We start from the raw sequence: 144,179 nt of genomic DNA, 5'->3' as shown, positions 1-144,179 counted from the left end.
TTTTTTCTACTTTTTGCCCAATTCTTGTATATGAGGCTGTTTCTTGATGACCAGAGCTGTTAGGAGCTTTTTCATCTAACAGAGAAGTTGGGAATAAAACAACCAGGTGATATGTGGAAGATGATTTGAGTCTTAATGAATAACTCACTAACTATTCTGCATCCATCCTAAATTTATATGGAAAATAGGTAGAAAGGAACTGGTTTTCCTTATTCTGATCTGGGAAGGTTTTCCAGAATTTATGCTGTTTCTTCATAATTTAGAAGTATTTTACATTTTTAAGCTGTATTTCTCAGGATTTAGGGTTCTCCTTGTCAAAGGTGAAATTTTGGACAAAATGAATGCTATTGAGGAAAAAAGGTTAAAAATGTCAATAAATGTCTAAGTGTCCTGGAAACAATGGTTGCAAATAGGAAGATGTTGAAAGCAACCCCAGCAAGAGCAAGGGTGGAACTGAATGAATTAATTGATCAAAGCTTAGTATAAAAGATATAATTCTGAAATTATATGTATGCTTAAGAATATTCTAACATGTGGGAAGAGTATTTTAATGGTACTTCTTTTTATAATTGGATACATTTACATTCAGTTCTATACTGGTATGAAATGAGAAGCTCTAATTTTGTAGCATCTAAAGTTCACAAAACATTCAAGGGTACCATAAATAGAAACCTATTATTTTTGTCTTACAAAAAGGTTTATAGAAGAAAGGTACTCTGAAGCAAGGCAAAAACAAAACAAAAACTGAAAAACAGTGCCTGTCAAGACACTTTAGCTGAAATATTTATATGTTTTAATACAAAAAATTTGGAATTGAAAATATTTTCTATCTAGCAAAATTTGCCCCTGCAGAGAGAATAATTTCTTAATTAGAAATATGATCTCTAGAAAATCATTGAAAGTTGGCAACAATTTCAAAGTTTTTAACTATACACTGTCTCTTGGAAGAAAATTGATGACAATATTATGCAAATTAATTATCATCTGCTGAGGAGAGATGCTCTACTGAGTAGGGTTTGGTATGGCAGCTAGTCGAAGTCACCATGTGACTTCATGTGTGGCAACTTCTGTTCTTCTGTACCTTCTGTTAAACACCAGTGGTGCATCTCTCCCTGAAAGCTATGGGTCCCACCTTTGTTCCAGGGAGCAGAGATCTGAATCTCTTTATTAGTGTTCTCATGTCCATTCTACCCAGTAGAGTCAGCAACATCCTCAAGTAACTGATCCTGCAGAAGCCACTTGACAGAGCTCTCCCACCAACCCCCTGTGCCTTGTGAGCACCCCGCAGGAAGCAATGTGAGGGGTACCACACCTAAGAGAGTATGCAGAGAAGGGCCTTTCTTCACTATGCTTCATGCTGTCATATCTGTAATGGTGTAATTACAGCATAATATCTATGCTTCATATCGTCTTTTTTCTAATCTAATTCCGTGTTTATTCTAAATTTTTTTAAATCTCTGATTAAATGTTCCATCAATAAAAGTTAATTTTGTGCTGTTTTCCTAAGAATGACCCTAAAACGACAGAGGCTTTCTACAAAGATAATATTTGTCCCTCTTCTCTTCCCACCAATTTTTACCTGGAGAACAGAAAGGGACTAGAAAGGGAGAAGGGAGAAAAAGGCTTTTTGATTGCTCTTGGTTGACAAAAGAGGAGTTTCTCCATGGATTGCAGCTGGGTCCGAGAATTTTTCTGACTTGTAGCAGATGAAAGATAGTATGAGATCTTAGGAAATATTGATGTGGAAGTGGTCTGAGAGGCTGATTTATCTTGGGGGACCTGATTAAAATTCTATCCATTCATTTGAAGAGCTGTGATAAAAGAGATGATTGCTAGAAGCTGGCTATCAGTCCCGGCTGTCAGACCATCCTTGCCATCAAATCTTTGGGAGAAACATTCCTACCCATCTTCTCAGGTACTCTGAGCCCCATGCTGAGACAAATGGCTCTACCACAGTATTAAATATAATTTTTTCTCCTGTCACTGCATCAGCCCATAGCTTACCACTTGACCCCATTCCTTTCTTTACGATCAACTTAGATTTTTACAGAGATGAACTGAAACTATATGTGTATATGTGTTTAACTTTTTACTTTATAATATCACCTTGCAAGGATAGATACTTAAAAGTTTACAGAACTTCTTACCGGGAGGTGGAGGCATCGTAAGTGCTGTGTAGGGAGTAGAGCAGGGGTGGGAGTAAATTCCAGAGAGCATGAGTAAATTCCATTCTGTTTTGGACAAATGGACTAGGAAAGAGGTTCTTGGTAGGGAATAAATGGAAAGAACAGAATGCACTCATGTCAAAATAAGAGGATGATGGCATTTTAACCCCAAATTAGGAAAGTTGGATGGTGACAGGGAGGAAGGTGGGCTGAGAGTGGCAATATATGAGGCCATCAAAATAATGTCCGCAGCAGTAGGGGATTGAAAATTGAGAGAAATATACACTGGAACTTATTCTGTGTTTTGATCTTAGATAATTTAAAGCTGGTTTTAACTGAGTAGTCATATCACTAAGGTGGGAATACCATTAAAAAATGGATAGAAATAAGCTGATTTCTCAAGTTTTGTAATATTTTTGCCTAATCTACTAGTGACAGAGCATCACTGTCATTAGAAACTTCCTTATACCATAAAAGAGAGCAAGGAAATGGGTCAAAACCAGTTAAGAAGAGAATAGACAGGAAGACACACAGATGGCAAAAGTTAGGACACAAGACACAGTAACAATCACAATTGAGACTAGATTAGCTTCCCATCAGGACCAGTCCCTCTGGGGAGTGGTGGCAGGTAGAGGGTAGCATGAAATCCTTAACATAGTGTGCTCGCTACACAGCAATCCATCCACTCACTGTGTAGACACTAGGTCATGACAGAGTCAGGGAAGCAGTTATGCTTGCCTAATGCCAATGCTCTCATTGAAACATTAGAGTCTGGGCAAATTCTGCTATAAAGGTAGAAGGAGTATAGAGGCATAAGGTATCTGAGGTATGAGATGTAGAGATACAAGGTAGCTCAATGTGCTTGATTCGCAGAGATAGGAATGACAAGGTCTACTATAGTTGAGCTTAGAAAAAGTGCTAACGTGCTGTACAGTATTGCACTTTAACTTTGTAGAGGTAAAAAAAATTCAACATTTTGAAGTAATGGTGTTAAATGGTTGTAAACTTTGTAAAAAGCAGTGTGGTGTAATAAAGAATATAGTTTACCTGGGTTCAAGTTTTAGTTTTTCTACATTCTATGGGACTTAAACCCTTTGTTTACTTATTTTTCTCTCTAAATTAGTGATAACAGGAGCTCTTACCAAACTACAGGATTGAAAATCCCTGTTCAAATGTTTCAAAATAACTATTACTCAGTATTTGTCATGCAAACTTTAAAAACTACAATAAATGTGATATTTCTCAACTACTCTATGAAAAAAATCTCATTTCTGAAATAAACAAAAACATCACCTTTAGAACAGGAAGAGGAATAATCTCCCCCCAAAATTGTATTGGATAGCTATTTCTTCTCCCTTCATTTCACTGCCTTTTATTATTATTATTATTATTATTAATTAATTGATATGCTTCAAATTTATGACATCTTTGATATCCAAAGAACTGGCCCTCTTTTAAGTCTTTTATTTATTCATTTTTTGGGACACATGTTTCATATTTACTCATCCACTGTTATCTGGATTTTGATGTTAGCTTCCCAGTAAAATGCGATGTGTTTTTAGAATTAAAAAAAAAATGTACGGGATCATTTTCTTTTCCTGGTAGCTTTGCGTGTGAGATCATCCTGGATTTTCCAATTTGAGTTCCAAATCCAATAACAAATGATGGCATAAGAATTACACAAAAGGAGATTAGACACAGGAAGGAGACAATGGGCTGGTGGAGGCAGAGACTGAAGAGATGCCCCTGTAAGTCATGGAATGCTGACAGCTATCTGAAGCCCGAAGAAGAGCACATTAGTGCAAACTCAGTGGTTTACAACACGGTTATTACTTTCCAGTTCTGTGGTGAAAAGTCTGTCATGGGTCTCATTGTGCTCAAATCAAGGTGTTGGCAGGGCTGCTTCCTTTTTGGAAGCTCTGCAAGAAAACCATTTCCTTGCCTTTCCTAGTTTTCCAGAGGCTGCCAGCATTCCTTGGTGCAGGGTTCCCTTCCCCCATCTTCAAAGCCAGTAATGGCACATTAATTTGCCACACTGCCTCCCTCCAACCTCCTCTTCTACTTGTAGTGACCATTGTGATCCTATTGAGCTCACATGGATACTCTCCCTGCTTTCAGGTCAGCTAATTAGCAATCTTCATTCCATCTGCAACTTTAAATCCCCTTTGCCATGTAATGTAACATTCGCAGCTCTGGAGAATGAAGACATGGGCAACTTTCACCATCTTTTCTTCTGGCTATGTGTTCTGATTATTCTACTCTGAAGTACTTTTAGGCTCTGAGTCCCCCAGGTAGCCATGAACACTTCCTTTCCTACTCCCTAGTTTTGAAAGGTATTCTTGTGTCTTTCTATAATAATCATTGGTGCTCTTAACCCTTGCATGTATCATGCTCATTTAAGTCAATTCTATGTACTTTCCAACTACCTGGAAACTTGCCCCTCCCAACTCTTATTGAACTTTTTCAGAAAGCCATTCTAGTGTGATTCCATTTGCCTATTTTCATTTCAATGACTCCAATAATTATTTTCTCTTCTAATTTTCCACGACACTTCGCTCTCTTATAAGACATGTTAGTTTTGTATTCCTCACATCTGAGTTCACATATACTTATTTCTATTCACCTTGACTTGCCTATTAGTTTTTAATCTTCTTTAGGAAATAAGCAATTCTAAATTCTTACTCTATAGTAATGTATGATATACGCTCCCTACTTGTTAGCTGCCAAATGCAGAAGTGCGGTCAACATTGAAAGAGATCGCATTTTAGAGACAGTAAGGTCATTAGTAGACTGAAAACTTTTTTAAAAAGAGATTTTGTTTCTTCATGAGAGACACAGAGAGAGGCAGAGACATAAGCAGAGAGAGAGAGAGAGAGAGAGGGGGGGAGGAGGGAAGCAGTCTCCCTGTGGGGAGCCTGATGTGGAACTTGATCCCAGGACTTGGGGATCATGACCTGAGCCAAAGGCACATGCTCAGTCATTGAGCCACCCAGGCATCCTTAGACTGAAAACTTTTGAGAAGACTTGAAAAAAAATGATCTCTGAACACGAACAGGAAAAAATAAGTGATGCCAGTGCACTAGAAAACAGCCTTCACATGTACTGATTGGACAGTAAGTAGGTTAGTGCCTTTTCTGTACCCATTATTCTTGATGTTAATCACTAAATTATTCTTCCTCCCATTTATTTGTAATACATTCTTAACCAAGTTATTTATATAGCCAAAGATCCTGGAAGGAACACCCTAGGATGTCCCTGATTAGGTCAGTGTCTTCTTACCCCACACATGCAATCATATTTAACACTCTGTGTTTTAATTTACACAATTTTTTCTGCTTATAAAGATTTTAATAAACTATTCCTTTCAAATTTAGGCATCCATCCTAAATCTAATGGGAGGAGGACATGCTACAGGAGAGAGCAATTTATCCTTTCTCATTCTAGACAGCCAGTATTTCTTGCCCAATCCACCAACAATGTACTGGATTCTCCCCCCTTTACCAGAGATTATATGTTATATTCATGGTCATAATGAAAATATAGATGGATAGGTAAGCTAAATTGCTGTGTCACAGAGAAAAGAGTATAATTTTCACCCCTCTGGATTGTATCTTCCAAATATAGGATTAAAGAATCAACAAGACATAAACAAATTAAATGATCTAAAAATATTCCCTACTTCAAAAATTCTACTTTTATTTCAAATTTCCTATGTGTCTCTTCTGGGTAGTTAATTTAAAGCTCATATTAGAGGCACCTAGGTGGCTCAGTCGGTTGAGTATCCAACTCTTGGTTTTGGCTCAAGTTGTGATCTCAGGGTTATAAGATCAAACCCCACTTCTGGCTCTGAACTCTACTGAATCTACTTGAGATTCTCTTTCTCCCTCTGCCCCTCCTGCTGTGCTCTCTCTCTCTCTCTCAAATTAATATTAAAAAAATAAAGCTCATGTTAAATAACAATACATGTACAGGGTAAGGAAATGCTCACTAGTTGCTATAACAGATAAACCCAGAAATATTGGTGGCTTAACGCAATGTTTACTTCTCACCCATATAAGGATTTCTTATATGTTGTTGGTTGGTGGCTCTACTATCCAGTAGGACTCAAGCTGGCAGAGGCTGATTTCTATAATATGGTTATCTTTAGTGGTGTCTTTGAGATTGATAATGGAGGATCAGGAGGAGGAGGAAGAGGAAAGAGAGGGAAAATGTTGCGGACCAGGCCTGTGAATGGTGTATATCATTTCTTCTCATGTTCCTTTTTAATGAGAACTTGGGAGTATGGCCATACCCTCTGCAACTGCATTCCCAGGAGGAAGAGAGATAAGTGCTAGCGCTCTCTGCCGCCATGGGAAAGGTAAAAGAGATTGCATCTGATACTAACACTTCAGCTCATATAAAAGCTAACAGAGGGGATCCCTGGGTGGCGCAGCGGTTTGGCGCCTGCCTTTGGCCCAGGGCGCGATCCTGGAGACCCGGGATCGAATCCCACATGGGCTCCCGGTGCATGGAGCCTGCTTCTCCCTCTGCCTGTGTCTCTGCCTCTCTCTCTCTCTCTCTCCCTGTGTGACTATCATAAATAAAAATTAAAAAAAAAAAAAAAGCTAACAGAGGTAGGGTTTGCAAGAAAGTAAGTCTGAAGATCTAATTTTGGTAGGAGATCTGGAGAAATGATATCTGCTTAAAAAGTTTCTATTCCCATCCTCCTCTGACACCTCTGATGGGGAACCATATAAAGGTACTGAGCAGCTGTAGCAGAGGAAGATGGCAAAATGGACAAGGAAGAATGGGATTGAGCACTGGAAGATTTCTGAGAACATTCTGATCTCGCTTTGCTAGGTACTTCCTCTTCTAAGCAGAAGGTGTAAGGAATTCCAAATGATTGTGAACGTCCGTATAATACAGCCAGTGCTGCCTTAAAATGGACAGAATCAGCTTTGACTTCGCACTGATAAGAACTGCCATGAGCACTTAGAATGAGCCAGACGCCTGGCTAAATGCTTAGCTTGCATTAGTATTTTTAGCTTTCACAACAACCTTATGAGATAGTTTTAATTAGATCACATATAAAAATGAAAATTAAAATTCAGAATTCAGGTTTATAATATCACCCAGCAGAAATCAATGGAGCTAGGGCTAGTCCCATGGTAGCTTTACTGCAAAGCCTTTGGCTTCATCCTCTGATGCTACTGGGAAGATTGAAGCTATTGGATTTCAATATAATCAATACTGTGGAAATACACTTCATTTGGAAAGGAATAAAATCTGTTCATCTTAACCCTTAAAATGTTCATAGGTTATATTCAGCACAAATCAAATTACAAATAGTTAATTTCACAGGAAATAGACTTGAGTACAGTAACAAAACTAGTTTTAGAAAAATCTAGTATGTTGAAACATCTTCATATAAGAAAAACTTAATGTATATTTAAAATTCACCAAGATAAATTTATCACCCTGGAATATATAATTTCTATCCTTTTTTACATATATATATTATTAAACTATAATGTTAATTGATGAAATCTATTTGGATTTGGAGTGATAATGTCCTTAAGTATCTTGACTGTTTTATTGTACCTTAGCTTACAAAGAGGGATTGATGGAAATTGGTACATAGTTTCATATGAGCTACTTCTGAAAAATTAATCTCTATTAACATACTTAACCATGTCTACTTCCCAGAGCATATTCAAAATAACATTTTTAAAATTTCTCGTTTCTGCTAAGATAACATTGCTTGCTTCTTTAATGAAGATGGTGGTATAATTGCAAATGTTTTCCAACTGCATTTACTCAAAGGCCAAAATTTCAAAGGGAACAGAATATACTACCCCAAAAAGGTCACTTTGGCATGAAAATTATTTTACTGAAGGCAATTCAGATGAAGAAGATCCAAGAACTTCGTGCCCTCTACATATTTGCTTAAAAGCAGGGCATAAATTTCTGAATTGCATCCCCCCTTCAGGGGGACAGAAGTTAATCAAAGACAACTCTAGACCCCAATCAGCCCACAGAAGGCATCAGAGGAATCCACATGACCAACCTGACTAACCCTTACATTCCTTTAATTTCTCTAAATATTAACTTTTCAAAAATCTGTCAGGAAATGACAGATTTTCCTTTCTTTAGGAAAACAAAATCCTTTACCTTTGTCTTAGGACTTCCTGCAAATGTACTGTTCTTTTGTTAAGATGCTAGGTAAATCTAGGGTCCAACCACCCCTTTGAGGTAGTCATCATCTGGTACTCCTGTTTGTCTGGGCCCTACATGCAGTAGTAAACTTCTGTTTTTCTCTTTGTTAACTTGTCTTTTTTTCTCTAATTTGTAACGCCACAGGCAGTGACCTAAGATGGGTAGAGGAAAAAAGTATCTGTTTTCCTCCCCTTCAATTCAAGGACATAAAATCTAGGACCAGGTCTTCTGAACAAAATTAACTTTGTGGAGGATTAGCATGCTAATGAACTTTATTACAGATACATCAAATAAAGTATGACTAGATAATTCAGAGAAGGTTGCGAGTAAAGCAATTAGTCTAAAATATAAGATCTTGGAGAAATGAAACCTTATTCAGATTGTTACTTCACAGGAAGAAGTACAATGTAGGAAAATCAGAAAAACATGACAGGGATATTGGAAATGAAATTAAGGGGGAGAAAGAAAGAACATAAATGTTAAATTCAAATTGGAAAGCCAGTGGGAGCATCTACAAACCAGGACTGCCAGATAAAATGCAGAACGCTCAGTTAAATTTGAAGTTTATGTAATCCCCAAATTATGATTTTAATGTAAGTCCTAAATATTGCATAGAGCATACTTACACTTCAAAAATATATTTGTTGTTTATTTGAAATTCAGATTTAACTGGCCCTCTGTATTATTATTTGTTAAGCCCAGTAACTCCAGTAAGGGCAGAACAGCTTTATTTCACTTTGATTATTACTACTGAATTCTTACTTGCTACTTTTATATTTTAGTATGAGATTGTGGTTTAGCCTTTGTTTGTGATAATTTATTTCTGACTTCACTTGGTATATAGAACTTTCCAGACATTGTTGCCACAGGATTAACATTTTTGTAAGCGTTTAGTTAAATACTTGAGCTTGGCTGCTTCAAGAAGAGAGCACATAGTTTTACAATGTGTTATGTGCAGATAATGTATTTTTAATTGTGAATGTATTTATTGAAGGCAAAGGAAGTATTAAACGTGCTCTCATGGGTCAGTAATTGCAAATTGAGGAAGGCTTTTCCTAATCCTCACTTCTCATACTATTTTATTTCTCTTGCTTTTCTCTGGCTCTTCCTGATTCCTGGATCTATCCCTCTCTGGCTCTCCTTTGCCTCCTATCCCCCTACAGCTAAGTCAACAATTGGAAACTCTTAAGTAAATATACTTCACTGTAACCACCCTGTTGACCTTTTTTTGGCTGTTTCTCATTTATGTAAAGTGGCCTGTAGTCAAAGCAATTATGGTCTCTAAAAAATGCAAAACACTCGACTACAAATACTTGTGCTTTTGCTGCCTCTCAGTAGAGGGGCTGATTACATTGTCTGTTGGTTTAAAGTGTGGCAGTGTACACAGAAAAAAGCAGACATGATAAACCACTTCATGGTAGGTTTGCTTTTGAACTGTGCCCAGACCATCTTACAACAGAATAAAGTTGGGATAAAATAGCTCTTTTCTAAAAGTTGTCTACATTGTTAAAAAGAAAACCACAGGCCCAAAATGGAGTCACTTGTGTTCAGGCCCCATCACAGTAAACCAAGGCTTAATACCTAAAATACCTGCAGTATGAAACCACTCCTCCCACCCCTGCAAGAATACAACCTTGAAAGGGGCCAAAATGGAATTTCCTGGTCAACACCAGGAGATAATCCACCCCCCCCCATTTCTCTTAAGAGGGCAACCTTACCTGAAACAATACGTTCTTTGATAATAAGTTCTTTTTCCAGCTCCCTTTTCAGCTTTAAAAACCTTTCTTTTTCTGTAGCTCAGTGCAACTCCCCTTACTTGCTAGATGGGGTGCTGCCTAATTCATGAACATCTAAAAAGCCAGTTAGATCTTCAAATTTACTCGGGTGAATTTTGTTGCGGGTTTTCTTAATGCCATTCCCTGTTTCTACCTCCACAGTTTCTAATCTCTTCTCATTCTCCATCCTTCCCACCTCAACGTCACCATTTTTAAAAATATTATACAGAGACAGAGAATATGCATGTGTAAGGGAAGGGGCAGAGGGAGAGGGAGTGAATCTTAAGCAGGCTCCATACCCAGCACAGAGACCAAAGTGGGGCTTCATCTCACAACTCTGAGATTATGACCTGAGCCAAAAATCAAGAGTCAGACGCTTAACCAACTGAGCCACCCTGGTGCCCCAACCACTGCCACCATATTAAGAATTTACTAGATCTTAAAATCCAAAGGACAAGTTGTACTTTTTTTTTTGGGGGGGGGGTTACTTTTTATTTTTGAACACTCTACTGCATTTATATTATCATTCCCTCTTTCTGCAATCACCTCCAAATGTCATACCCCAACAATACTTTTCCCTTTATTTATGAAATAATTAAAATTGCAAAAGAGGCTTAAATAAGAGTGTGATGAACAGCTAGGAGGCCACTACCTATCTTGGGAGTTAAAACATGACAACTTCCTGTATGTTTCCTGACTGCAATCCCAGCTCTCTCATTCCCCAGTCTCCAAATCCTCAATTTGGTGTATAGTCTGTGCTTGCTCAACTTTGATCACATTTTATGTATCTTTAAATAAATTGTACTTTTTATTTGCATTTATTTAAATTTTATATGTATGGAACCAAACTATTTATAGCAACTTCTGTTTTATTGCTATTATTTTTAAGTCAATACTATGTGACATTTATTCATATTGGTACATACAACTCTAAACAATTTCTTTATAGTATATTCATTTGAATATACTACTGTTGGTTGCCCCCAAAGACCACCCCAAAAATTTGATGATCAAGTAAAGTTTATTGGACTTACTTCAGTAAAGGAGAACACAAGATTGATGCCATATTAAAAATGTTTCAGAAGGGAAAGCAAAGAAAGATATTTATAGTTTTAGGAAATGGGCTGGCTGATTTTAGGGAAGGTCTTGAAAGGCAGAAAAGTTTGAGACTGGACAGGGTTTAACATTATGTCCAAGCACAGAGTTAGGGTCTTAAAGAGAACCCTCATGAGTCTGATAGTGTTGAAATGATAGAATCCTAAATTTTAAAAGCAGATTACTTCAGATGATTCACAGGCTTATTTCCAGTACCAAATATTTCTCAGGGCAGGCTAACTTACTTTGCTTGTTCTCAATATCATTTAACAGGGCTGTTAACGTAGCTCCCTTTTATTTAACTGTAGGGCAGGAAAGTATCGTTTAACTCAGCATGATGCAATTCTATCTAAATTCTCACAACTTTTTAAAAAGTTTTAAGAAATTTAAAACTTTGTCAGTTGATTTTTTCCACTGCTACTCTGAACAATTCTATGATGCCATTCTCTAAAAGATTAAAACTTATGATAGATGGTTATAAGGCATGTGCATTTTAAAAATTAGATAATGAAAATTTGCTCAAATTGATCATTATAACTTAAATTTTCATTGGAGACTTATGAGAATTCTTTCTCCAACTTTGCAACTGTTAGACTTTTAAAATTTTCCCCAAAGTGATATTTTATTGTGATTTAGTTTGCTTTCTTAGTTACCACTTGGTTTGCTCCCTGTCATATCTTTTGTCTATTTTCCTACTGAGTCATTTGCTTTCCTCTGTATTGATTTTACATGCTCTGTAGTTTTATGGAAACTGATTATTGTCTTATCATATGCATTCAAGCTTTTGGCTTATCTTTTACATATTTAGATTCCTATAAATATTTTAGTGCAGTAAAATTTATCAATCTTTTCATTATAATTTATATTTTTTGTCCCATTCAAGAATTATTTACTACAAGGAAGTTATAAAGATATCCCTCTGCATTATTTTTTTCTTCTCTTTTTACAGATTGGCTTTAACATTTCCATCTTTGATTGACCAGGAATTATTTTTTATGTTTGGTAAAAATCAGGAAGTGATTTCAGTTTTGGTCCTCATATATTGAAGACTAGTTTTCTCAGTATAAGAACATCTTTTACAACTTTCTATTATATCAAGCTTCCATGTATGTGCTTCTCTACTCCAGGCTCTAAATTCTATTCCACTTTTCTATTTGTCTATTCCAGAACTGTTACTACCTTTTGTCATTAGTATAGTGCTAGGATACTTTCATATTTGGAGAAGCAAATTTTCCCACCCATTCTTTCTTTTTCTTTTTTTTTTTTCATTCTTTCTTTTTTAAGGGTGTCTTCTCTTTTTCTTTTTCCCTTCTATATAGTTCTGGAGTCAGCTGAAGTTTTACAAAAACAAGAACAAAACCCAATAACAGATTCTAAAATCCTGTAACCATTTTAATTGGAATTAGTGACCCTAGATTTGTTTGGGTAAAATGGAGGGTTTTTTGTTTCGTTTTATGAAATCCAATCCCTCTATTCGTGATGATGAAATCTCTTGCTACTTTTCTTGTGACTATATGTTGCAGTGACCATGAACATGCACTTCTCAATCTCTTACTATAGATGACATACTTGATGACATACTTGATTGATGAAGGCCCTAGTTGCTACCCCTCTGAATCTATCACTACAGTTAGGAAGGTGATGTTGCATTTGCCCAGGTTGCTCCTAGCTGATTATTGAGCACAGTGGGGTCCTAAGGCAGGCTATTCCTGCTTAATTCAGGTCTCCTCTGACAGGAAACTCTGGCTCAGGGACTCCCCATTGGCCTGGAAGAAATTTTCTTAGAACTATTTTGCAGTCCAAGATTATTCCTACCCAACCCCTGCTCCCCATTCCTTTTACTTTCTCTCCATAGGTATCAGCCCTGTGTCATAGTCTACACTCTTCGACTTTCTTTCCCCTTTACCCCTTAGACATTCCCTTAATCTATTTCACTGCAAGTGTATTTTGATGTCTGCCTCTTGGAGTACCCAAAAACAAACAAAAAAACAAACAAAAACACTGCCTTTCAAAGGGTTTTGTAATTTTATTCTGCAGTTATCAGATTTTTGGGATTTTTCATAAATAAGGTTTAAGAAATTGTACTTTTGATTGCTATTGGGGTAGAGAAGTTAAACATAGGGACCAACATATGTTTTTGCGTACTTGCCTAATTCATGCTACTCTCTACCTAAAAGTTGTGAAAAGCAGCAGAGAGTGACAGTGATAACCATGCTAGGTTAGGTCTCAAAGCAGAAGCACACTTCTGGTCTTCCACCACTGTCACTCACCTAAGATTTAGGTTGTGGGGAAATAAAGGGCAAATAACAGGATTCCTGTATCCTACCTCAGAAAGAAACCAAGGAGAAAGTGGAGTAGAGTCACATAGCCTCTGAGGTCAGGAATGGCATACAGACTTGGTTGTGTAAACGTGGAATTGCACTGCTGGGGATTTACCCCAAAGATACAGATGCAATGAAACACCGGGACACCTGCACCCTGATGTTTATAGCAGCAATGTCCACAATAGCCAAACTGTGGAAGGAGCCACAGTGTCCGTCGAAAGATGGATGGATAAAGAAGCTGTGGTCTATGTATACAATGGAATATTACTCAGCCATTAGAAATGACAAATACCCACCATTTGCTTCGAGGTGGTTGGAACTGGAGGGTAGTATGCTGAGTGAAATAAGTCAATCGGAGAAGGACAAACATTATATGGTCTCATTCATTTGGGGAATATAAAAAATAGTGAAAGGGATCATGGGGAACGGAGAAAAAAATGAGTGGGAAATATCAGAAAGGAGACAGAACATTAGAGACTCCTAACTCTGGGAAACGAACTAGGGATGGTGGAAGGGGAGGTGGGTGGGGGGTTGGGGTGACTGGGTGACAGGCACTGAGGGGGGCACTTGATGGGCTGAGCACTGGGTGTTATTCTATATGTTGGCAAATTGAACACCAATAAAACTAAATTTATTTTAAAAATTAAATAAATACATCTTTAAAAATAAATACATCTTTGAAAAAAAAAACAAAAACCTGGAATTGAAAATCTAGTTTTAGTACTGGTCTTGGCTTTGCAATATATCAGCCTCTGTTTTTGGATGTTATCACAGTGAGATAGATCCTATGGACCACATCTCAGATTCTGGAGATGGCACTTGGGCAATACTTAGCTGTCTAGACAAGAAACTATTGCAGGAGACATAACCCAGGAGAAACTGCCTAGCATCAGACCCCTAAGTAATGAAGACCATTTTCTAAGGGCTCGGTAGAGAAATATTGGAGGAATTTATTCATAAATCTATAAGGGGAGTCAAGAGTGAGTAATCTATTTTTGCTGATAAAACAGCTTTTAGTTTGAATACCAATCTCACCTTGACACAAGCTATTCTGGAACAAACAGGCAGAAGAATAGAAAATCTTAGAATGTAATCATTGTCATAGTCAGGTTAGGCTGGGACAAAGCAGCAGTGCCAGCTCTTTGGCTCCTGTGGGATACTGCGCTTACAATTCTCACTGCAGAGCTCAGCGGCTCATCATGTCCCAAGGCTGAATGCTATGACCCCAACTGCTCACCACACTTGGTGTGATCTAGCTCATCCCACTTGGGTTCTGCCCCAATTTTTCAGGCTCCAAGGTGGCCCAGAGTCATTGGTTTCATTCCATTGTTAATATCAGTTTGAATTTTAACAGGCCCTGTTCTCTTGCTATGCCTCTCCCTGCTTCACCTTTGGTCTGGAAACCTCAATTCTATTATTTATGACCGAATATGCCAACAACTGGTCTGCTTTTCCAAACACTGAGCCAAGCTACAGTGCATAACAGTGAAGTGTCCAGTGAGGTAGAAGATTACCATGGTTCTCGATAATTATTGTGACGTCATAGTAATGAAAGAGAAGACCAGTGAGTAAGGAAGGTCGAATGATTTGCCTAAGGCTACAGGAGTTGGAAACTCATGAAATGCAGTCAGGATTTGAAGCCAGGTTTCCCGTATTTTGGATGCTGTGTTCCTTCCATTTTGCCTTTTCACCTACCATGGTATGCACTTACATTTCCCATTTCTGTGTTCCCTCTGCAGGCTGGGCCATCTATTGCACCATTTCAGATAGCTAAGTGCAAAGCGTGGGACTGAACCTTGACAAAGCTTACTCAGCAGCCAGGCCTACCTTAGGTCTCCTTCTGCCCTGGCAGGAATGGGGATGTTATCCTTCACTTCCTCTTGCTACTCTGTCTTCCTGATAAATCCTTGGAAACTGCAAATGCTGGGAAATCAACGATTTTCTCTCTTTTATATTTCTATTTATTTCCAGTTTCTTCTATCCATTTCCATTCTATGAAAGCTATCGATTCTGAGATGTCACCATTATTATTTGAGAGAACATTCAGCTAGAGAAAAAGTTTTATAACCAAGTTGTTATATTTATTTATAGCTGTCTCCTATTTAAGTTGTAAATTGTTTTCCATTAGCTTTAACTTGTTAAAATGTGCTGAGAATTCACCAAGTGTTCAGAGAGCCCAGTTAATATGGTCTGGCACCAACACTTAGGAAAGGTTATGCTTCCTCAGCTACACAGATGCTTGAGTCATTTAAAGACTTATTTTAAAGTTCAAAAATGAAATTATTACTGCATAGACACATTAGTGCAGTGCTTAGATAAAGGGTATGATAGGAAAGCAAATGAGTGATACTTTATATGAACAAATACCTTTTTATGGTCTATTAACAGTTCTGTGCTTGAACTAGTAGTTATTCACATTATCTTGTAAATGGGGCATTGTTCAGAAGCACTGGACTGTAATATTATGTATTACATTGCCAGTAAAGTGATAAAAGAGTTGAACTACTTTCAAATGATAGCTGGAGAGATACCAGAGGATCAAGGAGTTTGGTGCATGAGAGTGAAGGGGTGAGTAAAGAGCTCTGTTTCTTTTTGAATGCTGACTAGGACAAAGAAGAGGGATATTCCATTGGGATCCAAATAATAAGTTCCAATACCAGAGATCAGGCTATAGGAGGTTGATATAAGCATCTATACATTCAGGTTTACTGGACCAGAGGCCCCCACAAGTTGAAATGGATATTGCTGGCACAGACTCACTAGGATCACACACTCCCAGCAAGATCCTGGGAAGTCTTCGTACCAGTATTATGGCCTCACAATTTGGTATCACATCTGCTTGATGGAGATTGGCTTTCTAACATGTGTTTAGCCTTATTTCAACAACTACCCAGACTGAGTCATTAAGCAACAGAGCCTATCTATTTGCTAAAGTCTGCAGATTATAAATAATGAACTCCTACATATATAGCCATGGTGGTTCTTCCTGGCCACCTCCTGTTTAACAGATTTTACTCATTTTTGTTTTCCTCATGGAACCCAGATAAATGCTTGCCTGTTTTGAGTTCTTAATGAAGGTTCAGTGATGTTCTCTTCTTCGAAACTGAACTATAAGATTAGCAGCTCATAATAGATCCTCTCAGAGTAACTCTATTTGGTCAATGTTTGTCAATGGATTCAAAGAAAAGTCAGGCTCTGGTTAGGGGCATAGCGAAAGAAAAGTGAAATAAAATGATCTGTGATGCACAAATGATTAATAGGCATCGGGCACTATGTTAGAGCCTGAGAGGAAAACGTTAAGAGGTATTTGAGAGGCAAAAGAGAAGTAAGGTCAACCACGGAGACATTCCCAATGGTAGGGGATTTCAACAACAGGGATGCTTATTATTTGGGTCTCAGTTGTTTTTATCGGGGATCTTACCTGTTTGAAATCTCAGACCCTCTGTGATACTTTGGGCACAATAGAATTCAAATAGTGTCCATAATGAGGCAATAAAGGAAAGGAAATGTATTCTTGGAACACTAAGATGAATCCTAAGTTTAATGAACTTAGAGAAAGCAGGAATGGAAACCCTGAGTTGAACAGGGAAAGCCTTATTCTGATCACACAGCCAGTAAAATTCTTGGGGAAACTGGGAGGGATGGACATAGGTCTCCCTCTGCTGGTGGAGAAGGAAGTCAATCCATTCAATGTAAATTTAAAGCATTTAGTTTTAAGACTTTCCAGTTCCAAGAACAGCAGAGGAAAGAGAAATTCTCTATAAGCCTTATCTTCCTACTTTGTAGTTCAATATGGATCTGGCATGAAAGCCTGTGTCTGGATCATAAAGAACTTCTGATCATGAAAACACATTTATAATCCTTCAAAATGACAAATTCCTTAAATTAGCATCCTACTACACACTTTTATATCCTAAACATGTATTTAAGACTCTAGAGCTGGGAAGCCAGAATTTCAACACCCGAGTTAAAGTAGATGTAAGGACTCTGTCCATCAGCCTTGTTAAAGGTTTTAATGAAGTTCCCTTCAGCATTTTGATGTCAAGAAACTCTTCTTTCTAAATGATTTCTTACATAATACCAATCTTTAAAATTACCCTCAGGTGCTCATTGTTTTATGGATTTTTAACCAGAAATCCCTAAGTACTTTCATTACCTGCATGTGTAGAGGTGAGACAATTGATGTCCATGGATTGATGTTTATGGGGTTTAAACCCTTATCTGGTGGAACCAGCCTCAAACTCACAACTGACCAGGAGACCTAAACAAAGGTAGTGGTAAGTGAGAGAAGAATCAGCCTTTGTGGTCTGTGCCAAAACTTCTTTCCCTAAAACTTTCCACACAAAACTGTGCCTTTAATAGGCCAAAGTGGGCCTTGCTTTTAAGCCTTTTAAGAAAAATATGGAAATTAAAGCACTGTCTTTATTACTAACGAGCCCAGCACCTGGTAATGTCATAACATGAATTATACAATAAAGCAAGCTCATTATGCCACAGTGATTAATCAGAACCACTAAGAAACTTATATTATCATATATTAAAAATTTATCCTACACACGTAATTCTATACTCTGAATTATGCCAAGCTAGACTTATTCCTTAAGTATGAAAGAGACAAGTTTTCTCTGCTTCTCACCTTCTCTTCCTGGACAGCAATAATGCTAATTGAAATGTTAGGAAAATCTGTGGAAGCTGCACAGCCCACCAGATTGATTTTATCACAACAGTGACACTGAAGGAGTCGAAGTGTAAATGTGTTGTTTTAAAGATGAAAAAATGATAAGCATAGAAAGGGGTCATTGGCTGGCTTAATTTCATGCTAATTCATCAACGGGGGCATTGGGAGGCACCAATCCAGATGTAGTGACCTGCTCTAAATCTGTGGAGCGTGAGCAGGTGATCAGTTTTAGCTTAAATAAAACCCATAATCAAGCTAAACAGATGCCGAGTATTAGGCACCACCAGCCCCTCCAGCCTGCAGATATCCAGCTTTTCTTCTAGCCACGATCATCATTAGATATTACTACCCTTTCCACGGCTTTCCAGTGGTTCCCAGATGGCCCTTACATGCAATTAAAATCTCCTGAGTTGGAGTTTTTGCTCTTGGAGCAATTGGTTTGTGTGTTTTCAGTTCTTCATGTTCTACTCAGGTTCGCCAAGCTTTATCCTTTTGTGCCCCTGCTAATAAAATCTCCTCTGTGGTAAGCCACATTTTTCTTCTTCAGATCATAACCACTTCCTACCAAGGGCTCCAGTTTCTTCTCTTCCACTCTATGGTGTACTCCTTCTCTACATCTTTGCACAGCCTGCCCGGGGTGAGCATGGGCTGTGTCAGGTGCTGGCCAAGCGACAGTGAGGAAGTGGTTTGGATTAAGACCTTGGGCAGGCATTCTCGAGGACTGGCCAGTTTCAGTCCAACAGCTTTTAAATTAAACCCCAAGCCTTTTCTGGAGTGAGAGAGGAAAAGAACTATGTAAAGAGAGAGAATGATGGCTCAGGAAAGGGCTTAAAACTTTGGAAGGCAGAGGAAGCAGATTCATCTGGGAGTGTTTTGGCTAATGCTTCTTGACCTGGGATTTCAGCTAGGGCTTCGCTCAGGATCAGTCTCTGATTATTCCTCTTTCTTTCCTCTTTTAATTTTTTTTTTATTGGACTTCAATTTGTCAATATTTAGCATTACACCCAGTGCTCATCCCACCAAGTGCCCCCCTCAGTGCCCATCACCCAGTCACCCCAACCCCAGCCCATCTCCCCTTCCACTACCCCTTGTTCGTTTCCAAGAGTTAGGAGTCTCTCATGTTTTGTCACCCTCACTGATATTTTCACTCATCCTCTCTCCTTTCCCTTTATTCCCCTTCACTAATTTTTATATTCACCAGATGAAAGAGACCATATAATATTTGTCCTTTTCCTTTTTTTAAAGACATATATTATTTCTTTCATTTTTTTAAATTTTTATTTATTTATGATAGTCACAGAGAGAGAGAGAGAGAGAGAGGCAGAGACATAGGCAGAGGGAGAAGCAGGCTCCATGCACCAGGAGCCCGATGTGGGATTCGATCCCGGGTCTCCAGGATCGCGCCCTGGGCCAAAGGCAGGCGCCAAACCGCTGGCCACCCAGGGATCCCTATTTGTCCTTTTCCAATTGACTTATTTCATTCAGCATAACACCCTCCAGTTCGAACCACATCAAAGCGAATGGTGGGTATTTGTCGTTTCTAATGGCTGAGTAATATTCCATTGTTTCTCACGGCTCTTATGGACATCAAGAATGGAGTGTCTCCACGGGGCAAGCCAAGTGGTTCCCCCCCCCAGGGGAGGGGCCTTGGCAACATCCCCTTGTTGTTTGACGTGTTTTTCAGTTTGAGATAATGCCTTCACTAAATTAGACCCAGCTGATTCACACAGCATTTCTTCCTTCCCAAAGATCTGAGTAAATGAAAAGTTCTAGATACATAGTGAACTCTCTATTTACAGGACATTATCATATTTAATGAAGCCATGATGTGTGTGTTGGGGGAGGGGTCTCATAGTCACATCATAATGAAAAGGAAACAGTCTAGGAAACAAAACCAACTTCTAAGTAATCCATGTTTTAAATGTCGAAGGTGGGAAGGCTAGTAAATAGGAGGACTGCCTAAAAATGAGGCACTCCTGACTGGTCAGTAATTCACGTTCACATCTGGTCCTCACAAGCACACCCTGAGTGAGCAAAGTCACATGGAACCATTCATACTTCCTGTGCTAGGGTGTGAGGATTAGAGGCTAAATGACTTTCCTACAGAATGTACTGCCAGCACGAGGTAGAGCCAGGACAGAAATAGAGGTCCTGCCCTCCTGCCCCCTAGGCTCACCGCATCCCCCAGTTTCCTGGTAAATATCAGCCTTTTCCCTGAGATCACACAGCTCTCATTGTTGGCGGAGAAGGCACTTGGCAAATCAGAATTGTTGAAGTTCGTCTCTACAAGAAGCACAGAAGCCACAGAGAATGTTATGCCTTCGTGCTTTATCTTAATGTGATACAATCTTTCTCAGTATCAGAAAATACTGTAGTTCTATTTTTTAAAGATTTTATTTATGAGAGACAGAGGCAGAGACTCAGGCAGAGGGAGCAGGCTCTGCTCAGGGAGCCCGATGTGGGACTCGATCCCAGGACCCTGGGATCACAACGTGAGCCAAAGGCAGACACTCAACCACGGAGCTACTCAGGGTGCCCTGTAATTCTATTTTAAAATGAAAAACAAGAAGAAATGCTTTTCTTGTGTCTCTACATAAGTCAAATTTATGGGTGGACATCTCCAAATATAATTTTCATAGAAGTCACTGGTAGGAAGTTTTTATGATAAATTTGTTCCTTTAAGTTTTTCCCTCACTACAGCAATGTGGAATGAAACTGTTTTTGAATGGGAATTCAATTTAGCACTTGAGTGCTAAGATAAAAATAATTGTCTACTACTACAGTTCCACAACCCTTTTTTCCCCCAACTCATTTGTTACTTCATTTCTTTAGCTTAAGATGTTTAAAAATATCACAAACAGACCTACCTCCTCATTCAAATTTTTCAGCATAGAATGAAGAGATGATTAACACATTTGTTGTTACTTGGATCTCTCTCTCCTTCCTCCCTGCCTTCCTTCTTTCCCTTTTCCTTTTTTTCTTTTTTAAGACTGTATTTATTTGAGAGAGAGATAAGCAGACTCCCTGCTGAGCAAAGAACCCAACATGAAACTCCATCCCAGGATCCTGACATGACCTGAACCAAAGGCAGACGCTTAACCAACTAGGCCACCTGGATGCCCTCTTTCCCTCTTTTATTTTTTTGTTCTAAACGCTCTCAGGTTATCTTTTTTATACCCCAATCATTCTGGCAGCTGACTTGGATATAAGACATATCAGTTCTCTAAGAGATAGCAGCCCTGATTCCCTAACAGGTGCTTATTCAGAATAGTAGCTGTTTTCAATTTATCTGCCATAGAATCCTTAGAATGGGACAATTCTATGCACTTTGACAAAAGAAAATAAATGAACAATTTATGTCAGTGATTTTATCAGTCTTTTTAGGGTAGTGTTGCAAGCATGAACCATCAAAGCCATTTTCTGGAAAGAAAAAAAAACTGCAATGTTTTACAGGTTTCAGTGAACTTATTTGGCCCCAGGGAGGTTCATAATGGATGATTAGCAAATGCATTTCAGTCTTGTTTTTCTCCCTACTCTAAAATTACTCTAGGCATGGAATTCTAAAGTTTTTCATTCAGGGAACCCCAAAGAGCTTTAAGGGTTACATTCAATTTCAAAGTTATTAAGGTAATAGAGTAAATCCCCTTTTTAAAATTCTTGGTATAGTTCACATTTTTGTAGAAAAACCTCCAGCACAAAAGCTTGATGCTGTATGTAACTGTTAAAAACTGGGTCTGGGGATCCCTGGGTGGCGCAGCGGTTTGGCGCCTGCCTTTGGCCGGGGGCGCGATCCTGGAGACCCGGGGTTGAATCCCACTTCAGGCTCCCTGCATGGAGCCTGCTTCTCCCTCTGCCTGTGTCTCTGCCTCTCTGTCTCTTTCTGTGTGACTATCATGAATAAATAAATAAAATCTTTAAAAAAAAAAAAAAACTGGGTCTGTGTGTTTTAGTTGCAGAGAGCACTGCCTTCAAAAAGCACAGTTCAGCAGCCAAAGCAATTAAACACAATTGCAGTTTTTACTTGTATGCTTTGTAAAATGCAAGAGACTCTAAATATCCAGCCCACTATCGCAATTATTAAATACCCTTTTCCTTCTGTCTATTTTTCTGCCCAAGGCCCCTGTCTCCAAATCCAGAGCATCTACTCTTCCTTTTCTCCCTGCAAGAGATTTGACCTTAGGCGACAGTGGATTGGGGTCTATGCACGCAGGAGTCATCTATGCATGTCTGCTGTTCCAGTGCTTGGTGCTGTGTCATCTGAAGTCAGCTGGGTCAGCACTTCAGTAGGGAAGTCCGAAAATATCAGTATTTTCTGATACTGACAAATGGAGGAGAACACCGGCAAATCAAACCCCTCATAGGTGAGCCGGAACCTGCATTAAGTCCTTACTGCCTTCAACTTGATGGTCCAGCTGGCCTGCCACAGAAGGGGACGAGTTCCCCATAGAGCTCCACACATGCCTGGCTCAGGAGCGAGAGGACCAAAGGAGGCTCCAGGGGAACCCTAGGAGCCACAGGTCCTGCAAAGCTGGTGAGCCAGCCGGGCCTATAGACTTGTGTCCCTACTCTCCCTGAAGTGATTTTCTTTTTTTTTTTTCTTTTTTCTTTTTTTTTTATATATATTTTTTTTTATTTATGATAGGCACACAGTGAGAGAGAGGCAGAGACACAGGCAGAGGGAGAAGCAGGCTCCATGCACCGGGAGCCTGATGTGGGATTCGATCCCGGGTCTCCAGGATCGCGCCCTGGGCCAAAGGCAGGCGGTAAACCACTGTGCCACCCAGGGATCCTCCTGAAGTGATTTTCTGAACCTGATCTGTGACTGCTGCCAAACTCCCCTATAAAATGTCTGGTGTGGTCCATGATAAGCCAGAACAATGTAGGAAAGAGAATTCTAGAAAATGTAGTCCTAGCAAAGGTGCTTTCCCTCCTTTCCTCTGTGTGTGTATATATATTTCTAGGATTCCACAATGCATTGTTTGGTCCAGTGGATGACGTCCAATTAGTACCTTAGGCTCTTTTTACATTTCCTCATTTTTTTTTTCTTTCTGCTTCTCAGATTCAATAAGTTCAATAGTCGTATGTTTAAACTCACTGGTTCTTTCTTCTGCTTGTTCCTATCTGCCACTAAACTCTTCCAGTGAATTGTTTACATTGGCAATTGTACATTTTAGATACAAAATTTCTGTTAGGCTCTTTTTTCTTGTTTGGTAATTTCTATCTTTTTAATTGATATTCTCATTTTAATGCCTTATTTGATTGTCTTTAGTTCTTTATCTTTTAAAAAAATCATATTTATGCAGCTGTTTCACTTTGTTGAGTATGTCCAACACCTCGACTTCCTCAGGGACCATTTCTGTCCATTTATTTTTTTCTTTTCAGTAAGTTACTTTCCTGTTTCTGTATGCTTTGTGGTTTTTGGTTGTTGTGAAACACTGGACCTTTGAGGATCATGTGGTAACTCGGAAAGGCAGATTCTCCCCCTTCCTTATGGTTTGTTCTGGTTTGTTCCTTGAAGGCTATAGTAGCCTATTTGCTTAATTATTTCTCTGGATACTTTCCCAGAGACTGTTTCTTGTCACCGGTGGTCACTGAAGTCTCTTGCTTAGCTTGGGTTCCACTAGTGTTTTTGATTTTTGTTTTTTTTAATTTATGATAGTCACACACAGAGAGAGAGAGAGGCGGAGACACAGGCAGAGGGAGAAGCAGGCTCCATGCACCGGGAGCCCGATGTGGGACTCGATCCCGGGTCTCCAGGATCGCGCCTTGGGCCAAAGGCAGGCGCTAAACCGCTGCGCCACCTAGGGATCCCCCCACTAGTGTTTTTGAATTCTAGGAACTAGAAAACAAAAACAAGCCCCACCCCTCCAAAAAAAACCCCACCCATAGCCAAACAAAAAACAGTAACAACAAAAGCCACCTGTCTGGGTCTTTGCAGATGTTCACATATCTGGCCCTGGGCATGCACACAGTTTTCTACAGCCCCCGGTATACATGGCTTTTTAAAAACATCCAAAGAAACTCTGCCCAGCTTGCGCTGTCAGACCTTGTGCAGCCAGTTGTCCGTTTCATCTGTAACCTTTGGCCCCCAGCATGTAAGGGTTATTAATTCAGTTTGGAGAGTTTTTGAGCAAGACATGTGGCTTTTCCAGTGTGGGTTCAGAGTTAGACACAACAGGATAAATGCTTCAGTCCTTCAGGGAATCCTCAGAGGAGTTACAATGGCCACACAGCAGCATTTGCAAAGGTTTGCTGTTTCCTCTGGAATTGGGGACCGGGGCCCCAAACTAGGAACCTGGGCTGTCGCTATCTCAAGACCAAATCCAAGAGTGGCTAAGACCAGGGTGAGTGAAAATGCGACAAAACTTCCCTGCTGTTTGGAAGTTGCTCTTCTCTTGACTCAGCATTTGCTTAGTTTGCTGTAAAATGCTGACTGTTTTCCAGAGTCCTGACAAGGTTGGTTCTGACAGTTCATACTTGGTTTTCAATGTTTCCGTGGGGAATGAGCACATGAGGCACCTATTCTACCATTTTGCTGATGTCTCACTCCCTAATTTTTCTTGTTACTAATATTCTAAATAATAACCTACACCTAAATCAAGTCCTTTAAGAGAGTTTACAAATGTAAAAACAACCTGTTTAGATGATAGAAATAAAATTTGAAACATACAGTACTCTATAAAATGAAAGAGGCGATAGATATCAGAAAGGAATAGTGTTCCATTGTGTGATGTGACAAAAAGATTGATTCGATTAAAGAAAACCACTTAAAAATCTGTTATCTAACATTCACTACAGAAAAAGTAGAGTTTAAAATGTCAGGCTATATAAGCTGTATCATATGGTGATGCTTGATTAAGAGGGAAATGGAACATTTGCAGCCTCAGTAATATATGTGTCAACACATATTCCTAAAATTCCTACATTCCATTTCAATGTATTAAACAATATCTCAACATGAGCATCTCCTAATTGTACTTTCTATGGAAACACTGTTAACTGTCTACCTGATAGCCATTCACTTGTTCCTGCTCTCTGCCAGAACCTTGATTTCATTCAATGAACATGGGCCATTGAGCTTTCATGAACCTTGAGGTTTTTCCAACTCTGGAACATGATTAATTCATATTATTCTGATCTGATGACTCTAAGTTTGTATCTCTAGCCAGTGATTGGTTTAGGCATGAGCATCAGGGCAATCCTGGTCACACATATATTACTGAGGCTGCAAATGTTCCATTTTCCTCTTAATCAAGCATTACCATATGATCTGTAGTAGGTATATGCCTCAAATGAGCATTTTGAGAACAGACTACCACATTCTCATGATTTTGGGAAAAATTGGAAGTTTTTACTTGAAATTATTCAGATAAATATGAAGAAATGTGTGTGGTTCTCAAATACCAACTGATGTTCTTATTTTCTACCTCCCTTTGCTTTCTTTTTTTCTTCCTTTAATTTGTGTGTGTGTGAGTGTGTGTGTACACTGCATTTATTTTGATACTAGATGGCTAGACAAGTAGAATGCAATGATTCTGGCCAGGTGATCTTTCTTTTTTTTCTTCCTTCCCTCCCTTCCTGTCCCAAATCACAAATTTCTGCTCCTTGAAGGAGTTAATGCAATTCACCATTCCAAAGTAAAGCTCCCAAATATAGTGGCACAGTTAAGCTCTTTTCTAGACCAGACTGAGTTTAGTAGAGCATCTCAATTACAAAAAGGGCTTTATTGGTTTTAAAGACACAAATGTCTATACATAGGTGGAAACCAGTATCCATATTGTCTACATCAATACAGCATGCACAACCCAAAGACACTGACCTCAGACATCTCATATAGGCTGATATGCAAAGGATTCTTTTTGATACTATCTTGTTTACCATCTGAAGGAAACGCTTAGTGTCATTGAGCACAAGGAATTAATAACCAGCTGAGTGTAGAGCCAGGATTTAGAGACAGTCTGCTTAGATTGTGGGCACATTCTCTTAGTCACAAAATTACACTGGAGAAAAATCACTCATGGTTAACAAGTAGAAGAATGTAACATGATAAAGGGCATTTTCAGCAGGCCATTTCCAATAGTTCCAGTTCCAAAAGAACATTTTTGCCTTGGTAAGTGAGAGGCAGGCAATCTTCTATCTGGTTAGTATCTGTGAAGTTAGACTTCAGGAGCTGAAAAAAATGCATAAGCCCTTGGTTTTGCTTATCACCATTATAGAAGGAAGAGTAGAGCCATTCCATTCTAGTTCTTTCTTTCTTTCTTTCTTTTTTCTAGTACTACTTTCTAATCACATGTCCTTCTAGATTGGGCTTAGAAAACTTGAAATGTATATTCTTCTCAGGGCAAGATTAGATTTGGTTGGGCTTCAATAGCAATCACTGGTCTTTCTGCTTATGTACCTAGACAGCAGAGTACAGGCACGGGGTTCCAGGTGGCCTTCCACATTCTAATACATACATACCTACCCTGGTGATGGGCTGACTATTGGTAAGCTTAGGGTCATTGACCCTTTAGGGCTGCAGATCGATCTCTCTCTCTGTCTCTTTCTGGTTGTAATTGTGGATGGATTTCATGAAAGACTCCAAAGACAGGTAGGTGAAACCAGCTTCTGTGCTCAAGTCATTTGCCTGCTGTTATTTAAAGTGGAGCAATTTACATTTTAAAGTGTATTTACATTTTAAACACAGCGTCCTAGAATGATAACTATTCAACCTAATTTAAAATGCACATCAAACTAAGCTCCATGTTGAGAATGACATTTTTGATCTACCAATTATCAAGACACATAGAGTGATGGGGGGTGGGGGGTCTGTGCCTTTTCTCATATGCCCTGTTTTTAACTAACTTGTGGTTCAGTAAAAACAAAAACTGTTAATACATGACCATGTATAAAAACATGTTTTTCTCAGTCATTGTTATTATTGACCATGTGAAATCTCCTGCTAAGTTTTTCATCATGCCCAAAATATATCATGAACATTGCTACCTAACAGCCAAGTTATTCCACATTCAGAGATCTTGATGGCTGGATAAAATGTTTCCTCATAAAATGTGTATGGTTAGAGATTTTGCAAACTTGGCACAAAAAAGCTCTTCCCAATCTTCTCATATTAAGAAAGTAATTAAATTAAAATCAACTAAATAGATTACAGAGAAGACAAAAATGACAAAAATTGTCATTCTGTGAAGAGATCAGTTGAAGTCAGTGATTGGAAGGTGTTTCAATTAACTGGCATTTGTAATCTAGAAGCCTTAAACTTCAGTTTATTCTATTCGATGTATGTCATTATATGAGAAATCCCATTTAAAAACCTAAAGAAGTTGAAATGGTTCAAATATAGACATGTAGTAAACATGAAGTTGTCCAATATGTTCATCCAGGGATTTTAAAATATTCCTTTCTTTAAATAGGATTCCTAAATATCTTAAATATTCACTGAACTGATTTTAATGGAGCGAAATAACAAAATCATTTTGCAACAGTGATTTTGTAAGATGAAAGAAGATATGATACATTATAAAGTGCAAGTGACTCCAGCATCTTCCGCATGTGAACAGACTCTCACACCCCACTGTCTGATTTTACACTCTTCAATAGATGATTCTCTCCCAAAACAAAATACTTCATTCAGCCAAATTGGACCGGTACCTACAAAAATCAGATGTAAGTGCATTAGTAAGTATGGTTTTGGGGTTTATATTTCAGTGGGACAAACCCATCAATTTATATGCTAATTTAACAAAAAATGTTGGTTATTATCTATATACAGTTATATATACTTTCTGTTAGTATTCAAAAATTAATCTTCTGCCCCAGACAACTGTCAATGTGTAAACTACTAAAATACAAAATAATAAGAGCTGTAACAAAGGTACATACATAGCTCAGTGAAATCCTAGATAAAAGATGAATTGGTTTTAACAGATTGGTTTTATTTTTAGAAACAGGAAAGGAAATAAGCTTTACTGATCATACTGATGGCCTAAGGGCATCTGTATGAGGCATTCTCTGAAATGTTATGATATACTGGAGTTCTTTTCTTAGCTTCCAGTGCTTTGGCATTTACCAAATATATTCTGTATTTTTAATTAAACTAAGACTAACACAATCAGCATATGACTTACAAACTATCCCAAAAGAAGACCATGGATTACTAATTGCAAGCCCAGGCAAACAACAGCAACAAAAAGGCAGAGCTAATACTCTCTTTTTCTTGAACTCTTCCTGAGACACGTTAGAAGGGAAAACTGCTGTTAGCAGTAGGTTATCTGGGAGATATTTAACCAACTGAATACACAAACTTAACTGCCACTTTCAAGATAAAGATAGTATTTTATCAATGAGTATGAAAACAAGTGCTTTTTGAAAGGCATCCATGCATGCCAAGAAAAGATTATTTTAAAAATAATGCTTGGAAATGTTCTTCTGGTATTCTCTAAAGATTTTCTGCATGTATCACATGTAAAAGTTCCCCTTTCTTTTATACTTAACACATTTAGAAATGGAACCTTTGAAAAACTTCTAAATGAAAGATTGCATTGTGTTTTGTTAAAAAATATATCATGCAAACCTCCTTGATGAGTTTTCAAGAACATTTCATGCCATGAAGAAACTGATGATTTAGCAGCTAAACTTCAAGAAACTCCTTAGCAGGACTGGTGGCTGGTAAATAAATATCTTAATACTGTCAGCATAATCAATAATACATTTCTTCAATTTGGATCGATATGATGTTGAAAGGTTCTCTTTCGGTCACAGAGCTATGTAAAACATATTTAGAAATAACTTCAGCTCAGAAACAGACCTTGTGTAGCTATGAAACATAGTGTTAGATGAAGACTTTTTTTTCAAAGAGACATCTATAATGGAATATAAAACATTACTCCTGCTGATTTTTCAAATAGCCAAATAAAAGTTTATGTACATGGCTGATAATGTGCATAATTATACAGTAATATGTGCATATATGAATAAATTACAAATATTGGGAATTTTGCAACCACTATGTGGATAACATTTGACCTAACCTTAAAAGATGGATAGGGGTTTTCCATGTATAAAAAAAAAAAAGGTTATTCCATAGAGTGGGGGCAGCATGGAAAGGCTTGATGTATGACAATAGTCAATGGTATCCTGGCATCTAAAACACTAAGTACAGTAATGAGGGTAGAAGGAGTCATTGAGAAGGCTGAATAGAAAGCCAAAGCCAGGCTTTACAATATTCAGAATTTTATATTGTGTCACCAAAAGAAATGACATCATCGGAACTACATTTTAGAAATGTGTGTCTGACAGAAAGGTGGAATTTGGATTAAAGAAAAAAAATCCATACCAGAAGAACAGCTAATAGAATGTCTATGGAGAGATTTTCTTAGAAGACTCATGTTTTGATTTACTCTTAGATAGGAAATTTGTATTTCCACCTTTAAAATAAATTTTGCATTAACTTAATCTTTAATAATTTGTGCCTTTACTAGAAAGATCCCCAATATGGAACAAAATTATATTTAGGTTTACATTACCAAGGTAATTAGGAACTTTGTATTGTTCATTTCATATAACAGTAATTAAATCATTTGTGTCCAAACAATGTTTCTCTTAGAAAAGAAAGGTTTTCCTGTGCTGATCATTTATAAAAATAGCAACCTGGAGAGCTCAAGTATTTTATTTATTTATTTATTTGTTTGTTTGTTTATTTATTTATTTATTTTAATTTTTTTTCAAGTATTTTTTTAAATGTTTGTAACTGTATTGAGCGTTTTTTAAATAATTTTTTTAATTTTTATTTATTTATGATAGTCACAGAGAGAGAGAGAGGCAGAGACACAGGCAGAGGGAGAAGCAGGCTCCATGCACCGGAAGCCCGACGTGGGATTCGATCCTGGGTCTCCAGGATCGCGCCCTGGGCCAAAGGCAGGCGCCAAACCGCTGCGCCACCCAGGGATCCCTATTGAGCGCTTTTTGACCTGAAATTTTAAGGCAGATAAAATGGAAGAGATTAGGGGAATATAATCTCAAAATCAGAAACCTTACCAGGAGTACTTTTTCTTTGTTCCCAAGTTGCTTTTACTAGGTATAGTTCAGTCTCTTTTGTGTTTGTGTGTTTGTACATGTGCATATATTTGTGCATGTGTGTTTCCTTTTTAAATATATAAAGTCTACATAAACTTTTTGGAAACCCCCAAAGGTGACTCAAAAACATAGGCAAATAATCACAATTGCACAAATAGTGAAGCTCCTCCCATGTTAATGTAGAAGAGAGCCAAAACAGCACATTTATAAATTGTGCTTATTAGGTATATAGACATGTATAAACTGTATAAATAAACATAAATAAAACTCTTGGTCAAAGCGTGGCTCTGTCATAATGGGAGCACAAAAGAGGCATGGCTCTCTGGCCTCTAAACCAGGATACTGTAGATGCTTTCACTCCTCATTTTGTAGATCAAGTCACTGGATTTAGATCTCAGATGTGCAGAAGTTTTACAATCCAGGAAAATAGAATTAAGAGTGAGAATCCTCCTGGTGGCTGTTGCACCAGCAGGGGCACCCCCACAGGGACAGCAGAAGATAGATATTATGTAGTCAATTAATGTGCTGATATGTGAACACAAAGTTTTAGAAACAGCAGTAAAGGGATTCATGAGTGTTAGAATACCAAAGCTGTAGTAATATGAGCATTTAAGCCCACTCTTTGAAGAATTTACGATGTGGCTGAAAACATTGGAAGTACTTTTGATCTGTTATCTCATTGAATCGTCAAATAACTTAAAAAGTTAAGTGCTTTTGTAGCGCCATTTTACTGTTGAGGAAAGGAAAAATCAGAAAGAAAAGGTAACTCGGCCCAAGGTCATGTAGCTGATACAGGATGAAGCCAGCATTCCTACCCCATGTCTGCCTAGAGCCCATGCCTTTAATCAATAATTCACTGCAGTCCCCTGCGTTATTAGATTCAGTCATTCAACAAATCTGTTTTGAGTGCCTACCTGGGTGGACACAATCAAAATCCATTTGTTCTTGAACTGACTTCCTGGTGAAGACTTTGGATTTGGGCAGATGTGGCAACCGATGACACGTGTGTAGTTAGCAGCAGAACTGCTGCTTGCATCCAGAACCCCTAGCTCCTATTCCAGGACTTTTTCCACCAAGAACACATGGATATGATAAACACATTGTGCAATTCACTAAATCTGGCCTTTATCTCTGTGGAAAAGATTCACAGCAAACATCCTAGAGGCTTCTTCACATCTGATCTTTAAAATTTACATCTTCTAATAACCCTATGAAATAATGGCAGTTAATTCCATGTCACAGGTAAATACACTGAGATTAAGGGAAAATGTATGCTTTTCTCAAGATAAAAGAGAATACAGCCAAGTAACACACAACATGTAAAACTTGGTGCTATTCACTGACTGCACAGAAGCCCAAATAGAGGCATAAAAATGATTTTCCAAGATTTGTTTTTATTTTTGCATGAATACATTCAGGGCTATTGAACCTGAGGGAAAAATTTATTTAATATGCATTTCCCATCTCATTCCAAATTGTTTTCTGTATTAAAAATTAATTCAAAGGTAGCATAGAATTCATAAAATTTTACCTTCATGTAAACCTCAAAGATTAAAAAGCAAATTTGTTTTTATTTCTTTACATAATAACTATTATTCGAGGATTCTTGGTGTTGCTACTTTCATTGTTATTTGCCTCTGAACTATCTTTCAGGCTTGTGGGAAAACATGCAAAATTTACGTGTACAGTTTAGATATGTTTTTTATTTTCTAACCCAATCTCTTTATCATCTATCCATTTATTTATCCACCTACGCATGTACACATCTCTTATTCCCTTTACAATTTGGGGGCTGGAGGGAGGGCAAATCGACTGATTTTGTGTTTCTAAAAGTATACAGCTAGTAATGTGTTGTCCATGGCTCCTGGAATTTTATGAACCTGAGAATATGCTTGACCAATACCATTTCCCCTTAATCTCTTTTAAAAAATAACATATATTCATATTTATTTCAAGGATTTGAGATTTTTAAATCTGATCTTCAGTAACTCACCACTTTTCTGGAAAATAAAAAAGGTGATCATATTTCGTACGTTAGCTAGAAAAGTACAGTGATGAGATGTGAGATTAGCTGCTGAATAGAAGAAGCATGAAGAAGCAAAAAGCACTGTTGGTTAAAAGTCTGAATGAATTTGAATTAAATCTAGTCATGGCTGGGTGATTTGAATCTGTTACTTTTAAGATTTCTAGTTGGGAAGTACTTTGTCAACAGCTTCCTCTTAGAGAAAGAAAACTTTGTTTCGGTTTGATTTTTGTGATTTTTTTTTTTAAATCAGGTGGAAATAGAGTGGGAATCAGAATAGAGAATGGGTCAACTTAAACTGTAGTTCTAAAGTCTAGGTGAGCAGTTTTGCAGAAGACATTTATTTTCCCTGTTTTAGCAAATAGGCAGAATGAGGAAGTGGAGCTATGAGATTTCATTTAAAGTTCTGTAATTCTACGATTTTAAAGAAGCGGGCTCTTTAGAAATGAGATTCTTAAAGATCCTAGAAGGACATTCTGTCTCATGGAAAGATGACATAGGTTAAGGCATAAAGTTTGACCCTTCCCCTACAATCACCATAATAGTTGTATAAATAAGGGGGGTTTTGTGACAGCTCTATCAAGTTTACTTACTTTTTCTATGCAAACTGGGGCTATGATATCTATTCTCACAGGCACTGTCAACACTAAATGAGATCATATAGTACACAGTTGATTAACAATATTATTCCATACTGAGTATTGTCTTTGTTACCATAAGTGACATCTAAACATCTACATTTTAAAACTTCCAGGGTACAGGGAGCAGTCTGTAAGAATCTGAGTTCTGACCTATGGATATAGTTTACATTTGGGATTGTTTTCACTCCTGTTCACTAGAGGGGAAGTTCAGAGGTACAGTTATATTGTTGATCTTCAGCTGATTCTTGTATTTTTAAAAATTCTACTTAGAAAATTGATTATGAAATGTGAAAAGGGTACTAAATAAGAGATGATATTTAAGCTCAGAATTTTGTTTTGGTTCTGCTTTCAAGTTTGGAGCTGCAGCACAAACTCCTATAAACTTCGAAGATGCACCTAGCTGCTCCAGGTCCAGGTCCAACTTCCTGCATCAGCACATAGGCTCAGATGCATGGGCGCAAATTCCTGGAGGACCACAATAGTCTGATAACGCTCATCCAAGTTTGCTACCAGGAGGCCACTGGGAGGAGATTGGAAAGTCTGCATAGGGAGAGAAGTGACTCACTCCCCTTGCCCTGCCCCATGCAGTGATAACCGCCAGAAACCTCTCACTGCTTCCTTAATTTTAACCTTTTTTGTCTACTCAGGAAAAAGAACATTCCACTGCATGCAAAAGGTGCATCCAAATGAAAGAACCTATTTAAAGGAGTATGCTCTAAGTTTTATTCCTATAAATCATTTTGCTTGCAGCTGCAAAAGTAATTGTTCTTAAAGCTAACAAGGATTATCTCTGGAAAGTCAGGTTTGCTATTTTAAAACCAGAGGGGGAAAAAAGAGAGGGAGAAAATTCTGTCCAGAAAATTGTGTTTTTTCTTTAAGGGGGAATAACACAAAGGGTATACATTTAACCTTTTTTCTTCTTGTTTCAGTTTCAGTAATAATGGATAATATAGTGTTGATCTGATTCTTCTTACTTTCCCAAAAGAATGACAAATAATTAAAACCCGATGCATCTCGCTCTTTCCCCTACCTCTCCACTCATATTTCTAAGTTTCCTTTCTGGGTCTCCATCCTGCGCTCAGAATTATCTTTTCTTTTCCTCCTGAGTGAAACTATAAATTAAGGTGGAGGAGTGAAAAAGCAAGGAGGAGTTGAAATAGCTTCACATAAAAAGGTTGTTTGCCATGTTTAATCCCAAATCAGTTTACAATAGAAGCCTGTTTCTGAAAATACAACATACAATGAAGCAGATCATGAAATTTACTTCTCAGGTTCTTTTTCTTCAGAACAAATAACCTCAGTTCTATTATGTTTCCCAGCTCATCTTGCTTTATTACTTTAAAATTCTCATAATCATTCTTCAATTGTTTGGTGCAGAACTCTACACAGACAGTTGACACAAGAGCAAGTTTGTCTTGCGTAGAGCAAGGACACTGTTGGATTCCCCATATGAGACCTTCCTTCTGTCACACTTCTATAGAGTGGAAAATCACATTCAAATTTGTGACCCTTGGAACATCACTGATGTTATAGACAATCTGATACTAATCTGTTTCACTTTTCAAGAGGATGGCAAACACCCTTGGAATTATACAGTTGGAGCAGTTGCTAGCAGTGATCTCTGTCACTGTTATCGAGCAATGCTAGGAATCAGGCTTTGTGTTGGGTGCTTTCTGTATGCCAACTTGTTTAAGATTCAGAGTAAATCTTATGAGTTGGTGTTATTGTTCTCATTTTTGGGAGGAGAAATGGAATCTCTAAGACATAAATAGCAGAACTAAGGTTTCATTTCATATCTTAGTTATAACATTTTTAGTCTTTCCAATTCACTCCAGTAGGCACTTAAAAATGTGAAAGGAAAAAACAAATTCAGACACACCTGGTTGTTTCATTATAATAAAACTCTAGTATAATGTACAGAACCACCAACTACCATGAATACACAGTGTCACTAAAAATGTCCCCTTATCTTAGAGAAGTTGTCAGTTATCTAAAGAAAACTTGAGAGAATTGTCTTCTTACAGACAAATAAATCATTTCATATGAGACAGAACTCTATTGTTTCATTACTTATTTAAATGGAAAACATTTTCTTCCCAGTAGTTCAGAATACTTATTTCCATCTTTTGTTAACAGTCCTTGAGATCTGAAATCCCTAAAGATACAAACAGGAATGAATAAAGGCTGTGGGGGAAAACTATTTTATTTGTAGATGAGGCCTTAATGTTAATGAAAGCTTATGATAATCATCTCCAACTTTGTGGTTACCACCTATGTTTGGAATTCAATGGAAAATAGCTTTGTGTACCCCAGCATTTATAGCAGCATGATCAACAGTAGCCAAATTATGGGAAGAGCCCAAATGTCCATCAACTGATGAATGGATAAAAAGATGTGGTATTATTTGCTTCAACGTGGATGGAACTGGAGGGTATTATGCTGAGTGAAGTAAGTCAATTGGAGAAGGACAAACAGTGTATGTTCTCATTCATTTGGGGAATATAAATAATAGTGAAAGGGAATATAAGGGAAGGGAGAAGTAATGTGTGGGAAATAACAGAAAGGGAGACAGAACATAAAGACTCCTAACTCTGGGAAACAAACTAGGGGTGGTGGAAGGGGAGGAGGGCAGGGGGTGGGGGTGAATGGGTGATGGGCACTAAGGGGGACACTTGACGGGATGAGCACTGGGTGTTATTCTGTATGTTGGTAAATTGAACACCAATAAAAAATTAATTTATTTAAAAAAATTAAAAAAAATAAAATAAAATGATGTCAAACTAGAAAAAAAAAAGATGTGGTATTACTCAGCCCTCAAAAAGAATGAAATCTTGCCATTTGCAATGATGTGGATGGAGCTAATTATGCTAATTACGCTAAGAAAAATAAAAAAGAAAGACAAATACCATCTGATTTCACTCATATGTAGAATTTAAGAAGTCAAACATGAACATAGGGGAAGAGGGAAAAGAAAGAGACGGAAGCAAACCATAAGAGATTCTTAAGATATAAAGAAGAAAATGAGGGTTGATGGAGAGAGATGGGTGGGAGAATGGGCTAAATGGGAAATGGGGATTAAGGAGGGCACTTGTTGGGATGAGCCCTGGGTATTATATGTAAGTGATGAATCGCTAAATTCTATTCCTGAAAACAGTATTACATTGTTAACTACAATTAAATGTTAACTAACTAGAATTAAAATAAAAATTTGAAACAACAATAACAACAACAACAAAAAGAAAACAGCTTCAAAATCCAGGGCAAGGCTTCATATTTGGTAAAGAAATGAAGCAGGGGAACATCTTGTTTGCTTTCCTTCCATATCATATTTTGCCAAATCTTATTAATTTCCCCTGCATTAAGATATATATGCTACTGCTGTTGTTCTGAATTTCGTCCCTTTGTAATAGATGAAGGGTTTACTTCAAGATATAAGAAATTAATAAACTGCACTCTGGGGCTTTTTTCATAAAGATACAAAATTAAATGTCAGCTCTTTGGATAATGTAAGCTAAAGAATTAGTCATCTTGATGAAAGGTATTTTAGGATAATTTTCTCCTTTTGGATTGAGCTATTTAGCTAGTCCATGTTGATTAAATTATCTGAACAAATGGCAAACTATGTTTCACTTTGTCAGCAAAGGCACATCCCAATGATTGAAATCATCCATATGTTGTTATTTCTAAAACTGGAGAATTTTAGTCATCTACTAGGTAAGTCACCATCGATGAAAATTGTATGCCATCTATTAGCATCATGGTTCTCCACTTCATAGATGCTAACAGTATTTGAAATGTTTTAGATGATTAAGTATTTGAAATAAATGGCCTTTCATGCTGTGGGTCTTACTTCCCGTAGATATAAATTCTCTCCCCATACAACACTGTGGAAACACAGATTGACAGCTTGGTCTTGCTAAATGATTGACTGATTCACTTGATTCTCTAGTGACCAAGAGTTGGGAATTTTTAAATTTTGTTTTTTTCCTTCTCTGGAAAAAAAAAATCTGGCTTATTAAAATTTAAAACGTTTTATTTTTTACAGGTGCAAAAATGATTTTTAGTTCCCTACTTCTCAACCTGAGGAGAAAGTTCTGAAAATGTAGTAGAGATGGAATATATGGAAATTCCAAAGATCTATTTGGTTGTGGCAAATTACAGATCTTTTCTATTTTCTTTGTTTCTTCTGTTCAAACCAATAAGGCACATATAAAAATCTGGGGCCAGAGGCTGAAATTCTTCCCATCACCACTCTCTTTTGTCTTATCTTACCTCTTCATATGAGATTAAGTGATATTTCTGACTTCTGAAGACTTTGGAACCTGAATCTCTGCTTAAATTTACTTCTTAAATCTGATAAGAGTGAATCCATTTAGGTAAAGGAATAAAAGATTTAACTGTGAACTCTCATTACTACTATTCATATGTTTTACACAATAAAGTCATAGCATAACATTCCTTAATATCTTTTATGAATTTAAGAAGTCTTAGACTGTTCTAGTTATTTGATATAATGATTTGATACACTCACCTATTTTATCACTATAGACAGAATAGCAGTATTACCAGATAATCTTTTTTTTTTTAAGATTTTTATTTATTTATTCATGAGAGACACAGAAAGAGAGGCAGAGACTCAGGCAGAGGGAGAAGCAGGCTCCATGCAGGGAGCCCGACATGGGACTTGATCCTGGGTCTCCAGGATCCGCCCTAGGCTGAAGGCAGCACTAAATCGCTGAGCCACCAGGGCTGCCCACCAGACAATCTTATATCTATAACTTTGCACACAATTTCTTCTTGCCCATATCTATCTAAAACTAAACTTATAGGGGGATCCCTGGGTGGCGCAGCGGTTTGGTGCCTGCCTTTGGCCCAGGGCGCGATCCTGGAGACCCGGGATCGAATCCCACGTCAGGCTCCCAGTGCATGGAGCCTGCTTCTCCCTCTGCCTGTGTCTCTGCCTCTCTCTCTCTCTCCCTGTGTGACTATCATAAATAAATAAAAATTAAAAAAAAATACTAAGACCCTAAAAACATTTAAAAAAAATAAAACTACACTTATAAAATCAAGAGGACCAATTTTTTTTTCTTTTGTCAACATCAACTTCAGAGAAACCAATTATTTATTTATCAGATTTGGATGGTAGAATAAATAAGTAAAAAATATTGACTTTAAAAGTCTAATTCATATGCATACTTTTTTTCTGCTCTTTGTCATTTAGAATTGAAGCACTTGCATGTTTAATTATATATAAAGCCTATTGTAAGGTACCCGTTTAGAAAAAAATGAGACAGTAAAAAATGTCAGAGTATACATTCAAATCTTCTGTCCTCTGCAAATTTTCTTCCTTCCCTTATTTCTCATAATGTTTCTTAAAAGATTTGGAGAAATCATAATAGTAGCTATGGAGAGCCTACCTAATTGCTTCTTTTTCTTTCATGGTTCCTCCCTGTCCTTTGAGAATACAGGTTCTCTACTATGCACCAAGAATTGTTCTCTCTTCTGTGGGAGATGAGTGGGAGGTAAATGCACAAGCTGGTGCCCTCCTCTCCAGTTCCACAGAAGAGAGAATATGAGTGAGTACGTGGAAGTGCTCAGATGCCCACTAGACCCAGATACATCAAATGAACTTCCCAGGATTGTCTGTAGTTCACTTATCACTATTTTTCCTGTTCTACTTTACCAATCACTTTTGTGTTCTCCCACTAATCAAGTCTAAATAAAACTTAACATTAAAGATTACCTGACAGCATATGCCATTTATTTTTAATCTCTCTTTCTTTTCATTTCTACTTTCTAGAAAAAGCCATTCAAAAAACTCCTATGTAGGATTTTTCTTCCTATTTCATATATTCCTGCCACTACTTTATTCTAATATATTAGAGAATGACTATGTTTCTTTTTTTTTAATTACCTTGTCCAAAGTAAGCTCCTTTGTGCACAGTTTGAACACCTTGGTATCCCAAACTCCTACAGATGACCTGTCCACCTCGCAGTTCCCAGTGGTCATCACAAACTGTGCCCCACTGGCCATTGTGGAAAATCTCCACTCTGCCCTCATGAGGTGCTTTACCACCAACCAGTCGTACTGTCTTAAATGGAGCTGTAACAAAAACAAGCAGGAGTTAATTATATATAAATATTGTTTTATAATGCTTAAAAAATTACATTTTCCCGGGTAAATTCGACTATTGAAATAAATATTAAACTTTCTAGCACCACCTGTTGGTAAAGAGTTTAATTGCAAATATTGCATTAGTCAAAACTTGTTTCAACATTTATGATTATATATACAATTTATATAAATTACAGATATGAGGACACTTCAAGGTTGTGTTCAAAGACTTTGAAATTCAACAGCGCCAAGTTTGTTAATGTTCTGTAGACTTTTTGTAGTATTTCGAAAAATTTATAACAAATTGATTCGTTGTTTGCTTGCCACACTAACACACAAACTGGAATACATAATCCAGTGACTTTTTGATATAGGAGGTGAGTAGAAGATATAAGATTGTAAACACAAAAATAGATGACCAAACATCCTACCTTCTACCAAGAGAATCAAGATAACCATAATGACATATTTTTATATTATATTAATTATATTATTATATTTATTATATTATATTATATATTATTATATTATCTTGGATATTTTGAGAAATATAAATATTATATAACATTATTATATAATATTATTATATTATATTATTATATTATTTTGGATATTTTGAGAAATCACTAAAGCAATAAACTTTGTGAGGAAATATACCAAGTTTGTAATTACAAAAATATTTTTGTTCTTCAGTGTTTAATCAAATTGATATATATGATAAACTTTTATAAAATTTTAATCATGTGTAGGTTTAAATATGAAATGACTCCTATTTAAGTAATATACATTATGAGGTTGATGCAGAAAAATAAAAGTGTGTAATATTACAAAAACAAGTCACTTGGAGAATCAAAATTTCCTTGAAGAATGTATTATTCTAGTAAGTGTTTAAAAATAATTTTGCCGAAGAACAGAATGAAAGGCAGTGATAGAAAATATATATACAAGGGGAAGTGGAAGGGGAGGTGGGCAGGGGGATAGGATGACTGGGTGATGGGCACTGGGGGGAACTTGGGATGAGCACTGGGTGTTATACTATATGTTGACAAATCAAACTTCAATAAAAATATAGAAACAGGGATCCCTGGGTGGCGCAGTGGTTTAGCGCCTGCCTTTGGCCCAGGGCACGATCCTGAAGACTCGGGATCGAGTCCCACGTCGGGCTTCCAGTGCATGGAGCCTGCTTCTCCCTCTGCCTGTGTCTCTGCCTCTCTCTCTCTCTCTCTCTCTCTGTGTGTGACTATCATAAATAAATAAATAAATAAATAAATAAACAAATAAATAAATAAATGTAAAAAAAATATAAAAACAATAAAATAAATAAAAAAATTTAGCTAGTGCTAAATAAAAATAACAATATTCTCTAATAATCATAAAACTCAATGAAGAAGTGTAGTCCTATTTAAATATATCTTTTCAAATGTAAGTTTGAGAAACACTGTAGTATAAAAACGCAAGATGTAACTATCAACAAAAATACCCCTCTAATGTGAAAATGGAATAGTAGGAAATGGGTTTGTTCAGTAACATTTTTTTTTCTACTTGGAATAAATTTTGTTGAAACCATAATCTAGTAACAAGTAAAGAATATCAATCATTTCCTATGACAAAACTAACTGATTGAACCACTCAGGAACATAAAAAGCTAACATGTTAAAATGTGGTATTACAATTATTATTATTTCCTTGATTCTTCCAAAATAGAATTCAATCTTAAATACTGAGTTAATGTAATCATGCCCAAGTGCATAAGCCATTTCTCACTTAGTAAACATGAGTTTAAAACATTCTTAAAGTGTTTGTTATTACAGTATTCAAACTTTCAATTAACAAGTAAAATGCCCACATGACCCAATCATTCACTAAAATTGGCTAAGAAAATGGGAAGTTATAATCCAGGAGTGGATTGTTTGAATTTTAAAATATTAGAGTCATGTAGTATTAACTAGTGCCACCCACAAATGTTTGTTTTTACAGAAGTCAAATATACCCAAGCATAATATATTTATCATGACACTGTGACAAAGCATACACCATATTCAAACATTTGATTATGTTAAGCTTGATGGTCTTAACGCCCAAAGAAGCATATAAAAGTGTTCTCACTGCATATTCTTTAACTCTTACCCCTCCCAGAATGTCATTAAGAAGACTTGTGCCTCCTGGGGCAATAGTATCTCAAACTTTAGTATTTGTCTTATTCGGTTCAGGTTCTGTAACAAAATACCACAGACTGAGTGACTTAAACAGAAGACATTTATTTCTCACAGTTCTAGAGCCTAGAAGTCCAAGAGCAAGGTGGTGGCAGATTTGATTTTGTATTGTGGCCAGCTTCATGACTTGTAGACAGTGTTAACACATTTCTGGAGTAAGAGTGGGGAGCCATTTCCTTGTTGAAGATGAGTTTTGAGCAAAGACAATAAGTCTAGACCATAAATATTTTATTTTATTAAGATTTTATTTATTTATTCATGAGAGACCCACAGAGAGAGGCAGAGACATAGGCAGAGGGAGAAGCAGGCTCCCCATGGGGAGCCCGATGTGGAACTCAATCCCAGGACTGAGAATAACAACCTGAGCCAAAGGCAGATGCTCAACCACTGAGCCACCCAGGTACCCCCCATAAAAGATATTTTAATAATCTTGGTGTATTTATGCAATCTAATTATACTATGTGTTTAGATGTGTGTTCTTTTCTAGATCTGTGACTACAGAGTATAACTGAAACAAAAACCCAAGAATCAGATAATCTGGATTTTAGTTCTGCCTCTCACACTGTTTCTGTGACCTTAGTAAACCATGCAACCACTCTAAAACAAATTTTTCAACTGTTAAAAAGAGAAAATGATTATTTGCTGTAAGTTACATGTTCTTAGTTATTGCACAAAAATTTGTGCCAGGCATATTCCTGGGTTCCAGGAATTAGTTGAATAAAACATGTATCCTGCCTTTAGGATTTTGAGGTCATTATGAAAGTTAGTAGAAATAGCACATCCTTTATTATTTATTTATATTTATATTTATTTATTTATTTATTTATTTATTTATTTATAAAGTTTATTTATCTAAGTAATTTCTACAACCCAATATGGGACTCGAACTCACCACCCTGAGATCAAGAGCTCCATACTTTTCCAACCAAGCCAGCCAGGTACCCTGAAATAGTGCATTCTTTCAAATGGTGTACAAATACAAGTTTCTATTTTTACAAGTTTGAAACATTTTGAGGTTTACATTTTGCGATGAAAGCATTGGGAGGAATCTATTATCTGTGATATTAATTACCTAATTCATTAGAATTTTTTTTTGTTTTACTAATTCCCTCTTTGATGCTTATCCTTCTCAAAAAGGAGTTCTCAACCAATGAGAATAAGCTTCTGCAGATAGACAAAACCTACCCTATGATTTCAGATGTGAGTTTATATGACCTTTATTTCCAAATATGATTTTTTACTATTTTGAAGGGACCTTTCCAGACCCGGTCATGAGTAAACTATGGTCCATGGATCAATTATAGCATGCTGTTTTGTAAATAAAGTTTTATTGGAATGTAGCCATGCCCATTAGTTTACATATTGTCTAGGGTTCCTTCTAGGCTGCAACAGGAGAGGAGAATAGTTGTGACCGAGATCTTGCATCATGCAAACAGAAAATATCTACTATCTTGCCCTATGCAGAAAAGGCTGGGCAACACTTGGCACAGTTGAAAACACAATACATAGACTAGAATGATAACGGGTTTCAGTTGAGATACTCCAGCCAGGGATCCTGCGACAAATGTCAGGACTCATCTCTGCTTTCCTCTCCAGCCTGAGAACCACTCCATCCCTGCACTTCTTGCTCTCTTTCAGGTCTATAACTGCTCACATTTCCCAAATAGCCCTTGTTCTCCTGTATTTCTGGGGCTTTGATCCCTGTCTGGAATGCACCTTTAATCCCCTACACCTGCCCCACTCCTTCCAGTTTTCTACCTTGAATTAGGATAGGTTTCCCTCTTCAAACTTCCATAGCACTCCTAACCCCCAAAACACTGTACACTAGTTTGTTTTCTCCACAAAACTAAGATCCTTATAGTTAACATTTCAGCATCTGACAGAACACAGGTTTTTACTTAGGAGTCACTGGATGGAGAGTTATGGAATGAATGAATGAATGAATGAATGAATGTGAGCTCTTCCTAATACTTACACTGTATTGCCTGAGTGGATTAAGCTAGTAAATGCTTAAAATATTGAAGAGCAAGAGACACAGAATTCAGTATTTCACAAGTCTCTACAGGGAATACTGTTTCTATGTATAGAGGCAGTCAGGGAAATCATAACGGAAAGATTGGTTAAGCGGAGATAAACATGAATCCCATTACAGGGGAAAAAAAGAAAAAGAAAATGATGTGACTACCGTGAGCACCTCAAGGTGGGAGGGATGATCAGAAGCCTTATGCATTCTAAAATGATTTTGTAGGTTCAAAGGATGTGTTTCTTATTGGCAGACTAATGTTAAATATGATCTTGGGACTAAATGTCAATTCAATTTACGCTGAGAAATGTAATTGCCTCAAAAACTGAAATATTTGTATCTGCTTGACAAGGCCATTTTCTCCCTGTGGGCAATCTGCATAGGAAGTCAAATCACAATCAGTGAATTATTGGCTTAATTAATTTATTAATTTACAATGAGACACAGCAGTGAGATTTTGCCTCTGGGACTGGCCAACACTGTTTGGTTAACACATTTTTCCTTATGTATGTTAATATGTTCAGTCGGGTTAGGTGATTTGACATATCTCTGCTCTGATTCATTGTACTTTCACTTTCTACAAGCAATCTTAAGTGCCTTATTTCCCAGTTCTGAAGAGAAGAGTATAGTACTGATAATTCCTATGTATTTTGAAAAGTCTGTGTATAAAATAAAAATACATAAAATATTTATATTAATAGTGTGTTCATATTTCTATGACCATAAGAGACCAAGAGAAAAATATGTAATAGAGGACATAATTTACAAAAGGTTTTCTAACATAATCTGAAAGAATAATTCCAACATAATAAAAGTTCACAAGTTTGGAGGTCATTTTTGCTTTGTTTATCGTAGGCTTATTTTTTAAAGGAGGACATAAAACAAATATATTGAATATCTCAGGATAGAAGGGTAATTATATCATATACATTAAATGAATTGTTTTAAAGGCATGAAGCATACATGTCAAAAGATCATGTAGAAATGGAAACACAAAGATGATAATATTAAGTATCTAAATAAGATTAAAACTTCTTATTTCAATTATGCAAAAATATTTGGTATACAGGAAGATGGGAAGGAAGTACCCATGCATATGGACAGTAATTTTGTATATGGGGCAAGAAATTGAATCTATAATCTTTTTCTTATTTTCTCTAATTACATTATTTTAAAAACTAAGATTAGTAATAGAGATGGTAGCTGGAAAATCACTAATGTCCTTACTGTTGTAAACAGTCTATGACTCAAAGCTGAAATTCATAAAATTGAGAGGAAAGAACAAGCTCAGAATGAGAGATATTGTATAATGCCGTTCATGTAAAATAACACACAAACTATTGTCTGCTGTTTCTGCATACATACATACATATGTAGTACATGTACACAAATAGAAATGGAAAGAAGCATATAAACTCCAAGATAAAGGTCTAACCTGGAAGAACAAGGGAGGCAGGCATAAATAGGGCTTTGACTGTATTAACATTCTGTTTCTTAAAAAACAAATACTCATAGTCAGTATGGTAAAATGTCAGCATCTCTAAAATCCAGCGAGTGTGTACATGACTATTTATCAGTTATTTGTTATAAATGTTCGTCCTTTTTCCCTTTATATTTGAAATATACTTTACTTAAAGAAGACAACACATACAGCCACGCTGATGGAGCTGCACGTGAGCCCTAAATAAATTATAGAAGTGCTTTGATGCAAGTCTTTCCTTAGAAAGTTTAGAAAAAAAGATATTCTAAGTCAACTAGTCTTTATTAGAAAAAATTCTAATTTGAGAAGAGAAATCAGGAAGGACATGAACTCCAGGGCTTCTTTGTATGTCTGTTACTGCACTTTAGTAGAACTCAAGAACTGAGATGAAAAATGACTCTTGAGGAGTTTAGTTATTTCAACTATTATATCGTTTACTTCAATGTCCTATTTTCTTTTTTCCTATCATTTCTTGGAATTAGGCTTTAGGGTTAAATTTATTACAGTGCTATTTATTATATTTGAGTTCCAACTATATAATAAATTCAAAAAAATATGATTGCATTTTGACCGGGAAGTCCTTATGATGTGGCCAAATTCCTTTAGAAAGGGAACTTATGTTTTCTTTAAGATAATTAGCTTAATGAGGTATAGCTATGAAAGGTACAACCTAGGTATCAGATGTTTGGAGAAAGAGTTAAATTTCTCTGGAAAATGATTATAACAGATTTTGAATCTTACTCTGAAGTCAAAGGAGACAAATGTTTTGGAAGTCCTGTGACAAAGCAGAGGACAAAGTAGATAGAGAGGGTCTTGGTGGAAAGTGGGTACACGGGGTAGTCTGATGGCAGGGGAGAGATTGAGAATATCCAGTGAAAAAAATGTGACATCTGAACTGGTTGGGAATTTCCATACAGTGAAGTCTGAGGTTCAATTTTACATTGTAGACTATTCTGCATACATTTTCCTATCAAAATTAAACCTTCAGTAAAATCCTCTTAGATCCCCAGGTGGAGCTAGGGTATTTCCTCAAATGAAGGGAGGGATGTGGTGTTCAATGCAAAATGAGTGGTATGAAAAGAAAGCAGCAACCAAAGACATCTAGGTTATTAGGCACCTAAGGCAACTATAACAAATACAATTGTCTGGCTTAAAACAACAAATTTAGAGGCACCTGGGTGGCTTCAGCTCAGGTCATGATCCTGCGATCCTGGGATAGAGCCCCACATCAGGTTCCCTGCTTAGCAGGGAGTCTGCTTCTTCCTTTCCCTCTGCCGCTCCCCCCTACTTGTGCGTACTCACTCTCTCTTTCAAATAAATAAATAAATATCTTAAAAAACGACAAAACAAAACAAAAAACCAACCTCCCTCACAGTTCTGCAGGCTAGAAGGCCGTGTTTGAAGGCTCTAGAGAGAAATCCTTCCTTGCATTTTCCTAGCTTCTTGTGGCTTCTGGCAAATCCTAAGGATCCTTGGCTTATAACTGCATCACTCCAGTCTCTGCCTCAGTCTTCTTCCTATGTCTGTGTGTCCTCTTCTTACAAAGATGTCAGTCATTTGATTTAAGGTCCACCTGAATCCAATATGACCTCACCTTAGCTTAATTACACCTGCAAAGATCTTATTTCCAACTAAGGTCACATTCTGAGGTTTCACATGGGTATGAATTTTTATAACATTCTTAAACCCAGTATCACAGAATTGGCAGAGAAGATACATGGAGGGATATAAATTTTCTGTATTTTCATCAAACTACTTTAGATAGGAGACACTCAAATTGCTTTAGAACATGAGATTGGTGCTCAATTTTATTTCATTATTAAAGGACAAACTAAACGCCAAGATCTGAGGACCGCAGGATAGCTGAGTAGTAGATATCTTGGCTACATTGGAAATTAGCAAACTCAACCCTGATTATACTCAACCCTATTATACTGAACATCCATAGTTCAATTGCTGAATAAAATAAAGATCGAGAATCTGTTGCTTCAAAATACATGGCACTAAACTCAAATGGCACTGAGTAAATCTAACATAATTATGAGTATGAGTAAATTACTTCAACGTCTGAATTAAAAAGTAGCAGAACGCTATTAGTTCCTGTATTTTGTTGTTTTTGAGCTGAATCATCAGATAAAACTTCGACGTGCTAGATGAATGGTAAATTCTTAAAATGAAAGAACTTCGTGTTTAAGAAGAATATCTCCCAAGTTGTGTAGATCTCCACAAAGGTGTGATTGCTAATAATAAATTTATGTGGGGGAAAAATAAACAAAATGGAAAGGTTGGTAAGACAGGAAAAGCCAGCATGGTTGGGAGTGTAAGTTGTCCTCAGAGTATCCTGAGTGATAATATTGCTCCTACTACTGGATTTCCAAATTGCCAATTAAACAAACGTGTCTGCTTTTCAAAGACCATATTGTTTTCTTCAAGGAACTGTACTCATATTTTAGGATATTTATTATCATTTCAGAATAATTTTATTATTTAATGTTTCATTTCTAAATGAGTCTTTAGTTTTTGGAGTTACTTAAGAGAACTGTAAAACATTTATAAAGGGAAATTTTACTTACCTATTTTTAGGCTATTTACAATTTTGCTCTTCACTTAAAACCATATAGCATAAAAATAAGCAATCCATTGAGATACTGAACAAAGCTAATCTAGAAAACTCACATCACAAACTAGCATAAATGACATTATCATTCTTGCTGATTTCTGAAAATGCAGGCCTCAGCCAGAACTTGTAAAGGTTCTTATGTTGCTCTTTATAATCTGTTGAGACATTGATAGTGATTTAGCCCATTAGAGCCTTCACTTGCCTATTTATAAAATAAACACTTACCTCCTATGACTGCGGTTTCAAATGCCAATATGTGAAAAAAAAATATTTTAAACTTGAAAGAACTATCTAAAAGGTAGTGCTAGAATTATTATGTTTCATTCTGAAAGTTATTCTAGGAAACTGAAATCATAGACTATAGGGATTTTAAGTTGTGGACTCTGTGGAAAAAAATGTCTTAAATTTGGCCCAAGAAAGCTTAATCTGTCCAGTTATTGGCAGGGTTGACAACTCAGTACAGATTCTTTGACTTTTCATGAAGAGAAAATTATTTTCTAAAATAATTGAGTGTTTGTCCCTTGAATTGGATTGGGAGGTATATTAAAAGACAATATACATTCTCCTTGTCATTGTGCACAATATTTTGTTTATGCTTGAGACTGTTCAGAGCTCTAGGGTGTTATCAGGACTGAGTTGCCAGAACCGTAAGGGATTTTAGTTTATAAAGTCTTCATTTCCTCTGCATTTGACAGAAGAGGCCATGATTTCTGTCCAACAGCTGTGCCCACAGGTATTTCAGGACAGATCACTTGATGCCTCAAAAATTCAACAAACAAGCTGTTTCTCTCTTCTCCAGGAAACACTGCTTCCACTTGCTTAGCTTAAATGTTGGCTGTTTTAATGTAATCGGAGAAGGTACTTTTAGGAAGAAAAAAAATAGCAAATTGTTCAGATGATAACAGAAATAAAAGCAGGAAAAAAACCTGTAAAGTGTGGGTTCTCAGGTCGAGGTACTGAATGCTTTATTTTAAAAGAAAGTGTTCCAGTGCTTATTCACCAGAGAAGGGGCAGGATCCGTATGATGAAGCAGGATGCTTCTCTAGATAAGTCAGGAGACCAGGGCCTTGTCTCAGTCATGCTACAAACTTTCTTTATGGGCCCTACAACTGGGGATGCTCGCAGCTTTCGGCATCCAGCCCAGCCTCCTTCAAAATGTCTACTGTTCACGAAATTCTCTGCAAGCTCAGCGTGGAGGGTGATCACTCCATGCCCCCAAGTGCATTCAGGTTGGTCAAAGCATATACCAATTTTGATGCTGAGCGTGATGCTCGGAACATTGAAGCAGCCATCAAGACCAAAGGTGTGGATGAGGTCGCCATTGTCAACATTTTGACCAACTGCAGCAATGAACAGAGACAGGACATTGCCTTTGCCTACCAGAGAAGGACCAAAAAGGAACTTGCATCAGCATTGAAGTCAGCCTTGTCTGGCCACCTGGAGACCGTGATTTGGGGCCTATTGAAAACACGTGCTCAGTATGACACTTCTGAACTGAAAGGCTCCATGAAGAGTCTGGGGACTGATGAGGAGTCCCTCATTGAGATCATCTGCTCAAGGACCAACCAGAAACTTTAGGAAATTAACAGAGTCTACAAGGAAATGTATAAGACCAATCTGGAGAAGGACATCATTTCTGACACATCTGGTGACTTCCGCAAGCTGATGGTTGCCCTTGCAAAGGGTAGAAGAGCAGAGGATTGCTCTGTCATTGATTATGAACTGATTGGCCAAGATGCCTGGGATCTCTATGATGCTGGAGTGAAGAGGAAAGGAACTGATGTGCCCAAGTGGATTGGCATCATGACTGAGAGGAATGTATGTCACCTCCAGAAAGTATTTGAAAGGTACAAGAGCTACAGCTCTTATGACATGCTGGGAGCATCAAGAAGGAAGTCAAAGGAGACCTGGAAAATGCTTTCCTGAACCTGGTCCAGTGCATTCAGAACAAGCCCCTGTATTTTGCTGACTGACTGTACGACTCCATGAAGGGCAAGGGGACTTGTGATAAGTCCTGACTAGAATCATGGTCTCTCGCAGTGAAGTGGACCTGTTGAAAATTAGGTCTGAATTTAAGACAAAGTATGGCTGGATGTACTACTACATCTAGCAAGACACCAAGGGTGACTACCAGAAAGCGCTGCTGTACCTGTGTGGTGGGGATGACTGAAGCCTGCCATGGTATGAGCATCTAGGAGTGGTGCCCCTTTGTTTGCAGCTAACAGTTCTAGAAAATAGCTTGTGACTAACAGTCCCCTTATGCCCGTCCCTGTGCTGATGGCGTTAGCATAGCCCCCTCCCCATCCTTATTTTAGTTGCCTAAGCATTGTCTGCTTCTCATGTCTAGTCTCTCCTTTTAGCCAAACACTCCAAGGAGTTGGAAGTGAAATTTATGATGTGAAACCCATTGCCTCTTGTGGACTGTGTCATAAACAGATGAATAAACTGAATTTTTACATTATAAAAAGAACCCCAAACTTCCTTCATGACTTTGGACAAATTATTTTGCCTGTTTTTTTTTAATTTTTTTTAAATTTTATTTATGATAGTCACAGAGAGAGAGGCAGAGACACAGGCAGAGGGAGAAGCAGGCTCCATGCACCGGGAGCCCGACGTGGGATTCGATCCCGGGTCTCCAGGATCACGCCCTGGGCCAAAGGCAGGCGCCAAACCGCTGCGCCACCCAAGGATCCCATTTTGCCTGTTTTCATTTTAATTTCATTTGTTATGACATCTTTTGCAATCACCTCTTAGTCCTAACACCCGGTGAGACTATATTTAGAAATAGGGCCTTTAGGGTGACCGGTTAAGGTTCATTGAGACCATATGGGTGGGGCCTTAATCCAACAGGACTAGTGTCCTGAGGGCACCCTGATCTTGGATTTCCAGTGTTCAGAACTATAAGGGAATAGTTCTGTGTTGTTTATGTTACCCAGTCTGTGGTAACTTTTGTGAGAATTGTTTTAGTCCATGAATGTACTTTGAAGAAGTTTGAGAAAGATGCAATATAATGTGATAGAATTTAAAAATAAGATAAACCAAGATTCAAATTCCTTCACATATATACAAGCTGTGTGATACTGCACAGATTATTTCATGTTCTAAATCCTCAGGGGAAAAATAGCAGAGCAATAGGTTCCTTGTAAGGATTAAGTGAAGGAGGTCCAAACACAGTGCTCTGCAGAGTAACTGGCACAGAACACTCTTTATACTCTTTATTATTGTATGCCTATTATTGTATGACATTATTAATGTCATTATTTCTTAAAAATCAGATTTCTGGCCTAGTGATTGGGAATGGGTGATGGTAGCACGAAAGTATCTATCATGTATTAAAGAAGAAATTTTCAATTACTCATGTTTCAGAATTCCAAGGAGAGCATTTGGAAATCACATATCCCAAATCCACAACCCAGAGTTTCTGTAAATCACACATCCCAAATCCACAACTCAAAGCCCTGAATAAGAATCTCTGTATGTTGAGTCCAGCCATTCATATATGATAAAAGCCTTAGAGGCCACTTTGATGCTCAGCATAGCCTGAGAATAACTGCGAGAACAATACAAGAACACACTGTGGTTACTTAAGAGAGTTCTAAACCTCTCACATTATGGAGGAAGTGAACTAATACATTGCTGTCCAATAAACTGTAAGCACTTAACAAGAATTATTAAATATTAATGTAATAACAAAGTTAGGTTGTTCCACTTTTTCAGGGCCTTTTAACCCATACTCTGAAATTCTGAAGGGGGTGATCCTGCCCAACCCATCACTTGGTATTGACCTTACTTGGTTGGGCAGTGAGTGTGCCTCACTCTCTAAACACCACAGTGATTGGTCAAAGAAAAAGTCACTATCTAAGCAGAGACAACAAGAGTTCTTCTAAAGGAAAGAAGGTATCATTCTTTCTCGGACATGGGTAGATGCAAAGATTATGCAGCACAGCAAGAGCCTAATCAACTATGAATTTATACATATATAATGTAAATCAACTATGAATTTATATATATGTTATATATATACATGTACATATATACACAGAGAGAGTGAGAGGGAGGGAAAGGGAGAGAGATACTGAGTCTAAATGACTTAGAACTCCTGGATCCCACCATGCCTGAAGCAGAACCATCTCTTAGAATTCTTAATTATGTGAATCAATAGACTGTTTCTCAATTAAGCAGATTACTGTTATTTCCTACTTAAAAAATTCTTACAAATACATAGATGGCAATTATTTGACAATAAACATTAGAAGCAGCTTCCCAGGTCATCCTGTTTCTCATGAATTTAATCACCATTGGTTCCTGTCCTCCTAAACTGTATTAACCTGACAGTTTTTATTATTTTATGAATTCCATAATATAAAAGAACATCCCTGAAATGTGAAAACAAAATATTGAAAAGAAACAAATGAAGGTGAAATTGTTTTCATAACTACAAAAACAACAGAATGTCTCAAATTTATTTATAATACAACTGGGCCTCAAGAACTGGTTGACAGAAAAAGAGAGGCAGAGATTCCTGAAGCAGATCTTCCTCATTCTCAAAGTTCCCGGCCTGCACAGCAACTATTTAGACAAGACTGCTCACAGACACCAACAGTTCTTGATACCTTCCTGTTACTGAAATGCATCTCCCCAAAATGTATCTGTGGAAGTCCTAACACCCGGTGAGACTATATTTAGAAATAGGGCCTTTAGGGTGACCGGTTAAGGTTCATTGAGACCATATGGGTGGGGCCTTAATCCAACAGGACTAGTGTCCTGAGGGCACCCTGATCTTGGATTTCCAGTGTTCAGAACTATAAGGGAATAGTTCTGTGTTGTTTATGTTACCCAGTCTGTGGTACTTTATTCTGGCAACCCTAGCAGACAAATACACTTCTCTCGCAACCCTGCACCCCCCCCACCCCGCCCCATTTTGTGTTTTAGATTAGTTCCAAATGAAATGAGAAATAGAGTACCTCAATGGGTATAAATGTGAAAATACAGCTTTCTCTTTAATTCATAAATGAGAACCAAATACCCATCCCTGTTATGTCATGATCTGAACACAGTAAAAAACCTTTAACAAAAATAATTAATTTGTCCCTGAAATGCCTACTTTAAAGGCTTAGAGATTCTAATTCTTATGTAAAAGACTACAAAGGTATTTATTAAGGACCCACTAGATGTCTCAATATAGTACTAATAATTATTCACTTGGCCACCTTCTGTGATTAATACATGCTATTTTGGTATAGAAACAGTGTTTCTAGATGCAGGTGATATAGTAGGTAACAGTTTATAACAGGAGAATATAACAGGACAGTTTGGTATGATGAAGATGTTTTGGAATAAAATAGATATCATTTTGTAGGGAAAAAATATGCTAAAACTTGTGGAGTTTTGGTAACACTTGTGCACAGAAAAATATTTGTGTTCAGGTAAAGGAATCTACCTTTCAGCATTTCTAGGAAATGAGAAATCAGAATTACACAAAACTTCATTAGGAGGAAAGTTGTTTTTCATTTTGCTAAAGAATTCACATTTGGATTCCTTTAACTAGTTCCCTACAATTAGCATCTGAAAGGTTGCTGGGATTCAGGTGTTTAACTCTGCAATGAGTGGATCAAGCAGAATGTGAGAAATCAGGGGAAGCAGGGAATGGGAGTAAGTGGAGCACCCCAGGAAAGAGGTGAGTCTGTAAGTTAAGGCACAATGGGAGCTATTTCTTAGACACTGCATGTGCAAGCACGTTAGCTGTGTTGTTGTAGGGAATTTGGTGTTGAGATTCCCAAGTTTTGCAGATATTCCAAGGAGACTATGTTTCTGAATAACAGATCTGGGGCAGAGACTGGAGGCAAGAGCTGAAGTAGTATCTGAAGGTGAAAACATAAAAGATGCAGATTAGTTGAGAACGCTTTTTTTTGGAATTTGAAGTAGCAGAAGTCATATGGTAAAGATTTCCTCTCCTTAGCATCTTTAAATTATAGGCCCATTCTAGAAAACCAGATTGCTTATTACAAATACCTTTCTCTCTTTTCCTTCTTTCTTTCATCACATATTTGTGGTATTTACATATAAAAATATGTAAGACTGGTGTGGGTGTGTTGAATGGAGTCATAGTTACCAACAGGGACTTTAGAAATTGATACGTCTGGCTTTGAATTCCTGCTCTTACATTTATCAGCGGTAAGCTTCAATTTCCAATCTATAGAATGGGAATAATAATAGTATCTACCTCAAAGGTACTTCTGAGGATTAAATGAGATAATGCATCCAAAGCCCCGGTGAACACCCAATATTCTCTAAATGTTCATTGTTATAATTATTTAGTGTTTGGAGGACAGGTTTCACTTTGGTCGGTGGAATGCTTTGAGAAAGGCCAGAAATCACTTAAGATTGTGCTGAGTCCTCAGTAGAAATCATTGGGAAGACAAATTGATATTTCATATCCTTGTATGAGTTTCAAAATAAGACACTTTAAATCCACATCCTAATTATAGGCATGAACAAAGCACAGTAAAAAATACTAACCAATGACACATTGCTAATTGGTATGTTCAAGACAGAGCCTCACACAAAGTGTTTAATCATATAACAGGAATTTTGAAACACTTACCCTTCCAAGTTGGGTGAGAACAGAGCAGAGGAACTCTTGTGACAAGCATGAGAGCTTGGTATAGACCTGTTTTTCACTGTGCATTACTCAAAGTGGTAGACTTGTGCATGTGAACTGAGCATTCAGCATCTATTTTTGTCTCAAGAGAGAAATGACGCCTTTCTTCCCTAATTTGTAGTTGAGGGTGTCAGACAATGTATGAACAGAGTCCCCTGGAATTGTCTCCCACAATCTGTAGGATCAGAGTCATGCTGTGGCCAATGTCAACCAAGGTCTGCTAGTAACAGAAGAGGTTCCCCAGGTGCTAGCTGTCCCCCAGCACAGAGTGGGGTAGGAAGTCACATCTGATTAAACCACGGGCAAAGAGATCCCACTCATCTCCATGTGTCTACAATAATGGGCCAGTCAACGTTGTCAGTTTTCTAATGTTAAGGACCATCTGAAGACTAGCTGATTCCTCTACTTCCTCTTTTTTTCTTTTTTCTTTTTCACGGAGACTTTGGTGTCATGCAGGTGCAGACCCAGCAGAGAACCACTGACAACTCTAATTTGTTTCAATGTTTCTTGAAGCTTTCTCATCAGCACAGTCTTGGGCTCCTGCTTCATCCTTCAGAGCCTGGACTCTTGCTTTATGAGGTTGACATTTTGTTCTGACCTCTGTCGACAGCTTCTGGCCTCTGGCATGCACTCTGTTTAGTCACTTCTTTTATTTATAACTTATGCTCTTCTGCTTGGCTCAGACAAACTCATTGATTTGCGATCTGGTCACACTCGTGTTGCTCTATCTAATGTAAAATCTTATCTTATTCTCTAGCATCTCTCTTTTTGTCCGTGACATTTATTTGGCTTCTCACATTTTCATTGTGCTTTCACTCCTATTCTGATTACAGATTTTACATGTCTGCGTGGTACCAGCAAGGAACAGTAGTTCCAGTTCAGAGAGACCAGTGTGAAGCATACTTTACGTGTTTAAAGCACTTTATGGTTTTACAGAGCATTTTCCCACACACAGTATCTTATGTGATCCTTACAACAACCCTGGGAAATAGGTGTCATGATGTCCATTTTATAGGAGAGGGAATGGAAGGGCTGAGAGACACATGGGCACACTACTTAGAATTTACTAGAAACTTAAGACTGTGAAGACTGGGACTAAACCTTGAAGGAAATGAGAGGTGTCAAAACATGATCTGTTATTCTACATATTCCTTATTTCTTTTTTTTTTAGTCTGCCTTTTCTTACCTTTTCCCCTTTCTCATTCTTATCCCTTTCTTCACCTACATAAAACATCTCCAGCTCTACTGAAATATTTTATCATCTTTATGATCTATAATTGTATTTAAAGTGTAAAATACAAGAAGCTTTTCAGAATAAAACATTTCAGCATTATTATTTCATGATCAAATGTTCTTGCTTGAAATAGCCAGGTATTTAAGGAAACAAGTTCTGTATTTTGGTCTAAATGTGTTGAATGAACTGTCCAAGCTCCATTTTACTTCACTTATAAACGTGAAAAAAAAAAGGATAATTTGTAGAATAAGAAGACAAGAAAGTTAAACTAAGCTAATCAAAATCAATTTATTTTTAATATTTTAAGGAATTTAATCATCTTGATCTTCTCTGAACACCTGTAGAGTCCTATTCCTCCCATAATACAGTTCTGCTGTATTTTATAATTGTCCATGTACATGTCTAGGGCTTCCAGGGACAATTAGCACTGTAAGGTCAAAGGCAATAGTTATCTTACTAGCTCCTATGTCCAGCTCCAGGAAGTATGCAATGAATATATGCTGAATGAATGAGTGAGTGAATGAACAAATGTTTTCTTTTATGTCATCCCTATCACTTGTTGAGAGTATTGTTTTTGAATGTAAAGAACCCATATATAATCAGTATCCATGAGATGTCTCCTAGAATCCAATGGGTTAAATTGGGTTCAGTAAGACTTTAGATGAATAGGGTGCCAGAGGGCTCTCGGCCTGGTTCTGAGAAATGGCAGGAGCAGCCTAATCAGTACCTGGGAGGCATCCCAGCTCAGGGTGGTAGGAGATGGTGGTGATGGTGGGGTACTGGAGTGGGGGGAGGTATGAATGTGGGAACAGAGGCCCAAATAGCACAATAGGCCAGAAGAAAAAGCCATGTGAAAGCTGCATACCACACAGGAACCAAAGTCATTTGGAGAAGCCACCAAGGGATCTTGGAGTCGGTTGTGCTGATGACTTGTCCAGAAGTGAAGGGCCTTTTAATGAGATGGTAGCAGAGGGTGTCTTGCCCAACCCACCTGATCTTAAAAGGGCCCTGCCCAAATACGATCAGGGTGTTGTATCGGTCCTAACACATATATAAAAGAGGAAATTAGTGATTATTCCTTTTATATTTAAATCATGCCTGAAAAATATTAAAAATGTATATTAAAATAACAATATAAATTGTTATTTATCAGAATTAATTGAAGATATGGGGAATCAGGCACTTTCATGCAAAATAAATTGGTCCAACCTTTTGGAGCCATTCAAAAGAAACCATCAAACTGTAAAATCCATGTCACCTTTGAACTACTGATTCTACTCTTAGTAAATTCTCTATTATAAAAATAGTTCCACAAGATCATGTATGCGACTGCCGAATGTAGCATTTCTTATTAAAGCCAAATCATGGCAAATAAAAATCATCAAATGTTCATGACTAAGGAATAGAATGATGTATTATGATAACTATATTATAGTTATATAATGCAATAATGCATAGTCATTAAGAGAAAAGAGCTAGAGTCACATGTACCAACATGGGCAGGTGACTGATGTATTAACTTAAATAAGGAAAAAGCAGAACATACTATATAGATGTTTGTGTGTATGATTCTTTCTCTCTTTTTGAAACATTATGGAGTTTTATATACTCTCTATGAGGGGGTGCATGGAGGGAAATCTGGAAGCCATAAACACGTGTACACAGAAATATCTCTATTATCGCTTTCACAAAGAAAGTGTGAGCATAAAGTTCAAAACAGCCATGAAAATATAACTGAAAACATTTCTGAACATATCAGAAAAAATGTTCAACACATTTGATAACCTCAGGTAGCAGAAGACCAGGTGGGTGTTCAGTTTACACACTGCAAAACAGAGACATTCTTTACTTGCCAAGTTCCCCCAGAGTCAAGGTTAAGTAGCTCAGAGGAAGTCTCAAGAAAAGGAAAAAAATAGATAAAACCACACCAAAGATAAAGATAGAGATTAACAGGAAGATAGGGAAGAGTTACATAAGGAGCAAGTGAAAATAATTGGAGTGACAAGGAGAAAGGAGACTAGGTGGGATAAAAAGTATTACAGCAGATAAAAGTGATCACTTTAAAGGAGAAATGGACAGAAAGGAGAAAAGGCATACTAATGTTTCCATTCTCTTACTATAGTAGTAACAACACTGATAATCACGGAATCACGCTAAAGTACTGTGAGGAGACACACAATATACTCAATGTTGTTCAGTTGAGGGGTAAGCACCATCAACAATGCAACGATTGTGATTGTGAAAAACGTCATGTAGTTATATTATACTTTAATGGCTGGCACTCAAGGTGGTGATCCTAAATTGTCTAAGGGTGGTATCCATACAGAGCACAGGCTAAAATAATTACTTTTGCTATAAGGCAGAGAAATTGGTACTATATTTTTTAAATAATAACTACAACTGAAAAATGCTAGATTTTTGGTACATTAAAGGATTAGCCATAATCTGTGTAAACCAGACCGTGGTGGGTAGAGATTATGAGCACTGTGTGTGTGTAGCGGTGGTTATTCCCACAGACACACCTCCACCTCCCATGCAGCTCCTACTGGGAACACAGTGGGGGGATTCCTCAGTTCCTTTTCATAATCCTTTTACTTGATCTGTGTAGACTCAGCCTAGACACACAGCTGGTTTAGAGCGTTGTATATTGCAGAAATCTCATCTAATATTTTGTTTTTAGGGGCCAATATATAGGAGGTCAGCATTCCATCAACAGAGATCCCTGTGTGAAATCTATTCTGTTGCAATTTTGAAGGTCTAGGATAGAGAACACAACCTTTCAAGTTTTTAGCAAAACAAAACAAAACACAAAAACCCCAGCCATCAGAAACCTGGTATGCCAAGGTTCTCAGGTTATCTAAATTCCTAGGTGGAGCTGTTCAGTTAGCTCAGATAGTAGGTAAGGAGGCTGTAATTGTTTCTATTCATAAACTCGATTTTCCTTCAGCAGATTGAAAGTGGCTTGAAAACGGAACAATTTCCTTTGTGGAATTTTTAGAAAACTGTGCTCATCATGAAAACAAAATACAAATGGGTAATGAGACTCAGAGTTGTATAATTTAATCTATTTGTTTTACTCCAATTAGCATGCTTTATTTGGAGAAAACTGTGGCGGACATCCACAGAAACTCTGTGGATCAATGCCTAAATTCCCAACATTTGCATGGAGCCTAGACCACTATGATCAAAGGCTTGTTTATGACAAGGCACACAGAAAAACAATGAACCGTCAACTTACTTAGCATGCTTCCACTCCCTTTGTCCCCCTTCTGGCCTTTTGGTCCAGGATTTCCTTGGAAATAAACAAAAAAAGCAACATTTTTTTGTTGTTGTTATTTAGGGCCATTTAATCATTAAAAAAATTAATTCCTGTAAGTGGACACAGAGATTAATTGCTTTAAATAATAAGAGCATCACAAGGTAATCTGGAAAATCAGTTTAGCACAACTGACAGATATTCAAATGCAGTGATGTTGATGCTGATAATAATGGCTCTCATTTTATTTTCACATTTAAAAATTTTTTTAAACTTATTTTATTTAGGGGCAGCCCTGGTGGCTCAGCGGTTTAGCGACTCCCTCAGCCCAGGGTGTGATCCTGGAGACCCGGGATCGAGTCCCACGTCGAGCTCCCTGCATGGAGCCTGCTTCTCTTCTCCCTCTGCCTGTGTCTCCGCCTCTCTCTGTGTCTCTCATGAATAAATAAAAAAATTTTTTTAAAAAAGAAGCCTGTCATTATTCTGGGTAGGTCCCTTACATACATTAGCAAATTATTTAAAAGGACACTTTTCCATTGTGTCCCATTTTCCTAAAGCAGGCAAAACCGAAGTACAGCACTTTCTGTGCTTAGCCATCTTGTTTGCCCTCTTCTTTTAAGTTCGATTTTCTCCCTCTTCCAGGAAGCTTTGAGTCCTTCATCTCATCTTAAACCCTGATTCTGTATTTCCCATTACACATTATCTAGTTTACCTTTTTTTAAAAAAAAAAAAAGATTTTTATTTATTTTTTTTCATGAGAGACACAGTGAGAGAGGCAGACACACAGGCAGAGGGAGAAGCAGGCTCTTCATGGGGAGCCTGATGCTGAACTGGATCCCAGGACTCTGGGATCACAGCACAAGCTAAAGGCAGATATTCAACCAATGAGCCACCCAGGCATCCTTGGTTTTCCATTTCTTTAGAGGAAAGAATCCCAAAGATGGGCTGTGAATGAATTTCTGAGAACGGCTAAAATCCTGCTGACTTCATCCTGGGGGGAAGCTAGGAGGGTGTGAAGGGCATCTAAGCCTATAGGCTACGTTCTTTGGCTTTGAGAAACCTCATCTATTTACATAAGGGTGTGGTACAAAGGCTATCCTTTTATATGAGGGTCAGGACTTCAAATAGGTGTCAAAAACATTGTTAAGTCCTGGGTCTTTGCTAATGGTGACTATTCACCCACAACTCCACTTTCAAAGGTATATCCAGAAGATTATCTTTTAGTACTAAAAGGAGATTTTACTTTTTTTTCCAACAAGAGATTTTAATGGTAACAATTGCATCTCCTGTGAGTAGGGCTATTCTTGCTTATTGATTCTTCTTCCAATGTTTCTCAAGTATTTATCTGTAAACAATCACCTTCTTGACACAAATGCAGGGCTGATCCTAGTACTAAGTCAGAATCTTTGCTAAAGTTTTTGATTTCCCCCAACAAAATCAAGACCCTCAGTCTTTGCATCCAAGGACATAGTTTAAAACCCATGGCTTTGTAATAGAATAAAAAGAGCATTTTAAAAATTATTTGAATTATTTTGCTCTGCTACTTACCAGGTATGTGGCTCAAAACAAGTTTTCAAACCTTTCTGAACTAAAAGTGTATTTTTTTTAACAAATGAAAAAATAACACCTTCACTGAACTACCTTGAAAATTAGCATCAATGTTTATAAAGCATCTTGCCCATAAAGAGGTGAATATACTCTTATTGTTTTATGATTCCCAAAGCTTAGCTAGAATGGTCTGTCTCACTCTGGTTTCAGTCTCAGTGCATGAGAGAGGGTTTTTCATCTCTGTTGACTTTTTATGGCACAATTATTTTAAATTTTACTTTAAAGTTTTAATCTTTATTTACATTTTATTTTTTGTTCTTTCCCTAATTTAGCTTACTTTGTCTTCATCTGTCTTTGTTTTTGAACATTTGTTCTTATTCACCATTTAAAGATTTTTTGATCCCCAATTCACCAGATTTAAAAATATAAAACTATACTGAAAGTAACATGAGAATTGAAATTGAGCACTTTTAAAAAGCATAAATTGTTTCCAATTAAAATTTTAGTGTGAAGATTTCCTGAAATGCCAGCCATTCCTTATCAGAGTATGATGAAGAGAATGCCTCTAATCGCTTTGCATATATGATTACACTGTACATCATTATAGTCACTTTTTAATTGTGGTACAGTCATTTCAGGTAATGTGAAATTGGCAAAAAAATCATTAATTTATAAAAAATATACAAAATCTTTCCTATTTTTTTGAGATATAGTATCTAAGTTTTGGATTCCCCAAGAGGAAAAGCCTAAAAATATTAAACAAAAATTGGGAGGGTGGATTCAAAAGGGTGTAATGATCAGTTCCAATTATTTTCAGAGAAGATAATATAATAAACAACAAGCTTAATTTGATCATTTTAGCATTATTTAGTAAAAAGGAAGAGGCTGTACATTGTTCTTGGGAGTCTTTTTATATCACAATTGGTTTTGGGTAGTTTAGGAATAGAAATGCTTGCTCAAGCCAGGGCACTGAGTGAATGACTGACTTAAATCCTGATAGCTCTAGGATCCTATGATAAATAAAAAATCAGTTTTTTAAAAAAATTTTGGCTTTTTATCCTATACTACTCTTTTTTAAAAAAAATAATAAAATGAAACTTTTCATCTTATAAATAAATATAAATGTTTTATGTCACTCTACCATGATTCAGAGATCTCCTCACAGAGGACACTCAGAAATTTTTTCTCACAGGTGAACACACCAAAAACAACCTTGCTAGAGAACAGATGTGTATCTCTCCTTTAGAAAGTGAAACCTTTGGTTAACATGGAGCCCATGTTAAAACTTTGATTAGCTCTTTGTCAAAACCTGGAGTTAATCTCCTTTCATATATGATACTCTTCAATCAAAAATAAATTCCTGAAAGCCACTGAAAAATAAGAAGTAAATAATATGTAATAAATAGACATTCTAGCTTTAAATACAAGGGGAGGTGTTTTCAATAACATCATTTGATTTCCAGCATTTTTAGTGCCCCTTCTATGAGGTAGACGTTAGGTTAGTTATTTTTACAGATGTGTCATAACTAGCCCACCTGTTCAGCTATTTCCATTTCAGGTGTGACCATCATCTATCCTAACTCTACTATTGCTTCCTATTTTCTGAAGTCTTCACTTTCAACCTTCTCACTAACCTTCCCTCTTTCCTCTGCACTCCTTTACCTTATCTTGTCATCAGCACTTAAATAGTATTCAAATCTCTTTCAGAAAACAAATGAGAAAACACAACAAACAAGAAACTGACTTCTTTCTTCTTTGAGTCAGATTGCTCAAGAATTAGCTCTATCTCCCTGTTTAATCCTCAACACTAGTTCACCTCTGAGCATCCCCCAGTCTCATCCCACTGAACTTACTCAATAAAGGCAACATCCCTATAGTAACAATGCAAAGAATGTTCTGTAGAGTTCATCTTACTTGACCACTTTTTAAAACTCTCTCTCACCTTGACTTTTTCATGACTCATTCCCCAGATTTTCTTCCTCACTCTCGCTGCTTCTGTTTAATCTACTGCTTTCTCTTCCTGCTCAGCCTGTACCTTTATTACCTAAGGCTTCATCCTAGGCCCCTTCTCTTCTCACTGTCTACTCATAAAATAGTATTAAAATCAATGATTCCAATAAACATTTATGTAATCATAGCTACAACTTTGTCTTTCTAACTCTGGCCTCTCGTCTGAACTCCAAGCCCATATATTCACTGATCTATGAATATGTCCATGAATGACACAGAGAAAATGTTCAGTAATTATTTGTCAATAAATGAATCATTTATGGTCTGTGGTTTTGGAAACTCCTAGAAAGACCATAACTCACCTTTACAATCAGACTTTGAAAGGGTTCCATGAGTTTAACTGGAGGAAAGCGCATTACTTATGTGCTAGAAAATCTAAGTCACTCAGTGAGGTTATATCTAGAGTCCACTAGGGATTTTGAAGATATGTAATGTTACATTTCAGTTAAATCCTCAAAGCTCTTTGAAGTAAATATGTCAGGTTATAACTGCTCTCCCCTATAGATCTGTGATGTGCCAAGTCTTCCCCTTCTCTTAAGGACAGTTAATGAGTGAGTCGTATTTATCTTTCATTTCCTAGTACCTAGCAATGCACCTTGTATACATTATAAGTACTTATTAAATGTGGAAGGAAGCTTGCAAGGTGGGGAAGAAAAGCAGAGCAGAAGAGAAAATAGGGTGCTCTTTCTTAAACTATTTGCTTTGGATTCTGTCAATGCATTGAATATTATTCAGATGGACAGGTATAGGATATGACAATAATTGGATTTTATTTCTAATTCTACTACCATTGTTGGACTCTTTTGGAGGAGAAACTCTATTATTCTTTGTTTTAATGTACCATATAACTAAAGTAGTACCAGGCACTGATGGCTCACATTTCTACCAAATTTGAGTTTTTAACTAAGGCAGTGATATCCTAAGGATATATTTTGTCAAAGGAATTCTTACCTCTGCCCTGGCTTTTTTTTTTTTTTTTTTTTTTTTAGAGTTCTCTTTCTCCACTCCTTTTCTTTACCAGAGATATGGTTCTCAAAGTGTGGTTCATGGAACAGCATCATCACTATCACCTAAAAACTCGAGAGGACTAAAAATTTTCAAGGGAGCCCAGCCCCCAAACTACTGAATCAGAAACTCTGGGGGTAGAGCACAGTTCACTGTTTTAACAGGTCCTACAAGTGATTCTGATGGTGGGTCAAGTTTGAGAACCTCAGACCTAAATAAATTGTATGTATTTTTTTTAATTGAAGTATAGTTGACATACAATATTATAGTAGTTGCAGGCATACCACCTATTATGTATCTTTTAGGTCAGCACTGACACTATTTCTTCTGTAACACACTGTCTTGTTGTACAGAATTAATCAATTTCTACTTTCTGCTCCATAGTATTTTGTCCTAACTCATGAATGTTTATTACTCACCACATTGCATTACAGCTAATTGCTTTTGCATTTTCCTGTCCCTGCTCATAAGGACTGTGCTATATTTATGTAGGGCACACAGTGAACCCTCATGAAATTGTGTTGGCTTGGTGAATGAATCAATGAATGTTCTCTCAGATACTGTGACTGGAGGGCAGGTGTTGAACTGTAAGAGTTTGATAGTAGAAAAAATCCTAAAGCTTGTGTAGGCAGTAGCTACTAACTAACATGTATATAGAGCTTGTTTTGTGACAGGAACTATTTGAAGTGCTTTAAGACATCTATTAATTTTTTGAATTTTGCAGAAATTCTAAAATACAGGTCCTCTTAATAGTCCTATTTTTAGATAAGGAAACTGAGGCATAGAGAGGATAAAAGATAGGAAGGTAGGATCTACTATGCTATTTCTGTAAAGTACCAACTATATTCTGCTATCCTTGTACTTCCCAAGAGGGTAAGTAAATAACAAGCATGGAGAAATTTCTGGGAGAAAACTCGAGAGTGGGGAGCTGGCTCATCTTGTATTCCCAGCTCCAAGTACAGTGGATGAGAAAACATGGTGCTCAATAAAAAAAAAAAAAAAAGTAAGTTACTTCTTATTAAATCAGCTAAGTAGTGCTAGTTACATGTCTCTTTTGTGGTTTATTCTTAATGTCATCACTGTCCATGTAGGAGGGTTATACATAACAGACAGAAGGATGGTTGTGAGAAAGAATAAGGTCTTCTTAGCATTCTTAAAACTTTTGCTGTGTTTCCCCTTCTTATGTAGACTTTTCAGAAAGACAGAGTAGTGATTCTAATTTACTCAGAGTGCATGGTGATATTCATTTATGAAGTTACCCCTTATGATTGAATGTAAGTAGAAAGTTACAACAGAAAGAGTCCTGAACAAAATTTTACCATGATTTGCCAGAGATAATAAATGATTACCTAGTTGAGAGAGATAGTAGATTAATACACCATTTTAGCTTTAAACTTAGAATACAGATAAAATATGTTTTCTCACTTCATGGAATTATTTCGAATTATCTTGGAAACTATAAGTAGCTTTGCAATTTTGTCAAATTCAGGGTTTTTAAATATATTCATCTATCACACACAAATTGCCCATTTAGAAAATTCAGCAATTCCTGAAGGATGTAGATAATTTCAAACAAATTAACAAATGAACACTACTTCCCATTTTGCCAAAAAGTCCTGATTAAAGCTAGACAGTTTTAGAGATGGTTTTAGAGATGGTATATAAATATACCATTCAGTTCAGGTAATTGAGTCTGAATGTAGCTTGCTTATTTGTGGCAACTGATTTTTCTCCAAGCCTAATCGCCAACGACACAGTCCGTGAACACTGATACTATCAAAAATACCTCAACACAGCTATTAAAATTGCTAAAAACCAAAACATTAGTAACACCAAAGGCCAGTGAGTATGTGGAATGACGGGAACTCTCATTCACTGCTGATGGGAACGCAAAAACGGTACAGACACTTTGGAAGACAGTCTGGTGGTTTCTTACAAAATTAAACACAGGTTTACCATGAGGCCCGGAAATCAAACTTCTAAGTAAACTTACATCAGTAGCTTTATTCATGACTGCCAAAACATGGAAGTACCAAAATGTCTTTCAAATAGGTGAGTGGATAAACACACTGTGGTACATCCATACATTAGACTATACCAAGCATTAAAATTAAATGAGCTATCAGGCCACAAAAAAGATATGGAGAAGCTTAAATGCATATTGCTAAAAGGAATAAGCCAATCTGAAGTGACTACACATGGTATGATTTCAACTGTATGATATTCTATCTGGAAAAGGCAAAACTACAGCCATCAGTAGGGAGGGAGTGTGGTGGTGATGAGTAGGTAGGCCACCGGGGATCTTTAGGAAAGTGAAACTACCCCACGTGTTGCTCTACCAGTAGATACATGTCCTTGTATAATTGTCAGAACCCACAAAATGTATAACACTCAATATGAACTCTAATATAAGCAGTGGACTTAAATTACTAATAATGCATCCATACTGGTTCATCAATTGTTACAAATACACCATGTTAATGTTAACATGTTAACAACACAGAAACTGGATGTGGGTTTATGGGAACTCTATTTTTTTGTATGCATTTTTTCTATAAACCTAAAACTTCCCTTAAAAAAATCTATTTTAAAAAAGCACCCCAATGATAAAGATCCTATTCTCCTAGTCATCATTTACTTTGAAATTAGGAAACAATAAGACTGCCTTCTTTTAAAATTTCTGTGTAAACTTCACAATCGAAGCTCTGGCTACTGCCATAAGGTGAATAAAAATGTCGCATATATAAATTTTAAAGAGCCTGAACAATTTAGTTTATTAAGAACCAACAGCAGTCAGTTTATCTTGCACAAAATAGGATTTCTGACCTATCTGTGTATTATTAACTGTAACTTTCCAGGGTTTGGCCAGCTTTGGTTACCAGGGTATTTAAACTATTTTGTTTTTCTTTGCCAGTCTTCCCATTCTCTTCGGTTTAAGATAGACACCATTCTTCATGTGATTTATGGTTGGGTAGAGTTTATAAATCCTCTGTTGTTCTTTTTTCTTTTAAAGACTATTTTCCTTTGGGACATAGAAACTTTCCTCAGGTACAGAGAAATTAGTTGCAAAATGCTTTAGATCACAAAATAAACTGCATGTAAGTCTACTGGTCATAGTAGGATGGCTATTGCTTTTGGTATACAAGAATTTGGGGAAGAAAACTATGCTCTGGTGTTTATTTTACAAATTCTACAAATAAAATATACACTATTACAATACCTGTCCTCCCAGTCTTCCCCACTGGCCCTGGGAATCCTCGAGCTCCAGGAAAGCCAATTGCTCCCCGATCACCTTTAAGACCTGGAGGACCTATGTGATTAATGAAGAAAAACACAGCAATAATAATTCATTTTTCATATAGATTTGTGAGTATAATGAAACAATTTAGTTTTGAATACTCAATAGGCAAACCTCCAAATGAAGGGATAATATTCCCAAAAGTTCATGTGTGCCATTAATAAATAATACAAGTAATTGGCAGAAACATTTAGTGCATTTAGTACAATGTAAATATTCAATAAATAAACATACTGCTATTGTAAATAAAAACATATAAGAAAAAAATCTTGGAGTTTTAACTAGAAGGTTTATGCAATCCAGTTGGGAATCGTCAAATGGCAGAATTTTGCTATAGCTGAAAAGGTTAACTTTGAAATATACAAGGTAGAAACTGAATTCTTCAGATTTGTTCCCAAAAAAGCACAATTCAAGCAATGAGAAAAAAATTTTATATTATTTATATATTTTATTATATATATATATATATATTTAAAAACTCGGGTCCTAATTCTGGAATATATTAATCTTTTTCTCATGCACTTGATTTTATGAATTCTATGATGATCCCAAACAATAATAAAACCATATATATACATGTGTGCATGTGTATAGTATATAAGGATTCATTTATGGGTACATATTATATAAATACAAACCCAGGTTCTATGTGCTTAAATGAAAGCTCATTCTCCCCTCCCTTCATTACTATGTTGATCATGAAAACTGCATATAAAAGTGTTATTTTCCTGTGGAATAAAATATTTCATCCTGGAAACGAGCAGTTTGGAATAAACTATTGTAAAAATCTCATTTTAGATGTTATTATCAGTTCACAGAGATCCCATTAATTCAATTTTCAGTTAATTCCTTGGGAAGTACATTAAGAAAAATTTAAAAATTATACATCTTCTTCCAATATCAATCTTTAATATGTTGTCATTAGTTTACAAGTTCCAGGAGGTGGGACTTCTACATATTGAGTAAAAAGCGAAAAAACTTTTCTTGAGGTGTATTCATATAGACACCTAAAATTGGGCTAATTGTTCTCTAAAAAATGTTAAATTTAAGTATATTCTAAATAGTTAAGAAATATTATTCAGCCCAGTCTAAACTTTGATTCCAACAGATATTAAGCAGAGATCCAAAGCAATAAAATGATAAATTATGTTTAGAAATATTAGTAGCTACCCATCTCAATTGAATTACTCAATATATATTACTTTGGTGCTCGCTTCGGCAGCACATATACTATAATATATATTACTTTGCACATATATATTGATATATCATATATATGTATTAAAATATAAATGTACATGTATATATATACATGTGTATTACAATATATCCATATATCATCCATAAATAGATTCATATATTGAATACACACACACACACACATACTCACACACTCTACTTTGTAATATCTATTAGCTAAACTTCATAGCATACAGTCTAAGAGAGAGCTAATATCACTTCTGAAGACAGGCTGATTGATTAACACTTATATCTTTCTTCATTATCCAAGCAAAATAGGCAGATATCTGTACTCATTAAGATCTTCACTCAAATTTACATATAAAAACATTGACTCTAAATTCTCTTATTATTATTATTATTTTTTTAATCTTAGAACATTCCCTACTCTGTATAGAATGCTTCTCATTGGTGACTCCAATTTTTACCATTTCTCCACTAAATCAACAAAAACACACTGAGCACACATGTGCCAGTCCCTGTCCATTCTGGAGTTACAAACATTCTTATCTAAACAGATCTTCCAGTGTGGAGACACACTGCAAGAAAGTTAACAAATAAAGAAAGAAGGTAATTTTGGAGATTATAATTTTAGAAAAAAGGGAGAAATGCAATAGAAGATGCCTTGCTTTAGAGAGGGGGGAATCAGGAGGATCCTCTCCAAAGTTGGCTTACTGAGTACATTACAGTGATACTCAGGATACAGCTGTTCAGTTAGGAATTATGTCACATTGCCAATGGGCAAACAAATGAATCTATAAATGAAGTACATGTGATACTTTGATAGCAATCACTTGATCACTAGACCTCTATTATGGGAGATGTTTAGGCAGACTCTGTATGGCCTATAGAGTTGTGTGACCTGTTCAATGATGTTTGAAAATATGACCCCTAAACATAAGTACCACGACTGAACTTTATTCCTAGAGATCAGATTCTAGGAAACTTTCCAGTGACAATTAGCTAATTTTCTACAATAATCTGTGGCAAGGGGAAGGAGTCTGGCACCTGCTGCCAACCCAGAGGCAACCTAAGTATTCAGAAGCCCAGTCCTGGAATGCTGGTGTTTCAAGGAACCTGACACATCATCTGTCATTTTGTAGAGGCAGGAACAGAAGACAGAGAGATTCTACTATGTATGTAAAGTTGGTCTGATAATTATTCTCAAATCCAGGGTTTCCAGCTCTCTAATCAGGCTTCTTTCTGTGGTCTGGGAGATTGGTGAAGAGCATGGACTCTGCAATCATGCCACTTGGGTTCAAATACTTGTTCTGTCACTGACCAGCTGCTGATTGATCTCGGGCAAGTCATTTAGCTTCCCTGTGCTTCTCTAAAATAGTGAATTGTTCATCCCTACATCGTAAGTTGGATGTGACAGTTAAGAGAGTTAATAAGCATAAAACACTTGGAAAAGTGCCTGCCTCATGATAAGTGATTTGCTCCTCTTCTTTTTTTTTCTCCTCCTTTAATTATTCTCCTTCTCCTACATGATACAATCATTGTTTTTACCAGCTTTTTGTCAAGGCTGATAAATATAATTTTATTTAATGATATGTATATAGGTTGCAGACATTTTTGGATCCCTTGGCACAATGTGTACCTCCTGAAGAAACCTGCTTTCAACTCTCAGAGCAAGAGTCTGCAGCCAGCAATATTCCTTACTCATGTATATTTAGGGAGCACGATCCTTGTTGAAGGCTAGAGGAGAGGTCTTTCTGGGCCACAGACTGGGAGAAGGGGTGGAGATGGGATAAAGACATGAGTAGATATACAGATTAATGAAATATAGTTCTTGTCCTTCAGTAACCACAGTTAGGATGGACTTTATTTTCTTCTTCAGAAGCATGAATCCTATGGTGGAAAATTCAAGCCATGTAAGAAAAGTAAATGGCACTGGATGATGATTAAAACTGTACAGCTAATGGAGCCTTTGGTTCCCTTTTGAGGCATCTTCCCATGCCTCCAGGTCAGGCTACCCTGTTATTGATCCTAGTAGATAGAAACAGCCCAGCAGATAGATGGTCTACAAAAAGGAAACCTTGGGATCGAACAAAACATCTTTTCTTTAAAGCATGCTCTCCTGAGGAAATAACCCAGAAAGTGGCCCCCAAAGGATCACAGATGAGATCAGGAGTCCTCGACCATAACATTCATCACCTACAGAATTACTTATCATACTGAGAGTGTTGAGAAGGCAGAAATTCTCTACTTCTGACTGAGTTTGGGATCCACAAGACCTTGTAGAGCAGCAGGCACAAGAAAGGTGCTTAATAAATGTGTTATTGAGGAAAAGTCAGTAGGTCATTCTCCTGGCCTGCTTCCAAGGAACTGCCACTCTGAAATAAATTTCTGTTATTATTTTGAGATAAAGCAAGTTTTAACGTAATGTCTAGCTCAGTACCTGAGTAACTATTGTAGTATATTTAATGTGTTCATCATTTAGGAGGACCACTAGAGTAATCTTTTAAGCTTCTCATGTTTATATCATGGTTGTCAATCTAGGGGACTTTGAGTTGGTCAAGCTGTGTTTAATGAGTTTAACTGGATGTACAGGTGGGGTTTGAATGAACTCACTGTAATCAGGAAGTAGAAATATCATGACTGCCCATCAAATATTCTTTACTCCCTGATTCCAGTACTTATTTAGGCAATCTGGCAGAGAAGAAAACAGAATGCAGTTATTAAATAGGGAAGAATCTATGAGGAGAGATGCCTGGTAACCTGAATACTTCTGTTGCAGTGCCCCAAACCTAATGGCAATTTAATAATCTAAAGGAGTCAATTTATTCCCCAATAATGAAATCTCACTCTCTTATATGAGAAACTGCATAATGCCTATTTCTGTAAATGAGTATCACCAACAGCAACAGACTAAACTCTCACTCAAAGAATCAAAGCAGCTTTGCAACGGTATCTGTTTAGGGTGTTAACAAAAGCTGAAAATTTTAAATTCCTCTTTCTATTTCACACATCCGTAATTCAGAAACAGCTGCAAAAGATGCTCCCAAGATGAAGGTTTGTACAGCAAGTTGTAGCCTGGACTGAACTTACATGGTTGAGTTAGAAAGCTTTGACAATTGTGGTTTGTAATGGAGGCACTAAAAGACCTCTGACAGCTGATAGAACACTGGTTACTTCCCCTGCTATGACATGAATGCTCCATTGTGAAAATCTCCTGAGTGCTAGACAAGTAGAAAGACTTTTCTGAATAAAGAATCTTACTCAGCAGTATTTTCAAAGGCATAGCAACAACCCACCTGATATACTAATACACACACACACACACGTTATAAAATTATATATAAATTTTATAAAATATGATATGTAAAGTTATATATATCTTATATATATAATATAAATAGATATATAGATATATGTCAAGTAAACTTAAAAGCATTTTAATATGGGCAGCCCCAGTGGGCAGTGGTTTGGTGCCACCTGCAGCCCAGGGTGTGATCCTGGAGGCCCCGGGATCGAGTCCCAAGTCAGGCTCCCTGCATGGAGTCCGCTTCTCCCTCTGCCTGTGTCTCTCTCTCTCTCTTTCTGTGTCTTTCATGAATAAATAAATAAAATATTTAAAAAAATTTAATATGAACTATGCATTGGCTTTTTAAGCATAATGTTGTCAAGGTCAGAGACATGTCAAATTCACCTTTCATTTTTAAACACTATTTTTCTGATGGAACCTGGGCTAGTCAATATATTGATTAGAAGGAAGAACATTTTATATAACCAAAAGACAGAATAATAGGATGAAGTACATGGTATTTAGACATGTTTTTGGCAGTACAAACCATTCTAGTTATAATTAAGCCATGCAGTATACTCCACACTTTCAAAGGGTATGTGGGTATTTGATTTGTAGCCAAGAATAACATGACAATCATGCTGTTGCTACTGTCTCCTCTATTTTTGTGAGAGCAAGGAAAGTTCACGCTCTTTCTCCTTTTCTGTCTTCTATTATCTTCTCTCAAAATATTGCTTTCAAGATTACAACATCAACTGAGGAAAATAATTTAAAACAATTTTGCTCTAAGTAAGATACAGAGAGTAGCTGACAGTAAAGGTAAAAGTCATCTGTATTCTAGTCAATATTTAGATTTAAATTTCTTGGTTTTAAGCAGATATATTCCAGTTAAGGAGTATATAAGGAATTTAATCCAATTTCCTTTGACGTGTGTGTGTGTGTGTGTGTGTGTGTGTGCGTGTGTGTATGATAGGCAAATATAGTCACTGTGAAGATGATTTTCACATTCTCATTCTCATGTGACCTAAAGCTAGGTCTGCCATATACTGTGTGCGATTGATAACATAGATAGAATTAGCACTCCCCAGACATATGAAAAAACCCCTGTGGTTTTGGCTAAAGCATTTAACTTTCTTCGAAAAGCAAAAGTCAGTTACATTTCATACATTATAGTGATGAGGCTGCTGGAAAACACTTAATATCCCCTTTAACACACACAATACAGACACACACATACACTCCACAGGAGATGAATCGAATAGCAATTTCCCCCTACACACATATATGGATGAATATTATCTGGCCCTGAAGGATATGATTAAGTCGTTACTATTGCCATACCTATTGCGCCAGGCACGCCTCGTGGACCACTTTCTCCAGTGGGTCCTCTATCTCCTTTTTCACCTGGGGGTCCGGGAGGACCTTTAAAAAATAAATGACAATTACCGATTACAGTTTTAAAACATAGGTAAAATAAATATGTCATGTTTCAAGACAGTTCTTTAAAAAAATTCAGTCTTCTATTTGTTGTGCAATAACATAGAAAGAGTTAAGAATTACCTTCCTGAATGGAGGCGTGCCCTTCTATAAAGGAGTGCAGAGCCCTAAACCGATAAGGGTGAGATAGCCTTAGAATCGACAACCTAATTATGTATTACATATTTATGTGTGCCTAGCACTTTTTTTAGGTTCTTAGAACCCAGGAGCAGAGAAACGACACTGAGTCAATGATGGCATAAGCTCACCTTAGTGTTATGTGCATACTAAGTGGAGATTTCACAATATTTACTTAGATGCTGTGTGGAAAATGTGCAATCATGTATGTATAAATCATATGTGATCCACATACAGTAGACCACAAAAACCATACTGTTAAAAATGACAAACTCAGACACTTCTCAGAGATCCAGATCAGCAGGATGGTTAAAAAGCCTTTGAGACAGTAGGATTTGAAAGATAATTTGAAGAATGGATAGAATGAGATGAAAGAGAATTCTAAGTAAGAGGGAGAGACTTGGGGAAAGGTAGGGAGGTGGAAATGAGTAAAAGAATGCTTTTCAAGTAAAATATAGTTGACTCTTGAACAACATGGGTTTGGATGGTGGGTCCTCTGATACACAGATTTCTTTTCGACAAATACAGTACTGCAAATGCATTTTCTTTTGCTTATGATTTTCTTAATGACATTTCTTTTCTGCTGGCTTTGTTCAAGAATATGGCATATCAGACATATAGCATATAAAATATGTGTGAATTGACTGTTTATGTTAAGGCTTCTGGTCAACAGTAGGCTATTAGTCATAAGGTGCTGGAGGAATCAGAAGTTAAATACCCCTTTTCAAGGGCACAAGGAGTCAGCGCCCCAACCTCTGCATTGTTCAACTAGAGTTGTAGTAATTTGTTGTATTAAGTAGTATCCCTAAATAGATATAGATATTATAAAATCAGTTGGAGAGGTTGTTGGGAAAATTCTGACTACCTGGCCTCACAATTTCCCAAGTATTCCCTGAGTACTGAATTTAATCAATATCGATTTAGTCATTTGAATTTTCTGTGCCCAGCAAAATGGATATCCAGTGATCACTTCTTTAGAAAAGACGGCACTTTGGAACTCAAAGGTAACCCTGCTAGTATTCCCTTTCTACACAGACTGCACAGGATAAGTATTAATACCTTCACTTAAAGCAGAACACTTTGCAATTTTCTTTTCAATGCCAAGAGGAAAACACAAGGTTGGATATACCACAGAATAATAAATAGCAATGTTTTAAAACAAGTATTTTCCTTTTTTAAAGATTTTATTTATTTATTCATGAGAGATACAGAGAGAGGCAGAGATACAGGCAGAGGGAGAAGCAGGCTCCCTACAGGGAGCCTGATGCAGGACTCGATCCCAGGACCCCTGGATCATGACCTGAGCCGAAGGCAGATACTCAACCACTGAGCCACCCAGGTGCTCTAAAACGGTTATTTTCAATCGCCATGGTTCGACTGAATGGCCCAAGGATGATACACAAGTATATTTAGTACCACTAGTTGCAGAGCACTTGCTTGCAAATTTTAATCAGGTGGGGAAATAAAATACCTGAAGAATGTGAAGAGAGGGCAACATGAGCAGATAAAGATTATCTCATGAAAAACTATATTCTGTTCATGTTATTTCCTTTCAAGTTCCATCCCTGCTTCTCTCCATTTTTTCTGATCTGTTCCATTTTTCAAGGTCCAATTTAGATTCTAGAACCTTCCTTCCCTGGTTACTTGTTTTTTAAGACATCACTGTTCGTCTCAATGGCACATTGCCCCTTTCACTTCAAATGCAACATGGGGCAGTAATGTTTTATTGTATTTTCATTATAAAAACAACTCTACTTATTACAGGAAATACAAAAACCTAGAAAAAATATAACTCAGAATTTGATCATCATAAGAGACTAACCGTTAACATTCTTTTTGTTACTGCACTTTTTGTTTTGTTTTGTGTGGCTTTATATTTTTTTTACATAATCATGCAAATTCCTGTAAGCTACTGCTTAATATCAGAGACATATATTTAGATGTTGCATAAGAAACGTCACTCTTCTAAATCAGTGAGAATCTGTATGAATCTCCCATTCCACAAAAAATGCAGATCTTCCCCACAGCAGGGGGTTGCACTGCCACCACCATGAACCCTGCTGCAGTTCATTCATCTCTACACAGTAACGAAGTTAAGGGCAAGTAAGAAAGATTCAATTTGCAGCCTGTATTTTGCTGAGCAAATTGAAAGGAAGCAAAGCCACAGTTCTCAAGGGTGGTGTCTTGGGGAAAAGAGAAAAAGAAGTGCACAAGGAAAGATTTTGATATAGTAATTAGAGCTCTAAAGCAAGACACAGATATTCCAGAAAAAAGCAGAATGTGCGAGACAAGAAACAAGAGACTCACAGACTAGATCACAGCTCTTAGCCTCTGTGGTTAGGAGTTTTCACCGTTTATTCACCAGTGAGAAGTGGAACTCTTTCATAAACACTTCCCTTTCAATTATTTTGCAGGTAACTCTGTAGAATAACTGCCTATAGCTCTAATGTTGGAGAAGTAATTTCAATCATAACAAATACATTCATTATTTTATATAATTCTGAGTAAGATCCCTCTCTGTATTTTCATATAAAATGCTGATACCAGGTTTCTGAATCCCAGAGTAAGAAAACCAGCTATGCCTTACAGAACTCTAACTAGGTGTGTTCCCTGTTACATTTTTATTGTTATTTTATTCTTCATGCAACATTAATCTCACTTATTATGTTTCATTTTTATACATTGTTGTAGCTCTTCTACTGCCTAGAACAAAATCTGGCAAGTATCTCAATAAATATTTTTAGTGTCTTTTACATATTTTGGGGGGATAGAAGTACACAGATCATAAACCAGTTTTCTCTTAGTTTTGTGTGTAGAACTTTTGAGAACACGGTCAACATGATGCTATCATGCTACCTTCTAAAAGTGGTGTCCTCTCCGTGCCTGTTGTAGGTCACATCCTAATCATCCTGTACTTGGACCAGGCTAGAGATTTTTATCTGGCTTGAATGTATTGTGTCAATTTCACCCTCATATTTCCTGCAGTTCCAGCTTTTAAAAAAATAGTACCTCCATCAACTATATATAGAAATATAGCTATCTATTCTGCTATGTTATAGAAGAAAAAATGAAAAACTTAAAGTCAGGAGACTTGGTGTCTTTTCAGTCACCTTCTTTGTTCTGAATTACTATCAAGCCTTAAGAATTCACACTATTTTTCTTCAAATTTAATACCTTCTAACTGCAAAGTTACAGGGATAATTCGTAAATGCTGCAGCAATAATTTGCCATGGACAATTCCCTCTATAAAACACACATACAAAATCCACTACTTAGATCCCTCTCTATGATTTTTTTAAAGAAAGCTTGGTAGGAAACTGAGATTTCTACATAGCCACAAAAAAGAACTGATTTAGAATACTCAGTAACCATAAATATCAGAGATAAAAATTACACAGTTCACTAGAAAAGCAAACCTAGGCATATCCTATCATTTAAAATCCTCAGATGATACCAAAGAACTAATAATATCTGCCTAAATTTCCAGAGCTATGCTTCTCTGTGTCCTATTCATGATGATCATATCATACATTTTCTACTTCATTCTTAATCTTTCCTTGTCATCATAAAAATCTACCAAATCTTCTAGGCTATTGCTGCTTAAACCTGCCTCTCTCTCTCTCTCTCTCTCTCTCTCTTTCTTTTTTTTTTTTTTTTTTAGTTTTCATGCTTGTTGCCTTAGATACCTTTAAATCTGGAAAAAGACTTAAAGATTTCTTAGTCAAACATATATATATAGAGGGATCAGAGAGTGTAAATTGTCCAAGGTCTTAATGCTAGTTGGTTAAAACCAGAACTAGACCACTTCTTTCCTGACATTCTAGGCTATCCTATTCCAAATTTAACTGACTTCATTTCTGGCATCTGTTTTTCCATTATTCCTGGAATGAATTGTTGTCTGCTTTATCTTCATGATTACTTAGCAATTGTTAATATCAAAACAGGGGACACAAAGATGGCTAATCCTACAACCAAAAAATGATAAGGCACTCATTAATTTGTACGATTTGTTTTTCTTGGGTTATAGTTTCACAAGTATTTATTAAAAATTTGTTTTATGCCTAGATGTAGTAGAGAATATAAAAAATAGCCCCTAATGCTAAGGGATGTATTGTTTTCAAGAAGAGGTAACACTGCACTAGAAGACAATGTGAGATACTTCTAGATATGACTATCATGTGAAGATTTCTCTTACTAAAGAATACCTAGTATACAATATAAGCAAGACATAAATGTCAGAAAGAGTATCACTCCGATGGAACTAGAGAAGTATTCACGTTAGTTGGACATTAAATGAGAGATACGGCATTTTTAGATAGAAGTAGAAGAGAAGGTATTTCAAGTGAAGGCAAAGGCATGAGGTAGGATGTCAAAAGTACTGGATATGTTAGAATCACAGTTAAATCACTTGAAGTATTTGGCATCAAAAAGAGAAAATGGAGGGAATTAGGTATTTAAAAGTGGTTAAAAGATACATTATAGAAGATTCCGAGTGCCACACAGAGAAATGTAGAATGAGGAAGTGATAAGGCTTATAATCTAGGGTTTCTCTGTAGGAGGACTGGATTTTCACAAGAGTGCAGATAGGATTACAGTCTGAAAGAAAAAAAAAAACAAGGAAGGAAATGATTGGGAGACTTTTTTCAATAATAGTCTGGTAGAGCAGTGGTAAGAAAAGTTTACACAAGAATATAAAGAAGCAATAAGGGGATAGGGAATATAGAACCTAAGAACTAACAGTAGTCTTGGAAGAAAGAATAAAAACAATTAAAATTGTTATGTTGGAAATCTGGAAAAATGACCCTGTCATTACAAAGCATGACTCAATAAAAAGAAAGTGCTAGTTTCACTTATTTATTCAACATATATGTATGTATATATATATATATATATATATATATATATATATATATATATATATAATTTGCTCACCCACTATATAGCAGGCACTCTAACAGGTGCTGGGCAGAGAGAGAGATGAAAGGAGAAACCCCACCTCAGGGAACTCACATGCTATTAGAGAAGATGTATGCTAAACAAATGAGCCAATGTAGATATGGAACAATTTCATGAAGTGCTAAGTATTGTGAGGAAGTTAAAGCAAAAGATGACATAGAGGGATGGTGGAGGAAAAAATGACCTCTAAAAAGGTGTTTTTGAGTGCATCCAAGAAAGAGTGGACTTCTAAGAGAACATTTCAAGAGAGACGGTGAGAGTGCAATGCACATTATAGACAGTAAGACATGAAACTAACACTTCCTCCCTAGTCATTTATACTTTTAAGTTTCACTTTCATTTTTCCAGATTTCCAAGCTAGACAGAGGGAATGCCAGAGGGGAAATGGGAAAATGAGAGCAGGTTAGTAGATGGGTTCCAGACTAGGTAGGAATTTAGATTTATTCCAAGTCAAAGGCAAAAATACTGGATAGGCTTAAGCATGAGAGCTAAAACATTTACAAACTTCTTAAAATACCACTCTTTTGCTCTTTATAACGTAGAATGAGTTAAAAGTCGAATCAAGGAGAACAAATGAGAAGTAGATCTAGTGCATCAGACAAGTATAGTTGCTTGAATCAGAGTAGTAGCAGAGGAAATAGTGAGAAGTGGCTTTATTTGACATATTGTGTGCAAGAAGAATTAACAGGACTCATAGATGGATAGGATGTAGGAAGTGATGGAAAGACATTAAAGGCAGTTTCCGAGATCTAGTGGGTAACTAGTTGGATAATGATTTGGCTGATATACAAGGCTGAGTAAGCAACAGATTGGGGGAGTGAATGGGGTAGGATGCTCAAGAATTAAGAGTTTGGTTTTGGATGTATAAAATTGTGGATATTTATTTGAAATCCAAAATGGAGTTGTCTAATTGTTAGAGGGAATGCTGATTAATTCAAATTTTTCTTTATCATCTGTTTTAATGTAATAATTTAAAAATACATGCAACATATTCCATGTAAGTAAGATGTAAAGAACAATAATGAAGAGAATATCTCTGCAATGTCACAAACCATGAAATAGGTCTCTATTTATGTGCTCCCCAATCCCATTCATCTTCTTCCTTTTTAGGGTTAAACATTAACCTGAATTTTATATTTCTCACCCAATTTTCTGCACTTTAAAAGCCACCATTCTAATTACATATGTCTGCAGCTAAAAAACACATTACTTGCTTTTGCTAAACTGTGATAATTAGGAACAAAAATTGCACTATGTATAATTTTTGGGACTTGCTTTAATTTTTTTTCTTGTTAATACTTGTATAGCAGACTTAAAATATTGTTCCCCTAGTGTTATATAATAAAAAAAAATCTCATGGACTTCTATTTATTATTAATCCAATAAAAATATTAAAATTATAAATCAGAGTTTAACAGACATGGAAGCTAGAATAAGAGGATCTAAGATTACTTTAATTTGAATTACAGAAGAATGGAGACAGTTGTAAAGAAACAGAATTCAGAGAGACTGAAGCTGACAACTTTCCTGAATTTATGAAGGATTTAGATCTACAAATATAAGAAGTAAAAACAAAGCAAAATGAATAAATTATCAATATAAAAACACAATTTGTGAAATTGCAGGTAATGAAGATAAGAAGAATGACAAGCAGATTGGCAGTCATTTTTAAAACAGCAAGGAAAGCCAAAAGCCAGGGAAATATCTTCAAAATACTGATAGAAATAACCAGAATAGCTGTCAACCTAAGAAATACGTATGTAGTAGAACAATTTTAAAGAGCAAGAAAAAAAAAAGAGCAAGGACAAAAATAGAGAAAATGAAATCAAAAGGTCTTACCTTTTGGACTTTCACTAAATGAACCTCCAAGAGATATACTTTAGGAAGAAGGAAAATGATCCCAGAAGTGATGTCTGAGGTGCATTTAGAAAAAAGGAAAATTGAATCTATGTGCAAATTTTAATGTGGTCTATATAATGTAAGAAAAATAATACTGACTCTTGTTTTTTTTAAAAACTACATAAAACAGAATAAAGCATACTCAAAAACAGAAGATCAGGGAAAGGAGTCATTAGACAAATGTTTAAGTTCTCTGTATATTTGGGATCAAGGTAAAGATATTGATCAACTTTAGACTGTTAGATAAAGTTCAAGGACAATCATCAACAAGAATAGAAATAGATTAGAAAGTCTCTAAAATCTTTTTAGTGCCTTTGGCAGAAGGAAAAATTCAATGAGAAAAATCTTAATCAATCCAAAAGTGGACAAGAAAGGAAAGCAAACGGAACATAAAACTGGACAAAAACAGCACAAAATAAGATGGTAGAAATAAGTAGGGTGAAAATAAATGGCTAGATTGCACATTTTAAAAAAAGTGTCCTTGGGGTGCCTGGCTGGCTCTTGATCTGCAACTCTTGATCTCAGGGTTGTGAGTTTGAGCCCCATGTTGGGTATAGAGATTACTTAGAATTAAAATCTTAAAAATTTTTTTAATCAATCAATAAATGTGTTCTTTATATAAGACAAGCCTAAAACAATGTAAAATATGAGAAAATAAAAGGGATGCCTTCGGCTCAGGGCGTGATCCCACAGTTCCAGGATCAAGTCCACATCAGGCTCCCTGCATGGAGCCTGCTTCTCCCTCTGCCTATGCCTCTGCCTGCCTCCCTCTCTGTGTCTCTCATGAATAAATAAACAAAATCTTTAAAAGGAAAAAAATAATAAAATGGAAATAAAAGTTAGAGTAAAAATATATGTGTATATTAAATTACCATGGTGTATCAACACGGACTAAAGAAGAAACTTGGCAAATTTATTATCATTTTGTTATACTATAGAGTTCAAAGACCTTTCTAACTAATAATACAGTCAGGTAAGAAATAAAAAAGAATCTGGAAGTTTTGAAAAAAAGAATTAACAAGCTTGATTTGTGGATAGGTAGAGAATTTGGTGTCATACAGAAAACTTCTATTCATGTTCATTAATATTGAGTATTTTAAACAAGGACTCATAAGACCTTAAAGATATTTTTTAAAATAACTTTCCATTAAAGAATACCATGATACTGTTATCTTGCCATATCTTGATAAGATTCAAAATTCCTCTCTCTGCACATTTGTATGCTCAAGAACTATTTTACACCACAAGATTTCAAATGCCAACTCTGCACATAACAGTATATTTTAATATATTGTTTTCTGGAGGAATGAGAAAATATTTTACCTTGAATTAAAGTGATATTTTTCAATGTCTGAGAGTGTTCCCAATCTTTCAGTCTGAGATCATTAGTGATGTTACTCAGTAGTTTCACTTCTTCTTTTATTTCCTGTTCCAGATTCACTTGTTTTTCTTTCATAGACATAATTTCTGCTGATGCATTGTACAGACGCTCTTCTAATCTACTCATGTCCTGTGAAACATAAGCACCCACAATTTTTATTACACACATAATTATAAAATATGTAAGTTTAAGAAACCCTTGAAGCCAGGTTTTTCAAAAGCAAAATTACAGAATATTACATAATAAAAATATGGAAGTTAGAGAACAGTCTTGAAACAGTAAGTTTTTGGTTTTGAAGTATTTCCTCTTTTAACTGAATGGCTGAATTGTTACACTCCCTGTTCCTTCAAAATTAGTTAAATATACCTAGGATATTCTTCAATTCCTAAATATATAGATGTCAAAATGCTAAAAAGGAAATAAAAAACTTGTTGGATTCTTAATTTATCAAAATTGAAATTTTTTGTAGTGTAATTAGAGTAGCTACATATTCCAATATGTGAATTTGATAGAATTTATATATTAAACTGTTTTATAGGAATAATAAAGTTTAATGTCATTATTCTCAGTGGTAATGATAAATATTTCAGGATAGTTTTCACATTCAGTAAACTCTCAATTAGAATTTAATGTCTTACTTTTAATTTTTTTAAAAAATTTATTTATTTGAGAGAGAGAGAGAACGAGAGCGAGAGAGAGCAGGAGCATGGCGGGGGGCAGAGGGAAAGGGAGAAGCACACCCCCCACTGAGCAGGGAGCCTGAAGCAGGCCAATCTCCGCATCCTGGGATCACAACCTGAGCCGAAGGGAGATCCAGCTGCCCCTCTTACTTTCAGTTTTTACTATCTCTGTGAAATTTCATTATTACTTTATGTTTTCAAATGCATATATATATATTGTGTGTATTTATATACATACAAGCATACATAGATTATGAACAGGAGAGATCATAATGCTTTCATTTTCCACTCAATAATATATTAAGGATATTTACCTATGAAAATATTTAGAGACTGCCTTATTTTCAGTAACTTAGTGGAATTATATTTATGTATTTTTCATAATTTAAGATTCCTAGAGATTTCAGTTTTAGCTGCATACTTTTTTTTTACATCTTTAAAGCAATGCTACAACATTGCATATATATTTACATATCTGTACAAGTGCTTCTAGAGGACAGCTTCCTGGAAGCAGATCCAATCAGAGGAACTAAATATTAAACTTTTTGTTCAGTACTGCTGCAGTGCCCCCAAATATATGGCACTATTTTTTAAATCTTACTAACTATATATCAGTGCCTATTTTTGTGCTCAAATGCTGAGTACCTTCAACATATTTAAGTTTGCAGAGTTAAGAGTAAATACATAAAGTCATTCTATTTACTTTGCTTTTCAAATTATGATGAGGCTAAGTATACAGTCATAAAGTTTTTGACAATGTTTGTTTTATTACTTTTCCTTTCAAGACTTTGGCTTGGTTTTCCTTTGGGTGTTGGTCTGTTTCTGATGTAGGAAACCTCTTCCATTCTGGTTACGTTTTCTGTCCCTCTGTTCTACTCTTTTTTTTTTTATTATTTTTTTAAAGATTTTATTTATTTGTTCATGAGTGACACAAAGAGAGGCAGAGACATGGGCAGAGGGAGAAGGAGGCTCCCTGCAGGGGAGCCTGATACAGGACTCGATCCCAGAAGCCCCATATTATGACCCGAGCCAAAGGCAGATGCTCAACCACTGAGCCTCCCAGGTGCCCTGCTCTGTTCTACCTTTATTACATATTCTGTCTTCACGGTATGCTATCAACTTTTACAAGGACATTTCTGCTTAACTGCTGATATCTTCTCATTTCCCACTGGCAGATAGAAATAAGCCAGGGCATTTTGCTCCCTAATCCAGGTACAAAGAGAATATTGCACTTGCCTTGGCTGGACTGGACAAGTTGAGGTGAAGGGGGGCAAGGCAAGTCAGGGTGTAGAGTCTTTGAAAAGAAATGAACAGATATCTAGATTTTCCTCTTCAGTGGCACTCCACTCAAGCAGAGAACCTTATCAGTTTTTACTGTTCTATCTGTGCCTTCCCCCATCCAAAACCCTATTCTGTTATCTCTACTCTGTCTCCTCCTTCCTTGGCTATTTGGCATTTTCCATACAACATGATATAAGTCATGATAATGAAAGGTATAGTACAGGGAATATAGTCAGTAACATTGTGATAATATATGGAGACAGATGGTGACTACATTTATTGTGGTGAGTACTGAGTCAATGTATAGAACTGTCAAATCACTATATTGTACACCTGAAACTCATATAACATTTAAAATAAGTACAATTTGGAAAAACATGTATAAAGCATGGATGTGAGCATGGATGTTTGTAAAGCACAGCAACATAAAAATTATGCTCAACTTCATTTGAGTGGCTACAGATTGCTTCCGGTATATTAGGTAGTTCCAGATATCCACATAACAGAGGGTAGGGGACTAGTAGTTGATTTCGCTACCAAAAAACCAGGACTTGCCCCTGTTTTTCATACACAAAGCTGAAGCTGCCTTTTTATTCCCTTTTTTGAAAACTGCATATGGGACTCATATTACCCAGATTTCACTTAAAGTGATTTTTATTGGGAAGAGGGAAAGTTCACTTAATTTTTTTTAAAGTCTATTTGGCATCCATATACACTGTACATACTCTACCATCAGGAGCCCGCTGGAAACTGGCATTTAATCTTGCAGTCTTACAGTCCTTTTTATGAACAATGGACATGATGAATTCTCACCTCTCTCTTTTCTTTTGTGCTAGTGTAGTTTTTTTCCCTCAAACTGATGTTTGGTCTGTCCTTGATAGGCATCATGCTGGTATCACTTATAAGCCTTTCCCTCAGACAACATTTACTGATTCAGGCATTCACTTAATTTACTTATTCTTGCATTGGGCTAGAGATTCAAATATGAATAAAATTGTTTAAGCAATGGGGATGAGAGTCTGAATATTGTTTTCAATGAGCACATGTGTGAATGCACACACACACACACACATCCTTGTACATACACTAGTACTGACCTGGTTTCTAAATCTCTACAAGTGATTACTGCCTTAAAAAAAATAGCTTTGGAAGTCCCTCCATTCCCTTGTACTTTCATGTCTAATGCTGGGACCCCCTCCAAAACATGAGTGCAATCTATCCAAATTCAAACAGTTCACTGATTATCAGATTTTGATTATTTCCAATAATTATCACTTCAAACATGTTCAGGATTTCTACTGAACTATTCTTCCAAATAGTTTCCAATTTAGTTTCAACTCTTGATGTGAGCTCATAGATATCCTATAGTCTCTACTGACTCTAGAGCATTAGCAATACCAAATACATCCTGTCTTCCCATCTGGCCCATCTCCTCACCCTGTCTCACTGCTCTTCTGTTTTTACATAAAATGATATTCCTTCTCCCTTCTTTCCTTCCTACTTAATCAGTTATTACTTTTATAACTGAAATTTTATTTATCTGTCTCCCATATTCTTCTGCCCTGTTGACACTACTTTGTGAATCTCTCTACCCTTCCATAGCTTAAGTCTTTGGTATTCCAATAGTAATTGATATACTTAGATACTTGTTAACAGTATGAGAAACAGTCAGATTTTGGAATAGGTGACCTGGAATAAACACAGAATATCAAGGCTGGTGTTGGGATGACATTTACAACAAAATCCCCATATTCATATAGCCATGCCATTGTCTTCTGACATCTTAAGACCAGGATCATGTGAAATTCAAAAGTTCTGAGTGATTGTACCTTACAAATAAAGGATGTACACTATGCCTTCTTACCCTGTTTTGTCTAGTCAATAGTTTAGTTGGTTTTTACCTGATGTTATAATTTTAGAGGTTTATTATTAGTAAGTGACATTCTTTTTTAAAAATCACTACCGTTAATACTGTCTCCATATAGAAAGCAATTTCATTAATCAAAAATGAGTCTATTCAAATTAAATTCTACTACCAAGATGCCAATGTTGCTTAGCTAATAGTGGACATTTTATAGGCTTCATGTTAATTATGATCTTAGGTCTCAGATATTTGATAATACAAAGACTGTTGTTTCACAAGAGTAGTTAAATTTTAGTTGTGCTTATTTTCTATGGTATGGAATAGTTATAATTATTTAACAACAACAACAATACAATTTCAAAATAAGGGACTTGCTTCTTAATTTCTTTCTCATCAGTACAAGGTAATCCAGCTAGTTGGCCACAGAATAGTCTATAGCAGATGTGAGAAAATTATGGTCCATGGGCTGAAGTCTGTTTTTGTAAATAACTAGATCACAGCCTTCCTTGTGTGTCTACATATTGTCTATGGCTGCTTTTATACTACAATGGCAGAGGTGAGTAGTCCCAAGGGAAACCTTGTAGTCCCCAAAGTCTAAAATGTTTACATCTGGCCCTACAGTGAAACTTGCTGGCAAGTTGGTTTAAACATTGCTTGCTTTCTTGTGTATTTGAGTCTATGATAAAAATAAAATGTATATATTATTCAAAATTTAATTCTTTAAAGTTGTCTTTACACATTAAAACTTATGTATACTTCTTGGAAATGATGAAATAAACTATTTTAAAATGTTGATTTTGATGTTATTACTGTAAATAAGGTTTCCATTTCTTTGATGATAAAGAAATTTGGGCCTGTTGTAAAATTTACAAATACAGAGTACCTACTAAGATAATCTAAAAATTATAATTGGCTTAGATGCGTCTTAAGAGGTACTATAAAAGGATTTATATAACTAAAATACTTTAAGAGAGTCTATATCCAATGGAAAAAAATCCCCATTTTGTTGGGAATCTGGAGAAGACAGTAGGTAAATTCACGTAAAACCTTCTGGTAAGATTGCCAGAGGAATCAGAGTAAGTCAGATGATGTTGAAATGAGGTTTGCAAATTTTGTTTTCTTGAACTAGCTGAAGAGACAAGATCTAGATTGGATTCAATCCAGCATATGACCCTTCTAATACAAAAACTCTTACCTCTTGCTGTTTAAATGTATTGTATTGGACTTTGTCATTCAGTGTTTTGATATTGAGCTGCAAATCAAGCAATGTGGTATTCAGATTTATTAACGACTTGGAGATTTCATCTATCATGTTTCCATATCCCCGAACTGAGGAAACCAAGGTACTCAGCTGGAGAAGAGCATCATTAAATCTTTGATCAGTCACCAGACTAAAATTCTGGAAATGCTCTGAATCTATGAGATTGGCTTCTATATCCGAAATGTATTGGATTCTCTTCTCCATGTTGCTCATTTGTTCCATAACAACTTCTTGAAATCTCATCTCATCTTCACTGTCATTTCCTTTTCCTGTGAGACTTTGAGATATATCGTTTGCATTAATTGGATCAACTGTGCAATTCTTCATTTCCCACTTCAGGAGCTGTGCTGTATATTTAAGTAAAAATAAACAGAGTCAAGGCCTGTGTCCTTAAATACGTATACCATTCCATTCTGTTTCGTTCCATTCCATTCTAACATTTTGAATGCTGTCCTAAACTGGGTACTTATTTTAAATATACAATGTGTGAACCACATGACACACATTATAGAAAGGAAGACAGCCTCCTTTTCCCACTTTACATTAGAATTTATTCTAGGATTAAGTCATTCTTTCTGAATTGATGCTTATATGCATCTTTGGATCCACCATATTTGGCTTTGACAGTATGATTATGAAGTGCATTGTGTCCTACTCCTCAGGTTTGTTAGGATAAAATGAGATAATGCTTAATACAGTATCTGAAGCAAGCATGTTGAATACATTAGCTGTTAGGAAGATAAATGATGTGACAAAAACAATATGTGGTAAAAGTATAAGTATTAGTGTTATCCACCATATGAATAAATTGTTGGCTCATCTTCCTCATCCAATCACTTAAGCTGGCAGAGAATTGTCATTTTCAGTTTATGCAGGCCTAATTTATTATTGGTGGGACAGGAAATTAAGCAAATATTTTTTTCACTTTAAAAATATTATTTTTAAAATATTTCTCTTTACCCATTCTAAAATATATATTCATAATGAAAACTTTTATTTTTTTAATTTTTTTTTTATTTATTTATGATAGTCAGAGAGAGAGAGAGAGAGGCAGAGACACAGACAGAGGGAGAAGCAGGCTCCATGCACCGGGAGCCCGACGTGGGATTCGATTCCGGGTCTCCAGGATCGCGCCCTGGGCCAAAGGCAGGCGCCAAACCGCTGCGCCACCCAGGGATCCCCATAATGAAAACTTTTAAAAGGTAGGTAACAAAGAAAAATAATTTACCATTAATCTCACTATCCTGAGTTAAATGCCAACATTTTGGTTGTATGTATACCAAATCTGTCTCTTTTTACTAGCATGTTATTATTACAAAAATAATTTTAATACCAATGTATTATCTCATGGATCTACCAGATTTATTTAACAAAACTCCTTCGCTTAATTTGTTCTGTTTTTACTAATATACCCAATGCTTTGATAAACAATCTTTTAAGTAATTATTTCCTAAAAAAGAAAGAAAGGAAGAAAGACCTTCCTACCTACCTTCCTTCCTTCCTTCCATCCTTCCTTCCTTCCTTCCTTCCTTCCTTCCTTCTTTCCTTTCTATTTATTAAATGGTATTTGGGGGATACACAGAGCTGCCAATATATATTTCCAAATGGGCACATGTCCTCTAAAAAAGGCAATTACTCTGTGAAAGGATCTAGAGCAACATGTATGGAGCTTCAAATCATGAAAGGCATAAACATTAGCTTTGCAGATAAAAAGAGCACATAATTATGCACAATAAAGAAAATATTAAATAACATTTTAGTACTGATCAGTGATAGTTAAGATTTTGTTTGTTCATATCTCCCTCTGTATCTATCTATATTATTATTTTATCTACATATATATCAGTCTTTTATTCATTTATTTTAAATGCATTAAGATTTTTCACATTTGATCATTAATTAGCAATAAAAAGAGTTTCTGTATATGGTTTGAAATATATATCTACATAAAGAGCTATACCTGATATGTAAGTTTTCTTAGTAAAAAATGATATGGCAATATTATCAGCCACATGGATTTTTGAGATTAGTTCCACCCTGAGTTCAAGGTTACCTGCTATATAAATGAAAGGCTGGTGTTTAGTCAGGAACAAGCTGCCTGATTCTAGAATCTAGTTCCATTCCTCAATTACTAGCTGGGGTACTTTGGGAAAGTTCTCTTCTTAGGTTCCTCAAAGATAGGTAGTAACTACCTCCAACAGTGGTGTTCAGGATGCATAAGATAAGGCATGTAAATCCCACAGAACACAGGTGGCCCATAGGAAAATTCTATTCAAATTAAAGTGCCTTATCCATGAAAGATATGATCTTAGTTTACAGTCTTCACCATCTTTATTTAAACTGTTTGATGATGGCTACTATTGTAGCTATTATTATATGAGGAATAAGTATGAAGCTATGTATGCGATTAAATCCTAATTTTTAAGAAGCCACATTATATCATGTCTTCCTAGTTATATTCTTTAAAATTAGCTTATTTGAGTTAATAAAATGCTTGACAATGTTTCTATATAAACCACAGAGTCTGTATTATTTTATACTTCTTACTTTATCAATAAAGTGGATTTAAAAAGTCTATTTTTTAGTTAATCTCATCACATGTATTACATTGTAAGGGGCAAGTTCTGGACTGACAGGCTCACTCAGACATTTAATTCTATGATTTATATATCAAGCACCTGTAAGTATAGAACACTGAGCAATTCTGGAAATGTAAAACTGAGAAAGGATTTTGACTATTATAGAGATCCAAGCTAACAATTTTTACAAAACTATTCAAATATGTCCCTTAAAAATGTTCCTTTCATGATGATTATTGTTTTCTTAGGTAGCAAGTAAGAATCCAGGTTCTGGAGTGGAACTGCCTGGGCTAGCAATTCTCACTCTTTCCTTTTTAATCTGTGATCTTGGGCAAATTATCCTGTCAGTGCTTCTATTATACTAATTTTATGATAGATTCTAATAGTCGGTGTCAAATAATTCAATGAGATAATATATGTAAAGTGCTTATATTATTTCCAGGTATATGATAAGCATTTGGTAACTTTCAGCTTTTGTGTTATTAATATTTTGGATTCGAATTCTGTGAGTTTATCTGTATGCATCAATATTTTCAATAAACAATTAATATTGTTTAATATAGAAAACTGGGGGAGATTGGGCATTGCAATAACTACTGTAGTATCCAGACTTTATTTTACTAAGCATAGTGATCTAATTGCTCAACCATGTAATTTTTCTCTTCCAGGAAACAGTTTTTATTTCATATGGATAAAGCAAATCTTTTTCACAGGATGGAGAGGAAAGACTTGAACTGACAAAATATCACGTGACCAAAGGTTTCCATCTGACATGGACTTCACCATAAAGTTGAAAATAAAGACTACATTTTGCTTACAGATTTACAAGCACAACGTTGTTTTCCCAAATCCTATAGGAAAGCTAATTTAATCCTAACTTTTCAAAAAAAAAAAAAAAACTGTTTAACTCTGTACCATAAATCTAGCTAAAGAATGCCAGAGTTCAGATTTTCAAATGTTCATCTCTTTCATTACCATTGGAAAGATGGCATTTTGTGACTTTTCTATTTCATATTTGAAAGGAGACAAACTTTTATGGCTTGTGCAAACCCCCAGGGAAAGAGTGATATTTGATTTCACAGATCACATTCACTCCTTCATGTTGCTAATATCTTTTCTTGCCAAAAATTTGTATTATTTTGAGCTAAAGAATCTTCAGTATTTCAGCAACAATTATATATACATTAATCCTAGATTGTATTTTATTGAACAGAGACATTATGATGTTGTTTTACTATGATAGAGATACAGGAGTTTCATTAAGAAATGACAGCATATGGAGTAGCTTTTATCATTAAGAAGTACCTTTCATAGGGCAGCCCGGGTGCTCAGTGGTTTAGCGCCACCTTCGGCCCAGGGCCCAGATTGTGATCCTGGAGACCCAGATGGAGTCCTACACTCAGGCTCCCTGCATGGAACCTGCTTCTCCCTCTGCCTATGTCTCTGCCTCTCTCTCTCACTCTGTGTCTCTCATGAATAAATAAATAAAATATTTATTTTTTTTAAAAAAGAAGTATCTTTCATCATATATTTTAAATTTAAATGGAGTTTTTATGCACAACATTTTATTTCATCCATCAATTCATATTTGCCAAAACAGGGTAATTTCTATCTTTTGGGGTATATTTTGTCTTTATTTATAATTTTTTAATATCAAGTAGAGATATATGTTGCATTTGTTTTGTTTTGTTTTTGAAAAATATTATGATCTGTAACTTAATTAAAGTTGAAAATGGATTGTCAATTGTTTATTCAAGTGTGACAGAAACAATGAAATATATTCCAAGTTCTGGTGAATTTAAGTGCTAATGTGAACTTACAAGATTTGAACATTTTTAACTTCTTGTCAGTCTTACTAGATGCCTGCTATAGTTTTAGGAAACAAAATGCCTTTCTTTCTTTCTTCCATTCTATTTTTTTTTTAACAAAACTACTTTGGATCAGTCATTTCAACACAACAATGAATATGGAAACTTGGTAGTATTTTCTAATAGTCCAAAGACCTTGAACTTGTTAAAATGCTGAATTCTTTCCAGACTTCATTGACCCATTTTGCATGTCTGCTAGATAGAAGTTGCATTTCCTGGCATTGACTCTGCAGGCCATGGTTTATATAAAAGTGATAGCCTTTTATAACTGGCTTATATTTAATGATCCCAAGCAATGAAACATCCTTCAATTGTGCATTTCAAATGAACAAAAGCTATACATAAACAACATGCAAATAATCTCAATTCATCAGGAAGTCAGCTGTGTAATGACAGACTTATCAGGTCCTTTTCCATAGATGGCTGTGGTTGGTTTGCTTGGCTGATCAGTTTGGTTTGCTGTGGTTAGTTTTTGTTTTTATTTTTTTTAATGATCAAAATAGGAATTCATTTTTACCTGTGGTAATATTTTCTTGGCTAAAATTATGGAAACTGTTTTGCACATGTGTGTGCGTTTGTGTGTGCATGCATTTAATTGGCCAATCACATTTGTTCTAAAAATTCAATTACACTGGGAGATAGTAGACCATAGAGGCTGGGAGTCAAGACTCATGGGTGACAACTGCAGCTCTACTACTGAATAGTCTGTTTCCTTTTGTGGATAATAAGGATAAGTATATGTCTGCTCAAGGGCAATTGTAAAGGTATATTAAGATAATCTGTGGAATACTTATAAGCCAGTGTCTAGTAAATCCCAAAAGTGACAGCTACTGTCACAGTTGTTTTTTTTTTTTTATTTCTTTTTTCACAGTTGTTGTTTTATCAAACCTTCTTTTTTTATTTTGAGGAGATGCCATCAGGTTATTTTTAGAAATGTTTTTTTGTTTGTTTGTTTGTTTTTTAGAAATGTTTTAAATAATAGCCTTATGAAACATGTGGCCATATTCCTGAAACATATCCCTGAAATATAGGTCATTATTGTGCAAGATCTCCTCTTTGAAAACTTACAGAATATTTCTTTCTCTTCTCAGTACTAGGAACAGAAGAGGTTCCCCCCACCAAAACAACTGGCTTGTCTTCTTATTGTTGTTTTGTTTTGTTTTGTTTTGTTTTAGGCATTGTGGATGTAAATGGTCCTGCTTATATCTTTACATTGGCAACTGGAATACTTATTATAAAATTCATGATCCACCACTAGAAGTACATAGGACTCCAGAGGATAACATTTTTTGGAATGGTCTAATCCATTCCATCTCACCTTAACATACCTGTATTTTTATCTTGATCTTCCATTCTCTATTCTATTTTTTATTTTTTTACTAAATAACTTTGAAGAATCTTTTTTTAATTTATGAATTTGAGGAACACTTTGTGATATGATGTTTCCCTTGTGAGTCTCCCCTATACAAAAGATTGAACTCTTGCTTTTGTTTCTACAATAACTAATTCACAGAATGAGTTGTTGAGTTTCAAAAGTCTAGAATACTGTACCTGCCATTATTCCGATGATCGGTATGAGAACTACAAACACAAGGAGATAAAGGATAATCAGTGCAGCTTTGAGGGACTTCAGTTTCTCTTGAACGGCAGGGCCATTTTTGGGATCTGAGAAAAACAAAACCCCAACCTACTGTTAGAAAACTTAACTCTTCTTACCTAACATTTTGGTAATCTCCAGTTCTATCATTGCTACCAAGCCTATGGAACAAAAAATCGGTCCCCATTTATTAAGGAGGAAGCAAAAGAAGAGTCACAGGAAAAGCCAATCTGGACCTCACTATGAACATCTGATTTACTTTCCTTAACTAAACATCTATGACAGTTAACTGTTCTCTATACTTGTACTTGTCTCATTTAGAGGCATTAGTTAGCTGACAAATTTTAATATGTTTTGGATACATTTTAATAATATTGCCAACATATTCAAACATAAATTTTATTCTGTTTCATGTGGGAATATATTCTGAGCAAAAATCAGATTCCTCAAGTAACTATATAATTATGATTTTTTTCAGACTTTAAAGCAGATAAAAGAGACATCTGTTTTCAATGTTAATTATGCAAATTCTTTTCCAATTTCATTTCAATAATTCTGTATTTGGATACCTCTTATGATTTGAATACTTTAAAAATGAAAAAAATGAAAGAAAAGTGTTCACATTTTGACTAAACTTTGGAATAGATCAATGAAGCCCATCCTATGGGCATTTCAGAAAATATTAATATTTTCATACTATCCATTTATTGGGAATAGTGATTCACATAATGGGATACTAATTGTAGAAAAGTTAACACAATGTGGATGGGAATCTTAGTAGGGGACAAAGACATTTTCTCTGATTAGGTGAATAAGACACCCATTAAAAATTTCTTTCCTGGGCACCTGGATGGCTCAGTCAATTAAGCATCTGCCTTTGGCTCAGATCATGATTTTTGTGTCCCAGGATCGAGCCCCACATTAGGCTTCCCATTCAGTGGTGTGTCTGCTTCTCCCTCTGCCCTTCTTCCTGCTCATTATCTCTCTCATTCTCTTTCTCTGTCTCAAATAACTTTAAAAAAATCTTAGATTTTTCTAAAAATTTTATCCCATGGCCATTGGTTTCACTGCACAATAAAAAAGGTGGTAAATTCCCAATTTAAAAACAAAAGTTTAGATATTGTTTTTCAATGATCTATGAAGGATTGAAAAGGAGAGAATATTTTTAAGCAAAAATAAGACCCAGAAAAGCTAAAAAAAAAAAAAAAAAAAAGAGAAAGATCTAAGGAAAAAGAAAAAAGAACAACCCACAAAACAAGCAAGATGAGATATCCTTTTGCCAGGCTGAATGAGCCTGAAACTCATCAACCATCTCCTGTATTTTTAATTTACAATCAAATCCTCTGCATTCTGCCTTTCAAGTAGCTCTCCAAAGTTCCTGTTGTCTTTTCTCTGTCTCCAATGCCTCTGTCCTCCCTCCTCAATCTCTCAACATCTCTACCTTAAACAGCTTTTACTACGATCTTTTTTCCTTTTGTCTCATCAATTCCACGCACACTCTCCCATCTATCGTTTGTGTAGAGCACAATACCCTTATGCCTTGGGGTTACCGTCTGTATGTCAGATTTGTCTGTGTAAGAACTCATCCATCTTGTCACTCGCATATGCCGCTTCCTCTGACTGAAATTTCTGTGGATCCTCTTTCATCCACTCTACCCTTTTGGTGAAATGTATTCAGCCTTTAAAGCTCAGCAGAATTATAGGCAACTAGGTCCTGCTGCCTTAAAAGACCCCATCCAAGGGCTCCTGGGTGGCTCAGTCGGTTGGGTGTCTGCCTTTGCCTTGGATCGTGGTTTTGGGGTCCTAGGATTGAGCCCTATGTCAGATTCCCTGCTTGGCAGAGAGTCTGCTTTTCCCTCTGCTGTTCCCCCTATTTGTGCTCTCTACTCTCTCTTGTGCTCTTTCTGTTTCTCTCTCTCAAATGAATAAATATTTTTTTTTAAAAAGAACCCATCCAGATATAACCGAATACTGATTCTTTTGAGCTCTTGTAACCATGCAAACCTCTGTCTCAACACTGTTGTAGATTGAATTATTTCCACACAAGAGATACTATTGACTTCTGAACCCCAGTTGCCTGTAAATGGGATCTTATTTGGAAATGCGGTCTTTGCAGGTATAATCAAGTTAAGATAAGGTCATACTGAATAAAGTGGGCCCTTGGCCAATGGTTGGTGTCCTTACAAGAAGAGTAGAGGACACACTAAGCCACAGGAAGAAGACCGGCCGTGTGAAGATGGAGGCAGAGATAGGAGTGATGCATTTATAAGCCAAGGAACAATAAGAATTGGCAGGAGCAACTAGAAGTTAGGAAGAGGAGGGTAATGATTCTTCCCTAGAGCCTTGAAAGGGAGCACTGCCTTGCTGACATCTTGACTTCAGATTTCTGGCCTTTAGAACTGTGAGAGAATAAATGTTTGAAGCCACACTATTTCTGGTAATTTCTTACAGCAGCCCTAGGAGCCTAATACAAACACATACCACCCATGATTTTCAGATATTAATTAGTGGTGCTAGAAATCAGAGGACTCTATCAACACTGTGGACCAATTTCACCTATTACAAAGCTTCCTTAGTCCAACCTAAGTTTATTTTCTCTTTGGCCTGAAAAGAGGAGAAGACCTACTTATCCAATAAGTCTTATTTTAACATTCATACACAGGTAAGGTAAGTTCCAGGACTGTATTTACACAGTGTCACTACCTGTAAGGACAAGTCCATGGGCACCCCACCCTTCTACTTACTCAGAGGAAGCAAGGCTGTCATTGAACGAGCATCAAACTTCACAGATTCTGAGTAGTTATCAGGGTCATCCTGGTGATCGGGAAACCTATCCCAGGGTTCCATACTTCTATCAGACACATGGGAAAAACATATTCATTACACATGAAAGGTTGAGGGTCCTTTGGCATAATGTCTCAAATTGAAATTTAAAACTCAAATTCAATTTTAGCAAGGGAACAAGTATGATTGATTACTTAAACTTACCCATCTGCCATATCTAGCAACATATTGTATCTACCCACAAATTTTAATTTTAACATTGAAAGACCTACATGGAATCCACTCATGTATTTTTCTGTGGACAAATGTGTATCTGTGTTTATAGATGTGTGTTCTTTGAGAGGGGGAGGTAACACTTCCTTACCTTAAAAAAAAAAAAAAAAAAAACTTTTCCGAAGTGATAGAAAACAACTGTTTAGCTGAAAAGAAAAAGAATTTCCCTTAGAACAAACAGTTGAACAACATTTGGAGCAAATATTTCCTGTGATCTTTTATTAGAGGTTCTGGATAAAACAAACAGTTACGCAAAATCTGAAGCAAGTATTTCCTGTGATCTTTTATCAGAGCTTCATGAGCCAGTTTTTCCTTTGCCAAGGCATCTGTTTATCACTTTTGAAAGATAAAGTCTAGTCACTAGATTAAAGCACAGGAAAAACTTAACTCTCCTTTCTCTTCTTATTTGTATTGTTTTCTTTCAGGGCTTCCCTCATTATATATCGAGTGCATCATAAATATGTCTTTGTAGTTTTAGAGCACATTTATATTCTATGACACAATCTATGCCTATATCTCTTTAAGATGCATCAGGATTATTTGAGAGGCTTGATTGATGGGCCTCACCCCAAGAGATTCTGCTATTTAAGGTAGGGGTCAAGAATTTGCAATTCCAACAAGTTCTCTTAATGATGCAGACTGCCAGCAGTCTGAGGACCACATTTTAAAAACATTTTTCAGTGAAAAAAAATTGTATGACTTTTTCTTGGAAACAGTTCAGTTCATTTGATTGATAAATTTAGCATAAAGTCAACATCTTCTGATCATTTCTTATTTTCTCTAATGCTGAGTTAGGGATTCAGTACAGCTGAGGTTTTAACTGAGTGCACAGGCAACTCTAGGACACCAAACTCACATCCTGTCCAGGAAATGGAGGACAATCATTCCTATGCAAACATTCATCCTGCTTTGGGGAGAGGTATTGAGCAGTTAGGATGTGACTGAACTGTCAATATATTTCTTTTTAAATATTACTAAGGTGATTCTTTATTTTGCAGTTTGCAATGACAATCTTTGTATATACATCATTCTGTGGATTGGTTGTAGTTCCTGTAAATCCTTTGATCTGACCAAGGACTGTCTTTAAATGATTTGGCTACTGTGGAGAAAGGGGACAGAGGGGGAAGGTAAAGGACTTAGATCTTCTTTTCATACTCAGAGATAAAGTAAAAGAAATAAATAATTATCTGGGAAAATTGACCATTATAGGAAACCAAATTGGATATTGGATAATTCAGTTGCAAACTCCCCTATCTCCCCCCTTTAAATTTATTCCATTATTTGATTTGGATGATAGCTTTACTTGCCAAGCAAAACAAACAAATAATTTTAAAAACTAAAATGATGATGAGAAAGCTTAGCTGAATTCATTTTAAAACTATAGTTCAAAGTAATTGGGCCTAATGTAGCAAAGCTGTTTATCTTTTAATTTAGTTTATAAAGAATGGGCTCACAAATATGAGGGGAACAAAACCTCAAGAGACTTTTATTGATAGAGAACACACTGAGGGTTGATGGAGGGATGTGAGTGGGGGATGGGCTAGATGGTGGATGGGGATTAAAGAGGACTCTTGTGATAAGCACTAGGTGTTGAATGTAAGTGATGAACCACTGAATTCTACTCCTAAAACCAATATTACACTGTATTTTAACCAGAATTAAAAAAACATTTTTTTAAAAGAATGGGGTCATAATGTGTATGTTTATATATGCCTGCTATTAACCAGAAATCTTTTCCTGTCAGGCGGTTTACTGGCCCTTCCTCCTTGGGCATGACCATGGCTTTTGTCCTAATATTTGTGATACTATAACTCCATTTTTACATAAACGAAAGGAAAGATCTCTTATTATTAGTCTTCTAGATGGTAATATTTTTGTAAAAAAGATGAAACCTGTTGAATCTGATAATCTCTGTAGACGTTGAATGACATAAGAGGATGGACCATGTCTGTTTTCATTCATCATTCAATTAGCAGGATCTAAAGCAGCTTGTAATAAAGAATATATTTATTTATTTATTTATTTATTTATTTATATTTATTTATTTTTATTTATGATAGGCACACAGTGAGAGAGAGAGAGAGAGAGAGAGAGAGAGGCAGAGACACAGGCAGAGGGAGAAGCAGGCTCCATGCACCGGGAGCCCGACGTTGGATTCGATCCCGGGTCTCCAGGATCGCGCCCTGGGCCAAAGGCAGGCGCCAAACCGCTGCGCCACCCAGGGATCCCTAAAGAATATATTTAATAAATATTTGCTAAATGAATGGACTAGACTTTTTTATAAGATATTGTCATATATTAGTTTTGTTTTTGGTTTTTAAACAAGATGGATATTTGTAGATACTGTGACCAAAAAGATGTGCTTCTAATAAAGAACTTCCTGGCAAATGAGTTGTGCCCATGACTCAGATCTAGCCTTCCTTTCTTGCTTCCTTTCTTTTCTCCTTTCCTCCCTTCCTCTGTCCTTCCTTCCCTTCTCTCTCTTTCTTTTTCTTTTCCTTCCTTCCTTCCTTCCTTCCTTCCTTCCTTCCTTCCTTCCTTCCTTCCTTTCTCTTTCTTTCTTCTTTATTGTTTTTTTTGTAGTCTGTATTCTTACATTTCTGGTAGCTTCCTTGAACTGAACCAAATGTTAGGACTGGGTGACTATGTCATGCTGTTGATACACTGCCATTCACTCTAGCTTTTTCCTTATTAGCACCCATTTTTACTTTGTCAGATCCAGTTGACAACATCTCATTGTAGTTCTCAGGGAAGCATTACTAACACCATGGCTGGGAAAGCTCTTTTTATGAAGGAGTATCTTTGTTGTGGAGAATGTTTATCATTCCTGGTTGCCACCCTCAAGTGTCAATAACGTCTTTCAGTCCTTATGTTACTGCTTCCCTAGCAAAAAAAAAAAAACAAAAACAAAACAACAAAACAAAAAAAAACAAAAACAAAACAAAAACAACAACAAAAACGGCAAAAACTTTATCCCCACCCACACAATTCCAAATACCTATTTCTCTTTGAGAACCACTCCTCAACATAAATCCCCAACATGGATGGAAGGTCAGGAGCTATCTCTCTCTCTCACTACAATATTTGAGCAATCTGTTAACATGTTTTTAATGAATATTTGCTTTCATGAAAAAAGTATCTTTGTGAACTTCAGCAACAGTACAGATTCCTCAAATTGTTTTTGGAGATATCTCTCAAATCATTCCCTGTGTGTCTATGTATACATGTATGATATGACAACTGCTAAATCTATACAGATGCTTCTTACAGAAAACTTAAACATTTTATTATTTTAAAGAGAAAGAAAGTGGCAAATCCATAATGGCAATCTACTGATCTAATCTTGGCTTCAATAAAGCAGGATGAATGCTATTTTTATCCATATACTTGTTTAGAAGCTCCACATGTTCTTTCAACTAAATTTGTAATTTAGAAGCCATGGGTTAAAGGAGTTTACTTGGGAGATAGAAAGAATTCTACTTTTTTTTTTTTAAGGTGGCTCTAGAATGCTAGATGCTACACCATGAAAACAGACAAACAAAAAATAGATATTAGGATACTTCCAATCAATGACTTTAAGATAGAAATACCTATCCCTTCATATAGGCCAATCCAACAAATTTCTATTGTGTATCATTATATCAAGTACTAAGCAAGTCAGTAGTATGCCAAGATCAATGTGCATAGAATATTCACAACCCCCAAAGATCTTATGTATTAATATGAAAGAGTAAAAATCTTTATAATCATCTGACAGTGATATATATGTATTATGTATATATGTGTATATATATATATATATATATATATATATATATATATATATATATACACTTTGGTGTGTATATATATACACACACACCAAAGTAAAGACATAGGCCAAAAGGGAGTGATTAGTTCCTTGACCAAGGGGGTAGTTATGGTGGGAACACAGAAAAGATGATCCCTTTATCAAAGTTTTGAAAAGTGAGCAGGAATTAGGATAAGAATATCCCGGGGATGGAAAATCTACTAAAGGGCATAAGAGCAGGGACAGCATGGAGAGTAGAGTGAATCAGCATCACAGAAGCAGCAGTTTGGGGCAGAGGGCCCAGCAGACAAGGCCACAGAAGCATGTAGTTGGGGGCAATCTATTCATGAATTCTTCTTTTATTTTTCTGATTGCATAAATTTATCTGGCTTTCACCAACCTACCCAAAATATAATATTGAGGAAGTACCTATAAAAATTAAATGAAAAATTATTCTTTACTTTGGCAGTAGTGACCTGGCTTATATTACTAGTGATAAAACATACATTGGCCATTAAATATTTTACTTATTTCCCTTTCATGTTGAAATAGAGATGAGGCTCAATTTTGTTTTTATTTGGGCCTTTAAGCTTTACTTTATTTTTTATGGGCTTATGCAGATGATAAACATGGTACAAGTTATTGTATTTCAAACTATAGTTTCTTTGGGTAGTTTCATTAAAATTTTAAAAAAGAAAACCCTCTACTAAATGTCTACAAATGGACTAGCCTAACTGACCACATATGGGCTATATAAAACCTGGAGGGCTGGAAGGGAGATGAATGTTAAATCTGTTAAGTAGAGTGAAGAGTGAAAAATATTCCTATCTGGCTACTCTAATGCACCAAGGGAAGTTTTGTTTGTTTTCTGGGGCAGTGTATGACAGAGGTTGATGAATCATGGACTGTACATAATACTGGTATATGTTTTTCCAGAAAAATGTTTTTAAGAAGCTGTTTAAATTAATCATAGATGGTGCTGCCATAAGACTGCTGGTATTTTCTGTTGTTATTAAATGCCATCCTCTTTCCAAGAAACTCATCTGCTTCTGTGGCTTGGACTATTATTTGCATACTGACCAAGCCAAAATGTCCAGCTCAGATCGCAAGCCTCAGAATCAGATTTTTAAAAATAATACAACTAGTTACAATGGTGTATTTTCCACATTGACCTAACTTTTATCTTTCCAGAATTTTTGATATTGGCATACCATCCATTCATATTAGCCGACTGTCATGATAATCATTTATTTATTATTATCTTCTATTTATTGTGTAGTGGGGCATACATTAATGCAGTCAGACACATATATGGCTATATATTGATAATACAGAGGTGGTAGCAAAGCATGATCACCCAAACTAGAAGCCAGGATTCTATATTACTGTCACCCACAAGACTCCTATCTGACTGCAAAGCAACTTCTGACTTCCCTGGAGCCTTTCCTTCCTCACTACCTCAATTTATGGATTTCAGTTCATTTTTTATCTACCCCAGCCACGCATCTTGGATAGTAGCATAGGGTTGGCATTTAAGGGGAGAATCCAAGGGCATTAAGAAAGAGGAGGAAATTAAAAGAATTGATTAACAAGCACAAAAATGTAGCACTTGAACAAAGAATAGAATAAAAAAAATCAGAATAGAAAATATCTTTCAGGAAAAAAATATGAGGGATATAAATTCAACAACTAGCATATTGAGTGGGCAAGTAAGGCATGAAGAGCTAGTACTAAAGATAAGGAAGAATGTTCGACACCATGGTAGAAAAACAAGTCAAGGTTATGGAAAAGAAAGAAGAATTTCAAGACATGCATGACCTGTCATATGGAATTTGAGCTATTTTGGTTGTACAGTAGAGGTAGAAGCAGATTTGAAATGTCCAGAAGCAGTAAATGTAGAAAAATGAAAGGCACTGAGTGTATACCAGAAATCTGGTCATGTTCATGCTTTTCTGTTGAGAAAGAGTGCACTAAGATAGTACATTGAGAGGAGTTTTATTTTCCCTGCTAATTCCTCATCTCCTAAAGTATTCCATCTTTATCTCCTGCCCAGATCTATCCAGAACTGTATATGCAGCTTCCTAATAACATCACTATTTGGATTTCCAGTATGTTCCCAATCTAGGGCGTTTTTCTTGGCCCCCAACTTTTCTCATCCTTTTGTCATTACATCTTGTTGGTTTGTTTTCAAATCCTCTATAGAAACTGACTGCTAAAAGAAGAAAGAAAGAGAAAGAAAGAAAGAAAGAAAGAAAGAAAGAAAGAAAGAAAGAAAGAAAGAAAGAAACTGCTTCTCATCACTTGTGCTACAACATCCTCGTTCAAGCCCCATGATCTTGGTCACCTGCACTGTTTTAATAGCTCCCTTACTGGTCATGTCACTGCTCTGCTCAAAACTTGTGAACACCTTCCCATCTCACTCAGGTTCTGATTAAAACCTCATTGTTTTAGACCTTTCTCGAGCATCATATTTAAACTTATGACGTACCTCTTTCACTTCTTCTCCATCCTGGTTGGATTTATCCCCCTAAAGTTTATCACCAACCAACATGAAATACTCTTCCCCTACTTATCTCCTCTATTTTCTATCTACTTTTAACCCTCTTTTTTTTTCCTGAACATACTCATTATTTACTCAATGTACAAAATACAGACATGGGGGAAATAGCATTAATAACTAATACGTGCTGTTTTACACCTCAGGAAAGGGAAAGTGAAAGCGCTGACCTTAGGGTTTCAACATCTTTTGCTGAAAAAGCAAAGAATAAAGCTAGGTTTCCATTTTGAGAAAAAGAAAAAAGAAACATGGATGGGATTCAGAAGCTCAATGGACCCCAAATCTGAGAGTTTCACAGGTAACTGTGCTGAACCAGCAGACAAGGAAATATGAGCTCATTATTAATACTGATCCATTTGATTTAATGTGGAACTTAGCTGGCTTGCTTGACTTGGTCTCCAGTTTCTTCTAATCAGAGGAACTCTACCCAATAAGAGTAGATAATGTACAGGATTCTGTAGTTTTTCTCTCTCTGGTTCAAAAGACAGAAAGTTACTAGCACTTAGCAGGTGCTCATCACACACATAAATGCATTATAAGGAATTACATAAGTAAATGCAAGACAATTATTTTTTGCAAGATGATTAGTTTTCATATTTGAGGATATGCCTCAAGAAAAGTTTGTATTTCACTCATGTAGAAATTTTAAAAGTTGTTTTGGTATACATCATGAAATAAAAGGTTTTTCTCTGAATTGTGCATAAATAAGAAACTGAGACAAAAAATTTCACCCTCAATGTTCTTACTTTACCTCGTTTATTAGATTTACCACATTACTTTAGTTCTTTACACTGATATTATCATTGTAATTTTCTTTAGTCATATTAGAGAACACACACATGCAAAGTTTTATCAGCAGGCAGTGAACAATTCAAACAATTCAAATATGCCTTTAAATGTCATTTCCAAAGAGAAAAAGTAACCTCACGTTTAGTTACATTCCTACCAAATGTCAATGCACTGAAAAAGGGTTGTGAAATCTTTTGAGTTTGTATAATCTATTAAAAGCATGTTCTCATGAGAAGTGAAACACATCTCTGCAATATCAGCTTTTTATAAAGTGGGTGAAAAGTTTACAGAAGCTGCAACAGGAAAACCATAATGAAAGTGTTTCAATGTTAACCTGTTTGGAAACATATCCTTCAGTTTTTCCTGTTTTTATTATGAAAATATTATCACAATATGGAAGATAAGGTGGGTCAAATGGGAGAAGATGTTTGCAAGTCATATTCTCCAATAAAGGATTAATTTATTCAAAGTATATAAAAAAAACTCATATAACTCAGAAAAACAAAAACCAGTTAGATTTAAAGAAAAATGGGCAGGGAAACTGAATAGACATTTTTCCAAAGAAGACATACAGATGAGCAACAGACACATGAAAACAATCTCAACATCACTAGTTATTAGAAAATGCAAATCAAAACCACAATGAGATATCACCTCATACTTATTAGGATGACTAGGATTAAAAAGACAAGAAAAGAAGTAACAAGTGTTGGTAAGAATATGGAGAAAAGAGAACACTTATGCACCATTGGCTCAAGTACTGTGGAAAATGGTATGGAGGTTCCTCAAAACATTAAAAATAGAAATATCATATGATCCAGCAATTCCACTTTTGGGTATTTATCTGAAGAAAATGAAAACACTAACTCGAAAAGATATATGCACTACTTTGTTCATTGTAGTATTACTTACAATAGCAGAGATATGTAAGCAACTTAAGGGTCCATTAATAGATAAATGAATAAGGAAGATGTGCTTCTTTAATATATATATAACGGAATATTGCTCAACCAGAAAAAATAATGAAATATTAGCATTTATAGCAACACGAGATGGACCTAGAAGATGTTATGCTAAATGAAGTAAGTCAGAGAAAGACAAATACCATATTTTCATAAAACAAATAAACAAGCAAAACAAAACAGAAACGAACTCATAAATACAGAGAACAAGCCAGTAGTTGCCAGAGGGAAAGGAATAGGGGGATGAGCAAAATAGGTAAAGGGGATTAAGAGATATAAACTTCCACTATAAAATAAGTAAGTCACTGGAGTGTAAAGTATAGCAGAGGGAATACAGTAAATAACACTGTAATAATTTTGTATGGTGACAGACTTATCATGGTGATCATTTTGTAATGTACATAAATGCCGAATCATTATATTGTATACCTGAAATCAATATAATGTTGTATTTCAACTATACTTATACTTCAAAAAAAAATTCTGTCATCTATTCATTTTTATATAAGACAAAATACCTTCATTTTCATATGAAATTTGAGTCTTTGCACATATGTATCTGTGTTACATAGTTGATACCACTGTGTATATTACCATCTGGTCTTATATATTTCCCTTAAAATCATATCAATATTTTTATACTTCATGTGATTTTTTAAAAATTTAAACTCATAGGCCAAATAGTAATTCATCAAATCTATCTTATTTATGTAGTCATTTTACTATAATGTAATTTTAAGAACTTTTTCTGTTTTCTTTTGGAGGGAAATGTTTTATTAATATAGATGATAATGATGTTATAAATAAATATTTTCATGATTTAGTTTTCTCCTTTTAAATGTTTCTTTAGGATAATTTACCATATGTTGAACGACCAGGTGAAAGGAAAACTCTTTAAACTTCGTGGTATCTACTGCCTGACAGTTCCTTAAAAAGATCATAAAAATTTACAAAGATTCCAACCATACATGAGCATGGCAGTTTTAGGCCAAATTTACCATTATTTAGTAGTAATATTTATTTTCAAATCATTTTGATTTTGATAGGAGTGAAATAATATCTAAAAGTGGCTTTTGTTTTTTATTATTTATTAATGTGGAAGAGATATTTCCATGTAATTATTTATTATTTATTTTTTTCCTTGGGTTTTTGTTTATTCATATCAATTGCTTAGACATCCTAGTGGAACTTTCTATATATAGAGATGTATAAAGTCTTTATATGTAATATATGTTCAATGTATATTCTTTCTTCTAAGACTGTTCCCAATTCAGACTTATCATCAAACCCTTAATTTCATCCTTAAGATTTGGTGTAAATAAATCCTTAAGATTTGGTGTAATAATAAGTTATTATTTATACCTATATTATTTACACCAAGAAGTACCTTTCTTATTATTTAAAAATAAAAACTTTGGTTTTGTATGAACAGTCAAAAATATATATGAATGAAAATCAAATTAATTATTTGTAAAACTAATAGCTCTACATTTAAGGAATATTATCCATAAGAGAGATTAACGGAAGAATGGAAACATCCAAATTGTGCCTAATGCCACTGATGCTCATCTTTGGTTGTGAGTTCATCCTTGTATTGGAAGTTTAGGCTTGAATACTGACTGTGCCATTCACTAGCTATGTGACCTTTGGCAAATTTTTAATTTATGTGATTTGATTGTACTTCCTTTATATGTGTAAAATAGGATTATAATATCAGTTTAAGAATTATTATGAAAACTTAAAATACTTTTTTTAAATTGCCTAGTACACAGGTAACCATCAATAAATAATTACGTTTAAGTACCATTTTTTTTAATATGGGCTTTTCTTCTTTTACCCTCATAGCCTCTCTATGAGGCATATACCAGTATTTTCTCCATTTCACAAGGTTAGGAAACTTAAGACCCAGACTATTTAAGTAACTAGTTAGTCTTCAAAAGCTAGGAAGTAGAGAGGCTTGGATTTAAATATAGGCATGTACCTGCAGAATATTAGCTCCTAAATACTGTATAAAACATTTATAATCTCAGTTCTGTGACTTTTCTATCACTATTCTCACATGGCCAATGAGAATGCTAACACCCATTTTATGCTCTGTAAATCTCACACATTCTTCAAGATGAACCTAAGCTTAAACATATCCATGAAGACCTTTTGAAATCCTTTCCCCCTAAGTAATGTAAGTTGACCTCTCCGACATTTCTTTAGTAGTTAACTGTAGCACTTGTAGAACTAGTTAACGTGCTCAAATTCTATTGTGCTATTTGCCTTAGATCATGAGCTTCCTGAAGACAGGCTATATTTTATTTTTCTGATCTCTTCCCTCCATCTAGTTCAGCAAACGGCTTATAGTAAATATCCAACCAATATTTGTTATAAAGCAAACACAGGTACTAATAGGTGTTAGGTTAAAGGCATAAGTATTATATGAAAAGTAATGAGATTAATTAAAATAGTCTCAATTATATTTTCAATAAAGTCAATACATTTTTTAAAACATATGGACAATTAAATGGCAAAAATTTCTTACTAGTTTAACCTACAGGATAATTAGTATATTTCATGTATATTTATGCACACACATACATTTTTCTCTTACAAAAAACCTAGCAGAAATCTCTATTTTTTAATCATTGAAATAACCAGATCAAGTTATTAGCAATGGGAAATTCTACCAAAAATTATTATCTATACAGAAACATGTATGTATGTATACATATAAACATACATATTTATACATCTCACCTATCACACAAACACACACATACACAGAGTAGACACATATAATCAATAGAAGCAATTTTGGAAAAACATTAAAATAAACGTCTTTTACCGTTCGTCCTAAAGACAGCAGCACTGATTTATCCACTTCCCTCTCTTTACAGTTGAGACCTAAAATCTTTATCACATAGTTTTTCAGCATCTGGTCCATGAAGAAAGGAAATGACACATTTGTGTGTTGAAAATTCTTCTTCACAATGCACTTCAATATTACTCTCATCAGTGCACAAGTTTGCAAAATCTAAATTTGTAAGATAACTCATTCCTCTTCCCACTTAGAACATTACAAAAGAAAAGAGAAGTAAAAGGAAAAAGAAACAAGGGTTATTGTAACAGGGTCCATGATATGTGTCAGATTAATTTTTTCCTTTTTTATAAAATCTGTATGCCTTCTGTAACATTCTCATTGTCTATTATTTTGGTTTAATCTCTTTATCTTCTATTAATTCTAATTGACTTCTCTTTCATATTCTACATTGAGAGAAGACTCCATGTTTAAGTAATTTTTTTCATCCTTTCTCCTAAATCCCTCATTTCTAGTTTCAAACACAAAACACATGGGGGAAGGATATGGATATCTACCAAGTAAAATAATCCAAGGGGTGCCTGGATGGCTCAGTCAGTTAAGTGTCTGCCTTCAGCTCAGGTCATGATTTCAGGGTCCTGGAATGGAGCCTGGGATAGAGCTGTCTCCCCACTCTGCCACCCCCTGCATCTGACTCCCTGCTCAGTGGGGAGTCTGCTTCTCCCTCCCACTATGCTTCCCCCAATCACATTCCTGCCCCTTCTCTCTCTTCCTCTCAAATAAAAAAAATAATAAAATCTAAAAAAAAAGTAATAATCCAATAACGCTCATTTCCCAGCTATATCTATACTGATGTTAACATTATTCATAGATCTCTTTTAAGCACCTAACAAGTTGTGGATTTCCCCAGGAGTGTAGTGAAGGAAAAAGGTCTCAAGTATGGGGTTTGAGCAAACAAAGTTCTTTCACTTTCTATCACCTTGTCAGAATTTTCACTTTGCATCTCATTTAATCACATTCAAATTCCAGTAGAACACACACAAGAAACATACAACATTACATTAATGAGCTAATTTTTAGATCTAATTCTTCTAGGGGAGAGTGTTTATGTTTCACAGAAATTTCTTGGTATCCCAAACAGGGAGGGATCATACTTCCTACAGAGACCACCAAAATGGTCTTGCCATGATGCCAATGGACACCATAGAACGCTATCTTAGAAGACAATAGGCCTGGTAGAAAGAATGCAGGTGCAGGAACAAGGCACAGAGTTTGGGAGGCAGAAATTAACAGTATCACATGGCCATTCTTAGAAGCTAACAGTAATAGTTACAGAAGCATTTAAGCAAGCAGCAGAACCATTTAGCCAGGCAGTTTTAGACAAGAAGTTAGGATCACAGATGTGGATGCAGACTGAATCAGCATGAAGGCTTTTAGGCCACTCCTTAACCATGTTAGTTTAAATTTATCACCAAATTCTTAGTGAAGAGGTACTGGAGACACACACCAGAACTCACTCTATTTCCTTTATAACCATTTGTAAATACATCATGTTATAGAATATGGTCCTTTTGGCATCTTAAAAAAAAATCTTCAGTTTAAAAACTCCTTCATACATTGTTAAATTTATGTGCCCCTGTCAACACTATGTGATTAGAAAAGTCAGACTCTGGGAATAACAAGCTAAGTGAGACATCAACTTTCCAAAATTCTATCCTAATGAGATTTATTTCTGTCAAAGTGGACTATATTACTAGGATGTCTCTGTAATATTGTATGTATATATTTTTACTTCCATAATGCAAACCACTTCTTTGATTACTTCCACAATCCTCAGCCTATCTCCATATATTTGTATACACACACACACACACACACACACACACACACACACTACAGTTGACCCTTGAGAAAAATGAGGTTGAACTGGGTCTCCTCAAATACAAATTTTTTTTTCAATAAATATAGTATAGTACTATAAATATATTTTTTCTTATGATTTTAATATTTTCTTTGTTCTAGCTTACTTTATTACCAGAATACAGTGTATAATACATATTACATACAAAATGTATGTTAATCCACTATTTACATTATTGTTAAGGCTTCCAGTCAACAGTAAGCTATTCTATTACTAGTTAAGTGTTAAGGGCGTCAAAACTTATAAGTAGATGTTCAAGTGTATGTGTGTGGAGGGGGATTAGAAAGTCGGTGCTTCTAACCCCAATGTTGTTCAATGGTCAACTATACATATATATATATATATATATTAATATTATACTATATAATATGATACTAGCTATATAGTCTTACTATATGTAAGATGCTTTATCAGAGAACTAGGTAGAAAATGTTCAGGTCAAGCTGATGATTAATTGAAAGAACATAAGGAGTGTCAAGGAATTGGGGCTTTACATTCATCATTCCATTTGATTTCACAGCAACTTTGTTAGATCATCTTCCCAATTAAGAAACTAAGCCTTAGAGGTATTAAGTAAATTCCTCTAAGACATTGTCAAGATCATAGAACTAGGAGTCATCAAAGCTGGTACTCAAACTCAATTAAATCTGATTTCAAAACTGGACAAAAGAGAATTTTTTTCTCAATCTGAAATCAGTGTCTGTATTCTCAGGGGTCTTGGAAAACAAACCACAAACGTGAGTATCTTTCAGGCCATCTACATAGTGGCTATACTATCATTCATTGCCCTGGGATTCCAATGGCTTCACTTAGGTCACTTATGAACATGTGTGTCTAGCATGAAGGCTATATAACATTATGCCAATGTTCAAATAAAGTTTTACAATTAAATATAAAAGTGGGTGGGAAAATGACTTCAATTTCATGGGCCTCATTGTGGTAGAGGTAGGCATGCTGAAATTTAAAAAAAAAGATATATTTTACACTTATTAAGAGATACTTTTATATATCTAATGTTACAATAGGTCATTAGTAATAAGGTTATACCTTATATTTATGTGATAAATTTGCAAAGATAGTATTTTTTCATAATCTGAACCCAAATCAGTGATTTTTAAAAGGATTTTATTTATTTATTAGAGAGAGAGAGCACAGAGGGAGAGGAAGAAGGAGAAGTAGACTCCTCGTTAAGCAGGGAGCTTGACATGGCACTCCATCCCAGGACACTGGGATCATGACCTGAGCCCAAGGCAGACACTTAAGGGACTAAACCATCCAGGTGACCCCCAGAGCAGTGATATAAATACAAGTTTTCATAATGTTGCAATGGACACATCTCTCCATGTGAGTATAATACATTTAAAGAATTACCAAAATCTACTTCATCAAAATTAAAAATTAAAAAATTGTGCATTAAAAAATTGCACTGTAGCAGACCTTTGTTTGATGATTGTAAATTGAAAAAATGAAAAGTCTTGAAGCTATCAGTAACATTTTATATGACTTTATATAAACAGAAGTTTCCTACTGAAGTTTTCATTTAAGTTAAGAGACTAAATGTGGTATCAGAACCAAGCAGTAACTTCCTTCTGTGAAATCTAATAAAAATGTTTTGGCTTGACCACACAATCTTAAGGTAATATTGTTGATTAAAGTTTCGTATTTCTGTAGACTTTTTAATTTAGTTTACAAATGCATTGTACTTCAAAAGTTGGTTAGGAACTATTAGATGTATGGAATATAGAGCTAAATTTATGTTTCCGTTTCAACATAGAATTATAATAAAATATATCAACACTCAGTAAGGTGGAGGGACTAATGTATTTACTTTCCTTTGAGAATGCACTTTACCACACTTAGTTTTTATTTTTTTTATTTTTTATTTTTTATTTTTTTTTTATAAGTTTACAAGTTTTCTTTTCTTTTTTTTTTTTTTTTTTTTTTAATTTATGATAGTCACAGAGAGAGAGAGAGAGGCAGAGACACAGGCAGAGGGAGAAGCAGGCTCCATGCACCGGGAACCCGACGTGGGATTCGATCCCAGGTCTCCAGGATCGCGCCCTGGGCCAAAGGCAGGCGCCAAACCGCTGAGCCACCCAGGGATCCCTACACTTAGTTTTTAAATGAAAGTGCATGAAAGGCTTCTTGGTAGAACTTGGAGGTCATTCCGGTCCCCATACCAAGAAAAAAGCTGGACACACTGAAAACCAATTACTTCATAGAGCCATCAGAGAATTGAGGTCTTGGGGCAAAATGCCACCCACATTCTAGGTAAGTACAGAAACTCACAGCTGACATCAGCTCCCTGGAACAGAAGCCACTAGAGCCATAAACTAGGGAGGACATTTAACTGCCAATTTTGACAAACCGTTGAGAGGACTAGTGAGGGCTACTGTCAGACTCCTGGGGCTGAAGTCTTAGGGAACCTCCATACCTTTCTGGGCTTTACCTCCAGTAACCCCATGAAGTTCTCACCATGAAGAGCCAAGGAAAACCACCTGTTACTTCAGACGGGGGGAGGGAAAAAGTAACCATTGAACACACCCAGAGCATTCTCCAGACTTCACAGAGTCACCAAGACTTCACCAGAGCCTTCTCTTACCTGGGCAGGCTGGAGGGCAATTATCTAATTCCAGCTTCCTCCCTGTCAGGTAGAAGGAGAAAGGGGAGGAGCTAAGGAACAGCGATGAGGGGCAAAGTCCTGGGGGAGGGGATAAGATGTAGTCATGCATAAGAAAACACTTCCCTTCCTTAGACCTTACCACCCCAGCCACAGGGCTCCAGGATGATAACAGAGAATCCTTCCTTTTTTTAAGGGAAGTTTTGCAGGGAAACCCAAAGGTAGCAAAGGAGACAAAACCAAGGAGAGTAGAGGGATTTTCAGCCTCAGTTACAGATACAGTAAATATTAAGCACAACCCAGTTCCTAGCCAGGTCATCACGAAAGCTCGCCTATTAGCCTCAGTTCCTATTACCTGATATATCATCTCTAATTTTCAACACAAAATTAAAAGACAGGCTAAAAAGCCAGAAAGTGCATGCCAGGCCCTAAAAGTCACGCAGTCCTTGGGCAGTTAGGGAAGTGGAGAGGGTAGAGCGTGCACTACATGCTAGTGACTAATTTCCTTGCAAGCTCAGCTGTCTCCCCAAAGCAACATTAACAATTCACCCTGTCCTTATGATTCATATCTTAATGACACAAAAATACCAGTTAGGAAAAAAAGTAAATGTGAGCTCATTTTTAAGTGATATTTTAAAAACACGAATGCACATTGCCCTGAGTTTAGGGAAGTATGGCTTCAGAATTAAAGTGGCAGGCTCATGTGGTTTAAATAAGCTGAAAATTGGTACAAGTGTCAATTCACTTAAGCCTGAGCCAAGTTCATTAAGCGGAATTCTTACCCAGAAGTCTCCTGGAATGATGAGATGTCAGCCTAGATGCTCAAAAAGAGAACAGGTCTTGTACCATAGCCAAGGGAATTGTAACAAGGTGGATATTCACTGCAGAGCAATTTCACCTGTTCCATATCTTTTTTTTCTGAGAGTTGAAACCTTTTCAATTTAAAATGACAGGACTTCTGGAAGACAGGGACCACCTGTACAAAAAATAAAAAACCAGTACCTCCCCCATCTTGCACAGTGTCCCAAGACCCTGTGGGGTGGTGGAGATGCATAAATAAATAAATAAATAAATAAATAAATAAATAAATAAATAAATAAAATGACAGGACTTAAAGACTCTTCAAAAATATTATCTAGGGTCACCTGACCAGTGACAGAGCACAGACAAGAATCCATATTCTCTGATTCTTTCCACTACACTACATGGATCCTTAGCTTTTGTGAACATACTTGTGAACATACATAATTGTTTATCTTCATTTTCTTCCATAGTACCTTCAGAAGCAATTGCTTTCTGAATACTCATGCTATTCACTTCTGATCTCCAGAAGTGCTTCCAAAGTGCTCCCATTTTTTTGCTGTTTGATCTGCCTGCAAAAGGGCTGCCAGAGAATGAAGAGCTCTTCATTTGTCTTTTGCCTTTCACATCTCTTGAGAGCGCCACAAAGTCTAACCAGGAGCTGTTTGGAGAAGGTGATCTGAGCCATCTAGTTTCTGTCATCTCTTCTGAGGCACATAAAAACATAAAAATGGGGGGAGGGGTTTGATGATGTGTAGTGAAGCGAAAAGCAATACTGCATACCTACTTAGTCCAGCAACTCAGAAGAAAACACCCACCATTTGAGGAAGGACTGGTAGATGGATTCCTGGAGAGAAAGAACATTCTGGGTAAAGAAAGTGTATTCATATACCTGAGGGAGACAAGAGCATGAAAAGCATTGGAAACTGAAGCAAAGCCAGTGCAGCTGGGGTGAAAATAGCAAAAGGTGGCAAGCAAGGTCCAGATAAGGCTGAGAATTAGATAGGATGCCAATGGGTTGAGGAGTTTTTCTTTCTTTCTTTTTTTTTTTAAGATTTTATTTATTTATTCATGAGAGACATAGAGAGAGGCAGAGACATAGGCAGAGGGAGAAGCAGGCTCCCTGCAGGGGAGTCCAGTGTGGGACTGGATCCCAGGACCTCAGGATCACCACCTGAGCCAAAGGCAGGTGCTCAACCACTAAGCCACCCAGGTGTTCTGAGCAGTTTTTCTTTATCTTACGGGCAGTGGCAAAACATTCATTTTGTAGTGGGATGAATGAGACATACTTGGATTTTGAAAGTTGCCTTTGCAATGTGGAAAATAAGTTGGAAGTGGGAAGTTCAATGGAGTGCAAGTAGACAAGTTAGAAAGTTATTGCAAAAGTGCAGGGGAAGTTGGTGGCGGCTGAGATGTGGGTGCTATTAGTAGTAATGGGCAGAGGAGACAGAGACCTATTAAAAGGCAAATGTAATGGGACTTGGTAATGGACTTGATGTGAGAGATGGTGGGCCTGAATTTTTCTCATTTACTACTGCAGACCCACTTCCCACCTTGCTCCACCCTTCTGTTTTCCCCAAGAGGCTGACCTTCCTGTAGTAAAACAAATGGCTTCCTTGACCTCGGGCTGCTGATGAAGTTTGGCAGATGGGCAGCCCAGCCGGAGATTAGTGAAGGCAAGGATTTACTCCTCATATTGTCTAGAAATGAAATAAATATTGGTTATCTAGAAATGTTGAGTGACCTCTTAAGGAGCTACATGACCTATATAAGCAGAAAAGCTCTTAATCTGGTAGGCAGAAACCTAGCTCTCATTACTGTGGGGATTTTAAGTCTTAGCCAGTTCCCGAAATTCAAAGAGTTAACAAAAGTCCACAACTTTTTAAATGATGGGCCCTTTGAGGAACAACCTGGAAACCTAGTCATAGGATTTATGGTAGGTAGAATAGTGACTTCCAACCCCAGAAAGATATCCACATTCTAATTCTCAGGACAATGTTATGTTACAGGGTAAAGGGAGAATTAAGGTTGCCCATGGAATTAAGATTGCTGATCAGCTGATGGTCAAGCAGGGAGATGATTCTGGATTATCTGAGTGGATCTAGTGTGATAACCAGGATCCTTAAAAGTAGAGAAGGAAAGCAGAAGAAGAAAGTCAGAGAAAGTGATATGTCATTGGAAGAATGGCCAGGGACATACAGGGTTGCTGGCTTTGATAATGGAGGCAGAAGGCCTCAGGCTAAAGACTGGGGGTGCCCTCTAGTAGTTGAAAAAGGCAAGGGCATAGATTTTCCCCCAGACTATCAGAAAGTAATGCAGCCCTGCTGATAATGTGGTTTTAGCCCAGTAAGATCCATTTTGGACATCCAACCTATAGAGCTGCAATAAAATCAATTTGTGTTCTTTAGAGACACACTAAGTTTGTGTTTGTTATTTCAGCAGTAGAAAATGAATACAGGACTGTATTAGTTTGTGAGGGTTGCCATAATGAAACACCACACTGGGTGGCTTAAACAGTAGAAATTTACTTCTCACAGTCCTGGAGGCTAAAGTCTAAGATCAAGGTTTTGGGCGGTTTGATTTCTCTGGAGGTCTCTTCTTGGTTCTTTTTCACATGGTCATCCCTCTGTGCTCACACTCCTCTGGTATCTTTTGGTGTTTCAGATTTCCTCTTCCAAGGATACTAGTCATATTGGATTAAGGCCTCATTTTACCTTAATTACCTCTTTCAAGGCCCTTTCAAGATTGAGTCACAATCTCAGGTACTAGGGGTAAGGGCTTCAATATGTAAATTTTGTGAGAATACAATTCAGTTAATAACAACTATATCATAAGCCTCACTTGATGTCATCTCCAGAGCATCCTGAGGCAATACACTAAAGTGATTTATAGGAGCTTGTTAAATAGGGGCTCAGAACTCATGCCATGTTGTGTGCATATGGACTATCCTGGCCCAAATCCATCTCATCATTGATCTTATTGGGGCTATAGACCCATCCTGTGGTTATTTCCCCAGATATAAAATGTGGATTGAAAATAGATATATTTAACCACTGAGAGAATCTACATTTATTTCCTGATCTGTGGAGTAAGAGCTCTCTTGATGGAAAGGGTCAAATAGAAGCCATAGAAACTTATACCTTCCTACCAGGATAGTAATCCAAAAGCCATACTGCACCCCTGGGAGAACTAGTGAGATCTGGACACAATCAAATATTAATGTTGCAAAGCAGTGATTTCAGGGGGAATGAAATTTTCAGAATGGGCAAAGGCATGAAAACATTCATTTACTATGTAAATGTCCATTAAAGGGCATCTACCATGGCAGGTTAATAATCTGGTTGACAAAATGACTCTCCAGTGAAAGTCAGCTTTTTCCTCCAGCCACTGTATATACAGAGTAACACCGCAATAGAGATGGAAGTGATTCATAGGCTGAACAACATGGGCTTTCCCTTAACAAGGCTGATACAGATATTGCTACTACTGAGTTTTTGATCCGTCAACAGCAGATGCGAACACTAAAGTGTCCTAATATGGCCCAACCAGTCATCAGGTGGCACCTCGATCACACTGGACCTCTTACAAGGAGGAATGTCTAATCTCACTGGGATAAACACATGTTTAGAATGTGGAGGTGCCTCTCCTGCTTTCAGTACTTCCCCCAGCACCACAGTAAACAGATATACTGAATCCCTCATTCAACACTAATGTAATAGTGCAATATTGCTTCTGACCAAGGCACATACTTTATAAATGGTTTTAAGCTTAAAGGCTTTAAGAACGAGCTCTCATTGGCTAAGTTTGGTGAGGGGTCTATTACTAGACCAATCACTTTTGTCTAGAGGTGGGGTTTTGTAAGACTGTCTCTCACAGGGAGGCCTGGCTGGCTCGGTAGTTGCCTCTGCGTCTGGCTCAGGTTGTGATCCTGGTTCTGGGATCCAGTCCCACATCAGGCTCCTCACAGGGAGCCTGCTTCTCCCTCTGCCTGTGTGTGCCTCTCTCTCTGTGACTCTCATGAAGAAATAAATAAAATTTTTGGGGTTTTTTGTTTGTTTGTTTTTTAAAGACTGTCTCTCACAACAACTGGATGGTTGGATTGGGAGAAGGAATATGTCTCGGAAGAGGAGTGTTAGTAGGGGGTATACTTCAGCATTAACTTTCTCTTCTAAATTTCATATTCATCTGTCATTTGACTTTTCATCTCATCTATTTGTCCTATTTTTTAAGCAGAATAATAAATAAGGGCATGAATATTCTCAATATATTTTTATATTAAAGTGTTGATAATAATAGCTCACATTTATACATTGTTTAGGGCATAAATTGTTACTATTTTTCTTTCTTTTTTTTTTTTTTGCATTTTGTCTTGCACATAATAGGCCCTTAATACTTTTCTTTTTTTTTTTAAGAGAAGGAAAGGGGCAGAGGGAGAGAGATTGAGAGATTGAGAGAGAATCTCAAGTAGGCCCCATGCCTAGTACAAGCCCAACTCAGGGCTCGATCTCAGATCTCAGGATCCTGAGATCATGACCTCAAGAGTTGGCTACTTAATTGACTGAGCCACCCAGGTGCCCCTTAATACTTTTTGAGTGGAAAAAGGAAAATGAACTTTTACACAGTTTATCTCATTTCCTTCTTCACAATGTCTTTATATTCTGGACAGAATAATATTATCCCAGTTTAGAACTCAGGAAACAAAGGTTAAGAGAAAGTAACTGCCTTAGAAGCCATCACAAGGAAGGTAAAAGGATTCAGTCTGAATCACAACATCTAATCCTTCTTTGCCATATTGTGTTTATCTGTAAATGTGATAATGATGATCCATGTGGACCACTGTCTTCTGACAAAATGGCACTAGAGACCTTTTCCATATTTGGCAAATTCCTCACTGTGTCTTTTCAGGAGGCAGGGTTTCCCAACCCTGCAAGCTCTCTCCCTAGTCCTTGATAACTGGGGTGCATGCTATGAGTTAGGGCAGGCCAAGACTAAGTCCTGCCTGGGTTTTGAATCTTGAGAAAATGTGACAAAGATGTTTGAATGGGTAAGAAACAATTCATGGCAATGGCAGGAATGAGGGCCAGGAATGAGGGTAGAGGAAGATTTGTTATCAAGAATCCTGTGTTGATGGTGCTATCCCATCATCCTTAACTCAGAGGCTTTGGACCTGTGCTGCTTTGTCTTTGCTGCTTCCTCAGGCTGTTTTCCAGCCTTCCCACTGATTCTGGGAGGGACCAGTCTTTCAGTAAAGTTCTTTGCTGCTTACATTAAACACAGTTCTTACTACTATAGTATTGATGATACTTGATGTAACCAAATAGAAACTGACATAGAGAAACCAGATGGTTTTAGGAATCCTGATTACTCGTCTCTGGCTAATCACCATTGCCCAGAAGTTTTCCTTTCTTTCTTTTTTCCCTCTTCTGTTTTTCAGTTTGGTTGTTAAGAGTTAAAATGCTGATGGTTTACACTATTCCAATTGTAGCTTTATAAATGGCATGCTATGTCTCCTGAATCATAGGCAGTTTGAATAAATGAATTCTTACATGGAAATTGATCATATTGTATTTCTTCTCATTAGATACATAACATGGCTATGGGATATGCTTTGTGATCTTTAATAACTATCCATTTAAAAATATTCACTCAATCCCTAGCAACTTAGAGGTAAACACCTTAATTTACCAAACCTATGATAAAAAGAATAGTTAGAATTTTGTTAATTAGTTCAGGTGCCTGAACAGATCTGATGGAGTCCTGCAGCTCTCTGCAGGACACGGATGTCATCCAAAAAGCACCCAACTACGGAGAACCATGAATATGATAATAGGAATGAAAGGAAATAGCAATTTTTTATCATCAGCCAAAGTGAAGGATATCCCACAAAGGACAAAAGCACCACCATCTTTTGAATAATAGTTCAAAGAGGATGATTCAGAAAAATGAAGAAATAGAACTAATGTAAATTGCTCAAGATTGCATTTTTCTTTGTAATATAAATGGCAATTGCAATGCTTATTCTTGAGCCCCCTATTATTTAGATATGAATACAAATTATCTGAGGAAAATTCCTTTGTGAGACAAAAGTTTTTTGAAATTTAAATGAGTTCTTTCCCATCTGTCATAATGCTTACAACAAATTTACACAGACTTCCCATGGCATTGATCGTCACCAAAGGGAACAATCTTCCCTGGCTGTTTTTACATCATCTGGAAGAGATTTTGTTTGTTTATTTATCCTTTTTTTTTTTTTTTTTTACTATGGTGGACACTGGCATTTTAAATATTACAGCTTCTAAAACCTATACCAAAAACATTGCATTACTTACATTTTAAAATATCAAGTAGCTAAGACAGATTAAGGAGAATTGTTAAGAAATTCATTTCTGACATTATTATATTTATGTTCAAAATAAATTCCTTGCATTCAAATCACTTGCTATATTCATACAACATAGGAGAAAAAGAGGAAGGTGGGACCACTAATGACTAAACTATATAAATCAGCTAGTAAAAACTATTCAATAAAGAAACATTGTGTTATTTATTCAAGAAAGGCATTACGGAATCCTCACTGCTTTCCAGGAACTAAATATTTTTATTTTCTTGTGATAATTTACTCATTATCATGCACAGGATTCTTATTTAAATAGCACACAAGATTAACTATGGATGCTAATCTTGGGCCTGGAATCCTGCCTCTGGAATTTACTAACTGTGACATCAGGCAAGTTATTTACCAGTAAAATGAGAATTAAAACAACAATGACAAAAGCTATTAGAATTGAATACAATCATATTTGTAAATAACATATGACAGTGTCTGGCATCTAGTACCTCCTCCATAAGTGTACTGTTAAATTGTCAACAGCAAATTAAAATGTTAAAATTTGAAAATGTAAAACCAACATTGAATCTTTTTATTAGTACTATTGTTTTTTCCTTAAAGAGCAATTTCTTAGGATATACTAATTAATTAGTAATATTCTTTCATCTTTAGTAGCTGATTTTTAATATTGACATGCCATTTTAGCCAGTAAATTCAACTGAAGAGTTGATTTTGATTGTAAATGAGATGGGTTGTTGTATTTTCTATTCTCTTATTTACTTTTATCCCTTGACAGATTTCTTTTTGTCCTTGATAATTCAGCAATTTAAATTAATGATTTAAAGTCTTATAGTGATTGAAAAGATTCTTGTTATGTAAATCATCATGATTTATTTGCTAATATAAGTCAAACATTATAACATCATGGGAAAAACCACAGATTCTAAAGCCAAACTATATGGCTTCAAATTCCAGCAATACCACTTAATAGTTTTGTGACTTTGTACAACGTATTTAACCCGTATCTCAGCTTCCCTCACCTCTAAAACAGGGATAAAAGAGCAACTATTAGATGATTGCTGTGAAAATTAAATGACTTTATAGCTGTGCTTTTGAAGGAAGCTGAAGGAACTCTATTTTTAGAAAGGCTCCAACTCTGCTGTTTTTCCTCATATTCCATATTTCCCCTCTGAATAAGCCAAAGAAGTTATATCCCCACTTCAAGGGAGAAGCAAAAACAAAACAAACAACCAACCAAACAAACAAACAAAAAAAAACCCCAAGAAAACAATAAGAATCATTCTCTGAATTTTGTCCTAGGCCCCAAACACCTCGTAAGACCAAAGAAGAGCCAGATCCCAAACATGTTTCAGGATATTAGCTTCCAAGAAATCTTGGCTGACACTGGCATCAATACCTCTCCCTTCTGTATGTAATTACCTATTGTTCGCCTGACACTTACCTTTGATTGGATCCTACCCTGGATTCTTGGAGGATCACTATAGACCCTATTCTAATATAAACTCCTAGCCCCAGGCAATGACGAGACTCACTCCCTTTCTTTTCTGAGTCTCCCAGACAGTGTCTACTATTCTCTACCTGTCACTTCACACTTCTCAATGAACTGTTTTCAGTTTTTCTGTCACTTATACTTTTCAATGAACTGTTTCCACTTTTTCTGCCTCTCATTTGAATTCTATCCTCTGTGAAGCCAAGGAACTTTTGGCTTGTCCTGTAGGACCCTCCCTGGGTTCTCAGACTCAGCCTGCCTATACCATTTCACAGAGTGAATAATCATAAGCGTTGGGCATCTGGGTGGCTCAGGGAGTGAGCGTCTGACTTTGGCTCAGGTCATGATCCCCGGGGTCCTGGGATCAAGTCCCACATCAGGCTCACCACAGGGAGCCTGCTTCTCCCTCTGCCTATGTCTCTGCCTCTCTGTCTCGAGTCTCTCATGAATAAATAGAATTTTAATTTAAAAAATCATAAGTATTAATTAGCATTATTGGTATCATTATAATAATTCTTTTTGTAATGTCATGATAGTTTAATTTTTGGTGTCTACTTTGGGGCCTTTGAAATGTATATTTGCTGTACTTTTTGGTGGCTGTTGTTGTGCCCAAGATTGCGAATCCGAGAAACCACCAAGGAGCCAACACCGATGCAAACACACGAGGGTTTATTTACAAGCTAGAGCTTGGGTTCTAGTATACCCAACACAGCGGAGCAGGGACTTGGACCCCGAGACTAAGAGGCTTAGAACTTTATAGGGGCCAGTGGCCAATGGGATACCCAGAAAGTTACATAGTCATGCTGGTCCACTCGCAGGTGGCTGATTGAATTACATTTTACCCTAAAGTATCCATTTGAACTGGCCTATCACTGAGCCGATTTCCCATTAGGGTGTGCCCTGGGCTTGACTAGGGTGGGGCAGTGCCCTAAGCAGGTCAGCACAAGGTGGGTGCTGCACAAAATGGAATCGGTTCTGCTCTGCTTGTCCAGGGGTAGGGGATTTTTGTTAAATTTCCTGGGTCCCACAGCTGTCAACTTCTTTGATGGCACCTGTATTTCAAAAATATGTTTACTGAGGATCTGTTATGAGTTAGACACATTGAAAGACTTATGGGTGAAATAAATGTAACAATAAAAATGTTTTATTTTAAATGTAAAATGGAAGGGAAACATGTAGGTGTAGACACTGTTAGTACTCACCAGTAGTAGGTTCTCCTTGTTTTCCTGAGTATTTGATAGATCACACTTTCAACTGAGTCACTTTTGGGCTAAGACCATGAAAAGTGCAAGTTCAGGTAGGAAGGCATACTTAGAATCTTACAATTGCAAAAATTATTCAATAATGGATTACATGTTACAAAGGATATAACATGACATCAAAAATAACATGCCATAAATATGCAAAGAACATAATATATTTATATTAGTATTAAAAAACACTATTTCTTACAGTAGCAATTTGTCTCTTTTCAAATAAAATAGAACACTTTAAAATTTCAGAATTTCACAAACTGTCACTAAGAATAGTTTATAAAATTCCAAATGAGTTTTACAGAACTCTCAGAAATATTTTGAAATATCTTTAGAATGAAATCAATTTCATTATATTTACAGGTTCTGTGAAAAAGAATGCCATCTTGTTCATGAATCACAGGAACTCAAAATCATAGTTTCTGTACTGAAACCAAAGGAAAATTATAGAAATATGTGGATCTATTTTGAGTCATCGAATTTAATAAAATAATTTCATTTAAAAATACATTTAAGTTTCTCAAGCTATTTGACACAAACAATTATTATAACCTTAATGATCTTATCCTTATAGTATGGGTCAACAATTTATGGCCAACTACTTGTTTTTGTAAAAGTTTTATTGGAATATAGTCATGACAATTTATGTACATATTATTTATGGTTGCTTTTACTCCAACTTCAGAGGTATTTGTGACAGACAGTAAATGTCCCACAAAATTGAAAACATTTGCTATGTGACCCTGAATGAGAAAAATTTGCTAAACTCTGTTTATAGAGTTAGTAATTTTTATTAATTTATCAACTTTTAAGTATTTTTAATTTAACTCAGAGTTCAATGCACTAAAACAGAAACCTACACTCTTTTGTGTATTTGGAAGTTTTAAGCAGAAAACTTTTTTTTTTTTTTTTTTTTAAGTAAACTCTACTCCCAATGTGATGCTTGAACTCATTGATGTAGGAATGAGTTAGGGGCAGACAGGGCTAGGCAGGGAAAGATAAGGGAAAGGACCAGAGTCTGGTTCCTACTCATCCCAAGGAAACAGAGATAAAACAGTAAAAACAGAAAAACCTGGCTCCTTAGCTCCAAAATGTTAGAGAATATCCCCCCTTAATGGCTACTAAGTAATAACAGAAATCCCAGATGTAAAGAATTGCTATGGAGAAGATATTAATTAAAGAGAAGGGAACACCTTATTTGTGCTCATGATAAAACATCTTGTTTGTTATAACTCCACCATGTTTGTTCTACATATAGAATGATATTTACAAATCCACCCTGATATTGAAAGAAATTTACCAAGTTCCTTGGCCAGTTTCCTATAAAAGACAAACCCTAAAGGCCTTAGTAGCAACTGTTGGGGCCCCTCTCGTTTTTGATAGCTTTTTCTGTATCTTTGCTTAATAAACCTCTATCAAAGCTTTGCTCATTCTTTTGACCGGGAGATTCATTCTTCAACTCCATGAGACAAGAACCAAGCTCTCCTGTATCATCATGATCCTGAGATCAAAAGTCACATGCTACCTACTGAGCTGGCCAGCCACCCCTAAGCAGAAAAGTATTTAATACAAGGAATAATGTATCCACAAAATCGTTGGAAGATCTGAAAGGGGCCGAATCAAGGTTGGAGCTCTTGGAATGTCTCCTAGAGCAATTTAGAAATGAGCTCCCTGGATACCTACTACCTCTAAGGTCTCCACTGGAGGAATCTGGGCCCAATGAAACAGGCCTAGGCCTCTGCCTCCTCAACTTCTTCTCTCATCTAGAGAACTGAAGAATGAACAGTATTCTCCAGAACTTTGCTGCAGGAAAGATTTAAAGCTCCATTATCTGCTTACCAGAAGCCCTGGGCAAGGACACTGGGAAGAGGCCTCTATCACACTTCTGCCTTCTTATTTGCAAAAGAATTATTCTAACTGGGGGATCCCTAGGTGGCTCAGTGGTTTAGCGCCTGCCTTTGGCCCAGGGCGCGATCCTCGGTCCCGGGATCAAGTCCCGCATGGGGCTCCCGGCATGGAGCCTACTTCTCCCTCCTCCTGTGTCTCTGCCTCTCTCTGTGTGTCTATCATGAATAAATAAATAAATCTTAAAAAGAATAATTATTCTAACTGGATATTTTACACCCAATCTGCAAGGGAGTTTGGAAAATGTTAAATGTAGTTTTTGTTGTTTGCTTTGTTTTTGTTGTTGCTTTTGTTTTTTGTTTTTTGCTTTCAATCTCTCCTAGAAAAAGGGTGGAATGGATAGATATTGAATGAGACAACTCATCTGACATCATAATAAAAACAAAAGTAATGCTCATTAAAATTATCTAATTAGAGGATAACTATTACAGGTTATTTAGAAACCATATCTAAATACAGATTTACACATACACATACCCATATGCTTATAGAAATGGTGAAATGCTAATATTATACTAGCGGGGATCACAATCCTATTTTCTGGTTTACATATTGCTTTTTTTCAGTTAACATATTGGTTTAGTTCACAACAGATTTAAATCTGAGAGCAAAGGGAGAGTTTATGTGAATTTAAAATAATCCCAGGCAATTTGACTCAGCTTTCCTCCTTCCTTTTTTTCTTAACCCATATTCTTTGAATGCTACCTTCACTGAAAATTATACATATATAATAAAATAAAAGTAAATACCCCCAAATATTTAAACTGATTGCTCCTAAGTGGTGAAATTATTGCTCGTTTTCATATTTCTTTCAACATTATGACACAAAAATATGTTTAATCACATTGTCTATATAGATAAAAATAGCTTTCATTAAATGCCGGGACACCTGCACCCCAATGTTTATAGCAGCAATGTCCATAATAGCCAAACTGTGGAAGGAGCCTCGGTGTCCATCGAAAGATGAATGGATAAAGAAGATGTGGTTTATGTGTACAATGGAATATTACTCAGCCATTAGAGACGACAAATACCCACCATTAGCTTCGACTTGGATGGAACTGGAGGGTCTTATGCTGAGTGAAATAAGTCAATTGGAGAAGGACAAACATTATATGGTCTCATTCATTTGGGGAATATAAAAATAGTGAAAGGGAATAAAGGGGAAAGGAGAAAAAATGAGTGGGAAATATCAGAAAGGGAGACAGACCATGAGAGACTCCTAACTCTGGGAAACGAACAAGGGGTGGTAGAAAGGGAGGTGGGCAGGGGGTGGGGGTGACTGGGTGACGGGCACTGAGGGGGCACTTGATGGGATGAGCACAGGGTGTTATTCTATATGTTGGCAAATTGAACACCAATAATAATAATAAAAAAAGAATAGCTTTCATTAAGCTTAAAACTTAATTCAGTAGATACCAAAGTTGTGTTCCAGCATTATACTATTTGCCTTTCCATTAGCAGTTAATAAAGCAAATACCCATTTCCTTAAACCTTTATTGCTCTGAAGTTTGTTCTTTTTAACTTTGTCATTTAATAAATAATTGTTTCTTATTAATATGCTTTATGCATTTAATTGATTGAAGGTGAGATTCACCTAAACTTCTCAGTGCATTGGTCATTTACAGTTATTTATTGAATCTCTTGCCCACTGCATAGTCTTTTGAAGTTTTTTCTTTTTTTTCTTATTGATTTTAGGAGAACTTATCTACTAAGGACCATGATTTCTTATGCTTTGATTATTATTATAATTATTTCATTTTTTGCATTCGGTTATGCTTGTGATATTTTAATAATATAATTTTAAAAAACTTTTTATGTGATCAGATCTATCAGCCTTATATGGTTGTATTTTCTGCTTCTTTTTTTATTTAAAGAAATCTTTCTCAACTCACTACCATATAAACAATGTTTAGTAAAGAAAATTACAAGAAAAGCCACAGAGTGAAAGAAAAATACTTGTAATATACCTAACATGAAAAGACCTGATATCAGACCATATGAAATATTCTTTTTTTAAAGATTATATTTATTTATTCATGAGAGATACAGAGAGAGAGGCAGAGACACAGGCAGAGGGAGAAGCAGGCTTCACACAAGAAACCTGATGTGGGACTCAATCCCAGACCCCCGGATCATGTCCTGAGCCAAAGGCAGATGTTCAACTACTGAGCCACCCAGGCATCCCGTATATGAAATATTCTTACAAATGATTACCTGGTAAATAAAAGATATGAAAGAATAGAAGATATTCAATTTCAGTAATTTCATTTTTAAGTATATACTTGTATTAGTCAGGGTTCTCCAGAGAAACAGAACTAGTAGGAGATATCTCTCTATATATAGAGGTAGATATAGATATATAAAGAAGATTTATTAAGAGAAATTGGCTCGCTCATGTGATTACGAATGCCAAGAAGTCCCATGATCCGCTGTCTGCAAACTAGAGATCCAGGAAAGCCAGTGGCATAATTCAGTCCAAGTCCGAAGGCCTGAAAATAGGAGCAGCCAATTGTGCAAATACTATTCAGGACCCCAGTGGATTAGCTGATGTCCAACTGATACAGTAGGGTGGGCAATTTACTTTACTAAATCCACAATTCAAATCCTAATCTCAACTAGAAACCTCTCACAGACACACCTGGAAATAATGTCTAATCTGTGCACCCTGTGGCCAGCCAAGTTGACACATAAAAATAACCATCCCAACACCTCAAAGAAATTCTTGCACATATGGGCTAAGAGATGTAACCAAAATAATCTTCAAACAAATGTCTTTGTAACAGCCCCAACTGGAAACAACTCAAACATCCTTTAGGAATAAAATGAATAGGTATTATGGTGCATTGATTCTCAAACCCTTGCATGTTAGAAAACTGTTATACTTTTACAAATCACTAACTACCCAAGGGCTTCCTTTATGTAAGTTATATCTTTCAATATTTATCATATCAGAAATTAAAATTGAAGATCTAAAAAATTATTTAAGATAATAAATCTATTGCATACACTCTTATAAATATCTTATTTTATGAAAAATAAGAATATTTCCACACAGAAAAGAAAAACTGGCATTGCTTTATACTTTTTTATTTTTTTAATTTAATTAATTAATTTATTTTTAAAGATTCATTTATTTATTTATGAAAGACATAGAGAGAGAGGCAGAGACACAGGAGGAGTGAGAAGCGGGCTCCATGCCAGGAGCCCGACGCGGGACTCGATCCCGGGATTCTAGGACCGCACCCTGGGCCAAAGGCAGGCGCTAAACTGCTGAGCATTCCCGCCTTATACTTTTTAAAAATGTAAATCTCTTTAACGACTGATTATTAGAAGATAGCTGGAAATTCTCATATCAGCTTCTACATTCAGTTGATGTAATATGTTGTTATATGGATTAAAGTATATGAAAAAAATACAGTTTCATACAGATGTATAACTGGAAAAGTGAGAAATTTTCTAAAAGGTGTTAAGACAATTGTGGTTATTCTATGTTGATACTACACCACAATTTGACAAGGGATGTCTTCTTAGAGGTAAACTGCAATGTGGAATCTGAAGCCATATTAATGAACTTTTTTTTTACTCTGTTACACTAAAAACTACTGACTTGCACTATACTTCGAATGAATCTTTTTCTCTTGTTGATTTTGTAACATCATGTAGGGTTATTTGGAAAATATAGTTTATTATGCAAACTCCCAAATATTTATACCTGTCCTCATACAGTATCCAAAAAAATACATTTAAAAAATACCACTATTGATCTCATTTTAAAAGTCAGTAAGTTCTGGGAATCTGTAAAGTTCATATTTTTTAAATTTCTAATTTTTAGTTTATAAACTACATATTAGTTATATCACTGGCAATAAATATATCCTCCCCTTTCCCTTGAAGTGTAAGCTCACTTTGTTCTTTTTTGAGAACATGTCTGTCAAATACTCAAATCTCAATAACCATATTTTTCTGCCAATAGTTCTTTTAAGTAAAAACATATTTCATGAAAAAGTGGCTAATTTAGCTAACAACTCGGACAACTGCAACAGTGTTTTTCTTTCATATTTTGGTATATGGAAGAGTGCTTCACATATTCCCATTTTAACATGCCAAATATTCTGAAAAGCATACTTGGGCTTTGCATTTAAAAAAACAGAACATAAAAAAAAAAAAACATTTAGGGGATCCTCAAGGATACTCTGTAATGAAACAGGGTTATTTTGCCTGTGAATGTGTGGCGGTGAAGAAAGCAATGGGGATTAAGACAGCTTGGTGTCCCTGCATTGACTATGTTAGGCACCAGCAATTTTACCCAACTGTGGCTTTGACACATCGATGCAAATGAGTCAGTGAAAACATTGAATTGCATCATATTTTTCTAATGAAAATAGTTCTGATCTCATGGACTCCCCGAAAGGGATTCGAGAACACTAAGTATCAGCAGACCACGTTTTGAAGACTACTCTTGTAGCACATTATTGTAATGGTATATTACTCAGCAATGAAAATGAGCAAACTAAAGATGTAGGTAACCATACAGACCAATCTTATACTTCCCATACCTTGTTTAAAAAAAAGAAGCAAGGGCAGCCCAGGTGGCTCAGGGTTTAGTGCTGCCTTCAGCCGGGGTTGTGATCCTAGAGACCCAGGATCAAGTTCTTTTTTTCTTTTTTTTTTTAATTTTTATTTATTTATGATAGTCAGAGAGAGAGAGAGAGAGAGAGAGAGAGAGAGAGAGAGAGGCAGAGACATAGGCAGAAGGAGAAGCAGGCTCCATGCACCGGGAGCCCGAAGTGGGATTCAATCCCTGGTCTCCAGGATCGCGCCCTGGGCCAAAGGCAGGCACCAAACCGCTGCGCCACCCAGGCCAGGATCAAGTTCTATGTGGGGCTCCCTTCATGGAGCCTGCTCCTCCCTCTGCCTGTGTCTCTGTCTCTTTCTCTCTCTCTCTGTTTCTCATGAATATATAAATAAGATATTTAAAAATAATAATAAAAAGTAAAAATAAAAAAAGAAGCAAGGGACAGTCCGGGTGGCTCAGGGGTTTAGCCTCGGCTTCAGCCCAGGGCATGATCCTGGGGTTCCAGGATCCAGTTCCACATCGGGCTCCCTGCATGGAGCCTGCTTTTCCCTCTGCCCGTGTCTCTGCCTCTCTCTTTCTCTGTGTTTCTCATGAATAAATAAAATCTTAAAAAAAAAAGCAAGATCCAAATAACACATAAGATTTTAGTCACATAAAGTTCTGGACAAGGAAAAGTAGACTCTTATTTTAGGGATGTATACATGTGGTTAAAGTATATATAGAAAAGCAAATTCATGATTATTGCAAAAGTCGTAATAGTGGTTACCTCTGGGGAAGTGATGAAGTTATGAATGGGAACAAGAATTCTGAAAGGCTATAAATGATCCATTTCAGAATCTGAGGAGGAGTTCCATGTGTATTCATTTGCTAATAAATCATTAAACTACCCATGAGATATATATATATATATATATATATATATATATATATATATATATATATATTAAGGAGGAGCCAAGAGGTCCCCAAGGGAGTAAGGAAGGAGAAATTTACTCTTTACTTCCCCCCTCTCCCCCACTTTCCTGATCCCTGGAGGGAAATGAGGGCTTTGGTTTCCCTTGGTCAAGGGGCCTACTGAGTGGAACCTGTCAGCTGCTCCTCTCTCTGCAGCTGGAAGTGCTGCCAGCTACAACAGTAAGGAGCAGTGGGAGCAGACAGACAGGTCCTCCTGGAAGACAGTTCCCTGCTCCTGGAGACTGGGGCCTCTGGCCCAAGAGAAAGCTCCAGGGCAAGAGGAATGGGCGGTTGTGGCTGCTGGTTTAAAGGTGGAACTTTCGGGCAGCCCAGGTGGCGCAGCGGTTTAGCGCCGCCTGCAGCTCGGGGTGTGATCCTGGAGACCTGGGATCGAGTCCCGCGCCCGGCTCCTTGCATGGAGCCTGCTTCTCCCTCTGGTGTCTGCCTCTCTCTCTCTCTCTCTCTCTCTCTCTCTGCATAAATAAATAAATCTTAAAAAAAAAAGGTGGAACTTTCTTGGAAGCTCCATCCCTCTGCTCCATCCTTGCCTCCCTAGCAAGCCTGCCCATCAGCCTCCTCAAGTGCACCCAGTGACCCCCTCCCTTGGGGTGACTCCTAATGAAGCACAACTCCCTACAGGGCCCCCAGCCCACAGGGGTGGCCATATCTGGGCAGTTCCCAGTCCTGCGGGCTCGGCTATCTGGGGAGCAGATTTTGGGTCTGGATATCCCTGGGGAGTGGGTCCTGGGCTTGGATCTTTCCCTAGGGGGCCATCTTACCCCTTCCTCTCTTCTCCTCCTCCTCCCCCATTGCTGTAAATATTTCAACAAAACGGAAAAGAAAAAAAAAAGACAAAAAAATTATAATTTTTAAATTATAATTATAGCATAAGTATATATATAATTTCATTTGCTTTCCTGTATATGCATCATATGTCAATTAAGTAACAAACCTGTTGAATGAACATTTATTCTAGTTTTTTTGTATTTATTTTCTAATCTTTGTTGGTATAGAGAAAGAGTCTAGCTTCCCTTTCTCAAATATTAGTAAGCTACCTCTTAAACAGTTTATTTTTTTATCTACTGATTTGAAAAGCTACACAAGGAATGTTTATGATCTTTATAGCCCTTCCCTTTTTCATAGCAATATCTAATACTGTATATGGAGTAAAATTTCATATAGTTAATGATAGTTACCTTATTTCGTGTTGATTTTTTTTGCCTGGAGAGTTATTGCTTAATTTGTTTTACCTATTACTCATTATGGGCCACTGCAGCCCAGGTATATTCCTGTTGTCTATTTCAAAGATAGCATAATGAGATCCCCTCAACCATATCTCTAAGTTTGCATGTCTGAAAAGTAGCTTACTTTTTAACCCTTCTCTAGTGAGAGGTTCTAAAGATCAAGAGAAGGCTGTCCTGCTTAAGAAAAGATCCAGTAGAAATTTGGTATTTGAGGTTTGACAATTTGCAAATAACCTGAAGGTTCAGACTATGCAGCAATTTGTAAATTAGCCAAGGCACAAATTTAGATGACAACATGCTGGGAAGTGTTACATAGGAGCATTACTTAGCTAATGAGAAAACATCAGGGACCACACAGCAACCTTAATGTGACATCATCAATGTGACTTAATTATCAGGAATGTATGTAGGAACATCTAATTTACTCTGCATTTTACTGAACAGCAGCTCTGAAAAGAATATACTCAGTTGGTGCTCATATGGAAAGATGATATAGGATACATAAAATCAAAACTTAATAGTTTAAAAGTATTTTAATGAAGTTTAAATTCATAAATATTAAAACTAAAAGATAGTATATAAAGATTGTTTTTGCTATGGATCTTTAATTCTTTGTTTTTTAAAGATTTCATTTATTTGTTTGAGAGAGAGAGAGAGAATACACAAGGGGGAGGGAGGGCAGAGGAAGAGGAGAAGCAGACTCTCTGCTGAGCAGGAAGTCTGACTTGGGGCTCAATTCCAGCATCCCAGGACCCCAGTATCATGACCTGAGCTGAAGGCAGACGCTTAACCAACTGAATCACCCAGGCACCCCTGGATTTTTAATTCTTATTAATTTTTTGTAAAGTCCACTTGGGCATTACTTCATTAGAAATGAGAAATTTTATTTCAGAGAAGAAAGCCAATGTATGTTCTTAATTATGAGAATTCTCAGGTGACATTAGTGGATTTAAATGCAGGCCTAGCCCCATGATTTTCACTCCCATTTAGTTACTGACACGTTTTGGAGGGTAGAGATTGGATCTTGTAATTTTTATTCCTGTTTACTTTTGAGCAGTAAGATATCTGGAATTTATTAGATTACACTAAACATTACCTGAGCTTCCGTTAAAATAACATAATATAAACAATTAGTATTTTCCCAGTTTTTACTGGTTTCTAAATATTGATGCCATCCATTAGCACATTTGTTGATGCATGCAGTCATGACAGCTTTTATTTAAAAGTAGTTTGTTTCTAATCAAATCAGAAAACATGTAAAGGCTCTTTGCAAACTTAGTGCAAAATAATATTATTAGTAATAGTATTTCTATATAATTCATACATATATGATTATTGCCAGGTTAGTTGACACAGGGCATGCTATGAAGAGATGCTTGATAATTAGGCCAGAACAAAGCAAATTATTGACTCCTACATAGGAGGTAGAATTTCTTGAGGACAAACAGAATAGAGGTAGGGAAGCAAGAATGTAGACAGAATGAATTGGAGAGCATTTGATTTAGGAATAAAGCTGTGAAAAGAATTCAATAATTAAATTTGAAAGGACTATGGGTATTCAGGAAGGGAATCATCAAAATATGAGGAAAATAAAAGATTTCAGAGATGTGCACTTTCTGTGAAGTCAGACATCGTGATTTTGTAGTGAGCTGGGTCATCACAGTTCTGTGATATTCACTAAAAACATTTTCTGGACATATAAAAAAATCCCTTTGCTAGTTTCTTTAACATTTCACTACCATCAGATCTCTCATATTCATGAAAGAGATCTATTTTAAGTAAGGAAAAAGGAGTGAATTAATCACCTGTTTTTAAAATTACACAATTTGAAAATAGTTTTTAACTAATTCCTGGGTAATATTTTGATACTAAAATTTCAGCTGATGCTGAGAGTAAAAACTCAGCTAGATCTTGTGAACCTTCAAGCCAGGGGAGAATTTCAATGTTCATAAATCAAAGTTTGAGAAAAAATAGTTAGTCCTTTAACGTCTGTTTCAAGCTTGAAGGTAATGAACCATTAGTTTTTCTAAATAAGAGAATATTCTCAGTATTTTAAATATATGTTAAACATGAGCTAGCACATTTTAATATTGATAAAGTAAGTAAATATTTCTGAAAACTTTTATACATTTGAATGTAAATTGAATAAAACTATATCAAATTTTATGTCATGTCATAAATCATGTGGAGCTCCACAGTATGAGGATATATTCTGATTTCTTGTTATATTTTAAAATATAAGAATAAAATCTGGTTAAGAGAAAATACTTTAACAGATATTACAATCTTCTCTTTTTTTATAAATTTATTTTTTTTCTGCAACCATTAATAAAAAATACTGATTCCTTTTATGTTATTGCCTAAATATAGCTATTCCAAATCTTACTAGGATAGATTGTAAATCTATGTGAAACCTGAAACTGAAAAATTGCTGACTTTCAACTTGGAGGTACTAAAGTTAATAGCTGTTTATCCTGCAGCTGACATAATGATGTGTTTCAGTATCAGAAATAAATATGAAGTTTCACAAGTCAGAAAGTGAATAGTAACCAGATTTGGCATGCATACCAATCTAGGCATATGAATAAAAGGTGAGGAACACAATTAAGTCATCCATAAGTGAAGTAGCCATATAACACTGATATTATCATATACAAATTTTCTTTCTTTCTAGGTGAGATAAAGAACCATTTTTACAATGATTCTGAATTAAATTGCTTGACTATTAGTATCTTTTAAGATATGGAAACTTCAAATTTAGAATAAAGACAACAATGAATATTTTTTCATAATTCAACATAAAGAAATGGGCCTTCTTGTGGTTTGTTACCTTTGCCTTCAACTACTTTTAAACATAAACAATTTAACTGTTCCCGAATTGCAATATCGTGTTTTAAGTTCTCATTCAAGCTATAGAGTAGAAAACATCTACATTCCTTTTATAATTCACTAATTCAGAGCTTTGAGACCCCTGTGTGCAATTTAACTGTATTCGCATAAGTTACTCTAACTTGGTTCCTACTGGTTAATAATTGTAGTGTGATTAAAAAACAAACAAACAAACCTAAAACCTTGGGGCACCTGGATGGCTCAGTCGGTTAAGTGTCTGGCTCTTGGTTTTGGCTCAGGTCATGATCTCAGGTTTGTGAGATGGAGCCCTGCATGGGGCTCCACGCTCAGCAGGGAGTCTGCTTCTTTGCTCTCTCCCTCTGCCCCTCCCCCGCTCATGTGCGCGCGCGCTCTCTCTCTCTCTCTCTCTCTCTCTCTCAAAAAAAAAATCTTTAAAAAACACTTATAATTCAAGTGTAAATATTCTAGATATGATAACAAAAGTTTTAAAATAGAATTCTATTTCAGAAGACAGCTCTTCATTTAAAAATGTTTGACAGACATCATTAAGTATATCTTAAAATTGGGTAGTTGGAATTGAAAATGAGATAATTTGTCAACGTAATACAAAACCGACCATGACTTAGGTCATCTTTGTAGGCAATGTGGTTTTAGGTCTTTTAGCTTTTTCTATTTTACTACTCTGCATTGCCTTTATCGTTTCTGACCATCAGGGAAAAAATTAACTATTAGAACTACTTGATTACTAACACTTTCAACAAAGTTTCCTTTATTTTTTGAGTGGCTGCCCCTCAAATCTCTCATCAATAAATCAGTGCTTGATTGCTCAGGACAAGTTACCTAACCTAGCTCCAAGACTTCCTTTCATTTAGCTTTCTATCAGGAATGTAACCCTGCTTTAACAAATCAGCAAATGCCCAGTACTGTTCTTGTTCACTTTGGTTTGTAAAAAGCTCTCACCTTGCACAGATCTTTGGAGCACCTGCCCATCCTTTGGATGCTGCCCAATTTATGACTCTCTGAATAAAGCTGATTGGATCTTTGAAATGTACCCAGTTGAATTCCATCCTTTATTACCACAGTTTAGTTAAATAAATCATTACTCCCTCAGCAACATGGCCCAGCTTTCAGTTACCATGGTCCCCTCACTATGAGTGATTTTGTGAAGCTCCTCCTCAATGCCAGCTCTTTAATCCACATACCATTACATGAAATAACATGGATTTCCTGCAATATCTTTGTTAGATCTCTACCTATCTGGTATCAGGTTTATACACAGACAGCAGAGTATGTGGTTGTGGTGCCTCTTTGTTTCTTAGTGATAAATCCACATGGCATTTTTATAAAAGTGAATATCATAAGAGGAAACTGGTCAAGAAAGATGAAAGAGGGAACAAGAAAATGAAAACTGTGCTAGAAGTCAAATTCAAGTCAAGTGTAAATGGAGTAAGAGAGACAGCTGACTGGGGATTATGGAACTAGCTACTATTCATGAGATTCTAGAGACGCAGCTAAAGAAACACAGCAAAGGCCAACTATTAAAGATTCAAGAAGTGGTTGTGACAAAAATAATTAAAATGTTCTAGACAAAAAGGCACTGGCTAGAACTTCACATTAAAGGAACTTTCACAGATATTTCATGACTTGAAAGCAAAAGATGAAATATTAAAGCTATTCTACCCTGGGAAACAGTATTAAAAATTGTCAGCATAAAACAAAAATGCTTTTTCTGTATAATGTTATGCATTCAGCAGAGGGCAAGTGTTATTGATCCTACTCCTATATATTTTCTTTTTACAAAGGAGTGAAACACTTAAATTTCAATGTTTCAATTTTTAAAATTACAGTGTATTAAGGAAATAACAGTTTTACTCTTTAAAAAAAATTTCCGGGATCCCTGGGTGGCGCAGCGGTTTGGCGCCTGCCTTTGGCCCAGGGCGCGATCCTGGAGACCCAGGATCGAATCCCACATCGGGCTCCCGGTGCATGGAGCCTGCTTCTCCCTCTGCCTGTGTCTCTGCCTCTCTCTCTCTCTCTCTCTGTGACTATCATAAATAGATTTTAAAAAAAATTAAAAAAAATTTCCTATACATTTATAGCTTATTGCAAGAGACTTCTTAATGTTTGGACAAAAGCTAATGTTAAGATTAATGGAACTAATATAATTTTTCTCACTGACTAAACTTGGTTATCACATTTTCAACTGGTATGATCATTTTCACTGCTCCACACTACTATTTAAAGTGAGGACTTCTTATATTTAAAGCGGGTGTTTTCAATGACAGTGAAATGATGTTTTATCTAACTGACAGTCTGTTCATATTGTGTAAACATAACACATAATAGCGATTAAGAGACAAAGACAATTTACACGAACAAAAATGTTATTTGTAGACAATTTCCTTCTAAAATATCAGACAGAATGACAGAAAGAAAACTCTAATTAAACACAATGCTGTGTTTGATGGAACTCTGCCAGCAAGATGGTATCATTTTATAAGTTGTGATCTGAAAGAGCATGATCAAGAAACAAAATACAAATACATGATTTTAAAAATCAAGCAATTTATAATGAAAATAAAATGATGCAGATTTAATGATACACTTAAGGAAAAGCATGATGAATAGATATCTGCATGGAGTAGATCTCAAAAATGTCTGTAATCGGAATTTTCTGACATGGTTAAATTGGTTTGCTTAGTCTGTTTTTACTGTGTGATTTTCCTTTATCTATAAGCAATATCAATATTGACAGTTCCCATGGTACCATTATAGCATTTACTCAACATTTTGTAGATGTGTGCACATAGATTAAAAGACAAAAGTCAGGTTTTAATTCCCTAGCTTCTAAGATTGCTTTGCCCCAGACTCCTTTTATGTCATAGAATTACCAAGCTCTGAGTTTTGCTCAGGTATTCACGTTTTTCCAGGCCTCTCCCTCCTTCTGAAGATTTCTTACACATTGTGACCACTCCTTTTTTTTTTTAATATTTTATTTATTTATTCATGAGAGACACAGAGAGAGGCAGAGACACAGGCAGAGGGAGAAGCAGGCTCCATGCAGGGAGCCCAATGCAGGACTCGATACTGGGACTCCAGAATCACCCCTGGAGCCAAAGGCAGATGCTCAACCGCTGAGCCACCCAGGTGTCCTGTGACCACTCCTTTATAAAATTAATTTCCTTTTCATGTAAACATTCAAAGTAGACTCTGGAAGTTTATGCACATCAACATTATAAAATTTATTGATTTTTATTGCAAGTTTTAAAGACTCAAATAATATTTTAAAATGCAACTAAAAGAATGTATACTGCTTTCTATCTGCCCTAAATCTGGAGGTTTTTAAAGAGACAGAAAAGAAAAGTTTGGCTTAATTGCCATTATGGGATGAGTGCCCTTGAAAGAGGAAGAGATCCCACAGCTCTTTGTCATGTGATAATACAACAAGAAGAGAGCCCACTGCAAGCCAGAAACAAGCTCTTACCAAGAACTCACCAGGCTGTCAGCCTCTGGAACTGTGAGGAAGTGTTTGCTGTTTAAGTCATCCAATATTTTGTTATTATAGCAACCCAAGATGACTAATATGTTTTCTTTCTTTCTTTCTTTCTTTCTTTCTTTCTTTCTTTCTCTCTCTCTCTCTCTCTCTTTCTTTCTTCTCTTCTCTCTTTCTTTCTTTCTTCTTCCTTCTTCTTTCCTTCTCTTCCTTCCTTCCTTCCTTCTTTCTTCTTTCTTTCTTTCTTTCTTTCTTTCTTTCTTTCTTTCTTTCTTTCTTTCTTTCTCTTTCTTTCTTTTCCCATTTGTCTTTGATAGCATTTTAGCCATTCTCTCTTTCTTCTTGGTATTTTGTAGATGATGATATGTATCTGGGTATAATTTTTTTATCTGTTTAATTACTTGGTGTGTTTTTGCAAAACACACATCTTTCTTTTTTTCTGGAGATCTTTTACTTGATTAGCTCTTCAAATGATGCTTTTCTGTTCTGGGAACTATTTATGTTGCAGCTTCTATCTTCTATATAATTTTAAATCCCTCTCTTTTCTTTTTTTTCCATATTTATCTTCTTACGGAAGTATGGGATAAATAAATACACATGGGTCTTAGCGAGGATAATTTTTCATATTTTCTTGTTTATTTTTATGGATGTGATTCTTCCCTTTATCTCTCTGAAGATTTTATATTTTTTTATTATTATTTTTTTCATAAATTAATTTTTATTGGTGTTCAATTTACCAACATACAGAATAACACCCAGTGCTCATCCCGGCAAGTGTCCCCCTCAGTGCCCGTCACCCATTCACCCCCACCCCCCGCCCTCCTCCCCTTCCACCACCCCTTCTGAAGATTTTAAATATACTTACTTCAAAGTTTTTAGCATTGTGCTTTTAAAAGTTTTTTATTTTGAAAAAATTGGCCTCTGTATTGCTGAGTTTTTGTCTTTCTTAGTGTTAGGGTTCCTCCAGTGATTTGTAATTTCCACATGAAAGTTTATCTTGATTGGAATATTCTTCTCTCTTTTTCTACTTGTCCCCTTTTTTTTCTAGAAGTCTTGTTGTTGCCTATAAACCAGAAAAAAAGTGTGAAATCTGATCTTTGGCTGGTTGGCGTGCTCTCCCCCAAACAATAGATCCAGTCACTTGGGGGGCATATGATTTCACTTAGGTCCTGTCTGAAGTATTTATTCTTTTTTTCTCCATCCACTGCAGCTAACAGCTTGATGGAGTTACAGGCCAGGGCAGTAGTTCCACATGTTTTCAGGTCTATGTCACATAAGAGGAGCTTTTCCTCAGCCTTCAGTTTCACTGGTAGAAAAGCCTGGCTTCTCTAGTTCACTAGTTATATGAACACTTGATCCCCACTACTCATTACCAAATTTGATGACTTATTTCTGGACTCAGAGTCCAACCAACCCTTGAGTCTCATCCTGGATTTCTCTTATTTTTTCATACATATATGAAAAACTGTATATATATATGTGTGTGTGTGTGTGTGTGTGTGTATGTAACACACGTGTATATTTATATGTGCATGTGTGTGTGTGTGTGGTTTGTTTAATTGTGTGTGTTAGCTCAGATTCTTAAGAAGCAGACATCAAAACAGGATTACTCCTGTAAGAAATGTATTATGACAACATCTGTGAGAAAAAATAGGGAGAAAGCAAGGAGAAGTTGTGTGAGGGATCCCAGAAAAGGATACAGAGAAGGAAGGGTGAATAGAAGAATCTCAGACTACTATGATGTTCTAAAGAAACTTCAACAAGGCAGCTGGTGCAAACATGAAGCCAACCTCGTATGTCAAGAGGAGTCCTGTTTTTCCCAGGAACAGCTACCTGGGTACTACTGCCATGCTTACTCACCACTGTAAGTAGCCCGTAAGAAGCATGGCCTTAGTGTGAACATTTGGATTTCAGAAGAGGAGTTCAGATCCCAGTCTGTTCTGATTGTTGTAGTCGGAGATCTGAGAGGTACATTCTTGTGGTTACCATACTTGTCGTTTTGTTTTAGGTGTATCTCTCTCTTTTAGGATTTTCTTTATTTATTTAAGAGAGAGAGAAAGAGAGTGAGCATGAGTAGAGGGAGGGGCAGAGGGAGAGGGAAAGGATCAGGCTTTCTGCTGATCTGGGAGCCCCATGAGGGGCTCAATTCCAGGACCCTGACATCATGACCTGAGCCAAAGTAGATGCCTAACTAACTGAGCCACCCAGGTGCCCTGTAGGTGTGTCTTTTTCACGAAACACAGGCAATAACTCCAATTCAAGACAGCAGACTGATTATATGTTGAAGTCCCCTCCTCCTGCACCAAATCTGTACAAATAACCCCAAACAGGAGGACAAATACATGACCATTCTCAAAAAGCAACTAAGAACTTTAAAGAGATCAAAATCTAAGAGAACTCCTTGAACAAAAGAAAACAGAATTCAGAGCCCAGAAAACATTTAACAGACTATTCCTACAAACAGTAGATGCGGCATCAATCATGTTCATCATCAATAATGGAGGAAAGAGGAGGGTACCTGGGGCAAGTTACTGGATAGGATCACTGGATAAAGCAGTAGCAATTTGTGTCTAGGCAGTGAACAGCCAATTTGGGACCTTGGATCAAAGAGGCAAGTAACTCCCCCTTGTGGCTGCCATAAAGATAGGATAAATGGGTTGTTACATTGAAAGAGATAGGGGCACCTGATGCAGGAAGAAGCAACTTCAAAGGCCATAAGAGAGGACCACTTTCTTTCTTCTTCAGTATGGGAAGCTTTCATAAATCTATTCAAACTTAAAAAGTTAATTTTAAGAGTGTCATATTGTGGTTATTCTAATATAAAGATTTTCTGTCATATACAATTTATCAAAGTATTTCAGGGTTTTTTGAGATTATTATGTTTTTAATTTTTTTTTAATTTTTTTAAATTTATTTATGATAGTCACAGAGAGAGAGAGAGAGAGAGGCAGAGACACAGGCAGAGGGAGAAGCAGGCCCCATGCACCGGGAGCCCGATGTGGGACTCGATCCCGGGTCTCCAGGATCGTGCCCTGGGCCAAAGGCAGGCGCCAAAGGCTGCGCCACCCAGGGATCCCTGTTTTTAAATTTTTTTTAAAGATTTATTTATTTGAGAGAGAAAGAGAGAGAGCACGAGCAGGGGGAGGGGCAGAGAGGGAGAATATCAAGCAGACACTCTCCTGAGAAGAGAGCCTGTCACAGGATTCGATCTCATGACCCTGAGATCATGACCTAAACCAAAATTTGGATCTTAAGTAATTGAGCCACCCAGGTGCCTCTTCATTCAAAAATTTTTATTGAATACCAACTCCAGGGCAGCCTGGGTGGCTCAGCGGTTTAGCGCCACCTTCAGCTCAGGGCGTGATCCTGGAGACCCAGGATCAAGTTCCAAGTCAGGTTCCTCGCGTGGAGCCTGCTTCTTCTCCCTCTGCCTGTGCCTCTGCTTCTCTCTCCCCCTCTCTCTCATGATTAAATAAATAAAATCTTTAAAAAAAAGAATACCAACTCCAATACATACTAAGCATAATGCCAAACTCTAATTAAATAGCAAATGAGCAAGGCATAGTCCCTGACTTTCTGGGTCTTATCTTTATAGTGCAGTATATTTCTAATTATAAAATAATGAATGCCTTTCCTTTTATGTACATGCTATTTTATAATTTTGTAAAGTTTGTAATTGTATTCGAAGAGGTTCTATTTGAAGAGGTTCTGTTGCATTCTTTTTCTTTTGGCTTTATCTAACATTATTTTAAAAATTTGAATATAAGGTTTTGATTTGCTTTGATATAGTATCTTCTGTTTTCTGCTGCATTATAGGAAAGAAATTGAGTAAAACAGGCATTCACACATAGGTATATTTGTGGTGTGTATTGTGTGTGTATATTCTATTTAAATTCTTTTTTTTAAAGATTTTATTTATTTATTAATGAGAGACACAGAGACACAGGCAGAGGGGGAAGCAGGCTCCATGCAGGGAGCCCGATGTGGGACTCGATCCCGGGACCCCAGGACAAGGCTCTGGGCCGAAGGCAGGCGCTAAACCGCTGAGCCACCCAGGGATCCCTATTTTCTATTTAAATTCTTTAGGTTTTATTATTCTCTTTGGATTTTTAGATGATTATACAATAAGTTAAACATTTTTTCCTTTCATTTTCCAATTGTTATACCTTATTAAATACTTCACAGTCTGTGGCATCGGCCAGAATTTTTAGAAAAACATTAAACTTAAAATAATTTATCATTAAATTATCTGACTTGTGGGATAGTTTTTTGTCCATTTAGGTATTTAGTTCTTTCTGAAACCTTTTGATTGATTTATTTGTTCCAGATAATCATCCATTCAATGTATCCAAATATTTTAGCGTGAGCTTTATATTTACTTATAGTTTATAAAATTTCTTTGTTGTTATAAATTCTTTCTCATTTCTGATATTATCTGAGCTCTCTTTTGCTTAGAAAAATTGTTAATCTATTTTAAAGCTATCAGTTAGCAACATTTGGTAGTTCTGGATCTTGTTCTGAATATGCCAGAAATATGTTCTGGATAATATGAAGTGCAAATCCCCTGGAAAAAATGGGAGTAGCTCAAATGGAAACTTAGACAAGACTTCCAAAAGGACATGGATCAGGGCAGTAGTGTGGATAGTGGAAACTGAAGGGCATTTCTTTCAGGTTCTTTCTCTATGGATGAACTCCAACTTTTTTCCTTCTGTGTAACTCAGTATTCAAAGTATTGAAAAAGAGAGGCTTATTGATATAGTTTTATATTAATTATTACTGCTACAGAATAAATCACCTCCAAACTTAGTGGTTTAAAACGAATGTTTATTATCTCAGGTTTCTATGAGTCAGAAAACTGGGTTGCAGTCAAGATGTTATCTGTGTCTCCAGTCTTCTGTAGGCTGACCTGGGCTGGAGGATTTGCTTCCAAGTTCACCCATATGGCTTGTTCTTTTGTCTGTTTGTTTTTTACCAATTTTAAATACAGTTTTATTTAAGACATTTCATTTTCCATATATGATACAGTACTTATAAGTTGCAATATTTCCCTTCCCTATATACATATTCCATATTCAAGTATAAAGAATGACTAGTTATTTACTATAGTAGCTCAGCTTTAAAATTACCATGGGATTTACTACACATTTGGATCCTTCGATATTTTTTGTGGAACAATGGTTATCCTATGCTTGGGTTGGCCGAATCAATCTCTTCAGTAAAGGGATCAAGGGAGATACCATCATGTGGAGGAGATCCACCATGAGGGAAGTCCCAGGCATTCCTCCTGAGATGCCTCCTGTACTCTGGGGTAGGTTGGTAGTGGTGGGACTGAAAACTTTCTCCAGCCCTTTCTGCTAATGTTCTTAATCTTTCTTCTCTGTAGTCCGATTCTTATCAAGCCATTTGATGATTTCATTACACTTATCAAGAATTTTTTGTTTGTTCTCAAGGAGATCTTGAGGTTTTCATCTTTAACAGTTGCTTTCACATTGAATGCACAGGATGCAAGCCAATTCTTGGAAGGGAGAGACACTGAGAATGTCACTGTGATCAATATCAAAAGTGACTTCCATTTGAGGTGTACAGGAAGTGTGTCTGTGTGTTCAAACTTGCCAAACAGGTTGTTATCCTTGGCCATGGCACAGTCACTTCTGTAAACCTGAATGAGTACACTGGGCTGGTTGTCAGCAAAAGTTGCGAAGGTCTGTGTCTGCTTGGTAGGAATGGTAGTATTGAGTTTGATGAGGACAGTCATGACTGCCAGCAGTTATAATGCCAAGGGAAAGACTGACATCCATGTACAGCAAATGCTGAATATTTTTAGATTTATCTCCATTGAGGATGGTTGCCTGGATCTCCTAGTTCCATAGATGAATGTCCTTATGATACGGCCACTAAATTCTCCCAAATCTAGCATGTGTCCATTTTTATAAACAACTGTATGTACCACCATTCTGATCTATCAGAAAGCAATCATTTTCCGAGTATAACATTTGAGTAAGAATGTGATTTCAAATTTAGCATTCTATAGTTCTAGTGAACTTTTACTTCTTAGCCATAGTTTCCAATGGATTTTTGTTATAATCCTAACAAATGTGCTGTCTGTTAGTTCTTCTCTCCATACCTCACTCAATCATAGACATTACTCTAAATTTTTTAATCATTTCTTCAATCTAATTCTGTGGTTCACTGCTTATTCCTTATATCCCTATTAAAATTTGAAAATGCATTTTGATAGACTAAATCTGAAGCTTTTAGTTTTTAAAAGATTATATTTATTTATTCATGAGAGAAACACACAGAGAGAGAGGCAGAGACACAGGCAGAGGGAGAAGCAGGTTCCTGGCAGGGAGCCTGATGCGGACCCGATCACTGCACCCCGGGATCACACTCTGAGCCCAAGGCAGACGCTCAACCGCTGAGCCACCAGGCATCCCAATCTGAGGCTTTTAAAATTATATATGGCTTCATTTCCACTTTGAAATGTATTATAATTTCTAAACATGTGTAGAGACTTATGTCGTCTAAATTTAAAGTAAAACTGAGATGTGTTTCACTATCTGATTTATTCAAGATTTCCTCTATTCTAAATCCCAGTTGGGACACTCAAATGAGTCTAGGAAATTATTATCAAAAATAACAAGGCATAATTTTGGAAAACTATGAGGTGGAAATAGGACTTATTTCTCTTCCATTGTTTCCTCCACCCTAATGAACATATTAACAAAATAATATTAAGTTCAAACAATACTGTATTAGGCTTCTTTGACCTAGAGATGTGTACTATTAAAAGTAATGCTTCATTGTACACTCATTGAAACTTCCACCAGATAGCCTCTTGTGCACTATTGCACAGTCTGGGCCTTGACTTTTGCTCTGGCTGCTACTGGAACATCCAGTTTATGGCAGGCTTTGCCCAGAATCTGGGCAACACCCAGATTTGCCCAAAGCCCTCATGTCCTTGCTCCCTATTCTAGGGTTTTGTTGATGGTGTCACTCTTTTTTTTTTTTTTAAGATGTATTTATTTATTTGAGAGAGTGAGGCAGGGGAGGGGCAGAAAGAGAGAGAGAGAGAAAGAGAGAGAGAGAGAGAGAGAGAGAGAGAGAGAGAGAGAATCTTAAACAGACTCTGCGTTCAGGATGGAGATCAAGGCAGGGTCCCATTGTACAACCCAGTGATCACAACCCCAGCCTAAAGCAGAGTTGGATGCTTCACTGACTTCAGCACCCTGTGCCTCTGATGGTGTCACACTTAAAAGGGTACCTGGAAAAAAGTAGACAAGTCTCTATGTACTTTTTTTAAATGCTTAATTTATTTGAGAGATCAGGGTGAGGGGCAGAGGGAGAAGCAGACTTCCCACTGAGCAGGGAGCCCCACCTGGGGCTCTACCCCAGGACCCTGAGAGTATGACCTGAGCTGAAGGCAGACACTTAACTGACTGAGCCACCTAGAGATTCCTTTACTTTATATACTTTTGAAATAGATAAGTTGTCTTACAGTTTCTGCTTTGCTAATCATTAGAGGCATTTAAAAAAAAACCTCAAATCTTGGCTGGAAGAGAAGGAGGAAATATAAAATGGATCAAATGCTTTCAAAAGAATGACTAGAATTCAAAGTTAAGAATTTTATTTTATGTATTTTTACTGTGGATGTATTTATTGGCCTTCTTACTGAGGCTTACAGATTATATATTCATGACATAATTAAAATTATCCTTAAATATCTGTCAAATAAGTTCTTTATGAATAATTTGAATCTTTAATTAAAAACTAGCTGCAGCATTTAGTGATAAAATCATTTGGATCTGTTTATAAATTGTGTTTCAAAGATACATGTATTTTTTTATATAATGAATTTAGCAAATATTGGGAGAAAATAAATTTCCATAATCTTAGCTTCTAATACCATATTTTAGTTTTGCATGTTTTTGAATATTTTATAAATGTATTAATGCATTTTTCTTTATGCTTAGATTTTTTCATACATTATTCTATTTGTGAATTACTGAGGCATAATAGTGTAGTTCATTTGTTCTCATTGATGTGTTCTGTTGTATGAGTAAAAATTTGTCCATTTTACTATAAATTGACTTTTGGTTGTTTTTCATATTGAGTTAATATAAATAATGTTGTTATGAACATTATTGTCTATGTGTTTTGGTTTGTTCCCACTATATAAAAGTATATGTTAATGTTAACATTTTTTGTTAATATGAAGGAATGGAATTTATATATAATAGAGAATGCAAATATTCAGGTTTAGTAGATAATGATAAGCAATATTTCAAAGTATTTTTACCAATTTACATTATCAGGAAATTAGTTTTCAGGTGCTCCTCACTCTTCTTAATTGGTATATTCTGCCTTTACCATTTTAGCCATTCTGTTAAATGTGTGACTTTAATTTGTTTTTGTCCAATGATTAATGAATTGAGTGACATTTTATATGTTTATATGTATATGCTTTTGGATATTCTCATCTGTGAAATGCTGTTTTTTTGTCTATTTTTTTTATGGGTTGATATTTTATCCTTTTAATTTACAGGAGATTTTTCAATAGTTTTATGAGTCCTTTCCCAAATACATATAGCAAATCCTTTTTCAGGATGGTAGTTGACTTTTCTTTATCTCAGCTCTCTTTAGCTTTGTGTCTTTTGAAGAAATCCTTGCCTACATCAAGGTCTTGAAGATATTCTCTTATGTTTTCCTCTAAAGCTTTATTATTTCACTTAAATATTAGATCTACAATACAGCTTGAACTGCTTTTTATATTTTGTATAATAGAGATTTGGTTTGGTCTTTTCCATGTAGATATTTAATTAACCTAACACCATTTATTAAAAGGATATTTCCTTCCCACAGC

At 36.3% G+C, this 144,179-nt stretch overlaps 1 protein-coding gene and 2 pseudogenes across 2 annotated transcripts; 1 reads left to right on the top strand and 2 right to left on the bottom strand.

Moving 5' to 3' along the window:
* Nucleotides 1–25,958: 25,958 nt before the first annotated feature.
* On the bottom strand, nucleotides 25,959–106,024 carry MSR1 (macrophage scavenger receptor 1). Of its 2 annotated transcripts, XM_055334566.1 has the most exons (10): nucleotides 105,886–106,024; nucleotides 94,642–94,748; nucleotides 91,852–91,965; nucleotides 85,788–86,200; nucleotides 80,710–80,896; nucleotides 72,259–72,339; nucleotides 66,354–66,443; nucleotides 58,553–58,606; nucleotides 38,883–39,071; nucleotides 25,959–27,880 (listed from the first exon to the last, which is right to left on the bottom strand). In XM_055334566.1, the coding sequence occupies exons 2-10, from the start codon at nucleotides 94,742–94,744 to the stop codon at nucleotides 27,747–27,749; spliced, it is 1,365 nt and encodes a 454-aa protein (XP_055190541.1). In that variant the 5' UTR covers nucleotides 94,745–94,748; nucleotides 105,886–106,024; the 3' UTR covers nucleotides 25,959–27,746. The 2 variants fall into 2 exon arrangements, with proteins under 2 accessions (XP_055190541.1, XP_055190542.1); XM_055334567.1 differs by lacking the exons at nucleotides 25,959–27,880; nucleotides 38,883–39,071 and adding an exon at nucleotides 55,589–56,355.
* On the top strand, nucleotides 48,536–49,589 carry LOC129515617 (annexin A2-like; annotated as a pseudogene).
* Nucleotides 106,025–140,494: 34,470 nt separating the features above from the next.
* Nucleotides 140,495–144,179, bottom strand: part of LOC129516097 (heat shock cognate 71 kDa protein-like) — a 9,214-nt pseudogene continuing 5,529 nt past the window's right edge.

Source organism: Nyctereutes procyonoides, unplaced genomic scaffold (genome assembly GCF_905146905.1).
Source record: "Nyctereutes procyonoides isolate TBG_1078 unplaced genomic scaffold, NYPRO_anot_genome, whole genome shotgun sequence".
Classification (NCBI taxonomy): Eukaryota; Metazoa; Chordata; class Mammalia; order Carnivora; family Canidae; genus Nyctereutes; species Nyctereutes procyonoides.
This window is presented reverse-complemented; position numbering and strand designations above follow the sequence as displayed.

Coding starts and splice junctions, on each gene's coding strand:
- MSR1 (XM_055334566.1), bottom strand. CDS start 94,744: ATGGAACCCTGGGATAGGTTTCCCGATCACCAGGATGACCCTGATAAC. Junction 58,607..66,353: donor GGGGAAGACTGGGAGGACAG/GTATTGTAATAG, acceptor TTTATTTCCAAG/GAAATCCTGGACCAAAAGGC. Junction 39,072..58,552: donor AGGGAGTGGAAGCATGCTAA/GTAAGTTGACGG, acceptor TTTTTGTTACAG/CTCCATTTAAGACAGTACGA.